Consider the following 144,179-nt stretch of genomic DNA (forward strand, 5'->3'; position numbering starts at 1 on the left):
AGGATACGAAGATACCTCAAAGAGCAATTGGTTAGTAAATTAAAGTTTTGCTAAATTTGGTCATTTCAGTCATTATTTTGTATTGTAACCTCTGCTGTCCGGTCCTGCCCTGCTTAGACTGTGACCTGGCCCCGGATAAGCGGAAGACAATGGATGGATGGATGTAACCTCTGCAGTTAAAGTCAGCGGTCTTGTTTGGAACATATATAAGCTCAAGTTCATGTTGTTGAGCTGATTACAAATGTCAATTACAAGATGACATGTACATGTTCGCATGTACATGAAATGACTTTTTCCAATCCCCTTGCATGCACTATGCAAAACATTCTCATTCCGTCTACCTTTGAAACTCACTGGAGCAGAAAATAGCCATTGGTCAATACAAGCAACCTTTACACAACTTTATTCTGTCTATTGCTTGTTCAATTTGGCCAATGGTCATAAAAAAAGAAAAAAACAATTGCCAATAGTTTAAATACTACTGTTACCCAACCCCAGTACTTAAATGACATGTAAGTGAGTCAAGGCACAATTAGCTTAGAGCGTCTGCATCATATCTTCTGCCACCACATTCCCATAGCTCCAGACCTCCAATCCTGTGTTTGGTCAAAGCTGCAGAAAAAGAAAACAGACCCCCTGGACAGTTCCATATGAGAGCACTGTGGGATCCCCATGTGATATTGATGAACGGCCCCGCCCCATGTGTTATGGATTTTCCCCCTTTTGCTTTTTTCTTAGCCCTTTGAAGAAATTCTGAAGAGTCTCTTGTTTAGTTGGTTTGGTAGTGTCTGGTTCACATATTGATACAATTGCTCACAATCAAGTCACAAACATTTTAGGGAGCAAACTGGTAAATATATTCAATACAATACATTTGGTCTTCTGCAATATTTGTCAGTGGCACCTCATCCAAACACAGGCTATAAATTACTCTGTCAGTGTTAAAATCTTATAATCTGTTCTGTATTGAAACTTGATCTACACTATATGCAAGAACACATTTTCAGACACTAGGTAAGCTGTATAATACACCAAAAGGTCTTCAGCTATATTTCATGAATTTGTTTTTGTGCCATGTACCTGTATCATTGTATTATTTTTGTGGCCATCCATTAAATCATGCTGTCAGTGTGCTGGCCCCGGGTGCTGCTTGGGTCCACCCTTGGGGCTGTGACAGTGTCAGTTCTGTAACCTCACAGTATTTACTGGGAGTTGTCCACGCGCCGCACCTCATCCGGCCCTGCCACATCTGGACTCCACATGTGTTCAGGAGCACAGCCGGCTCAGCTCAGGGGGACACTTGGAGCAACACTGAGAATGTTAGCTGCTTGTCAGTCATTTTAATTATTAGAAATAAGTCATGATATGAATTATTTCTGCATGAATTAGATCATTCAGTAGATAACAGCCCTTTTTGCTGCCAAGTCTGCAAAGTTAAAGGTCCTATTTTATGCAAAATTGACTTATGTGAACTTTAAGTCGTGATGTTACCTCCTCAAAAACATACCAGCAGCTGTATTTTCTTTCATTCTTACATGTTTGAATAATCCTGCATTCTTAGTCTGTCTACATATCCAAAGCTCAAAGTGCTTTGCTCCACCTTGTGATGTCATGATACAATAGTTTTCAGGTCAGCAGATTCCTTTCACCTTTATTTCAGAAGAGGTATTTCAGGGCTAATGTTATCTAAATGATTGTAGTGGAAGTATATAGAGTTTAAAAATAGAATGGAGCACTTCCTGTATTACAACATGACATCACAAGGTGAAACAGAGTGCTGCTTTGCAGGATTTGTATGGTAAACATGTGAATGAAACAAAACACAATTTGTGGCCATACCAGCTTGTCAAAGCCTGGTCTTGTCAGACTTAGTGGTGGTCAGAGGGGCCGATGGCGCAGACTGTCAGTCTCACTTCCATCAGTCGTCAGCAATAGTATTCAACCATCAACGAGTGTGGAGCGAATGAACAATGAAGAGTAGAGCTCTGGGTGTCTTGAAAGATGCGATATAAATGCAAGGATTAATTATTTAGTTAATTAACTCTGAGTATGCTTTTGATAAGGAAACAACATTATAATAGAGATTAGAAAACAGCATTGTTGAGCAATCCCTTTAAGTCAACAGGACATGCTTAATCTGTGTGGAGACCAAGTATAGATCTGGCAAAGAAGGTTTTGTGTGTCTGTGTTACTGAAGGAATGGACAATGTTGAATACATAAACAATGAATACATAAAGCAAAACTAAAACAGAAGGTTTCAAGACATAATGCGTTACTTATTTGTTGTAGGCAAAACATTTTTTAAAAGTTATGCAAGTATGTCTGTCCTGTTGTGTTTTATAACATTAAGATGTGCCTTTAAACATTTGTAATAGTTGTGGTAATTTTGGGGTTTAGCTCTCGTCAAGACATGCAATGTTTTCACTCTGGTGCAATTCCCCATACCCAGAATTCCACTTGTCTTGATACATTAGTAGAATCAGTGCTAGGTTCTTAGGGGGCATGCAAATTCAGAAGTAAGGTCAGAACTATATAACCATTTCCACCATGTCACTACAGATCAGTTTTGTCCCTGATCAAAGCTTTCTCTTTGGGTGACCTCGACTGACAACTCATGACAATTTTACAACTGTTTTGGTAGTGTTTCTGTTCATAAGACTGTCAGCTGCAGGCAGAAGCACAAATCATGTTTTACTCTGGGACCCTGTCAACATTTTGCTCTTATGCAACATGGTTTTAAAGCAGTTTTAGTCAGCGTGCAATTTCATAAAGTCGCTAATGAGATAATAAGAAACAGCCTCAGGCCTTATGATTTAAAGTGTTTTGGTGAAACATGAGATGTAAAAATGGGTTTTTATAATGGAATGCATGAAACACTGGAACAGGGTCACCTGATATATTGAAAATAAGAATGACTTTTGATTAACTAATGCAAGTACCATTAATATAAAACATTACCAAAAAACTATTTTTAACAAACTAGGCACAAACTAGCATTGTAGGTATTGCTCGTACCTACAATTTGTTTAAGTCCATCTTAGTTCCCCTGTTCAGCCACAATCTTTCCAAATTCCACCATACAATAAAATTCAACCCTGTGACACTCTTTACAGTTTTCACTTCAGTTTAGATTAGCACCCAACTCAAAAGTGAACTATGAGTTTTCTGATGAGCATTTACCACCTCTTTGTATTGACATGTTGCTTTGCCTGGAATGCTCCACAGTATGGCATATCTAATACCATGGAGACAAGCAGGCCAGTAAAATCTGTAGAGGGACGAGCCCATTCACTATAAAAAATATATTTATATTTATGTATGTATCAACTTAATACACCAAAATACTTTCTTAAGGTATTATATTTTAGCAATACACACACCGGTAAATGAATAAATATAAAACACTGTGGAACATTCCAGAAAATGCCATGGAGACAAGTTGGTGATGCATCCCCCACCAAAATGATTACAGCGTACACCTTTAATTATTATTGTGGACATCAAAACAATCAGTTATATTTCAGTAATTCAAGGATTAAAGGTTTCCCTAAGTAAATACGGAATAGGCGAGTTTCATTGTTGACAAAAGTGCACGTTGCATGCTGGGAATTATTTTGGTCGGCGGCAAGAAACACTAATTCAACATGACGGATGGAGTGAGAAAGCACGTAAAGGGTATTGATCCCGGTTATTTATCCACTCTAACGGCAGAGGACCCAAGACCATTTGACCAGAAATTGGTCATAAGCATCGACGGAGCCAAATCACCCTTTTCAACCCCGACAAAAGGTGGATCAAACCAAATTTCTGGTCAGAATCGCCAACTGCCTGGACAAATATTCACTTGGGCGATATCCACAATGACTTGGTGGAAACTCCTGGGCCATTCACAGCAGAAAAGATGAAAACCTCCAAGAGTCTCGATGTGTTGTTGAACTTGTTGGAGTTCACGGTTTGCTCGGATTTTCTATGTTTGCTCTGCGGATGTTTGAAAGTTGTTTAATTCACCGTTAGTGGTTCTTTTCACTCAGAATACGAAAAAGACATTTTCCTTCTTCCGTGCTTCAATTTGTGCATCCGATAATGCAGCAGGAATTTACCATTATTGGGGATAAATACGCAAGGTTACACACTGTGTTTGACCACTATCCTGTTTCTTGCCTCTGACCAAAATATGTCCCAGCATGCAACGCGGGCTTTTAATAACAATGACGTCAGCTGAAACTCGCCTATATAATAAGCACTAAACTCCTTTGTGTTTGAATTATCAGGGTAAATGATTTTTTAAACTCTGAACTGGATACATTCAGTTCAGATTAATGTCTCTGATTAACCAACCATGGGCGGACCACCATTTCCTTTGATGGGTTTTGAAACACACTCTTCTTAGCATGTATATCCCACAACAGTAAAGGCATCAGTATTCCAGGTATATCTCATTCATTATTAATGTGGTATGTTTGTCTATAGGGCATTCATTTTTAATGTCAGTGTTCTTCTGCCTTTTGAGTGAGGCCTGATGTGTGCACCAAACCATGTATCCTAACAAGCTGGAGCATAAGAGGGGCAGAAGGCATGACCTGCTCCTGTCACTCACTCTCAGCCTATTAGCCCAAGTACAGCAGGGGGCACATCCTTTACTGTTGGCAGGAATCTCTCCAAACCGCTCCTTCCATCTGAAACATTCTTTAAACATAACTACAATCATGCACAGATATGTTTTTATTATCATGCTATAATTAGTAGGTATTAGTTGTTTTCAGGAAGCACTGTCAACACTTTCAAATATGTGGCTGAATGAGCTCGTCACTTTGAAAAGGTCAGAGCATCTTTTGTTTTGTATCGTGAATATGAAAACATTTATGATGAATGTGGCACATGACAGCCGTAATTGAGTACGATTTTAGGTGGTCGTGCCTAAGGCATGTTCCCTGTGTAACATGGACAGAACACATATGGGCAGGTTTATGCATGCATTTTAGTGAATTTGTTCCAGAATTTAGATTTGTTATACACAAATGTTACAATAAAGAAAAAAATGAATAGGTAGGTTTAGTCTCCAGTGGGAAGTATGAATTTAAAATGGTGGAAGGAGACAATTCAACACTGAGGGAGTTAAAGTAACTGACAGATAACCCCTACATCTGCCATTATTTAACTTATTGAACTCCACAATTTTTACTCCTGATTTATTTTTGCTGTTTGTTTGTTATAGTATACTAAATACTAAAAAGCAAATAAGTCTTCTTTAAAGTATTATGTGAAAAGAGCATGCTTTCACTGAGTGTATGTAGCTGCGTAGCTTAATGCTCATCTCTCCATCTGCTCCTCATTCACTCTCTGCCTTCTATGTGACGGTCTCTGTGTCTGTGTGGAGACTCCTGTGGTGTCACTCACTCATAGAATAATAGCAGTAGACAGACAGATAGCATCAGAGGTAAACAAAGAGCCTGTGCATAACTGTCACAGACACAGGCACAAGTGAGCTCACAGCTTGTCAGCAGACATCAGCACTGCAGCATTATCACCACACAGCACATAAAAGAAGCACGCTGCCCCTGTAATCAAGATACACAGGGACCAAGGCATGTGCAGCTAGTGTCTTCTGAGAGCTTTAGGCAAAACATGAGGTCTAATCACAGAGGATGAGGTCACGCGTGAGAGATATTATCTGCTCTTCATGTTATTTTCATCATGACAAACAAGGATGAGCAGGATCTCATATGACACATCAAAACCTTCAATAAATCCATGTTCTTTGCAAGTAGAAAATACTTATCTATGTTTGAGATATAAAAAAATATTAAATTGCAGCACATAGACAAAATGACTGACAGTGATCCTATGGCACATTTTGTAAGAGGTGTTTTCAAACTGAAGCAATGCTATGTGTTACAAGCGTGCCTCAAGACAGGGCTTTTAACTCTTTCCTGTCTATAGCAGTAGTGTGAACACTCCACCCGACACAACTGGCTAAACCTGGAAGATAAAGTAAAAGTGGCTCTTCTTACATATGTCAGATTTGAACAGTGTATGCTTTTGTCTTTGCACGGAGGCAATGGTGTGTAAAATCACACCATTGTCCTCAACTTGGCTGTTGGCTTTAATTTTCCAGTAATCTCATATGAACTGTAACTCTAGCCACTTGCAGGGGCTGTTGAGGTTGACTTAGTATGAGAGGCAGAGCGATAGTGGTGCCCACATGAAGCCACCGAGGGGCACTTTGAACATGTAAAGTGACTTGTGTACAGTGCCAGAGCCTCTTATTCCTCAGCAGTGAGGGAGGAGTGCTGCCCCAGGGCACATCTCCCATCACCTCTACTCAGTGACTACAGAATTAGAGCCATATTTCATGGAGGGAAGGTGAGATTAGAGACATTTTAATGGCTTAAAGTTGTTACAGTATCTCACCACAAGCTATACTATGAGGAATGACCACTGTTGAGAGAAATGTAGCCTCCATGATTCACAGGATCACTTTTCAACAAATTCTCTTTTGTGTGTGTGTGTGTGTATGTGTTTTAAATACATATGAAGCTTAATGAGGGTTGCCTTCAGTGTCTGTATTACTCTGTAGTTTGTATTCAAAAGCACAGCCTAACTGTTGCTATTCACTTGAAATGTCATGAAATAAAATAAAAATGCACTGGAGCAGCTCTACAACAAAGCCTCTTTTCCATGGGGGTGGAGTGGTGTGGTCAGAAAGTATTTTCATTGAAAAACAACTCACTAACACTAACTTGATCTTGTAATAAACCAGTGTATTTCTAATGATGGGTCCACTCAGTGGCTACACATCTGTGTCAAAGGTTGGGACATGATCAGAAAGAGAAAATTCTCTAATTTCTCACTGTATGCTGTTTTTTCTCACTGTTGTGAGACAGTGCAGGTTGCTTTCAAGAGACTTTACGCTGACAAACAAGAGATTGAGTAGTAGTGGTCAACTAGTGCCAGTTTTTACCCTCTGTATACAGACTCCTTGTTTGGGATCCAGAATATACACTTCTTCAATACTTTATGAAGATGTCAGTCTGGTCACCTGTGAATCTCCTGTTTTCAAATATGCATGATTGACAGGTGGATTAGCCAATACGTGCAAAATATGACGACTGAAAAACATTGCACATTTCTGTAGAATCAATGATCAAATCCCTAAAATCTCAGAAGTTTGTTTTTATTTGTAAATCACAGGTAACCAGTGAGTTCCTTCATGTCACTGAAAAAACAAAAGACAAAACAAATCTGAATGCACCAAATGCACGAGGCTTGAGATGCAGCGCAGGGCGTGGGGACCAGACTGATATTGATCTGTGCAAAAAAATAGACAGATATCATTCTGGATTTAAACGCAAGCAGACTCCCCCTCTTGGCTTTGCAATGTTGCTTCTGTGTTACCTGTACACTACTCATCAAAAATGCATAGCAATGTCATAAAAAAGAAAATAAACAGGATCAGTCATAAACAGGCTACAGGGCAATAAGAAGCAGTTTACTATGAAATAAAAGATGTGCACAAAGCACCTTTCAGGTTGTTTTTAGGCACTGCACTAAACTAAATTTCTTAGACGCTCTTCCCAGTCTGAATGCTGCATGCCTTTCATTCATAAAGCCTTAAGCAACAGCATGACTAAATTAGAATAATTCCAGAAGATTATCCATTATCCACGAATGAGTGTGAATTCCAGCAAACAGAAATCCTCATTAGAAGGTTCAAAAGTTCAAATATTCAGCTGGGCTCACAACTGTTACTATAAACACTAGACATGAAATCAGATCTGCATGGGACAATGTAATAACTTGGATCATAATTCTAACATGTGTTTCAAAACTCATTTAACGCTTATAGATCAAGTCGGGTGAAAAAGGAACTAATGACTCAAAAATATTCCAAGGCCTTCTTGTGTGTGATGATAGAATAATTTGTGTCTGGACCAAAGAAGTTCATTAAAAATAATATTGCAATAATCATTAATACTGTTTAATAAATAACAAATATCCTGAAATTACATTACACATATTTCTTATAATGAATATGAATGTGAGGCCATTTATGTGTTTGCACCACCAGCCACTGTGAGGCATTGTCATTTATTCTGTCTGGGTGTAATTAAGGTGGCCTCAGTGCTACAGAGCAGGGGCAGGGTAGTTTTTAACCCTCTCCAGGCAGGCGTTGCAAATTTGCAACAGCTAAATTCCAAGTACCTACTTACTCCACATCCATATTATATGAGCTTTTTTTACTCAGGAGCCTTTTTTTCCATCCATGCTGATAAACGTGGGCAATGCAGACTGTGCAAGAATGACTACACACAAACGGCCTGCCAGAAGTGCAAAATATTTTTTTTGTTTACAAAGGATAAAAAAGTCAGAATTGTATATTACTACCCCATATTATAATTTTCCCCAAATATCAGATTTTTCCTGATACTAAAAATTAATTTGAGCCTGAGAGGGTTAACCATGGTTCAAGTAAAATGACAATAAAAGGATTCTTCAAAAATCACATGAATTTTGGGCTCTTTATCTGTGTGTTCTAACTTTAAACTCTGTAACTTAAAGCGTGAATAGTAAAATGTTTTATTTATCTGATAGTGGTATAATAAAAAATACTGTCACTAATCAAAATGATTAAAAATATGTTAAGATCTGTTTATAACTTTAATCATCACAGTTAGTGATATTATTGTTTATTGTCCCATATAGTCCCTTCTCCTAGTCTCTGTACACAGAGGTACAAGGATGTGGTGACTGCTTGGATTCAGCGCTGGTCCAGATTTAGCTGTGGGTGACGCACTGCCCTGTGTCCTCACACACATGCATAATGACTGATGATATTTTCATAACCCGACTCTGCTGACATAATGGGCTAAAAGTGAAGGCCTCCACCAACAGCTGCAGCAACACAAACGCCCCAACATCGGATCGCACCCTCACAACATTATGTGATCAAACCGTTTCAAGGCAAATCCTTAACTTGCAGGATAATTGAATAAATAGACCATCTTTTCAATTCAGTTCTTGAGAATATCTTAAAATCACAACAGCAGTCGCCGTGCAGGGCTTAACAAAACTGTTGCTTTAACTGACAGAACAAGCAATGAAACAGTCTTCAGTCAATAAAAGACACAGAGTAACCACAACAACATTCACAGGAAGCACTAATCACTAATGGATTGTTTAAAAGCATCGACTGTCCCCCAGGACATGTCCCCATACAAAGACAATACACTACACTTGAGCCTCAGTCTTGAGTCGCAGTTTTGGAGCTTTCCACGAGATGAAGAAGGGCCTCAGCTGTTCATCTTCAAAAGATGGAGAAAGCAGATATTTCTTAAACCCCAACAGACTGGATCATCAGCTTGAGCTTTTTTTTGAGTTATTACAATGTCAGATAGTATGACATGCTGCTGACAGCTATTGATCTGTACATTTTAACTGACTGCAATGTTGCTAGAATCTCTTCTAGAGGCTTGGTGTTCACATAATGGATTTTTACCCTGGCAAATCATTTATTTTCAGCAGAGATCTGTATTGACTGGAGCTGGATTTCTAGAGAGGTGAGCAGGCCCAATCAGCACATCTGACAGTAACAGGCCAGTGGAGTGTCTTTTGGTTTGCATTGCCCCTCTGCCCCTCACTGGCTCTATGGAGAGAGAGTCCAGTGGTCCTGGACAGGATGGAACAGGTGGTGCGTCTTGTTCTCTCAGTAATGCAGTGGTCCCAGTGTGCAAGGAGTGTTAACACGTTTACAGCTCCCCCGGGCCAGTGCGGCCACAACACACTGCTGTGAGAGCCAGTGCTGACAGGTCACCTTGGCATAGGATGGCACTATATCAGATAGTCAACTTACCCTCAGCAAATAATAATTTAATACCTTGTTTTTAGGACATTGAAATGCATAGGTTTTAGTAACATTATCAACAAAATATTCATAATATTTTCAAGTTAATTATATGCATATGTTTATTACGATGAAATGACTTAACTGTAGTAATAAAACGTGGTATCTGCATTCACTTCTTCTGCAAATCTAACAAGAATTCTTGTTATTAATAGTTCATCTCTTCAATGTCAAATACATAAACCACATACCCCATTCATTATAACCTTTCAGACTTGGACTGGCAGGGCGTACTTTCCCAGCAACTTTACAGTGAGGCAAAGATTTATTTCTGTGGTTGATAAAACATTTCATTTAGGCTGTGCCAGTTCCGTTGCCGTGAGGTGAACGTATGAATACAAAGCAACAGGATATGTAAGATCATGTTTACATGAGTCAAAATCATCACAAAGCATCTCTCTCCACCTGCAGTGATAACATGACCTCACCAAGGCCCAAAAAACTCATCTGAACCTTCATCAAGACTATATATGAACATGCACCTCATGTGGGTGATCTACAGTTTACATTTAGAACTATGTGTTTTTCTTATGAGTGATGAATGATAGGTGAGGTACACACAAAGGATATTTTCTCAAGCACTTTTCTGTCTTCCATTTTAAGATTACACTGATTGACTGGACAGATTTGTAAGAGTGTAGTCATATTTTGTAAAGATATTTGTGTACCTTTGTTTCGCACTAACTTCTGGACATTGATCATAATCGTCTTTTATGTTCATTGACAAGGACACATTTGGGCACAAAACAACTGATCAGTCTATAGAACATGACCTGGGTATGACTTGAGCTTCATTCATTCACAACTGATACTTTGCAGCTGATGTCATGAACATTCCCTAAGGCTGTGAAGCTAACTGTAGGCATGCTCTGTCTAAGGCTTGTTGAGCCTTTAATCTGAGCTTTATTTTAACACAATCTGACAAAAAAAGAACAGACTTAGTTGAAACTACAACAGGGAAGCTGATTTTGTATAGTCAGAGTCATAAGCTAGCTAGTTTTTCAGTTTGTCACTCTCACTTTTTGGTTGAAAATAAAACGCCTAAGGGTCCGGTCAAGCAGTAACGGAGGAAAACGGGCAGATTTTTGACATTCAAATGTCTCTTATACAGAAACTAGAGGGACTATTGAAATAAGGAAAGTATCAGAATGTAGGAAAGAGTTTACACTCCAACAGGGTAAAGTTAAACCTGTGATATTCTTTCAAGTTGTTGACAAAAAATTAAAAAACTCATGTTGGTAACGGAGGGAATGAAATATGCAGTACTTTTTGGGCAATAAATCCAAACAGTGACAACTAGCGGTTCTCACTTCCATATCCTTAACAAACTGGTTTGAATATTTGCTTCATATAGTTTTCTACCATATGGTACAAGATTAGGTTGAAAAACCTCTTACTTTTTGAGTCATGAGATTTTTTATTAAGAAAAGTCATGGTAACGGAGGGAAAAGTAACGGAGGGAAAATTGTGCAAACAAGTAGAAGGTGCAGGATTTTACATCATTTGTCAACTTTTTTCTTCCAAATACTTTAATATTACTTCAAAATGAAAGGAAACTATTTCTATAAAATATGTCAGTCCTTCCAAGCAAATTTTTATCATTTTAAATACTGTTTTTCTGAAAAATCATGTCCCTTCATCAACAGTTCAAAGATGGAATAACACAAGATATGATGAAATACATCCATTTATTGACATGATTTGCAGGTCTTTGAAATTTGTGAAATAATTTTTGTTCCATGTTTCATACATGGTCTGTTTAAAACATATGGAACTTTAGAACCAAAAATGGTACAGAAAAAAGGTCAACAGTTTCATAAACTAGAGTACATATGTATCTGTTCAATACATTTTTATATCAGATGCATTCACTTGAATTTTTGGCCTTGTTGTTTACTTCTGCTTGACCGCGCCTATAAATAGGATCATGAACACTTATATTTACCACAGGCTTCTAAAAAATACAAAATGTGTTGTTTGAATCGATCTTAAAACTTGTAAATAAGTTGCTGTGCCATAGAATTTGTCTTTAAATCCTAGTTGACAGTGTTTGCTGATTTATGCATTGTGTCTCTACGGTAACTGGTGAACATTCTGCCAATACACATAGATGTAGAACACCCCCAGCGTGATGTCACTGCAAAGTATAATATATCAATATATAAATATAATATATCAATAATAAAATAAAAACATATCAACTTTTTTAGGAAGAACATTACATTGAGTACTTTTTCGGTGCAGATACAGAGTTATTCATAAAGAATAGAATTAAGATGTAAAAATTAAGAGCACTTGACTGACTTTTGTGTGAGCACATACTTGGCTCATTCCCACGTCCTGACACAGTGGCCGATATGGGAACCCGGGATCTCTGCTCTGGTAGGATGACAGCTTGTATACCCGGCCCTGATAAAGGCATCCACACTGACAATCTGATGGCTGCAGCCACCAGAGTGTCCGTCCTGCTTAGATAAAGTCAGGCAGGTCATCCATCAGGCCAAGACAACATGCCAGACCCACACTCTCCCACCTCAATGGAACAACTCAATGACCAACCGCTCCAGGAATGCTCTCCAGAGGCTGTGAGGTGGCCGTACATGGGACCTCTCTCATGCATAGAGATTAGAAGGGCGCTGTTGAGAGCAGAGGTGCCGTGTGTGTGAGCTGACAACATGTCTCCACCCTGAGAGACCACCGCCACTGCAGAATAAAGAGGTCGACACCAGAGAGACATATTGAGAGAGCTATACACCGTGAAAACTCCAAATGTCATGATACAATACATTCCACTAGTCAAGATGATATATGGAGACAAAGGAGGGCCACAATAAGACTGAGGAAAAACAGTATCTCCACTCTCCTTTTTAATGCATGATAATGAAAGGTATTTAAGGAACGGGAGCCTGGTTTTTTATTTCTTATCAAAGCAGAAAGGTTTGGATCCTTAGCTGAGATGCTTTGAGAGAGTATTCTTAAAGTGAACGTACTCTGCCATCTTAAACTTTTGTCGGAACTGTGAGTCATACCACAGTAAAATGTATGGAACTTCCTTATTGATTCTTTGCAGTTCTACCATTACATGTATGTTAATGGTAGAATGTTCAGTAGTTTCCATGGTGACACAATATGCACATTTGTGAACAAGGCCAAAAAGTTTAAAGTCTGAAAAAATACAAAGCACATTTTCAGGAGCCTGCAAGATTTCCTGTTGTCAACAAAAAGGATGAGTTTGACAGCACTCTGCACAGACCATCTCACCTGCTAAGTCTTTATTTATATAGCACTTTTCACAGACTTTTTCTGTCCCCAAAGACACTTTACAGAGCACTATTCAGCATTATTCATTCAGCATTCATTCACTCTGTACTATACTACTGTAACAGAGAGGGGGCTTCAAACAGGGTTCCCCCACTTTTATTTATTCATTCAATTATTTACAACACAGGTAAGTCTGGCTTAAACACAGAACAAAGGCATTAAAGTGGAAAAAATTACGGTTCTTTATTTTAGTTAATATTTAAAAAAGCTCATTTTACACATCTCCTTTTAAAAAGATACACAATCAACACAATTTAATATTTAAAAAAAAAAGGTGCTATAGTATTTTTTTAGATGCAAAGTGCTAGGTGCGTGGCTTCAGTGTTAGGACTAGATGTTTTAAAGTGCACTATCCACGATTGCCCCCCCCCCCCCAGCCGAGCACTATAGCAATTTCACTCCCACTACAGGTAAAAGAAACTACGGAATCACTGAGAAAGTTTAAGGGACTTGGACTGTGAGAATTTGAGAGTTTGAGAGCAAAATCTAGCAGCAGCAGCGTAATCTGCCACACAGAGATACATCAATTAATACATGGCAACAAACGCCACCCCCCCCAAACATACATCACCCAGAGTCTCTACCTGGTTTCTAGAATAGGTGTGTTCTACATGGGGCCGGGAGCGCGTTAGGAGCGGCCGTCGTCTCCTCCTGCTCCAGACAACACCTTTACATTTAAGCACCAGAAACAAGGCATTAAAACAAGTTCTAAGAAACAACTCCAGTACTTACACGCGCCGTATCTGCAAGCCACCGAAAGCCCCAACCTCCCCTAATCGCGTAATCAGTGACATCGCCTTCACAGACGCACTACAGTCGAACAGTTCAAACACCCGGTTACACTATTATTCACACACACACCACTTTCATACTAGGCAATGTGGGTAAAGTGTCTTGCCTAAGGACACACAATGATTGAATTGATTGTATTTAAGTGACCTTGACTATCAACTGTTCTGGAGACCTGGAGCATGTTTGATGGGGGAAACTCATCCAGACACAGGGAGAAACATGCAAACTCCACACAGAAAGACCCGAGCGTCCCAGGGATCGAACCCAGAACCTTCTTGCCGAGAGGCATGAGTACTAGCCACTCAGTCACAGTGCCACCTGTTGCAGTTGCAACTAAACCAGTTATTTTCTGGTCAGATAAAGTTAAATTAAAACTCAGATTAAATTCTAACTGAGTAACAGAGCTTTAGACAGGCAGCATCACACTCCCAGAAAAGGTTGATGACATCATGCAAAGTATCAATGCCACACATGATTAGCTCATAAAGTCAACATTTTTTGTAATTGTATTATGTCATGAATCTGGGGGAAATCATTTACAATCATGTCTATCTCTGCCAGACTCTAATAAACAAATGTTACTTCTTCTTTCCTGTCTATCTTCAACTCCCATACATGCTCGACTGAGCAAAACAACAAACAGCTGTACTCCTGAATATTTAAGTTGTTTTGTTTATTTATTTTCACCATGCTTCCTCCAGCTGAGGTCATGTTCGCTTCTGCCCTCTCCGGCTGTGTACTGTTACTGATAAGTACTGCACATGTGTTCTGGAAGTTGTGCTGTGGTAATTATCAAAACAGGTCTCATTAGTCTCCACTTAAAATCCAATTAGTGTTTACCATAACATAAAAATAAACACCCCCGAGCCACCTGTGTGTATTTTGACTGTAAGTAATCACCTAATTGTGCTGTGAATTCAGTGTCCAAGTGCTGTTCAGTGTCCAAGTGCAGTATTTTCTGATATAACAGTTGAAATTCACTATAACTTGCAATGGTTTTCATCATATACCCAGCCTATGTTGAGGCCTAGGGCTGTCATTTGGCACCCCCACACTCCATCTCGCTCCCTCCGCTCCTCCGACACCAACTACCTGTCCCTCCTATGCTCCTGCCTCTGCTCCTGTCTCTGCTCCTGCCTCTGCTCCTGTCCCCATACAATACCACATTCAATACAAGGTCTTCCTCATCACCTAGAAGTCACTCCATAACCTGGCCCCTCTCTATCTCAGTGACCTCCTCTGTCTGCACTGTCCCGCCCGCCGCCTCAGATCAGCCGACACCACTCCCCTCATCAGGACAAAGCACCAGACCTTGGGGGACCGAGCCTTCGACGCTGCCGCCCCCCTCCCTCTGGAACTTGCTCCCACAATCCATCAGGAACTCAGACTCACTGCAACATTTGAAATTAATACTAAAAACTAGATGGGCAAATGAGACGGAGCTCCGGAGCACGTTTCGTTCTTTCTGAAACAAATTGCTCTGAAGCACTGCCTCAGAGCTCGTCTCACAGGAGCTGCTCACGTGACCGAAGTGTCGGCCCCTCCCCCTACTGCGTCGCTCTGCGTGTCGATCGCTTCAGTGTATCGAAGCGTTTCAGTGGCTCAACGAATGTTCCGCTCTGCTATTGGTTCAGAGTGCTTCAGAGTGTTCAGCGCACTTCCGTGGTTTGATAAGCGCTAAACTGCTACAGCAGGGGTGTCAAACTCAGGGCCGTATCCAACCTACTTTGATCCCAAATGGGCCAGATCAGAAAAACTCATGTCATATAAACTCCAAAAATAACAGTAAGTTCAAATATTTGTGCAGAGAAACACAAATCTATTACAGAAATCTTTTTTTAATTGATGAACTCTTTCTTTTACAAAATATTATAATATTATGAACAACCTGAAACTTTAAGAAAAATGTAATTTCAACACAAAATTTTAACATGAACTTGTATGTAAATAGGAATAAGTCAATTTTTCCCCCGAAAATCCTGCACTCAGCTCTACTTTTCTCATGTTGGACATTTTACTGATGAGGGTGTCACGGTCAACAGTCAAAACGACCGTCCTTTAAGAGCGTTTGGAAAGAGACAAGTCTTCATTTGTGCTGCTCTGGTGGGAGGGGCCACGTACAGAGATGCTGGAGACGCTGCTATGCTAAGCGGAGCAGAAAATTACCAGTATTTTAATAGAAAATATAATTTAAATATTTTAGTAGAAAATCAGCCAAGAGCCACATTAAAGGTCTTGGAGGGCCGGATCCGGCCCCCGGGCCATATGTTTGACACCCGTGTGCTACAGTTTAAAAGATGCACCAATATTTCTTAAACATGTTGGGTAGTGAGGAGTATTGTGTGACGTTAGTGGTGATTCTGGCGACTTTTGGCATTTGTTTCATTTTCGATCTACAAGTAGAAAAAAAGTGATCCATGGTTTGGGATCACTTTGATCTAATTCCACCTAACAAGGTCACACCTATTTTCTTATTTACAGCTGCTATTTATGTTGCTCTTTACATATTATTTTAAATCATCATTATTATTGTTGTTGTTCGGTGTATTCTCTGCACACAAGTATCATCTTACAATACTTCATCGATGCTGAGACACCTAGAGGTCAGTGTTTGTCCGAGGCCTCAGACACGTCCAACCCTTTGAGACAATATTGAGACTGAGGTGTCAGTGCTTCACGAGGCTCCATTCGCCCATCACTACTAAAAACTCACCTGTTCAAACTGGCATTCCCTCCACGATTCCCCCGTTTTCTACAGTGTCAATTTTTTATTTGTTTGTAAAGCATTATTATTGTCCCTCCCCTGTAGGACCAAACTCCAAATCTGGGGGAGAAAGAGCCTTCTCCATCGCCGCCCCCACCCTCGGGAACCCCAATCCATGATTGCACTTACCTCACCACCTCCACGAAAAATCTCAAGACTAATTTAATTAGAAAAGCTTTTAATGCTTAACTTTTCTCAATATGATTCACTGTTTGTTTGTTTGTTTTTTATCTTTCCTGTATTATTTGTGTATTGCTTTTTGATATTTGATTATTATTATCCACAAATATGCAATCAAATATGATTTGACACAAATAAATTATCTCTAAATTTGAATAAAACTAAAATAATGCTATTTGGGAATTATAAGGAAGAAAAAATACAGTTACAGATACAAGGTGTAAGAATAGAGCAGGTCAAGGAGAATACATTTTTAGGGGTCATAATTGATAAACTGGAAAGCCCACATCCAATATATACATAATAAAATATCAAAAAATATTGCAGTATTAAACAAAGCAAAGTATGTCTTAGGTCACAGAGCACTACACACACTTTATTGTTCACTGGTTTTACCATATTTAACAGACTGTGCAGAAATTTGGGGCAATAACTATAAAACTGCAATAGAACCATTGATAAAACTTCAAAAAAGAGCAATAAGAATTATTTATAATGTCAGATTTCATGACCACACTAATCCACTGTTTATTCACGCCAAATTACTCAAACTGAATGATCTGATTCTGTACCAAACTGCACAAGTCATGTATAAAGCTAAATATAAGCACTTACCAAAAAATATCCAACTACTTTTTTGTGAAAAGGAAGGAAACTATAATTTAAGAGGCTTTTTGAATTTTAAATTGCCTCGTGCTCGAACGACAAGAAAAAGTTTTTGTGTCTCTGTTTGTGGTGTAAAATTATGGAACAACTTCAAAATAGAATTAAAACTTTGTTCAAATATACATGTATTCAAAAGGGCAATTAAAAAAGTCATTATTTCAAAATACTGTGCGGAAGAAATTTGTGCTTAGTGTATATGTGTGCGTGTATGTGTATGTATATGGGTGTATATATGTACATATATATATAGGTATGCATGGGTATGTATATGTGTACATAATGTGTATGTCGGTATGTATATATTATATCTGTGTATATGATGTGTACTATATCTGTGTACAGAATATACATATATTTGTTGTTGTTTGTTAGATTTGTAATGCAATGCAGGTACTGTGCAATTATTGCTTATAATGTACAGGAAATGAGAAGTCTGTATATGTTCTTTGTTAATTTGGGACGGTAGAAAAAAGGGGTGGAGTTTAATAAGTATTTACTTCCTCCCACTCCTTTTTCGGACACAAGGAAAATTCGCCGTAACATTTATTTTGCCTGTTATTATAGAATAGTAATAGTTACTTTTTCTGTTATATCTATGTATTTACGTTTTTGTTTTGTTTTTTTATGTTCTATGTATTACTGTCCGAATAAATATTCATTTATTATTATTATTATTATTATTATTAATATTAATAATAATAATTTTGACCAATAGTTCCATACTCACATTGTAATTTCAAACACTTCTGTCTATAAACACTGTCTGCATTTCCCTGTTTAAGTTTGCTGTGTGCACGGTAGGTCACCAAGTCACTGCTTACTCCAGTGTTCTGTTGTCACTTTCACCATTGCCTGCAACACAGATTTAAAGTCAAAGCTATCCGCAAATAGCAACTTGTCCTTATTTAAGAGACAACTACTGCCAGCAGCAAGGAAACAGCGGTCTCCTCAAACAATCACATTCCTGCCCTGCTGCATCTCGGACCAGCCTCTCACTCCTCTATTGTTCCACAGACAACCTTTAATCAGAAAGCTTTTAAACTTGGCATCAATGCGAGTGTGAAGGACATGCTAACTGCAGCAAAGAATGCAACTCTTTCTTCAGTTCTGATTGCTATGCCTCATCTCCTCTCCTGTGTATCCAAGCGCTTTTAGTCGTCCAAACTTGCTTAATTACACCATAACACGTACATGAGAGGGGATAGGTGATTCGGGCCATACAAAACATGGCGAGTGGATGGAGGTGGAAAGTTTGCTTTGGAAATGTTTCAACTACAACACGCTAAAGCGAAACCTGGAAACGGTTGCAGGCGTGTTGCTGAAGTGAAAAAGGCATTCCATTAAACTAGCACGAAGAATACAGTGGAAAAGCTGAACATGTTATGGGCAGGAAAGAGGATGTCATGGTGAAATAAGTATGTGCATTAGTTAGACCTGTCACTCTGTTTCTACCCTGCAGGTTTTGAGGTGTACTGTAAGTATATGAGCAGTTTCTATTTCTCAATGAACTTCTGTTGGTTTTACACTTTGTGGTCAACTATACAGTGGGCATACATTTGAAAACATTTGATGCCATCAAGTTGCTCTTGTGATTTTTTGCCTTTGCCAAAACATTGTGTTCAACTCTTCGACTCAAAAATACTTCAGCATGTCATGTTTTGGACTGACTATGAAATGATTGCTTTAACTTTCCACATCTGTTACTCTTATTGGTTTTTGAATTGTTAATTAAACAAACTGAAGATTTTACCATAGACTTGAAGGATGATTCTCCCTCTAGAAGATGCCTTTGCTTTTTGCAGCAGATAGTTCCCTTAAAGCCACAGAATGTAAAAAAACAAAAACAAACAAACAAACAAAAAACATTCTACCTGTTTGTTTCCACCTCTATCCATAGAAAATGTAAAATGTAAAAGCATAGTTTTAACTCTCTATTTCCATGAAATTGTGCAGGTGACATATACTTTTAAGATTTGCAACAGCTAAATGCCAATTATCTGCTTACTCCAAATCCATATTTTATTAGCTTTTTTTACTCAGGAGTCTTTTTTCCCATCCATGCTGATAAACGTGGACAATGCAGACTGTAAGAATGTCTACACACAAATGGCCTGCCAGAAGTGCAAAGTACTTTTGTTGTTTACAAAGGATAAAAATTGTTTCTTCGAGCACCACACAAAAAAGTGATGTTGTTCTGCCACTGTAAAGCTGTTACACTGTGCTTTATGTTTTCATTGTTATGAAAAGTGGTTTACACATAAAGTTAGTGTTTATATCTTTTTCAGTCTTCAGTGTTAATTTACCACACCGGACCAATGCTGCAAATCTGCAACATCCCAGAACACACTGGATGTGAAGGTCTCTCTCAAAAAAAAAGTCAGGATTGTATATTACTACCCCATATGATCATTTTCCCCAAATATCAGATTTTTTCCTGTTACTAAAATTTTATTTGAGCCTGACAGGGTTGACATGAAATATACCAACTTAAAACACAGCAACTAGTGCTCTCTACTCCTCACTATGGACATTGACTTCTGAAACACCAGAGAGACTTCATTATCTAGAATAGCCTTGAGTGTCTGTGTAGTGTCTTGAAGAGGTGACAGAAGTCAACCTCTTCTGGGATTGTCATCATATTGCCCTAGTGGCAACCACAAATTGTAATACATGAACGCAATCACTCTATCCCCCCTTGTCTGCCTTTGTCTTAAAAAACAAAAAAACCTAAAAAAAACTATTTATTGCACATTTTTACTTTTTCCCTAGATAATTATTATGTTACTGCCTTATTGTTTATTTCATACAAATACATTTAAAAATACCCTCTAACAATACTATGATATGCTCATCATCACAGCTCAATATGGACACTGGATGAATTCAGAGAGATGGGAGAGTGTGGGAAGATGCAGCAGGCCTACAGTGTCTTGGCAGATGATGAGAGGCAGTATAAGGACCAGGAAGCCATGTGTTTTGTGCCAAGGTCAGCTACCTGCGCTCATATCAAAGAAGCCAGCTGTCACTACTGTCTGTGTGAACATCTGTCCCTCTCATCTGACCACCACCATCACAGGCTTGGAGACAGGAGTTACGACTGGATGGAATATGTAAATAATGCTGTCATACTATTTGAAAGAAGCAGTTATGACGTTATGGAACAGTTAGCTCAAGTTACTTTTTCTGTCTGTTCAAAAAGATGCCCTGTGTCAATCACTTGCTTGTCTCCATGCATATGTTACTGCTCCTGGGATGTTCCACGGTGTTGTAGAAAGTGCAATGAGCAATAAAAACACCTAAATAAGATAGAGATAGCTTATGTCTTACTATGAAATATTACTGACATACTTTTTTAGATTTTAATTACATTATCGAAATGCTCCCTCCATTTTTTCATTAACTAACTACTTTTAAGCCCTTATATAATGTATTAGACTAAAGCGAAGGCAGTCTTTTTAGCAATTTTTCACAATAAGTGGGAGCAAAAATTGTAAAACTATAGTACACATATTCAAACTTCAATAGTTTCATTTATCTGCACCTTCTATTGTAGAGCATGTCTAGCACTATTCCATTAGCACATTCACAATATACTGTTTATAGCTATTGTGAAGGCGAAGCAAGGACCTGACAGATACAGGGCCCATTTCAGCTCATACGTGATGTAACAGCCAAACAAAGAGCAGATTCCACAGACTGCAGTACACTGTGGACAAGCTGTGGACAACTTTTTATAAGTTCTATTCTTCTTCTCACAATGCAATTACCCAGACTGCCTGAACATTCAATATATAAAAATGTATGTGTGAAAATTTTTTGAACAGTGGATACAAATTTGAACACTGTTAATTTAGGAAAAATCTTGTAACACTGATGTATTCATGAGCAACTGATTTCATAGTTGTATTATTTATTTATGCATGACAGCACAGGACAGCTGTAGCATGAAAAGAGACAAGCAGTTGCAGCAGTAGGGAGGCGAACCCATGTTGCCACATGGTAACTAACAGTTGCCTGACCAGCTCCTTCTAATTTCTGTTCGAATCCAGAAGAGCCTGGAATCTGAACATAGAGCGTGACAAACCACTGTCTTAAAGTGGGGTGATCCAGTCACAGATGCTTTGTATCATGTGTCTCTCAAATGCAGAACACATCTCCTCAATTCTTGTATCATTCAGATAGAGTTTGGTGCTTCAATTATTGATTCTGATGAAATTCTGTGATGTTTCTCAGTTGTCTGTGTTATTTTTTCTCCTTTTACATGTAAGCAGCCATGTTTGTTTTGGCACAAATGAAGTATGCATTTCTTTGATTGGTTAATCCGCCATTATTATAGACGTGCCTGCTACATGTGTAGCAGCGCGCACCTGCTGCCTTCTGCCACCAGGTGGCGCTTGGGCTTATAAAAGGGCACTCCCCGTAGCGTCTCGTTCTTTGATCTCAGTGCACTTCCGGGACAGGGCCCCGCCTTGTCGCGCACAGGTAAACAACCGCTGATCTCTAATTACAGTTGCAAGTTTATCATTTAATGTGTGTTTTATTGTAGTGCCACCGCTGCTAGAGTCCCGATGTGCCCGATCGAAGTGATGGGCAAATGAAGCTTCATGAAGCCTTTCATTCAATTGGTTCACTCTAGCGCAAAGCTTCTTGAAGCTTCATTTGCTCTAGCAGGACATCTACTGGACACAAAAATATCAGTTGACATGAATTTGAATTGTGTGACATTTTGCAGAAAGCCTGTGAATAGAACGGTCAGCAAAATAAAGAAGTATGCAAAACATGTATATTGTAGTGATGGCAGTGAACTGTGTATCTATATACTGGCAGTATGGAAAAAAATATTTGAAAATTATGAAAACGGAAATCGCAGCAAAATCCGAACCACTTCCTGAAGCAGTCACGTGGTACAGCCGGGCAGCGAGGCTTCGGACGTCATCATTTTCAGCTCCTCCCCTAAATGAAGCAGCCTCGATACGCGCATCGCGGAAACGCCTCCTCCTCTACTCGACACACGCCTCGAAGCCTCGATACCAAACGTCACATCACTACTCGTGAGTAAAGCTCCTGTGTGTATTTGCTGTTGATCGCCGCTGTTCGCCGCTGTCAGGGTCGGTCGGGTCGGTCGGGTCGGGTCGGGTCGGTCGGGTCGGTCGGGTCGGGTCGGGTCGGTCGGGTCGGTGTTGCTCCGGCCGCTCGGCGTCAAGTCTCGTGGATGCAGAAGCGTGTGTTTTGTGGTATGTTGGTTGGTCACTATTGGGTTCATGCATGGGGCTACTAACAAGTGAATCATAAACCATAATGTTCATTTTCGGGTCCAGGGTGGTCTTCGGCTCGTCATGTGGAGCGGTGGCCTGTGAACGAGCTGCTGCTTTGTTTTACTGTGGTTTATATTTTAAGGACAAAGTCCTTGTACAGCTGCTTTTGTGAAGCTTTTAATCGGCAGTTATGTGAACAGTGAATAGTCTACTCTTAAAGTTTATCTAAACAAAGGAAACAAATGAATAATGGTAATAATAAATGATTTTGTGTTTTGTAAGATACTTGTCTCTGTCAATTAACGAACCTGTGAGCCTTATTTTAGTTTAGTAAATTTAGTTTTAGTTTCAGTGGCGTTGTTGGCTTTGTTAAATTGTACTACATTGGGTTTCTCTTACTCTTCCATCTACCCTCTGCTACACATGGATAGTATCAGTGAACTATTTATTTAAGGCAATCTCCGTTAAGAATGGATTCATGTGTGAAAATCTCAAGAGAAAACACAGAAAGTTGGTCAAAAAGACTGAACTCACAATCTTCATGCTAACTACTCATATTAATTACTAGAGTATAGAAATATGGAAGATATGGACTATTGAAGACAGACACTAAACAAACAGTCTGTGGTCTACTGCATTAGTATTCAGTGCACATACCAGTCCACTCCCTCCTTCAGAGAATTACACAGCCTACATCAACCTTTCATTAAATATACATCAATCCAACACGCTTTAATAAAGTGGACTACTGTGAATCTGCCCTAAAACGCACACTGATAAATACTCAATCTATATGTAAATATGCTACACTGGAATAAAATGGTGAAGAAATGCATTAGGTGGCTTATTTGATCAGTGCCCAAGGAGCTGAAGTGGTGATTTTTAATGCACTGAGGAGTGGGTAGGTGAGTGGATGGGAGGGGAACTATCAGAAAGGACAACAACTTACAATCACAGGAAATAAAGTCAGTTTTTTTACCATCAGCAAAAAAGTTAAGGTATGCAAAAGAAATTAAACATTTTAAACAGAACAAATGTGTTTATTATAAATGAAGCATAATTACATCCCCAAACATGGCATGCCATTGCAACATTGTGTTATGTCTGACCATGATCAGCTCCTTTTAAGTTTGGTTTGTTTGTCTAATTGATCATCGCTGTATCACATGTATATGTGCTTTACAAAACTCAAACATAGAACATTCTTTTAAAATGATTGGACATGTGTGCCCTTCTCAGCAGTTCCCTTAATAAAAAGTAAAGTACAATAAGAAGGAGATCTAACTTAATCCAAATGTAATAACGGAAGGCAATACACCAGCTCTGCACTCTTGATAATACCCATGAATTGTCCGCAAACAAATAATATTCCTCGCTATACTACTAGAGGGTTTTAGAGTTGGGATTTAAAGTGACTAAATACACCACCTCCTATATTTAAATGATCATAATAAATGTAAACAGCTGCCTATAGTTTGAGTGCCTGTGAACCCCTTATGAATGTGTCTTTTACAGGCTGTTGCCCATTAAAGTGTGCCTACATGTGCCATGCTGTGCTTTATTAATGGTGACATTCCACACAGCAATTAGTGTCAAGTTCCTAAACAAGTGCCTAAATGAAGTGTTTGCTGGTTTCCACATCTATAAAGCCCCACACCTGGTTCAAGCACATACAATAAGGGAATGAATAAAACTCTACTGGAGTCTGCTATAGACATAACTTTGTAGTTCTAATTTACTTGTAATTTAGCAATAAGGTACAGTTTCAGAGTTTGTGACAACTTTCTTTTCCCCTATTTTACCACTCCTGGAAATTACTAGTTTATGTGACATCAGTGTAAAACCCATTTGAAAGACAGGGTGGAGCAGAAAACAAATATGTCCTTATTAGGGGAGACATCCTTCCAAACTTCATATTATTTACATTTGGTTAATAATCATCAAATGGACTGGAGAGTGTGAGTGATTCATGTCTGGAGCAATACGGCATCATTAGGGCTTGTAATTAGTCAACTGGTGAATAATCTTTGGAACAATCTACTCTATGTAATATCAGTAATCCCTGGGGTCAGTGCAAAGGTAAAACCACACACTTTGGGCTATAAACCTCCAATGACCTGTGGAATCTATTAAATCCAACCCAGATCTGTCCACACCTCCCAACTTGTGCCCTGGCATCCTCTGAATGGCAGCAGCTGTGTTCTCAAACAGCTTCATTAAAGGTGTTGGGAAAGAGGGGCTCAGACTGTCCGGTGCACCTGCAGCGCAGCTCTGTATACTTCAGCTTCAGCTTCCCTTATGTCTGTGCACATGATGAACAATAAGCTTTTCTTAATTCAGGAAGCATTTAAGAGACTATTGGTGTGCAATAGTCTAATTATGAACTAAAAAGGTGTGTAGCAACATTGCGGTGTAATCTCTTAAAATACCTAGGACTGTTCCATATTACAACTAAAGCTTCAAAAGACAAAATGTGGTTTCTTGTCTCACAGCAAATCTTTAGACTAGAGACCACATCTGAGAAAGTCTCTAGAAATCAAAGAAGCCCAACAATGAATATACTGCATCTGAAGTGGATGATTTAGGCCTGTTTGCACAGAATTCCAATACAAACTAAATGGGTCTGTGACCTGCTTAAGTCTTAGTTTAGATCAAGAGACCATGCCTAGATAATTAATGTCATGAAGGATTATGAAATTATGTACAAGTTATCAAATTTGATGAGGATAATTTGCTAGCATTTTGGTGTTTCATATGTTATGAGTTTCAAAATGTTATGTGTTCCATTAAAAGTGTCAAACATGCTCAACCCAGGATCTTTTCTACCAACTATTAATGAACCTGCAGTGCACGTTTCACTTGTCTTGCATTTATCTATTTACATTACATCAATACCACCACTTTTTTATGAATGAGAATAGTAAGTAACAGTATGGATTTGCACAATTCAAAGATAGAAGTGGACAGCTTTGTTTTGATGGCTTCAGAAAGCCTTTGTGGTGAGTTGCATAAATCAGACATACCTCTGCCTCCATCTACTGGCAAAAAAGGTATATTGCAAGAGTAATGAATCCTGAGGACGGTCTTAAAATTGATAAAAATAAACATTTTTTTATTACCAATCACAGAAAAAGAATGGCCAACATGACATCAAGAGCATTTCTCAGAAATTAAAAAAGCTAACATTTTATTTACAAAGTCTGCAACTGGATGTGTACAGATTTAGCACATGCACATACAAATTGCAAATAGGTTATCATAATTATTGTAATATTATTAATACACAGATAACAAAGCTTTCCTCATTTAACCACTGAGTTAGCCAGTTTAACAGCCCCTCACTGCTATTGTGGTCCCAACAGTGGATATTTAAGGTTACACCAATCACCAGCAGACACAACCACATGGCAACACGGTGATGACAGATTCAGACCAGCAATGGATGGATTAACATGATTGATAATAAATAACAATAGGAAAAGGATTACACAGATTACACAGTTGTCTGCTGGGGTTAAAATATTCAGGCCAGCGAGCATTACATTTGAACTTTGGTAATGATATAAAGCTGTGCAGTCTAGTGTGGGAGAGGTTTGTTGGCTTGTATCGATCAGTAATGTAGGGTTTTTGCACAGTGTTCTGAACTAATTAAGCCTAAATCAAATTTAACATGTTGATCATTACCACTGTCAAGGGAAAATTACAGATAAAGCAAATGCAGCATTCATAACATATTCTTCTGATATATTAAGTACAGTTACAGAGATATTATAAGATAACAGCTCTATGGTGTGGTGTTTAAACATTACAAAAATGTTTTCATGTCAAACTAATTATATATATATATATATATATATATATATATATATATATATATATATATATATATATATATATATATATATATATATATATATATATATATATAAAAATCATAAGGACAATTATTATTTAAGATTATTTTCTTTTGAATTAATGCCAGACCCGTTCTGATGATATATAAATTAATTCCAGATTACAGTATCATGAAATACTATCTATTTCAGCTATCATCATCCTGTTTTATAATAGAAGCTATTTTATGTCACTTCTCATAATTTTCCATTTAATTTTACAATTGTCTGAGCTGTTGAAGTGCAGTGTACTATTATTATGTATTGACACTACACACATGTGATTTATTGTGTCAGACCAGAAGTGAACCAAGGTGTGACTGGGACAAATGTAGCCTTTTGAAATCTCTGTCTTCTGACTAACAGTACTGTATATCTCCATTTTCTAATCATGGGATTATAGAAAGAAACAAACCCATGGCACACCCATGCTTTGTTAGGAAAAAAGGCTTAAAGACAATTTCACTAACAATCTCTAAAACACAAAACCTGTTATAATTATCAGTCTTTGTGAATAAGAAGTGAAGGTTAAAATATCACTAATTATCAGACCAAACTAATTCACTGCCAAGGTGTAACTTTCTGTAAATCATAGATGTACAGTGCTTTAATCCTCATGCGTTATGATGACTTAAAACAGGATTGTCTAGTGGTGATTATTAAAAGTTATCAAGGGATTCTTCCTGTCTGTAGAGTTTAGTTTTGCTGAGCATAAACTGTCAACTGTTCAGTTTACCTGTTTAGCCAAAGGCACTTAAAACTCCCCTTTTAAATACAACCACTAGAGATATGTAAACATTAAATAGTCACAATAGTCACTTAAAAATATACACATACCAACACAAAAACAAAACTCATGTTAGGGACAGATTCACCAAATGTCACCTAATGTTTGCGACAATATGAAGAAGCAAAGGAATAACTGTTTTGTATAAGTTCACTCCTAGTTGTCCCAGCAACTTTTTGTTTCAAATCTTTAAGTATGGGGCGGGAACTATGCAACTGCTATGTGCATGACTCTGAGAACCAAGCATTGGCGATACATACATTATTGGATTGGTACATCCCTAAACAACACCAAACTGGTAATACACACGGAAAACAAGTGTGTGTAATGTGTGATAAGGCATGAGAGGTGTAGACAATCACACTCTACTAGCTTCAGAAACTTTAGAGCAGAGGTTCCCAAACTTTCAAGCCATGACTCCCCACCATGCAACCAGCTTGGCCCTCCCACTGTGAAATATTGATAGGTTATAATTTTGAGGTCGCAAAACATGTTTAATTGGGTTGAATGCTTTTTATTTAAACTGATTCTTGTGTTATTGACCTCTATTTTATGAACAGATACCATGTTAAACTATACAGTAAATACAGGTCCATAAATGTTAAATTATATCTTATTATTATTTTTATGTCTTGGGACCCCCAGTTTATGCTTCATGACCTATTATGGCGTCCTGACCTCCACTTTGGGAACCCCTGCTTAAGACATGAGGAGCTGTGTGAGCTTTGCTAGTGCTGTAGGCGGTGTAGGGGGCATGTAATGACAGAGACACATGAATTACTTCACAAAGGCAGTGGCAGGGTGTCTGTCGAGGACCAACGATTGGAGACAGTGGACAGCAACTAGTGGTTTCACTTTTCAGCTCCGCCGGGACTTAGAATGCTGGATAAGCCACTGCAGAGTGATGTCTACAAATAATATTATAATTAGGGTTTTACAGTTACATATTTTTCTGTGTACAGGCATAAATAACCATTATTTTTTGTAGCTGGCTAGTCAGCATCAATTGTGTATTAATTATAGTCAAACAATTTCTATTGGGTCTTGTTCTTTTTTTTTTTTCTTCTAAAGTTTATTTGATTTAATCAATAAAGCGTAAGCAGTTAAATGGGCTTTCTGTGTCATTTGATGAAAAAAACAGGTTTAATGACAAAGACAGCATATTGTAATTTAAACCAGTTTTTACAGATTGAAAATGGTCAGCAACGATTTCAGTAGTTAATTAGTCATGATTATTGCAAGTACTGTAATTAGTTAGCCTTAATTATTGTTATTTTTTTTCCCCACAACTGAGTGTTTTTTTTTCCTTGCTATAAATTATACAATCCATGACTAAAGAACTGAAATTAATTGCAAGCATATGTATGTGACATCATAACTGTCTTGAACTGATTCTAAATGACCAGCTATATATATATTTATATATATATATATATTCTCTCTCTCTCTCTCTGTGTAATACTTATGTAATCAAGGCTTGTTAAGGGTGTGTTACAGAATTCACTTGCTAGTTTAGTTTACCTATGTTGTCTTTCTCCTTGCAGGAGACAGAGTAGCAGCAGATCTCTCGATCTTGAATGGCAGACAAATTCCTACAGAAAGTAGGTAAAAGTAACAAAAAGATTTGCACTTAGTTCACAAGTAAATACACAACTAATTGATTCAATTAAACCTACACTTACATTTTTTCAATCAGCTGCTTCTCATCAAGAGCATTTGGCAAGTCGCGTTTGTTGCCAAGTACTAAGATCTGAAAATTAAGGGGGTGTATAATAGTACATATAATACCTTCAACACTGCACATCTGACAAATAAAAAATTGCATTTCTACAGACCACTAGAAACCAATAGGAAGCCAATGAAGGCACCAGGGTGTACTTACGGGAATTCCTTGTAATTGTGGCTTATCTAAAAGATTGTGCAGTTCATTTCTGGAAGCTTCAATCTTCTCACGGTCTGCAGCATCTACCATGTAACTAATACAATATGTAGCAATTACACAAAATATCAAAGATAGATTAGTTAAAATAACTAAGGAACATGCTTTTACACTATAGCATTGACTCCACGGCAGTAGCGCTCCCACATACTTCTGAATCGTGGCTGTCCCCCTATGTCCCATATCTAAAATGAAAAAACAAGTCAAAACAAACTAAATAAAATCAATTGCAAGTAGCAGATAATGAATTATTGATAAGTAGCAGAAACCTGGAACAATAGAAAGTACAGACCAAAATACTTCTCTGTTTACTGTTGGAAGAGTTCCTCTTTGACTTACCTTTATTGTCACGTTGCCTTTGGTAACCTTCCTCATGTTAAAACCAACTGTAGGAATCATATCTTCACTGAACTGGCCTGACTGGAAAACACAAATTTCATTCTTTCATGCAGATTCTTTATTTCAACACTGTCACATTTATGTGTGTTCAATAGTAGTGTATTATCTGTTAAAAAAGTAAGATCTCACCATACCACTGATAAAAATCATTACTTCCATTAAGTGATTAGTGTATAATAGTTTCCTTACATTAGAAGTATTTTACTTTTTGCGTTTTAGGTTTACTCAGTTCACTCAGTGGTAAAATTTTGTTTTAGTATTAAAACAAATAACATCGATGAGATGACTTGACCGAAAGTAAAAGTCATCATTGTTTTGGTAGATTACACACGACAACCTGAACTTACTGGTAGACTAACCTCAAGTGACCAAGGAGGCTAGTATCGGAGAACAGTCTTGCCCAAAAAGCTTATGCTCAAGTGATTCATAGTTAACTAGTGCTTAAGGCTGACAGTAGTTGTTGTCACCATATCCCTGATGATGACTGCTCTTCTCTTCACATGACTTCATTCGCAAGAAGTCAGCGCAGTCATACCCCGATACAGCAACTTGGCCAATCTCGTTAGCATTACATTGCTTTCTTAGGTCTACAAGCTCATGCTGATGGGAGTAGGTGGTCGGCACAACAAAAAAACTTATACGTCATAACTATTTGACACAATATAATGAGAAGTTTGCTTAATAAACAATTCTTTAAATCTTTGCCAGGTGGCAGCAGCAGCCGGGGGGCCTTGATACAGCTACTTACTGCTATAACGTTGACAAACGTAGTTTTCCCTGAAGACTGAAGCCCCACTAACGTCAGTTCCATCTCTTCTTTCCAAAAAAGAGCGCGGAACCAGTCTAAAAGCCTGTTTATTAGAGCCAGCATCTTGGATGACAGCGTAGGAGCAGGCTAGCACTACACTCAGGAAGTCGCGAGTGCTTTGTCAGGTCATGTGACAGAACGTCAGTCCGCCTGCGCTCTGCAGACAGCAGCACGCACAGAGCGCAGACAGCAGCAGCGCAGATACAGCACGCAGAGCGCAGACACACCACGCACAGAGCGCAGACACACCACGCACAGAGCGCAGACACACCACGCACAGAGCGCAGACACAGCACGCACAGAGCGCACGCACAGCAAGCGCAGTGCTGACACAGCCCACACAGGGCAGAGACACAGCACGCACACAAGAACAGGAACAGAGAACCCTCAACGACGTGCAAGTATTGCATCAGTCGGAGAAAAAAATCAAGCTGACGCAAACAAACAAACAAACAAACAAACAAAAAACAAACAAACAAACTTAAATATTCAGAATTCACATTTAATATTTTATTTTAAACATAGTACCATTAAGCCTATAGTTAGTATGAGAAATGCCTACTCAGATATTTTAACCATCGACCTGGGCTGTCCTGTATCTGGAAACAATACATTTGTAAATGTTTTAATTGTCATCCCCAAAGCACTTACAATAATGGTAACTGGTGATTAAACCTTTCATTCCAAAAGGCAAGAATTTAGCCTCTTTTAATCAAAGCAGCTAAATGATTACAAGTATGTAATGACACAAATACCAAGAGTAATCCAATTGTGTAACTACTGCAGCCACTGGAATTAAACACCTCTCTAAAAGAACAAGACACTTGTAAAGTGCTTTCTCTTCAAATGCCGTTGTTGGTGTGGTCAATTCAGTAGTCTATTAAATCTTGGTCTTCCGGCAAACAGCCCTGGGTAAAAACAAAACAATAGACTATTATTTAGAAAAAGCGATGTGTTTAGAACAAGACGAGGTTTGAGTAATACATCAACATTACCTGTGGTCTGACCAGTGTGTTGTATTTTTCTGGTGCTGCTGCACTCATAATGGTTGTATAGACAGTTATACTAGAACACATGGCATCTTCAGTTAAAGTAATACACATTTTCTATTGAAATCACACCAATAAGAACCATGCTTGTCAAAACTGTGGTGATGTAATGCATTTTCATCTATTTCTGTTCCGTGTTTTGGTTAAGTATGTGCTCAGACAATAGTGAATTGGCATTCGTGCTGAGGAATGAGAACTGAAAGCATGCAACATAACCACTGTCAAGTGATCCACTCAAAAACTGGATAGTATTGAAAAGTAAACTTACCCATTGCACACGGGGAACAGTGACAAAACCTGGAGACAAAATATTACAATGTATGCCATTTATAAATGTGTTCAAATTTGTTGTGTAGGCATAATTTATTTACCTGATAAAGAGTATCCATGTTGATATGATCTTGTCCAGTTGCATTTAAGGCTTTACTGGCCACTATCCTGGAAAAAATCAAATAATATTTTTGCACAATATTGTACAATGTATGATTGCGCATGTTTTGTACTTTTGACTCCCTTGCTGACATTAGCTCTCACAGCGGTGCATCAATCTCTATGCTATACTGTGTTTTTAAGCTAATAACTATTAATAATTAACAAAACTGAAGAAGGATCTTGGATGAGCTACGAAACATCTTCAGTCAAAAACGTTTGTCCAGTTAACAAAATATATTTTTTTAATTTTTGCTAAATAATACTGACCTTCGATAATCTCTTTTTGGAGGAGGCTGCCAATGGTCATAATTTGTTTCCACTCTGTACCATCTGTAATATGGAACAGTAACAATTGTTACTTTTCCCACTACATTATACAGTATTCTAAAAATATACTTACCCTCCAGTGACGGGCTCTAGGGGCCATAAGTCTGCTGGGCCAGTGCGATCTCTGGTGATGACCATTCCCTCACCTGCTTGCACACCGCCTACTATGTAGTACACCCCAGTAATGATAGGGACTTTAGAGAGGCGGCTCACTGCATCCAGAAAGTCTTCAGCATTTTCCAGAGTCTGTAAGGAGAGCAAGACTGCCTATTTTTCTGTGGACTGAACATCATCTGCCTTACATTTAACTGCTTATTATAGGGCTGGCTAATAAGTAAGAATATAACTAGCATAAGTGCTTTACTGAATTATGTACAAAGCATCATTCTGCCTGACTTATGATTAATGTCTTTTCTGTAGCATCGAATAATCTGCATTATGCAAAATGTTAAAGGTGCATTGTGTAACTTTTCAGGTGGAGGATCCATCAACCCCACTCACAGACAGAATGCCTGTTTTTCTAGGTATTACAAAAGAACACAACATTGTTGTTGTCTAGTCTTATTTCAATCTTAAACACAAAATCAGAGCAAAATGGATTGAGATGCAATGGCACATTGAGTCTTTGTTCACTGGTTTAATGATGTGTCTGTGAATGGATGCATGGTTCCTTGAAGTGAAGTGTTTTGAGGAATAGACAAAAAAAAATGCTGCATGTGACAGTGTATATTAGTGTATATTAATATTAAAAACATAATTAAAGTAAGACTAAAAGGTCAAAACTGCATAATATAACCTGTTTATGTTCACCATTGCAAGTGAAAAAAAAATCTATCACAGATGCTGTTTTGAAAGCTTTATTCTCTGATACTCACCTCCCTCATCAACCAGCTGACAGGAGACCTTCGAAACAGAAACGCTGACACCCAGTTCTTCCACCAGTTCCACCAGTGCTCACTACCTATATTTTTGAACCACAAGCAAACCTCAGCTGATATTTAGACTTTTCCTCTTTCTGAGTAGAGTGCTTCCTACCTCGCTGGTCACCAGACACACTGAATTTATTTGGGCTTTGGCCAGTCCATAGGCCAACATAACCTGCAAATGATGTGCCTTGGTATGCAACCTATGTGAGAATCAAGTAAAATAAACTATTAGTCAGGTTATGTGTAGCCCTTTTACAACAGGGAAACAAATCATACAATGACAACAACCTTTCCTTTCTTGAAAAAATTGACATTGATGGTGAGGTTTCTGAGGACTGGATGTGGATAGTCAAGATTTCTGCCGTGGTACACATTCCCATTTTGGTCCTGAGTTACAATACTTGTACAAAATCTAAAGAAAAGATATATAAATCAATAACCTGTGAAGGTGCATTATGTAAGTGCCAGATGCCATAGCATTTGCTTGGAATGTTCCACAGTATGGCATTAAACCTTTCTCTTTCATGTATGTAAGTATATATTTATTTTTATCTTTTTATTTTTATTTATTTATTCAATATTTTACCTGGTAAGCCAATTGCTAAAATGAATATCTTGGAAAACATATATTTGTACTGTGAAAGGGCTTAGATCTTCACAGATTTTCATGGACATAGATTAGTTTAATGTCATAATCTGGAACACATCAGGCAAAGCAAGCAGATGGTGGTCCCACCAGAAGTTACAGAGCACCTTTTAATGTTGGGCACAGACATGACATCTTTAAGTCTATGGTATGAAAAGTACATAATACAAATACATACGCAGATACTTCATAGGCAAAATTGAGAATTATAGCATCCGAAAGACTTCCTCCAACATGTTCAGCAATGCCCCGGATCTCCCCCGCATATGGCTGAGGAATGTACTTCTCCAGTGCCAGTACAATGGGTTTAACTGCCTGGTGCACCCATCTGGGAACTGTGGAGCTACAAACAGTAACAATCAGATAAAGCAGCATGGTTGCCCCCCTGATCCAGCTTTTTTTTATTTTATTTTTTTACTTTTTTTTTTTTTTTTTTACTTAAATCACCCTACCTTCACTGTCCATCAGGGGTCCCCCAAGGTAGCATTTTAGGACCTATTTTATTTAGTTTATACATCAATGATCTTCCTAAAATGTGTCCAGATGTCAATGTCCAGCTGTATGATGTTCAGCAAAAAAAACAATTGATCTACAGCGGTCCAATGTCTTTCTGGACGGCGTGGAACTCAGCCTTGTCAAAGAGTTTAAATACCTGGGACTGACGTTGGACCCGACATTGACATTTAAGAAACACATTAAGCGCCTTACAAAAACTGTTAATTTTAACTTAGTGAATTTTAGACAAGTCAGATCTTTTATGACTTTATATGCGGCACAAATGTTTTTACACTCCATGATTCTGTCCCATATAGAGTGTTGCATAACAACACAGTCACTCACTGCTGGAACAACACTCAAACCCATCGAATCACTTTTTTAAAAAAGCCATAAAAATATTGGACAAGAAACCATTCTCATTTCACCACTGCACTATTTTAGACAAGTATAATTTGCTTAATTTTAATAATTTGATTGGTTTTAAATATGGATGTTTTGTCTATAAAGTTTTGCATGGACTTGCCCCTCCTCCATTACAGGATTTTATTAAAGTAAAGACTGTGAGTGGGATGGGAACTAGGGCCACAGCCCGGGGGAACTGTGACGTCCCACACAGACGCACCACATTCGGACAATGTGTGTTTCAGTCAGAGGCACAACATTTTGGAACAGTCTGTCACTACCAATAAGAGAAACTTCAACTCTTGCCACCTTCAAGTCCTGCTTAAAAGAGTGGCTAAAGAAAAAACAGACTTGTGGACACTTTTAGTATAGATTTGTTACTTGTTTTTGCTTTGTTTAAATTTGTGGTGTTACCTGCCTAGGGACTACAGATGGAAATGAGCAGTCTTGCTATAATCTGGCATATTTACACTGCAATGTTTAGATGTTCATTAATATGAACTGTCCCTATTAAATAAATAAATAAATAAAAAGTTACAAATGATGGAAGAGAATCTAACTGCCTTGTTTTAGCCTTACTTTACTCCTGATAAATCTGGTGGTGCTTACAAAGGTGCTTAGGTGGTACTTGGTATAAAAAAAAAGTTTCGGAACCACTGCTCAGTAGCTCAGTGGTTAGAGCAGAGGTTCTGTTGTTGTGTTAGACCAAGTTATGTTGTTGTGTCCATAGTCGAGACACTTCACCCACCTTGCCTAATATGAAAGTGAGGTTTGCGTGTTCCCGAGATGGTCGGGAGGATTCATGGCACAGATTGGCAGCCTCCTTTCCATCAGTCTACCCCGGGACAGCTGTGGCTACTATAATAGTAGTTTAGCACCACTACGTGTGTAATGAATGCACAATGACTACAGTGTAGCGCTCTGAGAGGCTTCACAAGCCTGTAAAATGCACTGCAAGGAGCGAAGCATTATTAGACATAGAAGCTATAGCTATATAAAAGTAATTAGTAGAACTGTTATGATTAGAAAAACAATCCATAGCCACCACCAGAAAGTCCTTAAGTCCTATTAACGTGAGTTTCCAGTTAACTATTTCGTAACTGGAAAGCAGCGCTGAACACATAAGAAACAAACAAAACAAAACAAAAACTCGCATCCCGCACTTACTCAATCACTTGTGCAGACGCGTTTTTGAGGTAGTCCGGGTCAAAGGACAGGCTCAGGGGCTTCCAGCGCACCTCGGGCTGCTCGTCCAGGCTGATGTTGACTGTGGGTGGGGCGAACTCACTGTGTCTCAGAGCGGCGCAGTGGTTGTAGAGTCCGCAGAGCAGCAGCCAGGCTCGGCCGGACAGCAGCATGACCACCGCGGAGCTAAACTCTACAGAGCATTGGGCCAACTCCACTCCAGCTCCCCACACTTCCTCAAAGGTTCTCAAGTAGACTGCTTCCTTGTTTCACAATAAAGAACAGGATGTAGGCCTACGGTATAGGCCAGGAACGTCTATAAATAGGCTTAAAATTTCCCCAAACAAACAGAGGCTGAATGTGAAAGTAGACAGGTACAAAAGAAGTTGCCTATGGGCCTATTTGCTTCCTTATTTTTTGTCATATTTACATGCAATGCTAAGTGGAGCATAAAATTAGTCTATAAAGTGCAACACAGCATAATCTATTAATGATCCTCAATCAGTTTAAACTGATAAACAGTTGGCTACAGAATCACACAGATATGATTTAATAGTCTGGCTGTATGAAATGTTCAGATTCCTGTATCTTGATGTGGAATTGGACTGTTTCGGGAACTGGTCACTTAAGGCTAGAACGGCCTTGCTGTAACTTTGCTAAGTGTTGCACATCGGTAACTGCATTAAGTTTTTGCAATAGGGCAAGTAGGATTAAAATGCAAAAGCACCATGACAACCCAGTGCAAGGAATGACCACTGTAACACCACTAGATGGCGGACTTGCACCATAATGTCCCCCAGAGGCAGAAATGGGTCTTCATTAGAGAGCAAGTTAAGACTATTTTTCACTAATTCAGTGTTTCAGTGACAGTGGCTGACACTGGCAGAGCTGAAGCTGAAGTTTTACTTGATTTGGAAACTATGATGCAAATCTTAACATAAAATTAAGTTTCAAATATCATTAATGAACCTCGTCTGTAACTGTCTTGTACTACAAAGTAACTGTAACATGTCATTTGAACTCTCAGCGCCTGCAAACTTCTACATGTCTACAGTGTAAATGAAGACATTTATAACAAAACACAAAATACTTTGTTTTTCTAAAGAATAAGTTGTTGAGTTAAAAGTAGGCTACATGCTTGTTCTAAAAGTAAAAGTAGCCTATCTCTTGTAAAATGACTAGATTGCTAAAAGTAAAGTACTTTCAATGTTCTCTTCCACTATAGCTTAACAGGTGCACTAATGGTAAAAGATTGTTTTTACACTGCAGTTGGCTACTACTGTTGGAGTGATGTAATATTTACTGGATAATTCTCAAATCCAGTCCAATGTGAAATGTTTACAGCTTGTAATCTAAGACATGCTATTGATTTACAGAGGCTCTGACGCTTTATGGGTTATGTAAGTGTTATGTAAGTATGTGTTGTTATGGGGAGCTGTCAGGTTAACAGGCTTCAGCATGTTTAAGTCATCAGGTAATGAAATCTAGATTCATCAGGGGAAAAAAGCTTTATTAATATTCTAATGTATATCAATAATACATTATATACAAAATATATATACAACAAAAATCTTCATTTTACTTTTTAAAATAAAAATCTAAAGTACCTTTTTTTTTTTTTTTTTTTTTTTTTTTTTTTTTTTTACAAAACTATTATTTTTGTTTGAAATATTACATTCACTCTTTTGCCACATACACAATAAAGCAAACATAACCGAAACATCTGCCACTGTTGTGTCTGTGAGTAAAGGCAACAGCATGAGCTAAAGGGAGGTCGTGAACTGACCAGGAAATGGGCAAAATCACATTGTTATCTACACATACAGATGGCAAACAGCAAACGACCTTCGGCTACTGAAACACTGTATCAAAAATAAAGACAATACTTGACAGAAAATAGACACACGACTGGTTATGAGTATTTGTAAAAGCATGTGTGGTCAGCTCTCTCTTCGGCAGATATGAGTGACACGCCTCTTACAGCGACAACGCCCTGACTCCAGACCTGTCAAATGTCTCAGAAAGTTCCAGGGAAATGGAGGAGTGAGAGAGGCTACAAACTGGTCCTCACTGATAACCAGATTGGGTAACATTCTAGTCTAGAATAAAAGTTGCAGTTACAAGAGCAATAAATACTAAAAGAAGTAGATCACTTAGACCTACTGTATACATTAGGTAGCTTAAGCAGCATCTACAGGGGGCTTTTTAAAAAAATTTACATTCATAACAAACCACTGTGCAAATGCATTCGGGGGCTTATCTGTGCCTTACATTCCACTTGAAACATTCAAGTTCATTCAATAGTGACGCTAAAAACTCAGCAACTTTGCAAAATCCTCTTTTCATTTTTCACAGTGATTCCATGCAATAACCGGTCATCTTTGTGAGCCTTCACCGGGGCACTAAGACTTTGCCTCTGTAATAGTTTAGACTGTGAAGAGCAACTCAAAAGCCATTTTAGGATGGTCAACAAACAGTTTTCTAAGAGGATACCAGTGCATAAATCTTGAACATTCACACTTCTGATATTTTAGTCTTTGGTTCCCACATTAAGAGGAGAGACATTCTTTAAAGCTTTATGCAGAGTAGAATCCATTGAGGTATGATGTAGCTGTGGCGAACCCGATCGGGGGGACAAGACGAGAGATGAAGAGGGCAGTGTCTCCTGAGGTAACCCGCTCACACACGGGTACATGACTGGCATGCCCCCTGGATACCAGCACTTGTCCAGCATGGGCAGGTAGGCAGAGGCTGCGGCAGCTGCTGTAGGTGGGATGAGGTAGAACGGCAAGCAAAATGGCGGCTGGTTGGGGGAAAAGTTGATATAGCTGTCCCTGGCAGCAGTCTCTTCTGAAAGTTTAGATTTCTTGGTAGGAGGTTCATTGCCCTCTTGCTTGACACGTTCATTGGATTGGTCCCGTTTGTCCTGCTCTCCCCCATAGCCACTGTCTGTGTCCGTGTCACTGCCGCTCTGTTCCCCCGTCCCGTGAGGATGAGTCCTTTGGATGACTGGAACGCAGTTTTTAGCCTGAGCTTGGGGGGGCACAGTGACAGCTTTCTTCTCTGTTGTGTGAAGGGCTGGTGGTTCTTCAGGATGACCTCTGCCCTGGTGATGGAGGACCTCGGCTGCGACCTTGTGGATGTGGCTTATAACATGGGACACGTTCAGCTCTCGGCTCTCCTGGGTGCCCAAATAGTGCAGAACCTCTTTGGCGCAGAGGTGGAAACCAGAACGGAACATCTCCTCACTGTCAACTGAGCTGCCACCTCCATGGTCACCTTTATAGGACAAAATAAGAAATTTAAAATAATACAATTTTGTTTATCTCTTAGTGTAGTAGTGTAAAGACAAGACGTAGGACAAGTGCCACAAGCATGACATTGTAACTAGTTTATTTATGAAGCAGTTGTATATGCGGTTTGATATATTTTAGTATCTCATATATTTTATTTCTTAAAATCCAAAATGAACAAATAATTAGATAAAACGATGTTGGTGTTTCTATTTATTTATTTATTTATTTTTATCTAAAACTTTCAATATAGTGTAAAAGTCCAAAAAAGTTGCATTTTTAATGTATATAGAAAATGTAAGCAGCAGCCTAAAATAATTAATTATAAATAGTAGAGTTTATATGTCTTCATACGGAAACATACTTATTTGCAGGTCTTTCTGCAGGGCAATGATCTTCTGCTGTTGTTGCTCCAGGACGGCACTCAGGGCCTTCACATGCTTCAGAGTGAGCTCCAGCACCACGGCTTTCTCCAAATGGCCCAGCGTCTAAAACAGGAACACCTCTGATAAGCATGTTGATCTTTCTTATGTAACACATTCTGCAGCTGAACTGGGGACAAGTCTAGAACGCCTGTAAAGTCATGCAATCCACGTACGCACATACATAGTCTATTCAAATTCTAGTTACATTTTTACTAAATTACCTGTACATTCAAATATAAAGAACTATTTTTTTTCTTAAATATGCTTGCTCATTTTGTATTACAACTGATACACAGTATTACACCTGATGCAGTTCCATGCATACATGATCTCGTGGCTGGTTGTAGAAATGTACTTACAGTGAGCTTTAGGTGTTCTGGAAGCAGATCCTTCAGCTGGGCAATGCACTCATTGATTCTGTCACGTCGTTTCTTTTCAATCAGCCTGTGTGGCAGTTTATATGTCTCCTGAAGATAAAGAATAAATATTATTTACACTCCATTGAAATAAAAACGAAATATTACATAGGTGCGGTTTATAAGTTTACCTTGTTCTCATCCCCACGTTTCATACCTCTTCTAGACTTGTACACATAAATAGGAAAATCCATTCTTTGGAGATAAGATTATAGTATTAGTCATTGTTAGCTGTGACAAGAACGTTAAAGGCAAATTAAAATATATATTTTATATAAGTGTTACTTTGCTTACTTACCCTTGCATGTCAGATATATCCAGCGATGGGTGTTTTGGCATACAGGGAGGCGGTTGCGCACTAGTTATCCTCTCCATGTCGCGAAAACTTGGAAAAAACACTTTCAGATAATCCAAATGTCCACCTGCTCCTGCACTTCAAACTCCCAAAAGCAAGAAAATGAACTTAAACGTCCTGTAATCCGCAGAGAGCTGGACGCGCTGTTGTCACACTGAGGTCCGAACAGTTCTGTCTGTCAGAGGAGTATCCACGCCCGATTCAATGTGAGAGCGCGCGGGGTGGGTTTTGACTACGTGTTAAATAAACCCTGTGACTGCAGGCACGTCCCTGGGCGAGAGACACGCTCTCCGTCACATGAGCCTCACGTGTTGGACGGCGCTTTCAACTGCTCCCCCTCCCTCCTCCTGGCGTCCACAGTCCAACCAGCTCACAAACACTCTCCCTCCTCCCGCGCGCTCACAGCACTGCTCACTGCTGTCGTAGATCTCCGCTAGGCCAGAGTCAGTCTCGTGTTGTACCATGCTTTGGAAGATCGAGGTGTTTACGCAGACAGAACATGTAACCCTCCTAGCGGCGAATATGCCGTTTGTATTATTGCTGGTAAACTATTAGCCATCACCATTAAGCACTGGTAGGTTTTAGGCGAATGAAAATAGCTTTCGACATAGTTCAAAACGTTACAAGCTACACATTTTTCACATCAGTCCAATGTATTAATCATCACCCGGAATGGGCAAATAGCTTCTTATGCACATGGTTCCTTACACGTCATTGATTGTCTTTAAAAAGTCCATACATAAAAAGTAACCACAAACAAACAAACAAACAAACAAAACAACTTCAGTCAGTCGCCCGAAATAGCGCATGTCACCAATGCTTTCTGGTTTAAATGTGTTGTGTGGCACGCGTCACGCGCGCTCATTTCATATTGTACCAGTTTACTCGTTGGCACGTGCACCTGGCTGCGGGGGGGATGCTCTGCTGTGCGTGCGTGTGTTTAGACTCCACTAGAAGCACTAAAGCCGTGTACCCAGCAGCCTGTCACGTTGATCTCCTCATGGCGGCGGCACAGCCAAGAGCGGACGTCACACGCACAGATGTCGAGTGATCCCGATCCATGTCCCGGGAAGCGTCGTCCGACTAAAGATAGTCAACATCCCCATCGTTACGCATCGGCTAAGCTTCCAGTAAACAACCACTGTGGTCCAAATTACTGTTACTGTGTACTTTTCTTTTTTGTGCTTTATTTTATTTTATGATTATTATTTTCACATAAAAAATAAATAAATAAAACAACAAACAAACAAACAAAAACTAGGAATAAAGAGTTGAAATGGGCAATAGTAACAGGAACCCTTCTTAAAAATGTACCCTACTAAAGAGATAAAATATCATACCATAATTTCATGATGTTGGGAACATTAGAGATGATTGGAGTACTTCATCGCGCATGGGCTAAGATACTGTTTATTAAGTTAGTAAGACCAGAAAGAAAGAGGCATTGGAAATGTGTTACAGACCAAATATTTTTGATAATGCTCTAGCCAAGGCAATAACTGACAGTAAAATTTAAAAAATTACATTTTAGTAATTCAGCTATATACAAATTAAGTATTTATAAAGTGATTTATAAAGTGTGTTAAATATTCAGTGCAATCACATCCAAGCAATAAAATCAAAACACAAAGGATAAATGCAACAGTTTAATAAATAGTTCTACTTCAATATACAAATTTCCTCATAGTGATTTCAAATTTATCCTAACATACATTTTGTGAAACAATTTCCATTTCTGCAGTCTATACAAAGCTATACACGCAAAGCAACACATTTCTCTAAAAAAAATAATTGGAATAGCAAAATAATAAAATTTTAACATTTACAAAAAAGAAATACAGACAAAAGAGGCACATATGAGAAGAGAAAAAATGTGCTTAACTTCATAAATTCACAGCTCCTGAGTCATAAAAGCATGGGTGACAAGGAAAGACAGAAAATTACAACACATTAAGCCATTTTACATAAAGCAGAATTTATAAAACAGGTTATCACAGAAATATGTCAATTATTATTTTTTGACATATAAAAATCTAAATATATTGCTTTTGCCCAATATACTAATCTCTATTATCGACAAAAGAAGAGTACACTTAAAAAGTCCAGCTTATTAAATACCTCTACATTTAACTAAGTACAACCAACATCCCCTTATAATATCCAGTTACAAAAACAAACATTTTGTGTCTATGTACGGCTGACCCACACGAGTTTGCATAAGTTTAGATATTACACAACAAACAAACAAAAAAAAAAGACTCAGTACTGAAAAAAATACCGCAAAGTAAAATTAGGAAAGGCCTTGATCGTACTACTTCATTTGGCACCAACTAAAACACAGAATGAAATGGACAGAGTTTGAGTGCTTGGGTAGAGCTACACATAGGCTAGGTTACCCTACCGTTACAATGTACATTATATGCAATGCCGCTCCTTTTTTCACTATCTTCTAAGCAGGCTGTTGTGGGTTGACGTTCATGTGTTGAGGGTGTCCGAGGAGACCAATCCGCTGCTTCTGTTTCCTCTGCTCTGTCATCTACAAACAAGGTAAAAAATATTTGATCAGAACTTGTGTCTTTTTTGAAAATCCTCACCGCTGTCTGGTCTATATTCTCCTGTTATTTATTGTATGGAGAAGAGCACAAAGAGAAGCTTGAGTCAATCATTTACCATCACCCCTCTCTTCTGACGAAAGCAGTGGTATATTCACACTAAGACTGAAACTTAATTTAAGAGATCAAGCAAAGCCAATGAGTCATTCCACATTAGTTTTTGTTTTAGGTTTAAAATTTAAGTTCGTTTATTTAGTATCAATTTGTGCCCCAACACTGAAACAATATGATTTAAACTGAAAAGAAAATTAGGTCCTGTAATGAGTATTTAAAGAGAAATATTTGGCAAAGAAATACAGGTCAAAGCAATGTCAATACAAAAGCAAGGCAGCACAGATATCACATCATATACATTTTTGTTTTATTAGAACTAAGGTAAAAGTTCACAATGGTTATTCAGATTAGAAAATACTACTTTGTTTATTGTTTTGGAGTTTAGCTCATGTGCAACTTTAAGCAACAATCTGTCTGGGTCAAAATGTCTTGGTGACATTCACTTCCTCACAGAGAGTTCTCATTTCAAGGGTAAAGACATTTACATAATGGTTTTACCAGGAACCTTGGAAAAAGAAGCGATTGTGTAAATTTGGTTTAAAATTAGGAAATTAGTTTGGCATCAGCGAATATAATTTAAATATAAAAAATGCTTCCAATTACAGACATTGGACTATTGTTCCAAAGGAATAATAGTTACATAAGTGTTGTTTGAAATAAATTCAGAATCAAAGATAGATGATCTTTTTTGCATGTATATGTTTCAGATTCAATTAAAATTTAAATCAATGTTTTCCAAACCCCCCAATATAAGTATTTATGCATAAAAGACTGGTTAAAGAATTGAAGACATAAAGGATGTGTTGTGTGATTTGACTCATTCCCTTTTAGCAAGCGCCTGTCTGGGCTCTGACCTGTTCTTTGAGCTCGGTCAGCTGACCCGACAGGTTGGACACCAGCTTCATGGTGGACTCAAGCTTCTCCTGCAGGTTTCGGATCTCATTCTGCTCTCCATCTGCATCACTGCTCACCAAAGACATGGCCCGCATGCGAGGAAACCAGTCCAGGTTATGATCCTGTCAATAACAAACAAGTGTAATGTAGCTAAAATAACAAACTATTTATTGTTCTTTTCATTATGTATACAAATATGTCCTGATTTGTAATTTGATAACTCTCACTATTAACTAAAATATACAATTTTGTGTGTAGCAATCTAATATTAATTCTATATGGGTTAATAAAATATGTACGATCATCAGGGGCTTTCCATACAGTAATCACATGGGTATGTGAGCATGTTTAGAAACAGCCTCAGCACACACCAACACCAACTATTTGACGACAATCGTATGAGCATTCACTATACAACTACACCATAGAATGTGGGTTAATCGGTTGTTCATTTCCTTATTTAATTTACACACAAGCAACTGAGGTATGAACTATATGAAGTAAAACCAGATTGTCAAAGTACAAACAAGATATTTTCAACTGACAGTCAACTGCATTTTAAATTAGTGATTTTTTTTTATAGGGCAATGCTTAAAAATGCATTTAGTTTTTTCATTGTTACCACATATTTTTTCTCAATAAGCACTAGCACAATGCATTTCCACTCTAATCTGATGCCTACATAGTGCAATCAATTTCTTTCTACAAAGCAGAAGTCATGGTTAATTTGATTCAAATAATTGTGATTATATCAGTCTGATGTTTTTTATTGTGCAAAATATCTTCTGCTGGTTGGAAACATTTAAATTAACAAAGGCATTACAACATTGTGTACTTCATCAAGTTTGTGTTGGATTTATATTGTGAAAAGTGAAACTGGACACTAGGGTGACATTCCTCCACACTGCTATCTTATCTGACCACTACATGTCATTGTTATTGTGCAGTTTGAAGTCATGGGACACCACTCCCTTGATACTGATATATCGTATATCGATCTTGATATATCGTGATACTAAATTTGATGATACAGCAGCCCACGATAACAATACTGTATTGAATATCAAGTATTGGTATCTATTAGCATTTTTTGTGTGACCACATTTCAGTTTTGTTGCTTGTTCGGAGGAAGGAAACTTCTTTATACAATATACTTGACATATTCACAGTTTTGATGATTAAAATATATATATTTCATATTAACTTTGCACAAGTAGTGGTTAACAAAGTAATATTGTTGCTAAAATGTATTTGGTTCTTAAAAAACAGAAATATATCTCAGAGAATCTTGTAAAATATATTATATATCGCCGTATTGTTCACCATGTATTGTGTATCGTATTGAATTGTGAAGAATTCCCAGCTCTGATTTATACTACACAGCACACAGAGATATTACACACAAGTACCATGGCTGTTAGATTGCAGAAGTACAAATGCTATAGTAGCGTGAATGAAAGAGAAGTTGAAGTGTACGCACTAAGGTTGTCAGATACTAACAAACTGTAGAAAAAGTCCCCCCGCTTTCAGCGGTTGCTTTGGAGATGGTTAAGGTGGTGTCCGCACCACAAAACCCGACCTGGGTCAGACAGAAGGCCCAGGGGAATCACACAACACTAAAATGATGCACACAGAGGAGTCATTCTGAGAGGACCAAAAGATGCTGTGAACATGTTCCACTTCCTGAATGCTGTGTGTTTACCTTCTTCCATAAATATGCAAAATTGAGCAGAAAAACAGGAAGGTAACTTTAAATGATTTAATCATAATTCTGAAACCCCAGCTCTTGCGCTAATCTTGGCATGCATGTCCAATAAGCTTAACCTCCTTCTGGGTTCTCCTTACTACACACGCAGATAATTATTTCATTATTATTTAAAAATGATCTGGATGAGGACCATGGACCTCCCTGTTAAGTCTATATGATGTTGCTTTTAACTAGTATATGCAGAATTCACTAGGACAAAAATCGGATCACCAGCATGCACACTTGCCTACCCTTTGCTTTCGAGATTAGAAGTGGTGGTGTAATATCCATAATTGTCATTGCTAGCTTTGCAATCAAACAGAATATGTTAAATTTAATATGAGCCATTTATTTCAGATCATCAAAGTTTTAATGAAAATTCTGTGTCACTGAGTAGATCCATAAATGGTCTAGTGCTAGTGGTCATTTGAAACTGAATCGTCCCTGGTGTCAAAAAGCCCACTTATGTTTGTTTTACCACGCGCTCACTTAGACCCTCTTTCCATCTCCAATGTTGACAAACGCGAGTGTTTCCAGTAAACAGAGAAATGCTGCCAGGACTTTAAAACGGCACATCGCAGCGTTCTATGGAAATGACGGAAGTTCAGTTTTCATTATTATAACCGCACGGGCCATGACAGAGAAACAGGATGCTCTGTGGTTAAAACAGCAACAAAAAACGTCACAGTCATGCCACAAACCACCTGACAGCCCACTCACTGCCGATATGCTAAATAATGACCAAAATATTCACACATTTCGACATAGTGGTGCTGATTGTCATGGTAGCTTTAATGGAGAAAGGTAATGATTATATGGTTTGTGTTGCTTCTGCTTGGGATTTTTTGCAGAATGAAAAAAAAAAAAAAAAAAGAGTAAATACGTTGTTATCTTTTGGCACCTTTGAAGTGACATTTCACCTAGAGTCAGCTTGACGTCAGTCCCAGTCATTGTCAGAGTATGACTCCATCTACTCCTTTTATTTCGGTCTCCCTCCTCATTATTGCAGCATCAGATAAACATCATGGCAGAAGAGGGACTTTACACACTACAGAAGCAAGACTGTTAGCTCTGATCATCCTTAAGTAAAGTATAGGATTTTGTTTTTACATTGAGCGATGCACAGAGACAAATACGTTGTTGTTTTCAGTAAATAATAATTAATGTTGGATTGTGTAATGATGAATACGTTTATACTACTGTCATCCTTACCCTACTTCTTGAACAACTGATAACTGAAATGAATTGCTGATTTTTGAAAATTGATGTAGCCTACATAAAAGTGCAAATAAACATAAATGCAGCCACAGAGAGACAGAGGCCTTTGTAGACAGCACATAGAGTGCATTGAGGCCAGTGTCAGGCTGCTGTGAAGGGCTGGGCTAATGCTGGGGGTGACTAGGTCAGCTGACGGGTCACTGAGGTCTTTAGCACCTTGTGTGCCTCCTGCTCAGAACATAGCACTGAACTCACTTTCAGTAAAGGGGAAAAGAATGGGCTTTGATCCCAAATCAGGTGATTCGTCACAAGACCCAGATTAAGAACAGCAATAAAAGTCTCATGTGGTAGTAAATGAGAAAGTGACCAAATGACAACATACATGTATATATTATGCATAGCCTCAAGTCATTTGTATGCAAAAACAGCCTCTTTATCCCATATCCAGTTGGTTTAAAAATAATGAGGATTTATACATCCATAATATGCATGTAATATCACAATTTCAGAATGTGTAACCATTTTAATTAAGGCATCTTTTGCAATAAATGCCTTATATACTTTGACATTATGGGCATTTCTATTTATTTATTTTTATTCAATTTAGGTTGTACAGTTCACTACTGCCCCCAGCCTCATTGAAGTCAATGAGTCACAAATGAGGCAGGTTAAGAGCTGTGTGTAACGATGTGTAACGATTAAAAGGTGACTGCTTTGAGGATTAACATATTTTAATCAGTGGCTCTGTCTCAGTTTTAATTCTCCAATCACAAAGCTGACTTATGTGGTAATACTATGGTCAGGGTGGAATTATATAATAAAGTCTTGGGCCAGATTAGGTCACATTTACCTTTGTTTTGAGCCATACACTGAGTTGACTGAAGATGCAATGTATAGTCCTTACCCTTATCATTTCTGCCACATAGCTCTCAGGTCCAGTGTATTCAGTGGAGTCCTTCACTTTCACCAGCACAATGAAAAACAGGTAGTGCCACATGTTGTGCTCAACTTTTATGTGCTCCTCAAAAGTCACAGTCTTATTGTCAAACTTATCCCTTTCCAAACCTAAGGAAAGAAACATAATTAATCCATGCAAACATTACTAAACCGCAATTTCAAAATAATTTTATTATTAATATAATGAATATACAGTTTGTGGATTATTTCTTTTGTACTTTTTGACAATTCACATTAGATTACTACCTTGTATTTTAAGTAGGGAGGTCCCAGTTACAGCCAACCCATTATAAATAACCATGAATCTAATGAAAAATATGTAAGCAGTTATGATTTTAACACTTAAAATGCTACAGACAGGGAGAAGACTAGCCTCACTGAGTGTACTGTCTAGCATGGTCAAAACCCATATGGTGACAGGAAGGAACAGAGCTCCTCCAAAGCAGCACCTGTCATGACTAATAAGCCCTTCTGGGAAGAGGAGGCGTTTTGGTGAATGCTACTATGAAAAACATCTCCATATGTAACAAGATCTTATGTGAAATCAAAGGTCTGCAGATTTGTCCACAACATACTTGATTTAACACAACGTATGCACCCATTGAAATTCACACCTGCTGCTCACAGGCGCAACTCAGATTTATGGTGAGGTATTGATTTTACAATACTGACACACAAGTCTGGTTAAAATGCACCACTGATAGGAAACTTCTCTGAATCTTTCAAAGCAGTGTGAATAGACTATGAGTAGATTATGCACCCACCACAAATAAAACAGGTGGTCTTCAGAATTTCCTCCTTTTTCTGCTTCTCACTTCTTAAGTCAGCAAATGTATCAATGATGACACCAAAAATGAGATTGAGGACAATGATGATGACCATAAAGAAGAAGAGCAGGTCGTAGATGACTCTGGCTGCAAACAGGGGCTCCTTTTGAGGCAAAAACATGAGGAACATACAGTAAAATAGAAATCATTTACAGTTGAGGGACTCAAATCATTGCTAAAAATACTTGTACTAGTTGCACAACAGTTGAAAAGCCACAAACAATAATATGACCCTACTTCCACGTGGTTACATTGCATCTCATTTAATTCTCCAACAGTTAGCATGGGCGACTTTAGTTGTATCGAAGGTTCTCTAACTTCTGTTCATGTGTGAATCAAGGTTGTCAAATTGGCCCAAGCTTAATCAGATAGAGCAAATGGTTAAATTAAAACTAACATTTAAACCCTAAGTAGGCAGTAGGTAATGGTAAGCTGACAGATTCTTATATAAGTGAGCATGAGTCATGTCCTCATGGTATGGATCAATGTATACTATGTACACATCTACTATGCAATGCAGTTGTAATCTTGTCTTCATGCTGGATGAGTACTATTTTTACTTTTTTTTTTAAATCATGCTTGTTGATGCATACATTTTGTGATATGCAGTGTTTAAGACTAACACTCCACAAATCCTCTGATGACTGCATAATTAAAGAACCTTGTATCCCATACAAGGAAAAAACAACATCCACCATTTTGGATGTTGAAAGATATTTTTACCTCTTTGGAGGGCTTGCGCAGCACATCTCCCACTCCTCCTCCACTCCTCAGGCCGTGACTCAGGACCGTTACAATGCACATGAGAAGAGAGTCACAAGTTCTTTCCTTGTCTTCTATGACCACAGCTGACGGCTGGACGGCAACAACAGCTATAAATGACACATCAACAGAATTAACTGTTACTTCCTGCATGGGGCTGAATACACAGCTTTGTTTCCATGGGCATGACCCTCATTATCTTTGATAACAGCAACCATGAAAATACACTTAACAGAAAGACTTAAAATAGAACAAAAATCAATTAAATACACTCAATATAATAAATAAGATCAAATTTGCTACATATTAATTGTCATAGAAATAAGTTTGTAGACAAGTCAGCAGACGGCCCCAATTAGCCAGCAGAATGCTTTAGGAGCCACACTAGTGACCTGTGGAGGATTTGAAACGGTTGACTTAGTGGACTTGGTTAGGGTCAGTAAGTTTTCTGAAGTCACAGTTAGCAGCCAAAATGCGGAATCACAGAGCAGACCCCTTGAGCTTCTTACAGACCTGATGCTAAAGTAATCGCTGACCTGTTCACCCTACAAGCCTTCACATTCGGTTTTAGATTGAGTTTCATTGAAGAAAAAAACAAAACAGCCAAATCTTACCTAATCCAATGACCACCAGACTGCTACATTTAAAGCTCTGGTAGATGAAATAAGTCACACATATGCAGACGGTCACGCAAAAACACTTAAGAACCCCCCGTAGATGCACAAACTTAGTATGAACTCTTTGACCCTCTTTCTACACAATTTTATTTCATGATAAAATATTTAAAAATATTTTGCATTTTTTCAGGTACTGTAACAGTTACAGTTAACAACGTTCTACAATTACATAAGAAGATAAAGTAATGGTTCTTACTGCATATAGCTTGAATGTACTTTGGGTCACTAGAGCTCAGGGTCACACATCAAAAACTTTCATCTCATAAAGATGCATTAGCAAAAACTCTATAAAAATATCCAAAAGAAACATGAACCAACTTGAACTGTCTAAATCTAAGTCAATATAATCTGTATCACATTTATTGTACGATGGTGTAAACTTTTTAAAGTCAGGTAATTTTAGTGTCTTAAAATCTTTGTTGGTTTAGCAAAATTCTTTCAGTTGTGACATAATCCTGAACTCCATAGTGAACCAAACCACTTAACTGGGATGGCTCATTTTCTTTGGCATGCTGAAAGCCATACTATTGGATGTCTTTTCTGTATATGACCTACCATCTGTTGTAGTCTGAGATGAGCAGTTTTCACCATTTTCTTTTCGACACACACCTCCTGAGAAGAACTCTCCAACCATGCTCGCTCCATGCTCTGTTTATAGAAATCAATGAAAATCAATTGGGGCTTTTGAAGGTTACATTTTAGTAATTTTTACATATGGTTTCTTGGGCTGATGGCATGCAAAATATGTATTCAAGCAAGCTTATGGTCTGTACCTAGTGTTTTATTGGGTATCCTGTCCACTGCCAGAATAAAGTCATCTTTAAAGAAAATGTATCCCACAATGGAGAAGAGGTACACGAGGATGAGGGCCAGCACTGCAGTCAGGACAATGGAGCGGCCATTGCGGGTGACACTTTTTATCACATTCAGCAAGGTCTCTTCTCGATAAATCAAATCAAAGAGCTGTGCAAGAGAAGAAAATATGTTAGAGACAGTAAAAACATCAATATAGACAAAAATTAGGCCTATCACAATAACAAATTTTGAAGTGCGATATATTGCTAAAGTAAATATAGACGTTAAACAATAATGTTGAAACCAAACCAAATTTTAAAAAAGAGGTGCAATAAGTAAATAACAATGCAACACTGAAATATCATCATAGTACATAAAAATAACCAATATTTTCCCTCCAGTACAAAGATACCATGATATATATGAAACTCCTCCCCCAAAATTATTGTTCCATCTAACATATATTGAACGATATGTCAATGTAGTTAATATGATTAACTGAGATTCAGGAGCAGGACCAGGCCTCAGCCGCCCTCTCCTCTCACCAGCGAACCACAACTCACCTCGACCACGCCTCGAATTTCCCAGAAGCCTATATGTAGCAGCCTTCCCCATCATCCCTGTTTGTCTCGGCTAACTGGACCCCACCCTCCCATCCCCTATTTTGTCTTTCAGTCATAAGACCCCTACAAGGGGGGGTCCCGTTCCGGCTGGGTCAATTGAAGACTGAGACGGAGCTGCCACCCATAGTCTCAGCCCAGCCATCTCTGCCTCGCTTCGTACATTATCAATAAACTTCTTCACACTATGTCGTTGTTGGTGAGGTCCTAGCTAGTGAAAGTAATTATCACGACAGGCCTAATGATAATTGGGTAGTATTATTCAAATAAAGGGTCGCTTATGAGCGGTCTACATGCGTACCAGCAGGCTGTAGAAGAAGACGTGCACAAAAACCCCTAAAGTGCAGATGATCAGGTAGAGAAGGTGGTAGAGAAATTCCACATCCAGGATCATGGCTTTGTATCCCCTTGTGAACGTTCCACGATTTCCCACGAAACTCATTAGGAAAATCACTTTATTACATAACTGAAACAAAACAAAACAAAAAATAAATATAGTGCACCAACATTTAAAAGTGCATTGTGTAACTTTTCTGGTGGAGGGTGTGTCAATTGCTTGTCTGTCTCCATGGAGATGTTACTGCATTGTCTGGAATGTTTCACAGTATGCCATTAAACCTTTCTATCTTCATGGAGACCAAACCAGACCGAGTTACAGGTCAGATCTGTGGAGAGGCGACCCTGCTCACAGATATTTTTTAACTATAAAAGCAACTGTAATTGAATAAATATAAAGGTAGAGCTGTTTAATGTTATAGTGGAACATTCCAGGGAGAGCAATGACATATCCAAAGAGACAAGCAGTGTACCTTTAAATTTCACTTTAACAGTAGGGCTGAACGATTTGAAAAAAATAAATAAAAAATCTGACAAGCACTGCAATTGTGATTATATTTGCAATGGATGTTGTAATAATAGGATGATAGGATTCTGTTCAAAGTTCACATATTAAACATGAATTAACAAAAAGACTAAAATATTAACTGATAAAACTCTTTGCAGAACATGTTATTACAAATCTAAATTACAGAGTTAACAGTTTGTTGAATAAGACAGGATGTTTTGAGGAGGATTTTACGGTATCTCAAAAATTGCAGCCTTTGCAGTTTGCTAATTAACAGACCATTACCTATGGACCTATTGGCTTTTCAGTCTGTTGAATACAGTCGTGAATACTTACCAGCTTCTACAGTCAGACCAGTTTCTTGTGCAAACTTTAATAATACTGTTTAGAAACTAGGTGGATTAGACGAGTCACACAAGACAATAAAGACTTCATTTTATTTACATAACATGGCTAATGACGAAGCACTTGTCTAAACATGAAGTTTACTTACATTAAAACACCCAAGCAGCAGCAGCGTTGGCTCCAAACCCACAGAGAATATAAGGCGAAGGATGGTAGATGCTATAAGCGCCCGGATACCATGAGGCTGAGGCAAGACAATAACAATCCCCAAGGACACGAACATGGCCACCCACAACAAAGCAGATAGATGGGGTTCCAAGGTGCCTATTAAACAAGAAATACATAAACTACTGTACTGTACTTGCAAAAGCTCAGGTCCACCAAACTAGTCAAAAATGTATACTAATTCTATTTCTATTACTGTGCATCAGGAACCAGAAGCAATGCTTTTAAGTCGGTCAGTATTTTGACTTGATCGTGTATTATCGAAGTAGTAAAGGTAAACGATAATCTGACTTTAGACATCATGTTTCTTCTTAATCGGTTCATATGTCACGATAATTACAATATCGACTTATCGTTCGGTATATGAAAGCTGAAACAATATACTCTGGGGCACAATATTCACTGTGGGTAATTTTTCTTTGCAATAGTAAAGAGAGTTATGCTATATTATGCAATAACGTAAGATTTGTGCTGTAGAGAGCAGAATACATAACTGCTATGGATAATTACTGGTTTAGTTTGCAATTGATTTAATGGAACATAGCACCTTTTGATGAGACTGTCTGTTTAAAAATGTGTTTACTGTGATGATCTTGTTTTGGGTCAGAGAAATAAAGTAGTTTCCATATTATTGTTTATCACAATATTTATCTGTAGCATATGTATATTGTGATTTTAAATTTGTTATCGTGACCAGCCCTCCCTTCCCTCTCCCTTTGAGGTATTTGTAGTGTAAACATCACATGACAGTTAGAAGTTACATAAGTCTGGTCATCTACTCATCTAAAAATACTTCAGCTCAATTCATTATCCGCAGACTGCAGTGCTATATTGTTAATGACCAACCCTGCGTGCTCAAGTTTGGCAAATGGTCCAGACACACAGCAGACTCTCATGCCGCCACACCTAAGCCCATTCATCTCTTACCTCGCTTACGTCGCAGCTCTAATCAGATGATTCAGTTCCTCACTGTAAACCACTTAACACTAAACCAGAACGCTTTCAGCGTACACTAAGTCAATGAATATATTTGAATGAAAGCACACAGCTAAATTACAAAATCTTGTCTTTTTGCTTAAAGGTGCATTGTGTAACTTTTCTGGTGGAGAGTCCGTCAAAGGCTTTTCTCTGTGGAGATATTATTGCTTTGTGTGGAATGTTCCACAGTATGGCATTAAATCTTTCTATCCTCGTGGAGACCAATCCAGACCAAGTTACAGGTCAGATCTGTGGAGAAATAACCCAGCTCACAGTCAAAATGTCAGTTTTTCTAGGCATTTTTGAGCAGCCAAAGCTCAAAATCCTCTGTTCCACCTTGTGATGTCACAAAGCAGTATTCTGGTTAATGTATACCTTTTACGTTTATTTCAATAGAGATTGGAAATTTTAGGGCTTATCTAAATGATTATAGTGATAGTGTATGAAGTTTAAAACCACAGTGGAGAACTTCCTGTTTTACCACTTGACCAAGGTGGGACAGAGTTTTCTGTTTGAGAGAATAATTAAATATGCAAGGTTTGTGTGATAAACATGTGTGAATGAATAAAAAACAACTCCAGGTACGTTTGTGATGAGGAAGGATTATAACATAGATCAGAAAATAGTGTAATATGGGCCCTTTAATCAAAGTTAGAACACGAAATAGAATTTAATATTTTACACCACAAGGACTTCTTCAGACACAAAATGCCATGGGATCAAGCACAAGCACATAGGTCTTAGAAGTTTTTGGATGTGCGTGCCTTTTTCAACATTTCATCTTAATCTGCAAATTCTAAAAGGTCAGTAGCAGTTCATTAATGGTTTAGGCTTAAGCTTGCATAATACAGCAAACATTTAAGCACATTTTAATCCGGAGCATGGCAAGAGGGGTTTTGTTCACTGATGAGGATGTGTAAATAAAGACAAATCGAAACAAAGATCATGTTAAAGGGTCCTAAATTACACAAAACCGACTCTTGTGATCTTTTAGCCATGTAAGAATGTCGTTACCTCATCAAAACATACCTGGAGTTGTGCTTTGTTTCACTGACACATGTCTGAGTAATCCTTTATTATTAGTCTGTCTACATACCCAAAGTTCAAAATGCTCTGTTCCACCTTGTGATGTCATGAAGCGGTAATTTTCAAGTAATCCTTTACTTTTTCTTCAATGGAGATGGGCAATTCTGGGCCTGAAATTATCCAAAAGATTCTAGTGAAGATGTAAGGAGTTTAAAAACACAGTGGAGCTGTACAACTCATGACACCACAAAGTGGAACAGAATGTTTTCTGTTTAAGAGAAGAGCATGGCAAGAAGAAGGTCAACCATGTAAATGCCAAAAAAAAGCATTTGACAGACCCTCCACCAGACCTGCAGCACCTTTAAGGATTATGTTGAATATATATATATATTTTTTTACAATGCAGTAAAAAAATCAAATAAAAAATTGTTAACACAAGTATGTTCTTTTTTTTTTAAGAAAAAAAAAAAGATCATGTGGATAGAATGTGAATTTTTGCAAACCTCACTTATCTTGAGTAGTGATTACGAGAAGGGGCACTATTCAGTTTCATGGTCAGTCAGAACCACACAATTTGACAAAACTTTACAACAAGGAGTGGATCTGGAGCTGTGTACTGTCTCCCTGATTTCAGAGGGTGTGATTGATAGGAGGATTGACCAATCAGAGAGACGCATGCTCCACTGGCGTCAAAAACAAACATGGCTGTTTAAAAGTAAAAAAGATGAAAAACCAACATAATGGACTGAGAAACAGCATGGATTTTTTTCATAATCAACAATCAAAGTATCAAACTATTATTTATCTCTGGTAAAAGAAGTTATATATTTTGTTTTGAATGATATGAGAATTTTCAAGAGGAGATGTCTTCCGTATTTGAGAGACACGTGCTACAAATGAGCAGCTGTGGCTGGATTGTCTCAAGTTTGAATGGAGATTTTACATTCTCTATGGTCCGATTCCAGTCTCCTCTGGATTCTAATAAAATGGAGAAGGAACAAGCTGGTCAGGCAAGTAATGTTTGTATGTATATTGCAAGTAATGTAATGTATCTCTGTTAGTTAACTCTACAGTATGTCATCCTGTTTCTTAATTAGCTTAAGTGATACAAAAAATAACATTGAGAAAGAGGTTATAGTTTCAAATCGACAGAGTACAGTATCAGTAAACAGGGTAAAACTGGAATATAAATAGAGTGGTCCTTTGTCAGAGCACTGTAGTGTGAGATCGAAATCTACATCTTGTATTACAGCCTCTTCACACCTCCACTTGTGATACAGGCGCTGTCAGGCTACACCCAAACCACAGCACGCAGTGAACTCAAGTGGCCCAAGTTCAACTATAGAGGCAATGTTTAATGAAGAGGCTATTATGTTCACAATGGCTTATAGAGATGGATACAGTACGATCAGATTACTTCAGCTATGTTGTGTAACTTAATTTTCTTTGAGGAATGCAATTCAAATAAAAACATCAATGATAAATCACTGATATTCATTTTTCTAGATAATACAGTGGGCCAATCTAGGTGGTTATAACAACCCTCAGCATCAACATTATGACTAATACCATCTGCCAAATTGTCTGTCTGATTTCTATTTCATTCAGAAGATGAGAAAATATACACAGAGAATATATTTAGCAAAGCTACCAACTAAATTAAAACCATGCACCTGCATGACTAAATTTGATAAGGACGCCATATTAGCAGTGGAGACCAAGTTATTGATTTATCTTAAAATGAATCAGTTTAACCATTAGTGACCCTTACCTAGCACAAATGTGATTTTAAAGACTATAGATTTTGCCTTAATTCAGCAATATCTGGACATCTGGTTTACTTTTCACTTTCTTATATCATCAAAAAAGGTCCCTGGAAATGTTTGTGAAAACAGACTTTAATACAAAGCCCTGTATTTATAGCATTTACCAATATTGACACATTTAGCAAGTTAAAGTGTGCTAAAAACATTTGGGACTGTTTCTCTTCAAACTACTTTCTTCCTAATCAACACAGTATAATGCTAATCGACAGGAAGTTTTGGAAATGTTATTAGACAATGGTTGAATCATTCAAATAAATCATTCATAGTTTAATTAATGTATTGCTTGATTAGCTGCTAGCCCGTTTAGCAGCAGAAATCCACTTCTACCATCAACCTGGAGTTTTGTAAATCCCTTAAAAGGGTCAAGCTGTCTTGTACACTTGATAATGTGTAGATCTTGGTGTGCAACAATAATCCGCAATCTCTAAAACACTGATAAAGTTTGTTAATTGCGGCCAATGAGGTTAGTTTCTGTGGAAATTCTCCCCCAATCCACCGCCAGTATGGAGCTTGGGGGTGCATGCGGTAGCTCTATATATTGCTTATGACACCACTGCTTACATAATTTATCGTGTGTGCAGTGTGTGTTGGAAATTGACTAACCTCCACGGAAACCTTCCAATGGATAGAAGAATGCCACCAACAGGTTCATGAGGACAGCCAGGTTGAAAGAGATGCTGCTCCAAAAGGACATGTTCCTGGAGCACCAGTACAAGATGGGCTGAGCTGGACACAGAAGCAAAATTTCATTTAACTCAAAGTTAATGATAATGTGCTGTGACATTTCTAGTGAATAATAGGAGTTTAGTAATAAAAAAAAAAAAAAAACAGAACAGAACTGAATCTGCAATGTACTTTCTTTTAATGATTATGAAAATGTCATGGTATTTTTTGATTATTATGTTGTTAATTTGGATAACTGTAGGCACAGCGCAAACTGACAGTTCGAGAGCTATGGAGCTTAACATAACCTGAGATGTTTGTTCAAGAATGTTAAACAGACATTAAATTATTTGCTCCTTTGGAGAGAAACTCTGAAATAATAATAAGCATACATATTGTATTAGAAAACCGATTAGGCATGGTGGGTCTCTACCTAAAATGGGTATTTATTGGGTCACAGGTTGCACCAGTTAGGGTGACAAAATGTCAAAGGGAATCTGATCAGGTTCAAGACACTGCAGGTTATGTGGGGCAAATCCCTTATTTTGGCACACAAAACCAACAGCCGTGCATTTTTCACAGGAACATTAAAAGCTCCACCTGTATATACACCACAACCCGTGTCCTTGTTTTGACCCCATACGTTGGCATAGAAATTGTGGTTTCAAAAATGTAAAACTGTATACAAGTTCAACTATATATTGGGACCATGAAAAAAAACAAAAAAAACAAATAACAATAACAAAATAAAAAGAATAATAACTATAACTTTACATAAAGTACTATGTGACTATTTAAGTGTAAGTATAAGGCTATATAAGTGAGTATATACAGTGTATTTACAACAAAAAATACCAGGTAAAGTGTCCACAGTGTGCACAGATAAGGATTTGATTTGAATTATGTATCACACTTGGGACCATGTAAAAGCTATACTTAAAATCTGCCATTGATGCCTCAGAGCAAAATTTACATCTATTACTTTTTGCTTAGTCTTTGTTGGGACTCTAGAAGAAGGCACCTTCTTGGGGCCTGATCACAGCACAGACAACAACAAAGAAAACACAACAGCATAACTTCACAGGTAAATATAAACAACTAAAACATAATTTTGACTCCATTACTGTCTCTGCTTGTTAGTACTTCTATATATGACAATATAAACATGTGTAAACTGCATTATCTCCCATTGATATGCTTTTTTCTCCATCCCTCTAGGTCCTCACATTTTCTATTTCACCTGTTTTTTATCTACTTATCATGCATTAATAGGAAGTAACTAAAACTGATATAGTTATATAGGTCTTCATACTGAAATAACAACTTTGGAGGTATTTTCAAGGTGTCTAAAGCTAACTAAGTGCAATGGGGTCTCAGAAATGGCATGGGATTCAGAGGGATGCAAGAAAAAGGCAGATAAATAGAAGGTAAAAGTAGGGAGGAGAAAGACGCACAGGGAACGTTGTTTGTGCTACCAGTGGCCTCTTGAGTACCTCGCAGCTTCTTCTGCCAGATCATTTCATTGAAGAGGTCCTCAGAACGGAGGAAGAAATCATTGATCTTACTGCCTTGCTCGTCGCGCTCTGTGCTATAGTAGACACGCAGCTTGGACTCTTGTGTGAGGAACTCACAGATATTGGGCACGGGAAAGACAATCTGCTCCATGGTGCGGTCAAGACGCACAATCTGAAAGCCAAAAGCAAATAATTCGCAAAAAGTGGTTTTAAAAAGAACCTGCAACTATCACCATGTTTAAAAAGACTGTCATAGCAAAGGAGAAATTCCTTTCTTTTTGAGTGTAAAGGTTTCACATTGTTGGTGGACATTGCCTTACATCTGCCTGAAGGGAGGAGCTAACTACATTGAACCTACTCTGAAACTAACACACCAACTTGTTTACAGTTTCTCTTTGTTAGCTAGACCTATTGCACTAAGTGGGGACTGTACCTGAGTCATATTAGCATAATCATTGCCATGACATTCAACAGACCTAGCTAACAAATAGAAACTATAAACAAGTAGGTGTGTTATTTTCAGAGTAGTTTCAATGTTGTTAATTCCTCTCTTCAGGCAGATATAAGGCCGTGTCCACCAGCAATCTGACCAGAACTGAAGAAGCAGTCAAACATTTTTGATCAAAAAAACCTTTGGTCAACTGACAGAACTGAATTTCTCCTCTGCTATGGATCCTATTTCGAAGACTGAGGGATTTCATAAACAAATGTCAAAGGGACAAACTAGTTGCATAATCTCCCTAACATCAGGAGAATCTTGTTTTTGTATTAATACTTTGCAACTGATGATTAACATTTCCTGTTGGTCTGAAGCTAACTGCAGACACTGCACTGCCTGAAGATCTGTTACACCATAATCTGATCTTTGTTTTAACACAATTTTACTATAAAGAAGTGATTTAGCTAAAACTACAAAGATTAGATTATTTGCACTGTTAAACAAGTCTCTCACACATAAAATTACAGTCAGTCAGTCACTTTCACCTTTTTTCTTGAAAATCAAACACCTAAACAAGACCATGGACTCTCATATAGTCACTGACTCCTTAAAATTGTTTTTGTTAAAATCCATTTAGTATTTTTTCTTGACCTTTCAGAGCATCTTAAAACTTTTTGACACTGTTTGCTAATGAGTGCATTGTGTCACCATGGTAAAGACAAAGGATCAATAATTAGATCAATAATTATTGTAATGTTTATGCAAATGTCTTCTGTATTAACGGCCTGGAAACGACATACAGGAATGAGCATTTTCATAATAATCTGTCATATTCACAATGCCAGATTACAGACGTCCATTAGTGTGCACTATATGTCCCTATCAAATAAACACGTGTAACAGCATGTAACTATATTGTGATGAGGGTGAATTAGTGTGATCTCCATTTTCGTTGTCCTCACTTGTTTTATTATAGTAAGGAAGAACATCACTCCAGGCCAGAGGCAAGTCATGAGACATTCTAGTATAACTCTTACATTCATGAACAGCGTTAGTCATATGGATGCAAATATGAAGATGTGCAAGAGCTTGAACCAAACTACAGACCTCAATTTGAGCAGTGTGTTTGGCGTAGAACTCCAGAGCCTCGTCTCCTTCTCCATAGGTGCCTCCTGGCTTCAACATGGCCTGTAGCTCTTTGTTGTGACGGGCCAACTGCAATGACGTCACCATAAAACAGTTTGACAATGACACACAGCTCAGTCATTGTCTGCAGTCTGTTAGCAGTATTATACAAGCAATCATAGTCACAAATGAGCACTGTTATTAAGCTCTATTACACCAGGTGTTCTTTAGGGTGTGTACTGTGTATATGCCAGAATGGTATGTCTATAGAGTATCTCATACTCACTTGATGTGCCAATATATATATGTTATGGCCAACATTGCGTGGAGATGCAGAGTGCTCCTCTTCAGCGTCCTCACCTTCAGAAGGTTCCTCCACCTCTATTTCACCCTGCATGTAGGCCTTTTTGATCACCTCCACCTGAAAATTACAACCATGAAAATGTGTGTGTCATTTTCATTGTAAACCATATCATTAACTAAAATCAGTGAATCAATAAATACCTCCAAGAAATGGCTTAATGTAGTGATTTTTTCTGATAATTATATTTTTCAACAAACTTTTTTTCCCCAAATAATAAGCCCTGACTTGTTTAATACACACCAGCTCTTTGGGCCTCATGTTGTAAAGTATTCTTTCAGCATTCTCGCTATCATGTCGACTTTCCATTATAGCAAGAAGAAGCTTGGAGGCATTGTTCTACAAAACAGAAGCAGAGTTAGAGATGGCATAGACATTATTCTCTATATATCCATGCCTTCTTGTGCAGCTATCAAAAATTCAATAAACATTTTCAAATGAAGTAAAAAATGTATGAAACACACAACCAATTTCCATAAAACATTATTATTATTATTATTATTTTTTAAACTCACTTTAAGTTCAAGCACCAGGTCCATTCTCTTCTTGCCAAGAGGATTAATATCATTGAGAATGAGTGCGATGATGATGTCAATGCCATTGCACTCATGAGTAGCAATGCAGTTCTGGAAAAGGATAACCATTATGCCATATTACTTTTCTGGACAGCACATAAGGAGCACTTTATAAAATCACGCACACACATCAGCTCATTGGCCAAGCAGGAAGTAGTATTTAAACAATTAACAAACAAATTCCACAGTAAAATCTGTCATGAGGCAAAGGGAAAAGCAAAAGCTCAAAAATAACTATTGTGTTGAAATAAAGAGCACTTGTATTCTGCAGCCTCCAGGTAATTTAAATTATGGGGAATTGAAATAAGCAAAATGGGTCCTGTGTTTTACCAGTTTCTAGTTTAGTCATGCCAGTTTCACAGTCACCAGTAAACGACCGCACATGAGCAGCCGGAAAGCAGTCATGTGTGTAGAGATAATGTTATGCCAAAGCACAAACACAGGCACACTGCCCAAAGAAGGTGAAAGGGGTTAAGCAACAAGTGACAATCAACAAGTCGCAGATATGGAAGCCACCCAAGCAGGACAAAGTGAACACCAAATAACTACGACTGAAAACATGGCACTGTTAAAAGATGAGGTAATCGTTCACTGATGACTGTTTTCTTGTTTATGTTTAATAGAATTACCTAGTTAGTATATCACAATTATCGAAAGACCTTGTTGGTAGTCTGTAAGGGCAGATTTGCCATCAGGTCAAGATTTTTTTTAAATAATTAACTTCAACTATATTAAGTACAAACTCATTAGTAAGTAATATTATTAAAGCACATCCCACACTTCAAAGTGAAAGAAAGCTGTGTTGTAGTACCTGGTTTTCATGGCATGGGCCCTGGCAGTATTCAGTCAGGCTCTCAACAGTCTGGTTAATTAATCCTACATTCTTCTCATTGATGTAGAGTCCCAAAAGACCCAAGCCTCCTGTAGTGCTCCCACAAATGCAGTCCAGGAACTGAAGAGTCTCACACACCAAGTTGTAGTTGTTTTTGTTATTTTGGTTGCGCAAGAAATTCTGTAAGATAATATAAACAAGAATCAGGAACAAAAATGGGCAAGTGACTGTACTAAAGCACTACAGTTAAAAAATAAATAAAAGATTAATTGTTAAAAAAATATTATATTTACAACAACTACAATTTTGAACAGAACAAACCAGACCATTTACAGCAACATTACATCATGCTGTCTGAAACATCTTGCACCATGCTTGCCAGTAATTATATGTGTTTTTCATAATGTACCTCTTTCGTAGGTGAAATATAACATTAAATTAGATATTTTTTATAGGCAAATAATACAAATGATAATTTATTAAGTGTACATCTGATAAATACTCCATAGCAGTGCTTTGCCATCTTCATCCAGGCACTCTGAAATATGTAGATCATACAGGAAGGGCATAACCCTTGTGCAACGAGTCAGACAACACAATCAGTGCAAAAAGGAAGTCTCCTGTCTAGGTCGACAGATCTATTACTACACTTCATAGTGAAACTAGACCAAACAAGATATGGAAGCAGCTGCTTAGGGTGCCAGTTTTAAATGTTTCATTTCTGTAAAAGTGATTCTGGGTTTTAAATCCGACTTAATATTAGCATGGAATAGTTAGGGGCATCTAGGGGAGGGCAATATTGATTTTGAAGATACATTTTTAATATTTATGTTGATTATTTACAATGGGTTTATTCAATGTCCGAAAAAAGACCTGTCACATAAAATGGAACCGCCTGAACACAAATCACTTTTTACCCTTCCAGCTTTTTAAGTTTGTTTGGATAAACTATCCATCCATCAACATCTACACTGTGGGGCTAGGTCTAAACGGGAATGCCCAACCTTCATTTTTGAATTTTGCATATCTCCAGCTGTTGTGATATTACACATTTTTCCATACAGATGCGTGGATGGCGGGTACAGCCGCGGACTACGTGGGTCAGGCGGATAACGTGATGAAAAATAATATTTTAATAAAATTCGGGTGGGTGGAAATTTAACTACTCAAATAAAAAACTCGGAACGCGGAGCAACTCGGAGGAGACAGAGCAGATGGTGGGTGGGTGCGGTTTTAAAAATTGGTCAAAAACCATAGGTGCAAGTGGACGGATGCTGAGTTTTGTGATGCGGTTGCAGATGAAAAAAATGCCCATCCGCACACCTCTAAACTCTCACCTCTAGTAGAATTACATAAGAACATTTTGTATATTGTTGTAATATTCATACAATGTCAATTAAAGGACCCATATTACGCTATTCTCTGATCTGTTATAATGTTGTTTCCTAATCAAAAACATACCAAAGTTGCGTTCCGTTTCATTTACACAATGTTTAACACACAAACCCTGCAGGTTTAGGCTGAGTTCTTCTCTCAAAAAGAAAACACTCTGTTCCACTTTTTAACATCATGTGGTAATGCAGGAAGCGCACCACTATGTTTTAAACTCCATAAACCTTCACTAGAATCATTTGAATAAATTCAGATCTGGAATTGTAAAAGGTAGCTGTTAATTAGAAAGCCACCATTTCATGACATAAGGTGGAACAGAGCATTTTGAGCTTTGGAGATGACAAGTGCAATGTTAAAAATGCTATTCTGAGCTCCACGAGGACCAGAGTGAGCTAGCGCCTGACCTGTAGATCTCTGTTGTGGTTCTCACAGAGCAGCTGCATTAGGCGTAAGATGGGCTGCATGATGGTGATGATGACACTCATCTCGTTCTCATCCTGGCTCTTGTCAACTGGAGCCAGGGGGGCGCCGTCTGCTCCTGCCTGATGCTCCTCTGCCTCTGCCTCGCGGCGGTAAGTGTTAAAGGCCTTTTTGGTGACAACTGAAGCCTCCACCAGCTGCTCCTTCATCTCCTCCGTTACCACGGCCACCACTGGCACATCTTTCACTGTTAACAGAGAGGACTATATAATACTTATACATATACATATTTATATTACATATTTACTGTGTGCAAAACTTTGCAATTCCCCATTACCACTTCAACTGTCTCTGGAAATGATTACTAGGACCATCCCAGTTGGACAAGATAGATGTTGTCATCATAAATTATTAATGGCAACACTTTGACTTTAAATCAGTTCTTATTAACATCTAACTAGCTGTTAATACGCAAACATGTACGTGGTAATAGATCACATGATCCTAATAGGTAATAAAAGTGTTTTTACTTAAATGCTTAAAGATAGTGTATGTATGTAACTTTCTGGAGATGAAAGCTAAAACCATACATACAGTATATCTATATAACTCATATCTCTACATGGAGATATTTACGTTTTATGCTACACTGTGGAATGTTATAGCCAAAAAAAACAACATTTCCATTGAAGCAAGCAGGAGGACAATCTCCGACAGGCCAAATAAATGAATTAGATTTGTGGAGATGCAAGCCCACTCAGAGTAAGGATGCAGGTTTTTTCTGTATTTTTCAATGAAAAAAAAAAAGTTCTTACTTACATACTGTATGTTTAATATATTTTAATCTTATGTAACAAATTTGCAAATATAAGTACAGAAATTGAGTACTACCCTAAAATATAGTGCTGCTTATAATGACTATATGAATAAATTATTATGTTGTTTTTTTTTTTTTGCTATTTATTAGTAACACACATGCCTTTCTTCCTTGCAGGTGTGTCTTTATCAGGTGGCTCCTCATCTTTCTTCTTGCTGCCCAGGTCACTGGTGTTGACTGTCACAGTGGCTTTAATCTCCTGCTGGGCAAGCTTCATGCGCTCATAGAAGACTTTGAAGAACTTCTCAGACTTATTGTCACCTGTTAGACGATGGTAGAAGGACCTCTGGAAAAATGGGAAATATTATGTAATCATGTGCACTTTTCATTATGGCAAAGAAATAATGTAAAAAAAAAAGTGCTAAAATGTGCCTAGATTAAGGTTGGAGAACAAGGCTTGCTGCCATCTTTATACTGAAATGCTCAAGGCTAATTAGCATTATACAAGAGGATGCATCATTTTATCAAGTCTTATTATAAGTTAGGTTCTGTGCCAGGCATCTATTCAAAGATGTTGCATAAACCCTATCAGGCAGTGCCAAGAGCTCTGTGTGTTCACCTGAATCTGCACCATCTGCTCTATGCCCTTTGGCCACAACACACTTTTGGCAGAATGACAATTGCCATGGGCATCAAACAACTGTGCAGATGCAACAAGTGCTAACAAGATAAGAAGGTAATCATATTACTCATAGTATGTAAAGTGTTATTCTCAAAGTCCATCAACAACAACATTAGTCATTCTCCATAAAATTATCACATAACAAGTCAAAGGTTATTGAATGAAAAGCTCAGTTTGTAGATGCAACATTTTATACATGTAAAACATCAAAATTCTTCTACTGCATTGCTCACAACTGTTGCATCCAGGCACTGCTAAAATATGAGTCAATTATAAAAGTATTATAAAACAAGCTTCAAATTCTTTTGAATTATGTTGTCATTGTATGTGGTTTATGTGTCGTGGCAGAATATTACATCTTGCAACAAAGCAAAAAGCAGAAGGCCAAACTGGTTGAGAAGTTGTTTTCCTGCAGCTCTACCATGTCCGTCCCATTTTCCTGTCGACAATCCCTCCTTACATAAGCACTGCCTGTAATCAGCTGAGTGGTTACAGTGAGGGCACAGTGTGCCTGACTGCTAACACTGTTACATCAGAGCACACAGGGCCAGCAAGAGGGAGAAAGGAAAACCCTGCCCTACTTTTTACTGCCAGAACGGCACGGAGCAAGTGCGTGGCGTGAGGGGTGGAGTCCAAAAGTGGAAGCAGAGGTTGGTGTAAGCAGGAGTTATCACATAAACAGTTTCTGGGGCACTTTGAAAAAGTCTCTTACATAATACTCTTTCCAGGTTTAGTGCAACTGTGAGACAGCAAGTGAGGATTTACAAAAATCGCAAGATCACTTGACTGCATTTCCTGGCTGGCATGACACTAGCAGAATTAATTAGATTAAGGCTGTTTTTCTCCCTCCAAACTTTTATGCAACAGTTGTTTTTCATGTGTTGCTTGACAAGAGAGGGTCATTCAGTTATAGAGATCTGATTAGAGTCTGCAGAAGTCTTATGCAATAACACCAACCTCCTGAGACAAAAACAACAACTGCAGGATAGAAGCATTGCCAGATTAGCATTAAAACATATAAACTAAACCAGATTTAAATCTATTGCTGCACTAATGGTTGAAATCGGGTGATAATCAATCTGAAACCAATATAAAAACAACTGTGAAGCAATGCATATATATTTTGAAACATGCATGCATATGCATGTGCATATTAGTTACATAATTAAGAGATAATAATCTAATAAGACTTGTCGCATGTTGCAGACTTGGGTATACTGGAAATACTTCAATATTTTTTCCAGCAGTTGATTACCATTGAATTGCTTGTCTTTTATAAGACCTTTTAATCTCATCAGAGCTACCTTGAAATATGTGGCTCAAATTTCAGACTTGTTCACTGCTGAGTCATTGTGGAAAAAATAAAAATACTGTCTAAATCAGCCATTTTCAAAGAGAGGCTTGTCCATCCATGGCCTACCGCTTTAAGCCCCCTGAGAACTGCACTGAGACAGTTATGAAGGGGCTCCTTATTCTATGCCGTGCTGTAGATTTGACATGTCAGTGTAGCAGACCACAGTTTTTCTGCACATCAGTAGTCACCCCAGTATTTGGCATAAACACAATATACTTATGTAAGCTCTGTTTATACCAATAGCACTCCATCCATTTCCTTTTATCCGGCCTTTCACGCCTTGGTGAGTAACAAAGCAGGGCTGTTCCTTAATGGAGATCTACTGAGGGTACTCAGACACCACAATGATGATCATCACCACTGATACGGACAAATGCATTATGAGAAGCAGCATTTCAAGCTTCACAGAGGAAGAGCAAATGTGTTTTGTTTAGCTTTGTTTAATAAAAAAATATTTTTACAAACCAACCCATTAAATAGCAGTTGCACAAAGACAATGGATGAAGGACAGGTGAAGTGTCTTACCAAAGGACACAATAACAGTGTGGCGTGCTAACCTTTAGGTAGTGTGTTCATCATATTTGCAAGATGCTGCACACTATTTTAAAAATGTTAAAAAGTCAAAGTTTGCCCCATGCACCTTGTGACAAGTGCAAATGCAGATACTTTATAAGCCTATGTGCAGTCTTTTAAAAGCTTTCCAAGAGGAGTGTACAGTGAATTTGACAGGGGAGCCAAAGTGGGGGAGTGTAACTCACGCCTGTAGGGAGCAGCATGCCACAACACGCCTATTGAGTAACAGCAGTGGCACCTGTTTGCTCTTGTGACAGCTCAGGGATCTGAGGTCATAAGGATGGTGTTGAGTAGAAAGATGAGCGGGGGCTCCGAGAGCTGCTCTTTGGCACGTCTTCTCTTATATAAGCCGCATAAACAGTCTCTCTATGGAGCGCTTTTGGATAAGAGCTTTCTAGTCACTAAGTATAACCTGTGTGCATGTGCTGATGGGCTGCCCAAATGAGTATGAAGGGCTGCAGTTACAGGCTGTGGTAGAATTGTATGCTACTAAATGTGAACTACGTGTCTGCTTGGGTGAGTCAGGAGGCAACTTATCGTGTGGAGGCTCTGAATAACAACTTCCAGGGAAGTAATGTCAAAACATGCTATCTTGTCCTCATGATCTATGTATGCTAAAGTTATTTAAATCACACAGATATTTAGGTCATTCACAAATGACTGACATTTTATAGCATAGGGAAATACATTTAGCAATTTGCTAATTTATGCTGAACTGATCTATCCTTTCAGGAAGATCTATTTGAAAAAATGTATAAAATTTTAGGGGGAAAAAACTATGCTACATTTGTTGTACAACAGTCTTGTATGGAGTTTTTGAATTATCAAAAAGGAAAGCAGAAAGCTTGTCTTGTTCACGAGTGAGGGAAGGACGGAACGTGAGATTGACAGGCAGATCGGTGCAGCTTCGGCAGTGATGCTGTCGCTGTATCGGACCGCTGTGGTGAAGAGGGAGCTGAGCCGAAAGGCGAAGCTCTCGATTTACCGGTCAGTCTTTGTTCCTACTCTCACCTATGGTCATGAGCTCTGGGTAGTGACCGAAAGGACGAGATCGTGGATACAAGTGCTTGAAATGGGTTTCCTCCGCAGGGTGGCTGGGCGCTCCCATAGAGATAGGGTGAGGAGCTCAGTCACACGGGAGGAGCTCGGAGTAAAGCCGCTGCTCCTCCAGGTCGAGAGGAGCCAGTTGAGGTGGCTCAGGCATCTGTTTCGGATGCCTCCTGGGCGCCTCCCTCGGGAGGTGTTCCGGGCATGTCCCACTGGGAGGAGGCCCCGGGGAAGACCCAGGACACACTGGAGGGACGATGTCTCTTGGTTGGCCTGGGAACACCTCGGGGTCCCCCCGGAGGAGCTGGAGGACGTGTCTGGGGTGAAGGAAGTCTGGGAGTCCCTGCTTAGGCTGCTGCCCCCGCGACCCGGCCCCGGATAAGCGGACGAAAATGGATGGATGGAAAGCAGAAATCATAAGATGTAATTTGGCTTCACTTTGGTCTTCGCAGCACTACATTGTTGACTTTGAAAACCAAACCAAAAATACCTTGTGGTTATATAGATCATAAGTGTGTAACATATATTAACTGACAAGTGCTACGTGTTTATCTCAGGCTGTGGTGTCCTGAGAAGATCTCGAGTTTACAACAGATATGTGACATGTGAGACAACAGGGCCTGCTCATACATAGTGCAGTGATAATAGAGGCCTGATAAGAAGTGGGAGCTCTGACCCATTTCCTTTTAAATCCAGTAACACTTAACCCATCCCTTACGCCTGCCAGATCAGTTCCAGAAACAACAATGAAATATCGCCAAATTCTTCCTCCTGCCAACCTTTTCCCAGAATATTTTCTGTTTGCTGGACTACGACCCTGTATTACCTCAAAAGGCAAACAAACAGACCCCTTGAAGAAATCGCACTGCTTGTTTTTGTCCTGTTTTTCATTGGAGACAACAAGAAGTCTTCTGTGCAAAAAGGAGGCCAGGCCAGCACAGGTTATGTAAGATAGGGAAATGTGATGCATCTGGTGATATGTTGTAAATTCTCCCTGGACCCTACATGATCCCTGAACAAAGCACACTTGTGTTCTCATCATGGAAAAACAGATGTAACACATTTGATTCTGGATAAAGCATATAGACCCAGGCTTTGAGAAAAAATTGATTAAAACCTAAATAATCTGCAAAGTGTTGTATACATTTAGTACAAGAGAGTTACCTACAATGAACCTACGGCTTTTCTTTTACTGCTTTCCTTTGAGGATGATTAAGTCCAATTGGAATGTATAGAGAGCTTGAACATCATTCACTCCAGCAGCACCTTACGTAAAAGTCGCCATGTGAGTGCTTTTATGTGCGCAATGTCAGCCTTTGTCAAGTAATTGTTCTACGCAATTACACAACTGATCAGAAACAACAAAACCATAAACACCAGAGTAAACACTATGCACGGCTGACTGAAAACATGCATGCACACTGCAGCAGTTCACTCGTCTCTCACCCTACTGTAAGAGTTGCAAAAAAGTGACTGTGTCAACATGTGGTGGGCTACTTTAAGAAAAATGCTCTGTTAGAGTAAAAGAACTATTTCCAACAGCTTAACCATCCATTACAAACACAATTACTTTATTTTCAATACCATGTGCAAGTATTTATGATTGTGACCAAACTATGGTTCAGTAAAGAAAAACTGTCCAAACGCACAAGCAGTTTATGAGAACCAAGCACGTTATGAAGCAGTATTTTTCCCTTTATCACTCTCAACTCTTTTCATCTAGAGACAGATTTTTTGCTTAAGACTGAATATTTCAAATCTTGACAGTACTTCACAACTGTAAGATAACATAGTTCGTGAGGTGCAGCTGTGAGGCAGTGTAAGAGGTTTGGTTACACTAATCACAGGGTACTTAGAGTCAGAGGTCACAGAAAGCGTTGGTGTGTTGAACCCCACTCACCTGAATGACTGTGTTCCCGCCCTCCAGCAGTGCTATGGCCAAAAGGATACTCTCCTGGAAGATCCGATCACTGGTGGCATTCATGATAAGGTCTATCACCAGGTCAGAAGCTCCCTCTCTGTCCAGGTGGCACTGGACCTCAGCCAAACTCAGCTCTCCTCGGCCACCGATTCCAGAACTTACAACTAAATGTAGAAAAACAAACCAAAAACATATGCCAACTACTACCACAACTGAACACAAACACATTGAGAGCCTTTACTGGATATTCAACAGTTTATTTAGGCACTTTGGATGATGTCATAAAGTCCTCACAGTGTAATGCCCTTTAATTCCTTCTGCCCACACGTTTTTGTACATTTATTAATAATATCACCCCAATTTGCATGCATATCTTATCTCTTATCTGGCCATTTTGTTGTGCTACTGGCTCACCACACCATGAATGTGTGGTCAGATTACAGGCACCCATCAGAGACATCTCTGACTGAATGAGCCACTGAATCAACAACACATCCCATTCTAGACACTGTCGCCAGGCAACAACACGTCCTTGGTTGTGCTGAGGAGACGGTCTCCGGGCTCACTAGAATAGGCAAGGGCCAAGGGCTTAGCTCAGAGCGAGGCCATGACTGTGAATATGATCAGATTCTCCTCTCACTCTAACACACCAGCCACCATGAGTCACAACTGTGATGAGAAAAGGAGAGACTGCAATGAAGAAATGTCACTTACAAAAAATCTGTTGCATTGTGAATGTCAGCCTCGATAAAGCAAGATTAAGAAGTGAACTATATTGGAAACACACAGTATTGTGCTACAACCCATACAATTCATTGTGTAATATGGAAATTCACAGGTGTCAGACAATCCACATTTAAGCATTCAGGACACTCAAAAGAATAAAAAGGGTAGGCCTATCTTTTATCTACCTATTATTTATTGTCTATTATGCAAAATAAGCATATAGGATGCTAAGGGAATCATTCAGTGCTTTAAACACAGCCTTGTGGCACTCAGAGATAAAAATATAGTTTTGTGTTGGACCCAAGCCTGGATAAATGACCACAGCTATATTTATACTTGCACTGTATAGATTGGCCTTCCAGGGTGTGTGGTTTGATTTATACAAGAATACAAACCTGCTGGTGATTTTCCTGGGGTGCCAGAAGTCACAGGTCCACTGCTAAAAGTGACGCTCTCTCGCCGTTGTCCAGATTTGACATTGCCATAGTAACGATTGACCAAGATTTGGCGTAGAGCTTCACCCTGTTAGATATAATGTAAGTTACTGGTTAAAATATGGACTCTAGTTAGCAGTGACATTGTAAGGTGTAACCTCCTGTTTGCTGCTCCACATGATAAAATGTACGTACATGCATGGCAAGTAAACTAAAGTGAACCATTTCATGTAAAGCAGTTTGAAGTTACACATAGTGCACATTTGTACCATCTGACAATCTCAAGTTACATTGCCTCAAGAGTTTTGCAGGCATTAGACAGGAAAATATAATACAGCGGTGGTCTTCTTATAAACTCTTGTTAAATGGATTTCCCTATCTGTGACCTACCATAAAACAACATTATTTCATGTAAAAATTTAAAATATCTGAACAGACATATTATTAAAGTTTAGCCTAATATATCAAAGCTTTTAGTCTTAGTTCAGTTTATTTATTATTTTATGTTGACAAAATAAATACCATTTCCATCCAGAAACCTGGCATATGTCTCACCCTTGACACACCCTTAAAATGCATCAAAAAGTATTTCATTGCAATGAATGAAAAGAAAGAAATGCATAGTGACCAGATAAAGCTCAGAGTTCAGTGCTCTTCCACTTTATCATAATCACAGATATTTAGATAGTGAATAAACTATAATTTAAAGAAAAGTCCTTTGGCTTTGAATTTATATTTGCTGACTGAGCAGAAACTGTTGCCACAGTAAATTTCTATCATTTATCAATCACACACCATCTGATTACCATGATTCATTAGCCGGTTTCACTTCATGGAAACCGTCTAACCTCGCAGCATTAGAATTCGTTCACTTAACGGTAGGCGGGTACTTTTTAAAAATTTAACCAATCGCTGCTGTTTGGTCGGGATGTATGTAATGTGCCGCTAAGCAGGGCCTTTCCCCTTCCCTTCCCTTTGCCCTTGATAAAATTCAAACATTGTCTTTTTTCCAGCTTTAAGTTCTCAATCTCGGGAATTGTTGCCAACACAGAATGTATGGTTCTTCACACTTCCGGGGTTTTTGCAAACCATCTAGTGTATTCCGATTTCTGACCTAGTTATTGGAGAGGAATGAAAGTGAGCGGAGACACTAGGTGGCGCCGGCCTGCCTACCATCTGATACCTTCAGATTATAAATTGTCACACAAACAATTGGATCTTTCTGATGTATGCAAACATATTTTTGAATTACTGTGGCTAACTTATTTTGGTACTTTTTTCTTTTCAGGCCCCCATGTTAAATGGGATTATTAATGAATGCCTTTTCTGATTAGTAACCCACTACATGGAACAGACAAATAGTGACCAACCACACTATAAACCTGAAACAGAGCTTGGACAGTCTAAACCCTTACCTGATCAGCCAGAACCTCACACTTTGACAAAAAAAAAGGCGAGTGGATCTCCCGATTTCACAGGGCGTGATCGACAATTAACCAATCAGAGAGACGCATAATCAGTTTGCATAAAAAAAAAACCAAAACTTTTGGAGAGGAGATGTCTTCTGCATTTGAGAAACAAATGCTACAAATTGGCATCCTATGGTTGGATCGTCTCAAGTTTGGACATAGGTTTTTCACCCTCCATTGTCTGGTAACAGTTCCAGTCCTTTCTGGATTTGAACAGAATGTAGAAGGGACTGGCTGGTCAGGCAATCTAAACCCAGCACCTACCCTCTTTTGATCCTCCAGTTGCTTCTGTGGCAGGTTTGGATCAAGCTCCTTAAAGGTGAGGTGAGTAAGCGTAAAGCAGTGAGCAGTGAAAAGAGAATTGAAAGAAGATCCAAAGGGTAGTTGTGAAAAGATTAGAAATTAAAACAGCCAGTTAATACAGTGCATATTTGTTATTAAGCATGTAAAAGGAAATATATAGGTTTAAAGGAGAACGGGGGAACAGGGTGGGTATGTCATGCAGGGTTTCATGCAAGAAAGTTAGAAAAGTAGACAGAAAAATGGCCATAATGAAGAGATATATTATGGCAATTCCTATCAAAATTACATAAGACTTTAGTTCACCTTGGTTTAGGTTAATTGTGCTTTTCAATTTCAAATTTGATGACAGTTTAACTACATTACTGACTGAATGGCTCAAAATAGTAATCAGTTAAAGCTGATGTTTAGACTCTGTCTTACAATAGAAAAGTTAAAGCAGCAGAGTCTAATTTCAGCATGTAGCAGCAGAGCTTTGGTGTGCCAGTTACAGTTAGTACTACAAACATAACAAACAGCCACACACTCAATATGAAGCAACTCTTATATTCTTTAGTACAACTTTTAGACCTTCTCGTGATGTGTTAAAATATTGCCTATAATTTTCCCATATCCTGTCTGACCATGAGCTTGGCCAGTCAAAATACACACTTTCCTATATTATATCAGACCATCTCCCTGAGCTCAAATGGACGTGATCATAATCAGTCCATAATGATTTGAGGTGAGATGCTCGGCTCCTTCTGAGTTTGGCCTGAGACTGAGACTCTTCTGTGTTTGAAAATATACAGAGAGCCAGTTTGGTTTCCTTCCCCAACCACACTTGACATGAAAACATGAAAAGGGAAGACAGAGAATTGTATGGAAGGTTCAATTGAGGGTCAGGCAAGAGCAGGAAAAATACAACAATAATCTATACAGCTATAATCTAGTCATAATGAGGACTCTTTTCACACTGAACACATGTACACAGTGTGTTAATGGGCAGATTATTTAGGGTGGTATCTATTAGTAAAGCTATAATGAATGTGAACACACCTCAGCAGGGGTTTCGGGCTCTGGAGGAGGAGCCAGCTGGTTAAAACAGAAGGATGAGGTTAGTCAAAAGGTGTGAGTGTGAAGTTAATAAGACTGCTCTAGAGGGAATCCAAAGACTACAAATGTCAGCCACGATTAATGCTGCAGTAAGGATTTAGTCTAAAACAAGAGGGTATGGCACTCTCAAAGCAGACACAAACATGATGCTCTGTGCACAAAATGAAAGCAGTGATAAGTGATAAGCAGCAGCCAACTACTGCGGCAAGAAGCACAACATGTTTAACATGTTTAAAGACAAAAAAAAGATCAGGATCATTCCACCACATTTCAGTAAGTTAGCTACACTACTACCCAAACCAATCTCTGGGGTTCCAGAAAACCACTGTCTGCAAAGCACTTAATTTTACTATTTCAGAACACAAGTATTGATTTCCAAGTATTCCAAGAATAATAGAACTATTTAAGGGAATGGCTTCAAAATTTAGTATTGCAAATACGTGCAACAAAATGACAACAACTAGTGTGTATTAGATAAGGACATGAAACTTTACAACATAATTCAAATCTCCAAAAAAAAAAAAATCTAACCTTTAAAATTACTTTTAGAAGGTTAAATAAACTATGTTATTAGTCTGATTAAAGGGATACAGATCTGGCATGCAAGAAGAAATAAGTACATTTTAAGATAATCTTACTATAAACTATAACATCACGGACCCAACTTATTATGTATTTAGATTATTTTCATTAGCTATTATAAGAAATATTAAATGAAAATGTGATACTAACAGCAATTGCTCTTTCAAATTATTAGGGAAAAAAGTATACAGTTGTAATTAAAGTTATTCTTTGTAAAAATATAAATCAAGAGACAAATGAATAATCGATGTTCCCTAATATGGACAAGGATTGTTGTTTGTTTTGCTGATTAAAAGTGTAACTTACTGGAATTTCCCTTTGATAAACATCCTTTACATCAGATCAGTGCCTTCTTAAGAAATACAAAGTAACATAAATGCAGGTAGCATTTGATATATATTGATATCATATTCCAGCATAATGTTTGGAGTTATATGTGACTCACTTTTTATAGATTACTTCTTTAGTTTTGTCATCTATCAAGAAGCATGAGGAGTGGCTTGGGAGCTACAGACAATATTATTTCTTCTAAGAGTTTGAGATGCAATATTCAGAGTTTAGGGACAATGATTGTGCAGATGTCATTAAAAAAGTTGTGTGAAAATAAACTTTACATAATAATTCTATATATTAATTAATATGTATTTTTTCGAGAGTAACACACAGTTTTAAGTCATTTCAATTACAATTACAATTTAATGTAAAGACATGAATTTAATATTTTAATATGTAACTTGTAAGACACCACCCTTCATAACCAACCTATTACAAAAACACACACTTGTCATTTTAAATTGTGCACACCTTTCTCCTGTGCATTTTTGTAACAATTATCATTGAAGGTCGAACAATTGCTGAGTGAATATATTTCAGAAAATAGAAAATATAATAAACCTGTTTCTGCTTATGTAACTGCTGCCAAGGATTTGGCCTGAGTCCAAGAATTGTGCAGCGTTTAGCAGATAGGAATGTGGAGCAGCCTTGTGTACAGTTCAGAAATGTCTGCAGCGCCACCCCCTGACCAAAAAAATAAATAGCAGGAGAGCTGTAAGAGATTAAACAGGGACAAGAGACTGATTCACATGGGAAGGTGGTGAAGTAGAAATTTTCTCGTCACCTAGTATTTGTTAAATGTTTAGATTTAAGGAGTAGTTGTATTTTAGGATCAAAGCCTTTTTTTTTTCCAGAATTGAGGCTTAAAACTTTATAGATATTTCTATATAAAATACTACAAAGTAAATTAATTATTAAATTAAATAAAAACATTTGTTGGCTTGTATCGCCACTGTGAATGACCAGTTAGCAGTATGCTCCATCTAACACTTAGAAGTCCAGTCAGTTGTAATAAATTCACAAAATAATGTAATACTTGATTTAAAAAAAAAAATAAAAAAAATAAAAAATTAATTGTTAAATTGCTCAGCTACCTCCAAATGTGTTGAGGTTAACACTGGACAGAACACAAACTTTTTTTCCTTTTATTTTTTTTTCAGGTGAACTTGCTCCAAATAAATATCATTTACTGTTTATTTTTTAAACTGAAACGTACTATAAAATGTAGTATAGAAGAAAACACTACAAAATGTTTTTAAACTGAAACGTACTATAAAATGTAGTATAGAAGAAAACACTACAAAATGTTTTTAAACTGAAACGTACTATAAAATGTAGTATAGAAGAAAACACTACAAAATGTTTTTAAACTGAAACGTACTATAAAATGTAGTATAGAAGAAAACACTACAAAATGTTTTTAAACTGAAACGTACTATAAAATGTAGTATAGAAGAAAACACTACAAAAACTGATACATGTGAGATTCTAGTGATAGAAATGTGTCTGCACAGACCACCACTTAACTACGTTTTAAAATAGCTCCTTACATAAGCTGGACCATGGTTATGCACTCAGAAGCTCAGAAGCATCCTCAACACAGCAGATTACATCACTAGAATAAGATATGTGATCCCACTTGGACCCCCCTCCCCCCTGAACAGAGGAGCTCCTTTCATAGATCAGATGAATGGTAACAACGGGAGGTCATGACTTTTGTCCAAGCTTCTATTGTACTTAAAGTATATAAGAGAACCTGCTTCATTTACTGCTCTATAATCACTCTCCCTAGATACACACACAAACTGTTACAGATGATGTGATCAAACCAACAGGACAGCTGAACTCATCCTGAGATTCTTCAGTTGGGACATGGAGTTACATAACACATGTGATAGCTTACAACAGGTTTGGGCTATCTATTCTATTCAAAAATATCTTCCCGCTGCTTTTGTTTAGCCGAGCAAGGGTGAATGATATGGCCAAGCGGCATGTGCCAAGAGGTTCCAGTGGGGAGTGTGTGCAGATTTTTTTAGATCCACTATATGGGAGGAGCCAAGAGAACAAAGCACTTGTCTGCAGCAAGAACAGCCCCATTTTTGTGCAAGCTGGGGATTTCCATTGCACCCAAGTGGTATGCAGACATGCTGTGAAATATCAATGGACAGAACTCACAACATGGGAACAGGGAATTGGTTGCTTCCTGTCAACTTGGGAAAGACCCATGCCAAACAAAAAACAAAAAACTGTATTTATGCTTGCTGACGACTTCTAAATAATAGCCTCACATTCATCAGTTGTCACACTTCTACCTGAAAATGTGATGTCTGTAAGTAAATATTACCTGTTTCCAAGTAATTAGAAGATCATGAGGTCTACTGTGATATATTGCTACAGAAAATATCCCTTTTCTACAATGAATGGGAGCTCAATCCGGGACTGCCTTCCTGGACATTGAATCTGGGAGTCATCACCTTCCCACAGGCAAGTTGTCATGAAAGTTTCTTCTAGAACACAGGTGTCAAACATAAGGCCCGGGGGCCAGATCCGGCCCTCCAAGACCTTTAATGTGGCCCTTGGCTGATTTTCTACTAAAATATTTTAATTATATTTTCTATTAAAATATTGGTAATTTTCTGCGGTGCTTAGCGTCTCCAGCATCTCTGTACGTGGCCCCTCCCACCAGAGCAGCACAAATGAAGACTTGTCTCTTTCCAAACGCTCTTAAAGGACGATCGTTTTGACTGTTGACCGTGACACCCTCATCAGTAAAATGTCCAACATGAGAAAAGTGGAGCCGAGTGCAGGATTTTCCAAGAAAAATGAACTTATTCCTATTTACATACAAGTTCATGTTAAAACATTGTGTTGAAATTGAATTTTTCTTAAAGTTTCAGGTTGTTCATAATATTATAATATTATAATATTATAATAAGAAAGAGTTCATCAATTAAAAAAGATTTCTGTAATAGATTTGCATTTTTCTGCACAAATATTTGAACTTATTGTTATTTTTGGGGTTTATATGATATGAGTTTTCTGAGCCGGCCCCTTTGGGATCAAAGTAGGTTGGATATGACCAAAATGAGTTTGACACCCCTGTTCTAGAAACATACCAGTAGGTAAATACCATGACCTTCACCCATATTGACCACAAACATAACTCCCTACAGCAGCTTGATCTGCCTGAAAACATTCCAAAACAAATAGCAAAATACTGAAAAACACTCACACATTAAGAGATGATGATGCAATAAAATTCAAAGAAACAAAGGTGGTTGATGCAATCAAAGCTACAAAACTCTCTGAAGTTCTAGGACCAGATGACCTGTTAATCTTAAACACCAGGGCCCTTCTGATTAGCTTCCTGATCTACTTGATAAACCTCATCATCCAAACCACTGAGATACCAGAGTGATGGAAAGTGAGCAGGATTATTCTATCACTTAAACCAAAGAAGCAAGCAAACCAATCCAAAAGATACCAGCCAATTGCACTCCTCAGTCGTGTAGCCAAGCTAAATCTTTTATTCAAGGAAAAATCATCTACAACTATTTTCTCAACCTGGAACACAGAATTCAGAAGCAGACTACCAGTGACTGTAGCCAATAAGGATATACTCTGCTAAGAAAGTCAAAGTCTTAGGTGTGACGTTTGACCAATTTTAATTTTCACATTTCCATTTTCAAAGCACTCTAATAACACTGCAACTAAATTAAGCAAGTGAAAACAAAAAATCTTGCTGGTACCACATGGGGATGCTCAAGATAGGATACACAGCCATTGCTAGGCCAGCACTAAAATTATGCAGCACCAGTCTGAACCCCGAACCAAATGAGCAAAATCCTGCCCTTAGAACAATAACTGGTTGTCTACACATGACCTGACTGACCATCTCCACCGTGAAACAGGTGATATGAAAGAAACTCTTATCTAAATGTACTTTGTCACTAAAAAGCAAATAATCCAGCAAACTGAAATACTTCAGAAATTATTATTGTTATGTTATTAAACAGTAAAAAACCCACTGGTGCAAAGAAAAAAATATAGAGAGATATATAATGAGTCTCAAAAAGTATTGTTCTGTCCATCAGTTATTGAATGATGAGTCAATATATTAACTGTCGAAATACTAAATATGGTGACAGGCCTTCTTACATCTACATCAAAGGGGAAACTTTATCAAACTATTTTCTGATAACAATGGTATTTCAACAGACACACGTAATGCACTGATAAGACTATGTGGCAGACAAACGTGACTAATGACAATATAAAGCTAAATGCTAACACAAGCGACAAGAACATGTTAACGGTTAGTGTAGGTAAAAATGACAACCTCAGCCACATCCATCTCATCATCAAAAGCAATCAGCTGCAAGAGAGGCATACTGTTAGTAAAGTTAGTAAAACTGTGAAAACTGTTAAACTGTTACTGGACAAACAGTTATTTGTGAGATCTGACAAAACACTGAACTGTTTTATGGCCTACACATTTCTATTACGTTCTACCAATTTTGAGTCAAATATGGTAGAAACGAGTATTAAAGCAAAAAAGCCAGTTCATTAGTTGAAGTGCACGGTAAGATGAAACTGTTAGAACATGCAATAGGGCAAAAATTACATGAGTTGGGAATATTTTATTGTAGAAAGCAAAGAGGGAACCAGTTGTGTAAATTATCTAGTTAAATAGTAACCATAAAAGTTGCACTTCCTTATGAAATTGATAATACAATAACAAAACTTGGTCAGCTATGCTTTGTCATTGTCAATAAAAAGTTTCAAAAGTAATAATAAATGACGGTCAGATTACTTTTTTTTAAAGGGCCCATAGTGTGCTATTTTCTGATTTATGTTTTTTCATCAAAAACATACCTAGATTTGTGTTTTTATTTCATTAATTCATTCCTGCTGTTCCACTTGGTGATGTCATGTGGTAATACAGGAAGATTTCCACAGTTTTTAAATCCCATACATCTTCAACTGAACCATTTGGATAATTTCAACCCCATAATTGTAATTCTCAAGTGAACAAAGGTAAAAGGTAACCGTTAACTTGAAAACTATGGTATATCACTCGGCGGAACAAAGCATTTTGTGCTTTGGAGCTGTAGACAGATTGACAGACTGGGTTACTGAAACTTGTGTGAATGAAAGAAAACACAACTCTGGGTATGTTTTTAATAAAGTAACAACATTATAACATTATAACATGCTTTAAAGCTAAAGATAAGGAATCAATTTTATGTACTATAGGATCTTGTATATGGCATTTAGTAGTCATGACTCTAATATTATTAGGATATCTTTTGTATCTCTAAGCCCATTTGGCCATACTGGTGTTGAAAGAAAGATTTTATTCAATACTGAAATATTTTCTATAATGATAGTGCTACCACTTGTCATAGAGATATTGTTCCATAGTACCAAAAGCATAATGTTTTATCAACATGGATAGGTTACGTACCTTCTCCCCATAGCCACGGTCTTTGGACATCATTTCTCTCAATGTCTGCAAGACTTTAATACAGAGTCTCTCTTCATTCTCCTCCAATAGCTGCTTGGTATGTTTGATAAGCCTGGTTAAAAGAAAATATGAAATAATAATTTTATTACTATACAAAAAAGTTATACTTTTATACGCATTCAGTGGTCTAAAGTATAAACGTACTTTGATATAAAGCCCCCACTTTCACATTTTCTGCGAGCATCAGTGTTTTCAGGGAAGAGCAGCTCTGGACGATGCAGGACATCAACTAGGACAGAGAGTTCAGCTTGGACCAGTGGTCTCAGACGATCCTCTAATGCAGACACAATATCCTAAAGGGGATTATTATTATTTTTTACATTAATGGGGTTACAACATACACTTCAGTATGGTGTTGTTACAGTATGTTGATGACTGTGTCAAAAATGTATGGTTTTAGTGTGAAATAAAATAAATAAATAAATAAAATAAAATAAAAGGAAAATAAGACTTTCCTCATGAGTTGCAGTAAAGCAATACTTAAACCACATGTGTGATAAAGGAAATGAGGCAAGTCATTGTAGACTTCTACTGAAAGTTGACTCATGAGTGACAAAAAGGGTGCAACTGTCTGGCAGCAATTTATTTTCATGGTTTCTACTGTATATATTCTGATGAGTAAAACATAAATACACTGCACATTTTAAAAGCAGAAATAAAAGCTTCAAGGCAATGAATTTACAAAGAACATATTAAGGACAAACCTGCAGTCTTTCAATGATATTTCTATAATCCTTGGAGGTAGTCACGCCAGAGTCTCGCCGTGAAGTGTTTTTAGCTGATAGTCTCCAGTTGAGGATGCTCTTCTGTACGACATTATTGGACTTGACAAAAAGATTGTTGACCTGGCTGTCCAGGTCCACTGGGATGGCAATGGCTCGACTCTTAGCTGGGCAAAGACACAGGCATGCTTTATTTGGTGCCTAGTCCTTTAAACATTGTTAAAGTAATACATAAAAGCAGCTTACCCACATCTGAGAGAACTTTAATACATGCCTCAACTGATGCTTTTTGAACAGGGTTCAACCAGTTACAGTGATAAACTCGGAAAACTCCCTGAAGAAGTTGAACAAACACTGGCTGGCGAGTCTGAAAAATAAGGAAACTACAAATAAATGCAAATAATAAAAGACATTTGAGAGAATAATTAACTAACAGCATGTAAAAAAGGGAGAGACTACCAAACACCTAAGGATTACTGTGCTCAAATTAAGTTAATATTTGTTCATGCTAAATATTTTGATTAAGGTACATGTACTACAATGCTTGGGGTCCAAAGGGTTCCAGTCCCACGACACCACAACAGAATCAGTGCTCAACTTTTAGGTCAAGTGATTACTACAACCACAAAAGCTATCAGCTGTTCACAGCCAATAGTACAATAAATACCTCAGATATCTTTCCAAGAAAGGCTGTCTGTTATAAGAAAAAGAGGGATGTAACGTGGTCATGAACCAATAACAGAATTATAGTTCTTAGAATGGGCAAGAAGTCATAGGAATCTAATAAAACCAAACATGACCATATCTAAAAGATAGACATCATGTAATAAAAGAGTATGAAGGGCTTTATGGGGTTTTCAATCACTTGAATCAGTGTGGGGAGATCACATTTCGTCAGTGCATCATGTGCACCATATCCCAGTAATACCTTGTGCAACACACATCTGGGAACAAGACATTTTATGTGCTGACTAAGTTACCAAAACAGGAGCTAGACACTCAAAGTCATACTTACATACATATAGCATGCCAACTATGCAACAGAAAGGAAAGGAAAAGGTGGATTTTATGAACAATGCTTTTACATATTGCGCATATTGTAAATCAGTGGTTCTCAGTCTTTTTCACTAGATGCCCCCATTCTGGTATACAAGATTTGTCAGTATTGCAGCTTAAAAAATTCATTACTTGATAAAAAATATTCTGTTTGCTGCACACATAATAGTTTAGCATTTTAATTGTATTTTTGTTCCTATACCCCTTTTCTAAGCATAGTGTGGGGTTTATTATTTAATTTGCACAAATAAAATTGTGGATGACCTGACACTCTGATCAGACAAATCTCAGGTTGGGAGCCACTGTCGTAAACAATTGGAGTCCGGTAACAATTACTGACAGTTACTGTACAATACAGTATACTTTTATATGTTTACCTGAAGACTTGTGCTTTGGTCAGAGAAAGGAGAGCTGAAGAAACATGTGACGATGCTCATGACTGTTTCAGTTACGTAACGCTCCAGCATGGTGTCCGCATGTTTCCTGTCACTGGTGTTGTTGCACACCTAGGAAAGAGCAGAGCCAATCAAAAGCCCTGTATGACGCGCAGTCAGCGGGTCACACTTCCTCCATGTGGGCAGCAGGTAACAGACTGGATGTCCACTGAATGTGAAGGTGACATAATCATGGAAGACCCATGGCATAATAACATAATAACATGAAGCACAATGCAGTGTCCTACTTTGTCACAATGCACCAGGCCTTACCCTACAAATATCCACCAGAAAGTTCTCAAAAAGCTTCCACATATGATTGGATGTATAGATCTCCTTCATTTCAACCTCTGTATCCACGTAACAGTGGTTTAGAAAGTTTATATAGGCAATCTTCACCTTTAGAGATAAAATGTAATAAAATAGTAAACATATACACGACAACAGCTATAATAAGTGTTAGTTAATTTACTATTACATCTCAATTTTAGCATATATAAAGTCACACCTCAGGAATACAGTCTTCATGTGTAACAACTCGAACAATATCATCCAGAGGCAGCAGCGAGTTGCATTTGATCTCAGTGTAAACATTTTTGCCCTCGGTGCAGACAGCCAGCAGCTCCACCAGGTGTATATGGTACATAAGTTGACTGTTTTCATCCATACGGTCCCGCTCTGATCGCATCATTTGTACTAGAGTCTGAAAGGATGCTCGGTCATTGTAGAACACCAGAACGTCTTCACCTGAGTTTACAAGCTAAAGGAGACAGCAAATATATTTTTTACAACAGCTTATCAAGATGGATAACTAAATAATGATTTATCTTCTGACCTCAGCCATAACAATGTCCTGGCTGGCATTTCTTGATGAATTTGTTTTCGGCTTTCACAATAGTCTGCAGGAACTTGAGATACTGAACGTGACGACCGTGAGACTCGATGCAGTGGACAAAGTGCTGAACTACTCGCTCGTTGATTTCACTGCACAACTGAAAATTATTCATGAAGATGTGCTGCATGGTGATGGCCTCTAGAATCTAAAAACAGAAACAATGATCTTACTCAAAACGTTTATCTTTCAAACCCAGTAGTAAAGTTAGTAGTAAAGTGGGAAGCATAAGTCGAGTCGATTATGTAGAAATTCCAGTTGCATACTCACCCCTGGGTTAAGAAATAAGTTGATATGTTTGTGAAGAAGAGTCTGGTTTTGTTGGTTCCCTGAACAGAAGTTTTGAAGGAACTCATGAGCCAGTTTCATTATCTCTTGCATGCGGATATCCTCACCCTGATAGAGAAGAACTGCATTGGATTATTTGGGTAATATATCTTTAACTTTACAACTAAATAGTGATTACATAATTTATGAGGCAGTCCTGATAAATAAATAAATAAATAAATAATGATGAGTTTGAAAAGGTAATTTGTCACCTTCTCATAAGGGATTTGCAGCAGCTCCAGAACCACACTATGAGCTCCCATGTTCCTGAGAAGTCTTTGCTGTTGTTTTCTGCTCTTCTTCCCTGAGCTTCCCTCTTGAATACACAACTTACTGAGTCTCAACAGGATCTAGGAATTGGATACATTAAGGATTAAGTCATAAGGAAAACAAATACAAATCAAAGCTTTTCTTACCTCTTTCACAACTCTATAGTTATAATTGCTGGTACTTTCAGAGTTCTTTCCATCTGAACTTGAATCACCCTAATGTCAAAAGAAAAATCAAGTACTACAGATGATCATTTTATTTTGACCATATCAAGCCTTGAATCTACCTTCTTTTTGCCATCAGATTCAGGGCCATCTCCATCCATTCCATCCTCTCCTTGCCTTTTGTAAACCCATAATTCTGATTTCTCAACTATAGATCGAAGCTGATCAAGATCTGACTTGATCTGCTTATAGTTGTCTACATCTTGACTGGTCACAAGCAGCTGCACCTAAAAGAGGAAAAATTTATTATAATACATTTTGCAAGCTTTCAATATAGAGGGTATAAAGTTTGGCAAATCAGCAGCTTACTTGTTTAAACGCCATGAGAACTTCCTGTCTCTGACTAAAATGTCTAAAGAGCAGATGAAGAGCTCCAGACACAAGGGGAGGGTAGTCATGCATGGTCAGGTGTAGCAGGACTCGGAGGAAAGTACGCCCCCCATGGTCATCAAGGTCTAATGGGGTATTCTCCTCACTATAAACCCAAACATAAATTTAAAACATTACATTGCAGATTGCATCAAAGGGTTGAGCTGAAAATTTCTTAACTTACCTTCCCCCAAAGATTCCTTCAGCTTGCTCTTCAATATTCTCAAAGTCCAAATTTCCTACAGTAGAAATGCATTTTAGTTGCTTTAATGGAGCAATGCAACTGCAGAACATATCATAAATATAGTATAGTAAAATGCTATGCCTCACCAGGAATTTGTGATGGGATGTTATTGCCTCCATTTTGGCTGACAGCGTTTTCATCTTGTTTGTTGTTCTCATCAAACTCCCTTTTAAAGATACAAAGCAGGCAGGAAATCCGGTAGTCCAAGCGTACATTGAGAATGAACTAAAGGATTAAAGAACATTTAAAGATAAAAATAAAGTAGAATATCAGTTTGAAAATATAAGATGAACTGTAAGTTACCTGTAGGATTTCAATGATCTTAAGCTTTGTGTCCATGACCATGATGTCCTCCCTTTCAGGCTCCACTTGTGTTTTGGGCACGTCTCCTTCAGGTTGGTGTGTGGGTGTAGTGGGCAGTAAGCCCCCTCCCCGCAGCACCACCTGTGTCATCAACTCTCCCACTCCATGAATGGACTTCATCACATTACTACCTGCAAACACACAGTGCACCTTTTCTTTCAGGTCGCCCTTATAATCAAATAGATACTAAAGTTTGACATAGAAAAGTAACAGGACTTAATTTAGTGTACCTTTGCTTTCTTCACCCTTCTCTATCTTGTTTATGGGATATATGGTGCTGACATGCACACAGTCTAAAATATTCAGTAATATTTTGGTCAATCGAAGCAAGTCACTGAAGTTGTAGAAACCAAAGTAGATGAGGTTTCTTGCCAGGTTTACTACCTGTAGGAATAAAAAGCTAATTTAGCTTTCAAAATTTTCTTTCATCTTCACAGTAATCTCAAGAGTCTGCACCTCAAAAGTAAGCTTATTTTTCTCCTTGTCAGAAAAAGGGATGTTCTGTGACACCACCTCTCGAAGGTAATTCTCCACAAAATCCATGGTGAGGCAGAACCGTTCCTTGATCTCATCTCTTGTGGTCCCATCATTGTCATAACTGATACAGAAATGCATCACTCGGTCAAAACATGTCAAGTGACATGAAATAAAATGTTTCCAAGTTGTTATAATAAGCATACTCATCAATGGCGATTTGAGAAGGGATCTCAGACCACAGTCGTGCATATTTCACAGGAGTGACTTGTTCCTGTGGGTCTCTGTCCACGTGCATGTGCAGCATCAGGCGGCAGAAAGAGGCACGCAGGTCGAACGGCAGGTCCTCATCAGACATGCAGCGAAGGATCAAGTCCACGTCCAGCTGACCTGAGATCTTATTGATGGCAAGGTATTGGCGGTCCAGACACATCCTGGCAAACAGATTCAGCTGGCATCTGGGAAAACGAACACTTTGTTATTCATAGCCTCATGGACGTAGATATTTCTCCAAATATGATATTCACCTATAGTAGCTGACCACTTCCAGGTCCTCTTTTTGGCCCTCCTTGGCATCCTGAGCCAGCTCACGGACGCTCTTACTCCTGATCTCTTTACAGTTGTCCTTCCAGAAGAGCCATACCTCCTCTTCATCCTCTGCCTCCACTGGAGTCTCTCCATTTGGTGAGATCTCAATCTCAAATCTCGACAGCACCAGTCTGAGAAACAAACATGGAGATTATTGCTATAATCTAAAATGTCCAAGGTTTTTTATAAAAAATAACTAACTTTGTTTCAATGAGAATGTCAGCATTGCTTTGGTCCAGCACTGCGTTGCAGATGAGCTCTTGTGTTACAGGAATGGATTTATTCATAGACACACAGAGATCCGACAAGTAGTCAAGAAACCTGGTCACAAATATTAAAAAAACAAATCACCTCTAGTCAAATATTCTTCAGTACAGTCTTGTGTCTTTTTTAATTTATTTTTTTTTCAAATTTCACCTTGGTTCTTGGTTCTTCCTCACAAGAGTCACAAATGTGTCTATTTCAGCAGCAGTGATATGTTTCTCGAGTAGTTTTCTGTTGTTATGTAATAAAGCAGTTATTGTGTCTTCTGCAAGCACATCATATCCAATTTGTTTTTGCATGAAGCGGAATTGTTTAGCTATATACTCCTGCAAACAAAGGGGAGAGTATTTGAGATTTCAAGTAGGTCCCTGTTAATAAGGGTTGAGGAAAGTTTTTTCTTGCCCCACCTGATTTTTTCTATAATCCTGCTGGGAATGTCGCAGGACTCTATAACATAGTCTACAAATATGCCTAAAAGGTGCATGCCGTTGGTCTCCAAGCTCCTCTAGCCGAAGCATTGGCCCATCACCACTGTCTGTGAAAGGTGCCTGAAGTAATTTGAAAATCTGCCAAAACCAAGAACAAAACAGTTGATATTATTTTTTCAAAGTAAACATACATACTGTATTATATGGATAAGTGATCAGACTCAAACCTGCTTCAAAATATTTTGTTCTCTCATAAGTTTTTGCCGTTCCCTGTTTGGCTTGTTAACCATAATCTCCAAAACATCCTGCCCACTGTTGGGAATGTCCACCACAAAGAAAACCAAATCCTCCAAGAGTTTGGTGACAAATCTAAGAAATATATAATTAAAAAAATTACACCAGAAACAGGAACAAGAGTTGTTTATTTTATTTTATTTTATATTATAATCATACCCACCTTCTTTCATTTTGTGTGATGGTACCCTTTTCAAGTTTTCCAGCTATAGATGCCAGTACTTTACTTGCATCATTGGCAAAATCTAAATCTCGTACTTCTGCTGGGGGCACTGGCACAATGGCAAAGGCTTCCTTATCTTCTTTAACTGCAGATGTTCCTATCTTTAAAAACAAAAGTCTTGTTTTATCTTATGGGAGTTCAAAACTTCCCTTGTGTACGTGTATCAACCTGCATGTCAGTTACTCACCCTTAACATCACAGGTTTCTCTTCCTCTTTATCGATAGGGTTGTTTGTACTGTGAACCCATGTATTGGTGCAGAGATGCCTTAGCCTCACGTAGGAACTCCTAAAAAATAAGATATTCATGAACAAAGCGCAAAAGAATGCGCTTTGTGATGTGCCAATCTGCAGCAAATATTCTATAATTTACAATGTCACCGAGTTGTGGAATTGAAATCAAAACCCTCCAAATTAACATTCCACTAAACTAGCTGCTTGATAATGACAACAAAAAGTCACAGTAAAATCTAAAACATTATTCAAAGGAAAATCAAACTGCTACACATAAGGGTTTGCTGACTAACAAAACAGATATTAACAATGGCTAGATGATTTTCAGGCTTTATATACAGTAACTACCTGCTAATACTAATAAATTCACATTTGCACAATGCCTCATCTAACAATTGGTCAGTTCATGTAAAAAGAAGCAAGTGAATGGAATTTTGAGACTAAAATAAAGGCACACATGAACAATAATAGATTAGGAATAATACACAGAACAAAAAAATAGTCCTTAAAATTAGAGGTACTGTTTGGCAGCACAAAGGTCCAGCCAAACATACGTAATATGTTTTTATTTGTTATATGAATGACATCTCTGTGGTTTATGGCCTAACCTTACATACTGACATACTTGGCATTTTGTAATACAGTTATTCCCCTATATGCCTACTCACTGTGCCTTCATTCAGCCTTTCATAATGGAAACCCATAAAGGGACTTTCCTTCTTCACTACTTTTAAAAATTGAAAGCAACTTAAAATTAAACGGTTTGTGGCTTGTGGCTTTTAATTTCATTTTGAAAACAAAACCATAACCCATAACAACAAGACTCTTTTGTATCTAAAGCTACACTGGAAGCCTAATTGTGATATTCAACCTAAGTGTGAAACCAGTTAACGTCAATTAGTGCGTTATAGTCACGAACAAAACATGGTACATAGGTCTCCAGGAAGAATAGCTTATAGCGAAAGTCAATTAAATACAATCAATCAATTAACCTGCCCGGGGACTACAGGTGGAAATTAGAACTGGTGCTACAACCTGGTACAATGCATCTCTCCTGTTAAGGTTAATATTTATTGTGCACTGTCCCTGTTTCATTAAATAAATAAATTAACAAACTAAATAATCATGTATAATACCTTGGGACCATAGAGTCCCCGCCTCTCAAAGTTGTAGGGTCCAGCTCAAAGATAGATGAAATATCCATGCCATCTGGAACTGGTACCAGAGTATACATGATCTTCTCCTGAGGAGCCCGTAGACGGCCCCTCAGCGCTTCATTGTCTGCATCTAACTGCAAAAATCAAAACATATGAAGATGTGACTAGTAAATGTACATTACTTATACAGCATATACAGTAGAACATAAAACAAACTGCTGTAAGTACTGTATGTTTAAAAGCATGGACCATAATGCCCCTGAATTTCCAATCAGCTAAACACACAAATGCAACAAAAATCTGTGACCACACAATCTGCAGCTTGGATGTTAAATGTTGAATAACACTGCCCCCTAGTGATTCAAAATAGAACATCTTTTTCAATGTGGATAAAAAGCAAACCTACAAGAACAAAAAAAAAAAAAATGTATATTGACATTTACACTTATTGTTATGCATACATTTACCTGAAAATTGAAGGGTGTAAAATCTGCCACCTGAAAAAAAAAAAAAAAGGATCAATACATGTGTGTGTCGTCTGTGTGTTGTGTGACATTCATGTACCATTTAACTACGAAGAAGAATAACAAACCTCTATGTTTGATTTAGAAAGAACAAAGGTTGACTTACAGCAGACCGCTGCTCAGCACTCTCCTCCTCAAAGTCCTGATTAACCTGAGGGGAACACAAAAGCAAACCTTACACAGAAAAGGAACCTTTTAGTTGATTAATCTACCCATTGGTTGATCATACCTCACCAACTTCAGCAGCCAAGTAGCACCCTGTTGCCAAGTGCTTAAACCTAAACAGACTATTCCAATATCCAGCACCTCCTCTGCAGGGATCATGGTGGACCACCTGAGAGTGAATTTAATAAATTTGATATAATTAACATGCAAATATCAACAAGACGCCATGGCACATGTTTGTTACTCACCTCTATTTCCCACAGTGCTTTGCTGCTGGTAGCAGATGTTGCCGATTGCCGGCCAGTTGTTCTTAGAAATACATGTTGCTTCTTTTTGTAGTCATCACAGGTCAGAAATTTCTCTTGTTCTGCATGAAACAACCGGACTACATCCCCCTGTTGTCACAAACACCTGCTTTAAATAAAGAGGTCATTCTAGCAAAGACACAGTTGTGATGTGACCTACCCCTTTCAGTATGGTTTCCTTGTTGTCACTCCACTTCATAAAAAGGACAACTTTCCAACTTGTGTTACAATTAACAGAATTAACCTAGGAACAAAGAAGAAAGACAAAAAAAAAACATAAAAAACATAAATAAGTAATTTAGGTTGTCAGAAGAAAGTAGAAAATGGGCTCATACCTCATTACAACCAGGGTTGTCCACCAGCTGATGGCTGCTGGCATGAAGAGGCTGACCAGCATTGACAGGATTAAGGACCACTTTATCTCCAATGACCACCTAAAAAGACCAACATGTACAATCTTAATAAATAAGATATTTTGAAAAGTTGTAGTACAATAAGGCAGCATGGATTATTCTTAATAAGAAAGTTTGGTTTGTAGTGTCACAACACAGTCACAAGAGGGAGCCATTGGCTCAAGTGATTGTCAGGTACAAGTTGTTCATAACTTCTTTTTAGCATGCAATTGGGAAATCAGGGATACAGTATCAGACTCACATGTCTTTGTAAAGTATTGTAAAAGTGTATAGTCATGGCCAGCCATTTAGATTTACTTCAGTGAAATGTACCCTTTTTGTTAGTTGGAGTATAATAATTAGAAGTAAGAGTTTATACTATACCTTTACACAGTATTTTGAGTGCTACTTGAGAGTCTAGTTTTAAACTGTGATATAATTAAAAAAAGATATTGTTCATTTGGTAATGTAGGGCATTCCTATGGGTACAATTACATCCCACACTCAAGTCAGAAGGATGAAATAGCTACAAAACTACATCTTGTTGTTGATGTTGCCTACAGAGAATAATTAAGCTGAAAGGCACACCAGGCTCTACCCACACTGTCTCCCAGGGAGCGAAGCTTGTAGAAGGGCTGGATGTAGAACCAGGAGCCTTCGTTTCCTGCAGAATCCAGAGTCACTCTCATGGCATTCTTCTCCAAAAGTGCAGGCAGCCGTTTGTTGACTGTCAGGTATTTATTGCTTTTCAAATGTAATAACTGTTGACAAAGCAAATACTGTTATTTAGAGTTGACAACTTGATAAAAGTTGGTGCTAAATATTTCAAGACCAAAAATGATGGCTGAAATGTTGTAAACATAAACCATAATTATTGCTAAAAGCACTAAAAACATTATCCAAAAAAATGAATATCTTATGTAACTTTTTGTTTGAAATAAACTGAACACAAACACAGGAGGTGTACTTTGAACTATTTCACTAAAACAGACAGTGTCCAGCTCTAAAGCAATTATTCAAAAGGCCTTTAGAGATAATCTTATTTCAATGAATACTGAGGCAGTTTTATCTTAACTTACCTGAATGACATTTCCATACTGGATGATGGTTCCCAGCAGCTTGCGGTTTTCAGACTCATTTTGTTTCTTTTCCAAATCGGCAGCATGCTGTAACACAAGGCAAAAGATGCAGCTACAAACCTTTATTGTGATATACACACTGGGACCTTGGGAAGTTGGTTGTCTTTTTCACTTACGGTAATATTTTAAGACTTAAGACTTCTGGTCAAGATTAGAAATAGTAGTATAAGGCATCTTTATCATTAAACAATAATTATTTAGAAAGCTGAAAATACAATCATCGGTAGGCCTGTGACGATAATTATTATATCAACTCAATATATGAAAACTGTAACAATATATTTGGGACTAAATATTTTTCATGTGTACAGTTTCTTAGCAATAGTGGGGATATTTTGGGATATTTTTGTTTTATTACAATTAGATTTTAGCTGTAGAGAGTTGAAATTGTAATTTATATGACTAATTATTGGTTCATTCTGCTATTTATTTCTTGCAGCTCATGCCGTTATGATACTGCCTATTTAAAAACAGTTTACTGAGATTATATGGCATTATTGTTATTATATCAGTGGCATAAAGTAGTTTCAATATTATAATTTATCACAGTATATATTTGAAGCAACATATTGTATTTCAAAATGTTTTATTGTGACAGGCCGAATCATTGGACTGAGTTGAAAGATTAAAGCATTTTATTTTAATATCATAGCGACTAGGAATCACCTTGTACACTGGTTGTTTTGAGAACACTATAGAGAAAAGCCAAAAAGAGTTATTACATGGAGTTTGTTGAGGAGCACTGTATCTGTGGTGCTGTTGCCTCCAGGTTTAGCAGCTTTCCAGAACTGTTTCTGTGCAGAGTATCTGTTCATGGGGCACAGCTTGAAAAGGCAATCTGGGGAGTGAGGACAGAGAATATAACATAAGGAGGACATATATCACAAACGCACAATTCTGCCAGAACACGTAAAAAGCCTATGAAATAAAAACAGTATTGAAGTTCAAGCATAACTCATGTACTCATCTTAAAAGTCTGCCTCTGAAGTCAGAATTTATGTTAGAAATTATTATCCTTTGAACCGAAATCTTCTCTTCACCCGCTTGAGTGTCAGCTTTAAACGAGGCCATGGATCTAGTTTTCATTTGTAGGTCATTACAAAACTCGGTCAGTCAGGTCACATTGAAGAGCTTGGCGTGAGATATTGCAGTTGGAAATCAATTGTGCCCATATAAGGAAGGCAATTTGGACAAGAAACAAGACTTAAGATCCTCTCATATATTTTATCACTCTTTTCCAGTGTGCCTTTCCCAGAATACATACAGAGACATTAAAAAAAATGGCAAACTTGAGTAATCTGACTATTAAACTTCTTTGTATTTTGATCAGTAGCATACCCCCAACAACTCAACTCTTAACCCTTTTCAGTGGTTGATCACTTTATTTGGTGTGATCAGAGTAAAAAAATAAATAAATAAAAAACATATGGAGGGTATAAAAGGAAATGCGGCCAGCGTGTATCCAGGGATTTGCCTTCACTGGGGTGTGCTGCTGTGAGACCAAGGAAAGGAGAGAGAGGGAAAATGGGGCCAGATAAACCAGGTTAGAGCAGATAAGACAGGAACAGGAAAGGATATAGATAGATATTAAATGAAGGAATAAATCAGTTAGGGCCATAGAAGGTAAATATCAATCGGGTCAAATGATTTCAGGGAGTTGTCTCAAAGTAAGTAGCTCTGATGTCCTTCCTAAAACAATTTAATTATGATTAGCAAGAAGAGTAAGTCCACATCATGCAATCCAAACAAATAAGTATAATAAAAAACAACTGTCAGATTAGTTTAAAATAGCTTTTCTGACCTTTACGTAACCCGGAAATTCCCACTGAAATTTAGAATCTTTTTTTAGGGGAGTCCTGACCCAAGAGAGGACCCTATTTTTTTAAGAGGGAAAACCAAGCACCTGAGCAGACATGGGGAGAAACGTGCAACATCCACACAGACGAGAGACCTAATCACTGCATCACCATGGCATTCATTTTAATTCATTTTACAAAGCAACATAACTATACATCTTTTTTTCTTTTGTATTTTAAGAAAGAAAGACACCTTTCTCACTAAACATGTGCCTAAGGAATGTGTATTCATTTTAACCCAAAAATAATGCAGTAGTTTTCTTGAAATGTATTTTGGCACACCAGATATGGTAGAGAGGATGTTCTGCCAAGTCTTAACCTGCTCAGTGGAGATTTAGATAAGTGACCTGCAAGGACTCTGTCTGTCTATCTGAGCCATACTATCAGCCATTAGCACCAATGTGAGCACACAGAGCATTTATGAATCTTTTACAAGATGAACCACTGAGCGCGTGAACAGCATTCATCTGCAGTGGGTCCGATCCTGACAGACAGCCTTTTAAACAGCTTAAGTGGGCTATTATTACTCAGCTCGTCTACGGGGACGATAGGATTTAGCACAGGCTGCTTTTGCAATAAAGGTCAAACAGCTACTGAGGACCTTATTAGGATGTAATTTTCTATAAAAACTCATCACTGTAGATCTGTCTACTTCTGTGCATTTTTGTTCAGATACAAATTCAAACAGGGCACCAAAGCATATACCACCTCAGTGTTTTTACTAGAAGCTTTGTCAGCCAGTGTAGTGTACTACCAAGATCAAATGTAAAGAGTGTATGCATCTTACCAGTGTTGACTCTTTCACAAATGAAAAGACAATGATTAAAAAAGGAGTCAGAGCAAAGGTCAGGACCTGAGGATGTTGAGGATGACCTTGAGTTGACAGAAATGTAATTAATAGGTAGAGGGAAACCAATGACAGATTAAGGCAGGAGGTGTGGCAAGGGGACTACTCACAAACAGTAGATGTGGAGGGGATAAAGTTATCAGTCAAAATTATTGACTAAAGTGGAACTGTAAAATAAAATGTGTTCAGCTCAAACTGTATGTTCCTAGAGTATTTTTGAATCAGTTTTGAAGTTCAGTTACATGTCATCGGGTGGTTTCAACAAAAGACTTATGTTCTTGGACAAAGGCCTCATAAACATGTGTGATCACTTAATATCTCTATCTACCACTTTACTTTTTATTTTTAACTTTTAACTTCAAAAGCTGTAATCAGATCAAGTTGTTTTAGACAGTTAAAAATGCCTTGAAAATACCTTAATGAATCTTTAGAGAATTCAGATCTAACGTGAAAAACTCAACACAGCAGTTATGGTTCTTCTTATTAGAGTAAAAACCCTCCTTGTGGTCACGATGCTATTTCTTGAAATCTCATGACATTTTTCAGCATTATCAAAAACAACAACATTTTCATCTTAAATTGTTCAACACTAAATGACTGGTGTGACACCTGCCCTGTTGCTAATTAAACCATGATTAGTCACAGCACAAGACCACAGTGTGTGAAAGGATCTTTAACAAAACAACAGTGTCATTTTAACCACCTGCCTGCTGCAGCCATATGTGTTTAAAAGGGCTGTATTTGTCAACATGAAAAAAGTCTCTTTCTACGGCTTCAACAATATCACAATACTGACTAATATATACCATATTGAATAAAAACATGAAAAAAAAAGTACAATTTCATCTTGTTTAGATCCAAATGTAATTAACTGCACAACCCTCCAACAAACACCATATTATGAAAACAACAAACATGAAACCTATACTCATCTATACTCATGCTCCCTTATACCAAATATATTTGTTACAGAGGTGGACAGGCTTTGCATTTGGTAGTTTATGACTATGGACAGTGTTGGGGAGTAACTGATTACATGTACCGAAGTTACGTAATCAGAGTACACATTAAGAGTAACTGTATTCAGTTACAGTTACTGTTTCAGTGAGTGGTCATTGGATTACAGTTACTTTGTTGAAATAAATGGATTACACAGAGGGATTTTCCTGTTTTCACATTTCTTCTCATTTTTTTTTTTTTTTTTTTGGTAATTCCACTCATTGCCGGACACTAAACCAGGTCTAAACCCAGGTCCAAACCAGGTCTAAACCCAGGTCTAAACGAGGACTAAACCAAGACTAAACCAGGACTAAAACCAGGTCTAAACCAGGTCTAAAACCAGGTCTAAACTAGGACTAAACCAGGACTAAACCAGGACTAAAACCAGGTCTAAACCAGGTCTAAACCAGGTCTAAAACCAGGTCTAAACTAGAACTAAACCAGGATTAAACTATGTCTCAAAAAGGATTTAACAGGACTAAATCATGCTGTGCAGGCCGTGTCTCCTCTTCTTCTATCAATAATATTTTTAATTTGGTTCAGTAAAGTCTGGGCTTTTTATTTTCTTTTATCAGACAAACATTTTATGTTACAATATCCTAGTCTTTGCTGCTCTACAAGTATCAAGTAATCCAAAGTATTCAGATTACGTTACTCACCTTAAGTAACTTAATTGATTACGTTACAAACTACATTTTGGGGTATGTAATCTGTAATCTGTAGGGGAATACATTTTAAAAGTAACCTTCCCAAAACTGACTATGGAATTATTAAATCTAAATGTCAGAAAAGAATAAACAATTTCTGATCTTCATAAAGGAAAAAAATGTAATTATTTTACTCTCAAATTAGAAGCCTTCAGTCACCACCGTATTCTAAGTTATTGCAAAAGTGTCAATGTACAGTGATAAAATGATCAAAGAGGGGTTGCTCAAATTGCAAACAAGTTTGACAACAATAACATGACTTTTTTACTATTCTCTGTCAAACATGTTTAAATCTTACAAAGGTCACTTGATTCACGCTAAATTGCTGAGGAAACATAACTTTGTTCCCATTTGTTGTGACGCTTCTCCCTCGGGACTTCTCCCCAAAACTTTGGGAACAAAAATTTAAATGACACAAGACTGTCAGAGGAGCAGAGGTCACTGCAGTGTGCATCCAGGAGGAGCTGATCTGGAGACATTTAAAAGATTTCTAACGCTTTCTCTGACCTAGAATGAATTGTAAACACATGTTTGTCTTGTTTTGTTTGAAATTAGGCTTAATGTAAGGTTGTTTCCATTAAACAATTTATTAGTACAACTGTCACACTCTTGTAAATGGACAGTCATGCTAAGATTTGAATGTGTTGCTTCCAGAGTCATCAATAAACAAAGAGTGAGAACACTTTGCTGTGGCTGTGGGTAAGTTCATGAATGTTATAGTTTATGTTAGTTAGTCATTTCTGCACCATTCTAAAAGTGAGGTTATCAGTTAAAGTAAAAAGATTAAAACAAAATAAAATCTCTGTATCTTTCAGAATAAAGGAAAATATTTGACAACCAACAAAGCACAGATGGACAAAGTAAACCAACTCAAATTATTCAAACAGAATGATATTTTTTCAAAATATACTTCCTAATAACCATTTATCAAATGTTTCTACAGGATGATGGGGCAGTAGGACTTTGTACCAGACAAACTGCAATTTGAAAAGAAAAGCAGCAGATGGTGAATGCAGTTTCTGCATGTACAATTCTGTTCTGGTCCATTACTGTATTAGATAGTAATTAATGCTTTAAGTATATTTAAATGTCTACACAAAGTAGATAATCATAATGTAATCAATCATGTGTTACTCCTGTGTCCACAGGCAGAGACCAGAGCTACTTCACTGGAATAAGTCTTTACATTGACCAGCTCCAAACTGTGTCATTGTACCTGTGCTCTCTCTGTGTGTTTGATTCTGTTTAAGACAATACAGAACAGTGGAAAACTGTTTACTGTTTTGTTTTGCATGTCAAAGTAATTGTGTAGACAGAATTAAATTATATATAAAAAATAACACCATAAAAAGGCAAATTTATCATAATTTAACATAAGATAAATACGCGTATTTATTATGATTTGATCACTTTTCATCAACATGAAACATGTTCTGAGAAAAATATGTGCAGAAAGGATCAAAGCCTCAAAGTCTAAACATAATTTTATTTTTTACACAAAACCAGTAACCTTTTTTTTCAGTATTAAAAGAGGTATATTAACTTGACTAATCAAAAACATTATTGCTGATTAGTCAACTACTAAAATAATAATTTGTTGCAGTCCTACATGTAACCTAATTTTTAAGGAGTTGACATTTTTAGAAGTTGAGCAAATTCACAGTTAATATTTTGTAAAAATACAATCAGACCCTTACCTCTGAATTTCTTGGGGGGGTTGTTAAGGTCACCAGTATCTGGTTGTACCACACAGCGGTCATCCACAAGTCTGAAAACATGTAATAATGGTTAGTCACTCAACCAAGAAAATAGTATCAGTTAGGGCTGAGCAATATGGCAATATTTTTCCCAATATTTTCCCAAAGATAAATCAATTCCATTCAATATTATCTTTTGAAAAACAAGTTTGTATTGTGAAATTAAACCAGTTTCATCTGTCTTCAGATTGAACTCTGCTCCAACCACATGCTTTTCTAGACAGAGGATTAGTTATAGACCCTTTGATCAAAAAATCCCAACCATATCAGTGACAACTGGAGTTGACTGAATGTCAGTATTGCTTAAAAAATAGTTAAAGTTAAAAAAGTTAAACCTGAGGTTCAACTAAGGGATTAAAAATTCTACATGTGAATATTTAATTATTTTTGATGCATTTGTCTGAAAAAAAAATCTATCTAAACATTTCCAAATACAATCCTGGCATGTAACGGTGCTGAAAATGAGACAAGTTTACTGGTAATTATTAAGCTCCAAGTCAGTAACACATTAGACTAATAGCAAAGCCTTGTGAATACAATTAGAGAAGCACTAAACCTGATTAGTGATATTAAAGTGAGCCATAGTCATAAGTTGAAACAGTTTAAAAGTTGATCTTAAAATCCATAGTAAGAGTAACAGAACACTTAGCTCAGGTCTCCAAGGTAACTTCATCAACATCAAAAGAATTCCACATTTACTGAAAGAGACAATGTCCTCAAAAGGATTTTTTATTTATTTTTTTCTGAAATAAGGGCACATTTTAGGTACAAAATGCTAAAACAACTCTGTGGTATGTGGTAACACATAAGCTCTTCTAAGCCTAATGCCAACTCTAAGCAGTGAATAGTAAAATAATAATGAAAGTTTAAACACAGAATTATTTTAATGGGTCAAAAAGACGTCTGACTGGTTACATGGATAACCCATGGTGATTCATTTTCTTCACATTGTATATACGCTATGCAATTAATTTTCTCAGAGGTTAAAAATTAGAAATTTAAGCTACAATAACAGAGAAATTAATTAATCTTCCCTTTAAAATAAAATAATATTGTAACTAAAATCAACACACATAAGACATCCATTTTCAATCTCAGTCATTTTAAATGAACAAATCTTGAAACAAAATGATTAACATTATAATAGCTAGAAGGTTTTATAGAACTCCACTTTGTGGAGTCAAATGGACTGCTTTATTATTGTTAAGGTGGTTTTGTTTCTCATAGGCCCAACAAGAAATGAAATGCTAGAATTAAGTACAGAGTTATGTGCAGAATTTTGGAACTGTTCACCATAAAACCAAATACTATAAAACTCTATTTATCAACTACATCAGAGCAATCTTGTAGTGTTGTCACTATACTAAAATTACAAACTCAGTTTAGAAATAGGCTTGATAACGTATACCACAATGATATTAAAACAGTTTCATTATTACCATGTGGTCTCAAACTTGTTCTGACAAAGGTCTAGAGCATGCGAAAAATATTAAGATGTTGTGGCATCACAAGGGGTGTCAGCGGCAAAAACAGTTACAAACTCGACCACAATCTCAAAAACAAGAACACATTTTTTGAGTCATACACACTAGTCTCAGCTCGGCCTGTCACAATTATTACTATATCGACTTATTGTTCAATATATGAAAGCTGGAGCAATAATTTTAGGTCAGTATTTATTGTGTGCACTTTTTCTTTGGAATAGTGGGATTTTTCTTCTTTTTTTTTTTTTCAAGTTTAAGCCGTAAAAGGTTGAATTAATACCGTCTATTACCTCATTACCGATGCAAAGTAACTACTAAGAGATTCATTATGCTGTTTATTTATGGCATTACATTACATTATTGTAAATTTAGAATAGTTCTTGTGGTTTAAACCTTCTTTTGGGATATTGTCAGAGGGATTCATAAGTTTCATTATTATCATTGTTGGTATATATTTACTTCACCGATATATCACACTTAAAAATGTCTTAGCGTGACAGGACTGCTCCCTACTGCATCAACAAATGAAAAAGTCTTCCTCCTTCCCTTGGTGGACAGGTGTTAGTTTAGGGGTCACTCTTAGCAGCGTCAGCATCAGCATCACCTAATACAAAAGAATAATGCTATTTATAACTGTGTCCTCTACCGTGTAATGTAGAGGACTCAAAGGCAGAAGCGGAGGGCAGACTTATCAGCAGGCATAACTACACAAGATGAGAGATTTGACAAACAAGCTTCAAAGATGTGCACACATTCAGTTGCCATGGAAGGTGACGCACAACACCCAACTGTGAAAGAGCAAGGATTCTGCGAAAAAAGGGACTCGCAAGTGGTAAACACACCAGTGACACAGCAAGAGGAAGGAGACTCCAGCTCGTAAAGGAGAAGAAGAAGACAACACATGTGCCTCTCATAGTAGAACCGCTGACATGAAGAACCAAACAAACAAACAAAAAAAAAAAACAACTAGACATAGAGTGGGGAACATTTTCACCAAACATGGCAGATTGGGCACTCGATTAGCCCTGATAATGATGTACTTCTAAACTCAGGCTGTAATTACAGAGGAGGGAAGATGTCAAGTGATGGTGCTTAATGGCTCCCAGTGCAACAGGAAGAGACAGGGTAATTTAAGGCCGGCCAGACACAAAGATACAGCAAATAAAATGAGAAAGACTGCCAGTGATCTACCACCACTAACAAATTATTATACACTCAGATATTCAGTGTCAACAGTGGAAAGTGTATTAATTGTTACTATCACTTAACCACTATCCTTAATCTACTCATTTCAGGAAAGTTTTCTGAATCTGGCCCATAGACTTTATATATTATATTCCAAATAGGAAGTGTTCATGGAGACGCTTTCGGCTCCATTGATGTTGGTTTCCAATTGACTTTACATTGAAAAATCGCCATCCCTCTTTCTGTAGTTGCTGCTGTGAGACTCATTCACTCATCATTTTGGTTGTAAAATGTTCATATTGACCTGCTCTACATGATCCTGGTGTTTTTATTTCACTAGTTTGTCTGTAAATAAATCCCTATTCCTAATATGGACCCGCCTCCAAATTCGCCCCTTTACCCGCCACCAACGTGAGCTTCATTTGAATGGAGCCAAACACTATGGGTGACGACACACTCGCTTAGTCCATGTCTTTATATGGTCTATGATCCGGCCAGTAACCTGAGACTAATATTGATATTGGTGCATCAACCACAATGATATTAAAATAAATAAAACAAAACAAAAAAACATGGCACAAAGTAATAATAGTTTCATTATTATGTGGTCTTATATTTGTTCTGATAACGATCTAGAGCATGTTAGAAATATTTAGGAAAGGTCAGATTTTGTCCTATTTATGCAATTTCTTTTTCAGTGTCAGTAAGCTTAAAATTGTGTCTAGTTTTGACACCAGTTTTAGCATTTAATTGTTGATACTTTTGACAACCCTACAATTTACTGGAATCATTAAAACTTGCACAAGGTTATAATATAGGATATATTAACAACGTGCCGAGAACCGTCAGAGCTATTACTGTGCTTCCTGCAATAATTATATTTCGTAGTGCTCATTAGGAAAGTTAGAAACGCAACATACCCCAAAGTGCTGATGAATCCAGCGGTGGATCCTTCTGCATACAGGGAGCAAATGTCCCCTATGTGGAGGAAACTTGACATCTTGTCTGACATGGTGCCTAAGGTTTGGACTGAAACAATAAACAAGCAGTAAATATTAGAGTAATGTTGTATGTCTATCTATAAGAAAACAAAGGTTATTTAGATTTCTGATGAAAGAAGATGAAACAGGTAAATAATACTAGGTTATTCCATAGGGTGCTTTCACTGGAGCCAATAGAAAGAATGACTGAAATGAACTGGATAAAACATTTTGAAACATGCCTTCAACTCATTTAACATTGTGGCCTAAGAAAAACTCTTGTTATAAAGTAGTAAATGATGCTTTTGTAGTAGACACTTCGATAAACTGTCGGCTGGAACATTAAATTATAGCCTACTCTTTGAGAGACATGACAACTCTCTTGACAGCCCATAACCACACAGATCTGCTAGCTAAATGAGGCGTCCCTACATTCACTGTACGATCTTTCTACTGTAAAACATGCGCGTGGGCCACTTCCTTAAAAGGGATGCTGAAACAAAAAAGAACAATGCTTGAGCTGGAAAACTAGGCTTATTTTACCTGGCACGAAGCAAAAGAAGGCGGCAAAGACAAGAGCAGGCAAAAGCGTTCAAGTGGGTCAGCGAGGGATCATTTACAGCGCGCTATCCCCAGGTTTAAATCCATGGCCGTGAAACTCCAGGTACGGGAGAAGTGGCGGAGCGAGCGGCGTTATCTCTGACAGCTGAATGTGCCCTCAGCAACAATCCGCTTCTTACCTCCTCCACATGTCACTGAGGAACGCCCCTTTCGTTACTATTTATATGGACCGCATAATACCGCAAGGAACTCTGGGAAATGTAGTGCAAACACACACACAAAAAAAAAACAAACAAAAAAAACACACAACTTGGGCTCATGCTTTGGCAATGTTAGCAGTGTCGGGGAGTAACAGATTACATGTACCGGAGTTACGTAATCAGAATACAAATTATGACTTATATTATAACTCTATTCAGTTACAGTTACTGTTTCAGTGAATGGTAATTGGATTACAGTTACTTTGTTGGAATAAATGGATTACACAGAGGTATTTTCCTGTTTTCACATTTTGGGCTATATGCCCTTTTTTTTCCGGTAATTTCACTCATTGCCGGACACTAAACCAGGTCTAAACCCAGGTCTAAACAAGGTTTAAACTAGGTCTAAACCAGGTCTAAAACTAGATCCAAACCAGATCTAAACCACCTGGTTTAGACCTGGTTTGGACCTGGTTTAAACCAGGACTAAACCAGGACTAAAACCAGGTCTAAACCAGGCCCAAACCAGGTCTAAAACCAGATCTAAACCAAGACTAAACCAGATCTAAACCAGATCTAAACCAGGACTAAACCAAGACTAAAACCAGGTCTAAACTATGTCTCAAACAGGATTTAACAGAACTAAACCATGCTGTGTGGACCATGTCTCCTCCTCTTCTATCAATAATATTTTTAATTTGGTTAAGTAAAGACCAGGCTTTTTATTGTCTTTTAGCAGATAAAACATCTTACATTATGATTTCCTCGTCTTTCTTTCTCTACAGCAAAGCAAGTAATCCAAAGTATTCAGATTACGTTACTCACTTTAAGTAATTTAATGAATTACATTACAAACTACATTTTGGGGTATGTAATCTGTAGGAGAATACATTTTAAAAGTAACCTTCCCAACACTGAATGTTAGGCAACTATTTTATTACACAGAGATATCTTTTTTTTTTTTTCGATTAAATGGAAATATTCATAACATAATAGGAGGTAGTTTAGGGAAAATTATCATAGGCCTATAGTGAATACATACAGCCCACAGCAGCCCCCCTGCTCATCCCCACTTTGCTGAAGCATAGCACTTTAAGCCATTGATTAAAAGCATGTCACAAACAGAGGCTCACACCGCTTAACAAGAAGGGTTCTTGCTGTGGGGTTTGAACTGGCATGAATACACAGATTAATTATGTTACTTTTGTTTAGGCTGTGTTCTTTGTCAGGTTTGTTCTGTGCAGTTAGAATCAGGTCTGTTTTGTTTGTGGAAGTTCATTGTTTTACACTCAAACCCATTAGGTAAAATATTTTATAGTCTGTCTTTAACATTTTACATTTACATTAAAAAACAGAACCCAGCAACAGAACAAGCTATGTGTCTCCATCTGTTAAACTAGTGATAGGCATAAGAACCATATGCAGGCCTGTCGCGATAACAACGTAAATATAAACAATAAACATCATATTATAACTAATTTAAGCCACTGGCACAACAACCCAAGCAGATTTAAACCACAAAAATGATTCTAAATCTGCAATACTGTTAAAAAAAATCATGAGTTATAATAAATAAATAGCAGAATGTAATACTTTAGTAATGTATTTATTCAACATTTTACCCCATATGATAGAAATATGGAGAAACAAAAGTAGGATACAGCTATTATGTCCAAAAGTGCATTACAGCGCTAAATAATTCCACTTAGCAGATGTTAATGAGATTTTGAACATTAGAAGAATAAGTGAGGTTCAGAAGTATCCATTACCAGATATGAGCTTGTTCTTTTTGTTACCTCCCACTTCTGCTTTCCAGAGACATAATGATAGCAATTAGACTGTAGTTTGTAAATGTGTTTTCCAGTGAAGCATGTTCCATTTCCTATCCATAAAACCAAAGTTTGTCATTGGAAACTGTCTAACAACAAAACATTTGCTAATTGCAGATGGATCCACTTACCGGGAGTAATTTCTACTTAGTGTGGCAAATGTAGGCATTTCTCAAGAATATAAAGCCACAACTGTAAATCCAAATCTTCAATCACAAGACCATTGAATGTCTGTCTCCAAAGTACCCATTCTGTATGTTCTGATTTCATCAACTTAGACCCTTAGAGAAAAACCTTTATTAAAAAAAATATTACAATACATTTTTTGACAGTAATTAAAGTGAATTCAGAGACCATCAGTTGTCATGGATACACGAGCACAAGCAAAAGATGGCTTTATCACTGTACTAAAGTAAAAGTGGACAAAAATGCTGTTGTGTGATAAAGTTGATCTGAAGTCAATACAGACAGCTTCATCAGTTTGAATATAGTAATGCACAAACACAACTATTGTACCATAGAATAGAAAGGGAACCTAGCTATCTTTAATAACTCTTTGGCAACTCTGAGCACAGCCTCCACTGTCGACTATAGCTCATTTGATTTTGCATGTTATTTTGATGCTTAGGTTTAGCATCCCCAATGTAGCCCCAGTGTGACAAATGTATGAAGAGTAAATGGTATGGCCGCCACAACATGCCCACTGAGCATGGCTTTAAATCATTATAAACACAGCAAGGAAGCAACAAAAATAATATTCACCTGCAGATCAATACCCCTGCTCAACCAATTATTAACACCGGTAATGAGATACCACCAGGCAAGAGGTGACAATGATATAGTCTTTATATGGCAGAATACACTCTAAGGACTGCCACAGTGACCAAAGGCAAATTCACTGTCCGTATCACTGAGTAAACATTGGTAACACTAAAACCAGAGAATGATACTGTATGCTTCCTCTATCCCAGTCAGCGATGCACATAATGTCCCTATACCATCACAGGCAAAGATCATTAGCTTTAATTACACACTGCTAACCAGCATGAGAACTAAATGTGCTGCTTGACTTGGCAACTTTATGTAACACTTTGATTTAAGGTAGTTTTCATCTTCACTAAAAATAAGAACAATTATTCCACTTTAATGGCCTGCATATTCCCAGTAGGGGACAGCTGATTAGACCTGCATATATTTTAATTAGGCCTGTCATTTTGTGGTATAACCATAAAGCGGGTTGGAGAAAAAAAGTTTTGCAGTCTTGATCATTGCACTATTTTTATTTTCCGTTGTGCATCATTCGTGATCAGAGGAAATGGAATTGATTTAATGGACACCTGCACAGAGCTGATCAGACAGTGAAGGATCATCACCATGGTTACAGAATAATCAATATGACACAGTGTACACAAGTGCCAGGAAAAACGATGTGCCAGATGTTTGCCCTGTGAGAACAGATGCACAGTTACTCGCACCTACACGTATGAGTTAATCCAATAGAAAGAAACATATCCGAGGATGCGATGGTCTGAACACCCAGAACATGTTGTATAAGCTTCTTTAACTACCTCTAATCTAATAGGCTCAGTTGCATGGGGGAACTCAAGGATTCACTTTCACCCACTTCATTACCTAAACATCTACCATTCCTGAGATGTTACACTTGTTGACATACAGATGCAGCGGTGTCATACAAAATTTTGGGTGAAATGTGTATTGTTTAAGGAAGAAATATATAAACATACACATTTAAAATAAACACTAATTTGTTCCAATAAAAAACTGAGGCTAACAAAACATTTTATGCTACCTTTTCCACAATATAAACATTGTTTTTATTTTATGTATTTTTGAGTCAATAAGATTTTGTGGTTTGTTTTCCTATGCCTATATTATGTTTAATTCTAAAATAAACCAAGTATCTTTCACACTATCTGATGAATGTTAAAGTGTTGATATACAGCTCTTTCATCTTAAATCCATTTAATTTACCATTGTCATCTTTAGACATTGAGTGTTGTGCTAAATACTTTTCTACTGCAAATGGCAAACTGAAACTGAATTTGTGACTGTCATGTGACTTGTACACCTTCCACCTGTGAATTTCACATGCAATGATAAAGACGCAAATCAAAAAATGTTGAAATAAGAAATAATAATAAAAACAAAAACGAAGCATATCGGAGTACAGTGGATCTCTACTTTCATCTAGTTAGTTTTTTTTATTTTTTTTTATTATGTAAGTGCTTCGCGGGACTGTGTGTGTATTTTCTGTCTTGTGCATTGTAGTTTACAACAAAATTTTACTAGCCTTACCTTATTTAGATAATAGGTACATGAACCCCTATTTCTGGTGACCTCTGAAAATGTGAGTAACAAGCTACATACCATTTTGGTCCACTGACTTGTTCGCTACAATCTTCAAAATTCGAAGCAAGCAGAAACCTGAGTACATTCCATAGGGGAAAGGTCAGGTATGTAAGACTAAAATCTCTAATGACCTGAATGACTCTTACTTCCTTAAGCTATAGCCTACACATTTTAGTAGTGGAATGTATTCAAGCCTGTTTAAGAAATTCTATTACAGCATAGAATAATATGGAAAGCCAAGTCAAGGACATCTACTTCCTCATCAAGGAGCTGCTCTAATTTAGTAGCAATACATTTGCATTGGTCAGACCACTGCATCCTCCATAGTTCTTGGCTTCTTTATAAGTCTGATGGACAAGGCGACTTTCTTCAAATTACATGGACTCTACTCTTGGCAGGGCGTTTGGGCACACTCAAATTAGAGTGAACAGTAGTTGAGCAAATGGTAGAAATATTCCTGATTACAAGTTGGTCATAAGCCACTCTTCAGACTAATTGGAGGCATTATGTTGAGAGGATCATGTTCACTTGTGTTGTTGTGTGTGAAGGGGAGGGGCTTTGAAATAGAAGTTCACCTCATGTGATTAACTGCTGGTTGCTAGGTGACCATTATGGAAAGGCACCATTCATCCACTCTCTGTACCTCTGAACCAATCACTGTCATGCAGCACAGTCGCCTCCTGTACACACACCCGATCACCATGGAGATCTCAGGGACATCTGACACACAGAAAAATGTGGAATTCAGAGAGGCAAAAGCTATTGGCCCACACTGGCCATATGACTTTTGTGTAACAATTATTGTGTAGTTCCTCATTATACTATTATATGAAAGAGATGACGTTTTGAAAACAAAAAGAAATAATTCCACTATTGATTTTGTCATTTGTAATCTGGTTATGTTTCTCTGCTTTCACATTATGTTTTCCCAAGGTCAAAGTACGACCATCAGTTTCATTCACATTATCATACCACTGATTCTGTTTTTCAGTCACTGAGACATGGACAGGGCATTGCAGAACATGTAAACATAAAAAAAAATCAATTTAAGTTTTCTCCTGCAGTTCTAAGACAGCTTAGTAAGGACATTGTTGTTAACTCAGGACAGAACTGAAATAAAATGGGTTTTGTTTTGTCTGACACAAATCAGTCATTTTGATAGCTGTCTCTGTTCAGTGGCTGCTTCCATGTGTCCTATCCCTCTTCGGTCTCTCATGGCTGGGACAGCATTGGTCTCCATTCTAATTAACCCAGATGTGGATATAAATAATCAGAAAGCAGGTCTAGACTAGAAGCAGGGCAGATTTCAGAATGGTCACACTAAAGTAGGACATCACAGTCCCTCGTTTGAAGACATTTCTATATAAAAACAGCCCTTGGCCCTATTTAATTGGTCTCACCTCTCCTGTGGTTTTATTGCTATGAGAAACTGAAAAGATAGTTAGAGGGAAAACTCTGCATGAAGATGACAAAGAAATATAAGATTAACACACATTCCTACTTTTTACTAAGTGCAAGTAAGTACAGAGCAGTGGGTGGAGATAGGAGGTAGGTGAATTTTTTGGCACCTCAACCTGAGGAAATAAAGGATTACTCAAAAATACATGAATTATTCCAATTCAACTCTGAGTAAGCTAACGGCACATGAAGATTGTTATAAAATGGTTAAAAACTCTATTTTACATAATATGGGCCCTTAAAGTGATGTTTTATTTTTCTGTTTACGATAAATGCCCAGAAATTGGTTTAATGAATTCAGAGCAGATGTAATGTAGTCATATAGGTCTCACCTGTGCTCGTGCCAGATTGCACCAAAGATCTTATAGGCCTCAAATCTCCCAGATTTGCAAGAAATAATTTGTTTGCTTAAGATAATGCATACTAGTACAAACAACACTATCTGAGAATTGATATATCTAAAGGAAGAAACCCTGTACAGTTTTTCATGCCACAATAGCAAATTTTCTTTTGGAGTCCATCTGTTCCACTGGCCTCAATGGGATCTGTTAGATTGGAACATGGCCCTTGTGGATTACAAAAACCTCTGTATTCTCCTGAGTAGTCAAATGTTAGTTCCTCTTTTGCCTTGATGTCCCGTCCGGCAAACAGGGCCAGCTTGGGTACCACAGAGTGCACCCTCACTGGTACCATGAACAGGTTGGGTAAACAAGAGTGGTTGAGGAAGCGCCCTACATTTCCAATCTCAGCCGGGTCAATAAACGTTTCTGTGACATTTTCTGTTCCTGCATGCTCCCTCACAGCGATGATGTAATTACTGTCTTTTGGTCCTTGTGCAAGCTGTCTTCGCCTGGCTTCTTCAAATCCGATCACTTCTCCAGCATATTCACACACAAACGCTCCACAGTGGATCGGCTCTAGAGTCCGCACACCCCAGCCCCTGTTTGTGGTCCAAAATATTTCCACTTTATGTCTCACTCCCACCTGCACCACACGATTATAGCAGGAGTCACCGCAGAGACAAAGGGCGTTGCATTCAAAAACAGGGGTAACATATAGGTCCGTGTGTTGGACCAGCAGTCTGCCCTGGATGGTACGCCTGTCCATGAGTCTGCAGACACGAGCAGCTTTCCAGAACACAGGAGTGGGAAACACAAGAGCATCCAGGAAGAGTGACTTCACTTGGGTCAACAGCCCAGCCGGGGCCCTGGACATTCTCTGGGGAATACTGAAAAGAATATGAATTAAAATGTTATTTTTACGTTGACAAATGTAGAACAATGTGAGTATCATCTGTTATGGGCATGCAGTGAGTATTTTGGCTTCATAACATGAATGCTGAAATAGCAGTTATTTATTATCACCACTAAAGGCTACATGCTATATATTAAGCCTGGCTCGTATTATTTATACCTACAGCATTCCACCTCCACATGCATGACACTGTTTTACTTTAAGTTGACATTTTTATTTGATAACCTCATTTTTAGTTTGCTCACATATTATGTAGGCTATTCATAATAACAAAGAATGGTCAGGTCCCTAAAAAAAGGGGCATTGGGGCACTGAAGTGGGTCAGCGTCGCTGAGGTTATTTTCTAAATTGGTTGTTTGCTGCCACATTGTGGTTGTTATCCATATAGCAAAAACAGAGACCACAGCGTCATCTGTCAGATGCGAATCTCTTATTTGGGTTGCCATTTACAATGCCGAAATCCAGTTGCCCTGAAAGCACACTCTCTGAACTGGATCCTCATTACCTACACCCCTGCCCCTGCAGCCAATCACTGATGAGTGCTAGTGGAGCCTCTGCAGTGAATTCTGGAGTTTTCACGTGAGGCATGGCCTTTCTATAGAAACAAACTTGCATGTGTCCTAAACCCTGCAGATGCAAATGCGACTTCATTCGAACATACTTCATTAAGAAACAGCGGGTAAATTTAAATGCGATTAAGATAATTCCAATTCTTATTGTAATTAATTGTAAACCCATGTTGAAAAGGGCATGGTAAGTGCTACAGAAAACCTAAATAGGCTAGAGAACTTACTTGAAACTGGGGAATCGTAGATGAGACCACATTCTTTTCTATTAAAATGGGGACATTTTCTAAGCCAGAACTCAAGTCGACCACATCCCGGGAAAAGGCATCCATAACTAAAGCTATGCTCAGTTATTTGAATAGATCCATAGCTCGGGCTCAAGCATATGCCGCATGGACGCAGATGAAAACAAACTGACTTCCGGGAGGTCAAAGAAAAGGACTCCCTCTAGTGGCAAGGACGTTGTTTCTTCGTACAATTGCTCTTTGACACGCTTTAGATTTATATATATATATATATATATATACACACACACACACACACACACACAATTATTAATTATTATTTTATAACTAGTTCTGTTTAAATTGTTTTTGATCATTCCTGGGAATGGGGGGGGGGAGTTTTTTACAACATAAACTGTCCAGCAGGTGGCAGTGAGACATTAGATCAATTTGAATGGTTAGACACAGAACTATCTGAGATTAGCGTGTTCATTGAGAAATCAGAAGTGAGTGACACAGTATAATAATATTATATTTGTATATTTTGTTAAAATGTAATTAGTTCTGAATATGCATTGCCATTGAGTATCTCTTAATAAATAAGAAGTGGGTCAGTGGTCCTCATGCACACAGTTGGAGCTGAGATCACATTGCTATTTGTCATTTACAAATGCAGATGAATAGTTTTTTTTTCCTGTGGTGGTGGTGATGATGATGATAATGATGATAACTGTTGCTCATCGCAGTCTCCAGGCAAAGCCAGAACTGGCAATTTTTGTGAGAGCACTGGCCGCCCATTCACTGAAATACATTATGATAAAGATCTGATATGGATACAAAAATACAAAATACCGTATGAGAAACTGATTGACACTTTGACTGATGAGAAATCCATGGAATTAGTTTACTGATTCAAAAATTAATCTATCTTCCATATATAGCATCATCTTTTTGTGTTATTTATTTCCCTTTTATATATATGTGTGTGTGTGTGTGTGTGTGTGTGTGTATGTGTGCATGTGTGTGTGTTTATGTGTGTGGGTGTGTGTGTGTGCGTGTGTGTGTTTGTGTGGGTGTGTGTGTGTGTGTGCGTGTGTTTGTGTGTGTGTCTTTTAGCTCTAAACATGTTTTAAGATTAATTCCCTTTCTGACACATTTATGCAACTTTGGAGAAATGCAATTATGGCTTCTCTGGTTAAATAAGGCAACCAGAGAGACAACAAAAACACTTGAATAGCTGAAAAGATTATTTAAGAAAAAAGTAATTATATCAATAGGCTTAGTTGTTTTTCATGGGACTGACATTTAGAAACACACCAGTTCTTCCTTTGAATACTAATACATACATGGCATTTGAAAGTTTATCAGGGAAAAAAAGAACTATATTAAATTGTTATGCCTATGTAATTGTGTGTTTTCTAATATAGTAAAGAAATTGTATTGATTTGTTGAGACAAAAGAGGTCTGCCCTTTTATTACCCTCTGGGAGCACAATTGACCCCAGGTGACTTTGGGTCAGCTCACACAGTCATTAAAACACTCACACATTTCAAAGGAGAATTGATGAGGGGTTCTGGTGTGCAGGGTCATTAAACTGATCATAATAATCTGTGTATTCAGGCTTATTTAACTATAATAGTTGTGAATTTTAAGTTATACTATAATGCTTATGTTCGTCCAGTTTCTGTAGACGTCCCATTGTTTGCTTACTATTGCAGGGTGTTTGTTGTAGCCAGAGTTCCTAGTTAAATAAAAAAGATTGCAGCATGGAAATGAGCTTGTTCTCAGTATCAAGCTCACAGAGTGCACATTCACACAGCAGTGCTTTTTAATTGGGCCCTAGGAGAAAACAGCAACGCATCCCATTTGGCAACCCATTATGGATTTATCATGTGAGTAACTTTATTGAAATGCATCGTGATCTTCGTTGTTCTGTTGTGATTTCTGTTTGTGCCATGTTCAATTAGGTAATACAGCAAGACTAAAAGAAATTTACAAACTGTTTTATGCATTCATCTTGAGATGGAAGTGAATTTAAAAAATGACAATTATTTTCTCTGGAGGATGTTTTTTTTTTTTTTTTTTTTTTTTTTTTTAATCTTTCAGACCATGTGTGAAGGTGTGTTCACACTATCTGGCAACAAAGAGCCAAACATGGCAACTAGGTATCACAGCTATTACATGCCACAGCCACTGGACTTTACATCTCTCTTCAGGTGTAACAAACTCGTGATGAATGTGATGAATGTGCTTAATGCTGCTGTAATTGTAATGATAATTATAAATAAAACACTTGAAAACACTGTTTCTTCTAGTTGCCAATTACAAATTTTAGAAAGGAAAGAAATTCAAATCACTTGATTCCAAGTTCCCAAGAAAACCCAGGACTTTAAGTCCAAGCCTTTCAGTGACTGATGTAATATCTTAAATGAATAAGTGAGTTCCTTGATTTCTGGCAAAAGGAAATTATATATAGGATAATTTTAATTACTCTGGAAATAACACAACTTGCCATCACAATTTGTGTTTCCCTAATGCAGTGAAGAGTGTTCATTCTTCAATTGGGAAAAAGTCACACTCTTTATATATTTGAAAAGCTCATTTTCACTTGGATTACTGGTGTTACTTTTAAATGAAAAAATAAAAAATAAAATAAAATTAGAAAACCCAATGAACTGCAAAATAGTCCATATTCTTCCCCCTATTTTGTTTTGTACACGGCGTCTTTGTTACAGTATCTGTCGCTCCTGTCAGATCTGTCTCCACACCTGTCGACACTACATCATGGAGCAGAGTGCTTGCACCTGTAGGTTCTGACCTCGTGTGTAGTACCTCGGGCACAGGGGACCTCTTTCATTTGATTGCCGTGGGTTCACAGGTGGATGCAGGGAAACAGTTGTCATAGAAACAGACCGGGATGGACACATTGCCTTTAAAAGGGCCTCCATTGACAACTGCCCCAGCCAGCTGATCCGGGTGATAGTGAATGTGCAGACAGGGCTGTCTTCTGTAGAGCACAGAGACGTTTCCAGTGGCAACGGGCTACTGCAACAAATGCCACACGAGTGCTCTGACACCTCTGCCCATCACTGTCAGCACATGAAGAAAACCTTATCCTTTTAACTTGAAAAAGACTAAATCATCATTACAAAAGGATTAGTTGATTCATAGCATCATTCGTGGATTAATTGTTTTTATTCTTAGTTGGAGAATTTTAAATAAATCTATGCATTATGATTTTGGGACACACATGGCTGCTTGGAAAAAATGAGGCCTTGTGTGACAGAGGCCTCTTCTAATGTTGGCCTTCGAGCAGCAGGAAGTAACACTTGTTCCAACAGTATTTGGTGGCTGTTGCCAGTTTAGATTTCTATTTAAAAATGTTGCTATTCTAAAGCAGAAGTTTTTTAAGTTACTATAGTACTACATGTCAATAAAGTTTTGTGTCTAAAGTTTATGATGTAGTTTAAAATATTCTCACTTATATTAGAATGCGATACCAGTGCATTTTAAACAACCACAAGAATGCAGCATGTTTTTCTTTTGCATAACTAAAATATATTAATAATGGCAATAAAAAAACTTTCCAACCCAATTTATGTTTTTATAATTTTACCAATTTATACTTTGTGTGCTGTTCCCTCTCTATTAGAATGCAGTGAATAGCCCATGGGATACACTTGGTAGAAACAATATTGTTATCAGGGTGAATCACAAAAAACAACATGTATTCCATAATCACTTTCTGGTTTCATTTGCATAACAGTATATCTTTGCCAGGCTCACCTGTACTCGGCCTCTCTACAGCCTTCTATACAAATGCATTGTATAATAAGACACGACATTCTCAACATTCTCCTGTCTGTATCTTAGTTTTGAAATTGTGGTACTGGAAGGCATATTGTTCAGTAATTATATTCTCCTGGGATTTAAATGTAAATTATTCTGTGATAATTGCTTTACACAGCCACAGCCCTCTCTCTATCAACACTTAGTGGAGGTTGAAAATGAGAGTTTACAGCGATGCTCATCATTCACAAGTGCTATTTTAGAGGCAATCGTTTAATCTTCAGAATCTTTTGCGTTTGATTTAATTAACATTCTCTTATATTTACAATATCAAAAGATTTGGAAATCACTCTTTAAAATGAGGAAAGATTTTATTGAATTGCTCCTCAATAAACATGTTGGTGTAAACCACAACAAAGCTAGTGATTGTATATGTTTTTAGCAAAAGAAAGCAAAAAAAAAAAAAAAAAGAAGAAGAAATGTGGCTCCTCTACAAACCTAGAATAACATTCATCATTCTACTGCTGGTTTACAGTCATGTCGTTGACGTAACTCTAACTCAAACATGTGAATTTGTGTACAAAAGCTCTGTGAATTCAAAGTTAATACAACATTACATGGCCTTGAACTCTGAAACCAGGTCTTTTACCCTGTATTTGAGATTGCTAAATCTTCATTTCAAATTAGAACTGAAAGCATACTTTTACTTTGATAAGAGTAACTCAAACTACGCTAAATGGAAAGCACCATAATATTAATTCAACAAAAATGATGAACTTAACCCCCTAATAGCTTAGCTGGATTCAGAGTACAGAGTCCCAAAGAGGTGCTAACATTTTCAATAGACAGCATATTAAGTCTAACTTTGTCATCTTATATTAGACAAATTAGCATATATATCTCAGTGCACAACAGTCAACAGTGAAACTGTTTCACAAGTAAACAAAGTTCTGTCAGAGAAAATGGTTTCATCTTCTCTGAAGCTGTGACAATACTCATGCTGTGTTCATCAAAACAGGTACTAAAAATAGAGAAGAGTGACTACTGAGTCCATGAAGCTACACAAAGCTGTTAATCCAGAGTTGAATTCAGACAGGAGGTAAAAAGGCAGTTTGCTAAACTAAAAATGTGGAATGTCTGCTCGACGTTCGCTACCATACGTCAGTCTGAGCAAAGAGAGGACAGATTCTGTAAGAGTCACATAGTTCACTTGTTTAGAAGAGTAAGTTTGTGCTCCTGCAGCAGACATGTACCAGGCTCACACACTACCACATGTAGTAGCTGCGTGTAGTGTCCACCTGGCTGGGTTTGCTCTCTGCTGAGCCTTCCTTCTCTTTTTCACTGTCCACCTCCCACAGGTTAATCAGAGGAGGGTACAGTTCATTCAGTGGTATTGATGAGGTTTTCTGCATGTACTTTTTCAAGGAATGATGATAATTTTTCCTCTTCCACCTTTTGGCAATGTATACACCCAGTGTGGCCAAACTGATGATAGCAAACAGTGTCCCCATGACAACTGCCAGGGCTGTGTTTGTGCCATGGACAGAGATTTCCACAGCAAAAGTAGCCTGCTTTGTTGTCACATTAACACAGGACTTCTGCATCTGCTGGCGGATATTGGATACAGTGAGACAAACCTCATACTCTGTCGCTGGCTGTAGATGAGTGAGATTGTACTCATGGACATCCACAGGGACTCTGGCGGTGTACGTGATATGAGGGTTGTCTATTTTCATGGTGGCAGAGGACCATTTGAGATTAGAGGTCATGACATTTGAATTGATTTTCCAGGAGACTAATATGGAGTGAGATTCTGTCTGCTTGACATAAATCTTCATAAGCTGAGTGGTATCTAACAAAGTGCCATTTACCTGTATAGCCGTTACTCTAGTATCCGCACCTTGTGAATTCTGAGCCACACAGGTGTACCTGCCTGAGTCCTCCACTTGGATATTTGTGATCCTGAGAGTTCCCTCAGTGGTGAGGCTGTACTTGTCAGACAGCATGTCCATCATGATTTTGTTCCCCATCGGTGTCACCCAGTAAATCTCTGGCTCAGGCTGTGACATGGCTCTGCAATCTAAATCTACAGTCACACCAATATCCAGGTTCAGGTGACTAGGGAAGGTATCATGTGCGATCATGGGCAAGCACTGGTTCACTAGCCCCTTTTGGACTACTTCCCTCACATGCAAACCTCGGACCTCTGGAGGCATGGCACAAAACATGGAGAGAGGTTCCATGAAGCGAACAGTTGTTGAATTTGATCCCATCCACTGGATGACACAGTCGCAGCGCAGTGGGTTACTGTGAATGCTGATCTCACGAAGGTTAGGAAGTGACTCAACAGTGGACTGGTACAGGGCATTTAAGGAGTTACTATTGAGCATTAGACTTTCTAAGGCTGGAACGTCACGGAATGCTTGGCGGTTTATGAAGGAAAACTTTGGGTTGTTTGTAGCTTCCAATTTAGTAAGTTCAGGGAGATTATCCAAAGCATAGTGGTCAATAGAAACTAGTTCCGCCATGTTGTTGATAGCTAGTTCTTTTAACTGCAGCATGTTCTTGAAATCACCTTCTTCAATTTTGTGCACAGGATTTTTGTTTAAATCCAAAAATTTGAGGTTGGGTAGTTTCCGTAGAGCTTTTTGTGGAATTCTAACTAGATTATTATCATAGAATGAAAGACTTTCAAGATTGTCAAGCCCAACAAAAGCATTTGGAGGAACATCAGTTAATTCCATTCCAGCCAAAACAAGACTCCGAAGGTTAACCAGCGATCTAAAATTAAAGTCGACAATTCCAGTGACAGGATTTTCCCCAATCATAAGAATCTCTAGGTTGGGTGTAGATTCAAACCACTGGCTGTTGATGCTTTGGAGCTTGTTGGAGTTGAGATGCAGCCTGAGTAGGTTCTGCAGACCTGAAAAAGCATTGGACGAGATTGTATTGATTTGATTGTGATTAATGTAAAGTTCTTGGAGATTACTGAGATCCTGAAGACAAAAATCGGGCATTTCTGTAATCTGGTTCTCTTCTAGGTGCAGGGTGGTTAGCTGAGACATATTGGTAAGTCCAACATCTCGTATGCTACTGAAGTTGTTCTGTGAAAGATCCAGCTCAGTCAGGTTGAAGAGCTGCTCGAGTTCCTCACTGGTCCGTGCAATATAGTTACTTTGAAGAAGCAGGACCTGGGTGTCGCTGGACAGATTCCCTGGAATGCGAGTTAACCGAAGATCATTGCAATCCACAGTAATAGCTTCCCTGTAAGTAGACTGCGGAGTGAACCAAGGTCGGATCTCACACACGCACAACTGTGGGCATTCACTGCTGGTCTGGCCATAGGAAACACCTGCCAGTACAGAGATGACTCCAGAAAATAAGTGTCCCAACAAACATACGCTGATCTTGAGTTTAGCCATGATGGGGAGGGATGGGAGGGGCAGTCCACTTGAAGAGCTGGTGTGTCACAATCATCAACCAAATTTTCCAAAGGTGAGGCAGCTTAGGGGGCTTCTGCTGAGGCCAAGTCCAGCAATCTTCAAGAAGCAGTAGAACCTGAAACATAAAGAGTAATTCTGATTAGAACAATACAAACATAATGGTGTTGCAAATTGTGTACTGTAGTTCAAAACCTTTGTTAAAACCCACACATTATTCTTCCTCCCTGGTTACAGTTGCTAGGCTAGGCAACCTGTGAAAACGTATGCAGAGGTGTGAGATGACTGTATATGAACAAATCTGCTGCTCAAAAGGTACTTAGGTTTAAAAACAAATTTTCTATTCATCTTATTTGTCTTTGTTAAACACACACATGAAAAAACATTTGTACAACAGTTTATCAAAAATCTAGTATGATAGTATGAATAACAGTTCAGTGAGTGATGTGCAACATCAACAGTTCTGATGAAAATGCATGGTCAGCACCTCATCATAGTGTGAAAAACATCAAACTCCACTGGGGGCTTTCATCAACACACAGGCCCATAAGGAATTAATCATTTGTTTCTGTGAAGTCCGTTATCTATGCTGAGAGAAAAGGAAAAAAAACTTTGAGGTATTCGGTTTCCTAAAATAGCAGTCCTGTATCTATGCAATAGTTACACAGTCATCCTAATTTTCTCTGGGTTGCTCTGGCACCACCTTTGGCAGAAACGTGTGCTATAGCATTATCTACACAGCAACACCAAAGACATCCTATTACTCAAGTGAGTCTGTTTACTGAAAGAAGCACCCATGTGAAAGCATATGCTTGCACCATGTTGGCATGGCCCTGTTCACCATAGAGCCCTATGGTCAACACCATCTTAAGAAGATAGTGTCTAAGAGGCTTTCAAACAAGGGAGCTGACTAATTCATGTGAAGGCAAACTGCCTGGCAACAGTGTCCGGGAGACAGTGAGCTGAGCGAGTGCTTGTCCTATACAGGGGATTCCCTTATGAGCCTGGGTGGAGCTGTGGCTGGAGAGAACTGTCTCTAAGCTAAAGTGGGGTATATTGTGATGCCCGTGTGCTCGCTGGGATTAGTGCATAGAGATCCTGGAGTGCAGATTAGCTAGGAGGAGTGCATTCATACCCAGAGGACGAAAACAGGTCACTCTGTACTTTAATTAAAATCAGAGCATCAGTGGTATCTAAGGCTGCACTGTACAGAAATGGAGCAGTATAATGTACTGCTAAGCTTATTACTCAAATGAAGAGGGGGATATTGGAGCAAAGCCTAAACAGCCAGTCATAATATGTTTACAAATGCTTTCATAGCATCAGGGCCATGTCACTGTCCAGTAAACATGTTGATCAACATAATCAGTATAGCACAACTCATGTGCTAATACTGTTATGTTTCAGTAAACACAGGGACCGATCAAGATCTTCACACAGAACAGAATGTGCATAAAGCAGCTGGATATGAACTGTTGAAGTAGGGCTTGAAAATGATCAGTATTTTTTATTTTTTTTATTTTAAGTTTTCTTCAGTCAATGCAATATTAGTTCTACATAGCATAAACAAGAATATGGCAAGGTATATCAACATAGGCCTGTTATTTGGAAGTATGACTGAACAGGAGCACTTTGTATATCTTAATGTAGTCAAAAGTCTGTAAATATATAAAGTTTTCAACTTTTTATAACTTTATCACAGCATTAATATAGATTTTTAATCCAGGCAACACATCAACACATCTTGTAATAGGCCTTGTCTGTGTTGATCAAAAATGGGGTTAATCTTCCAGCTGCCCCCCTTCAGTTAATTTTAAGTCTGTTGTTTTGATGGTGGTGTGCCCTATTTTTTTAGATGTTGCCCTGAAATAACAGCAAAAGTCTAAGAGCTTGCATCCTGTTCATTTTGCAGTCTGGTGGGACATTCTGACACAAGCTACATGACCAATGTGCACCGGGCAAAACACACAGCAGGAGCACAGAATTCACATCAAAACACCAAAGACAGAGCACTGGAAAAAGGAAAGATCTAAAACAACTGTAACATCTGCACATGTCCTGGTCAGTACTCAATATTACCAGCAATAGCTGATCTGAATACATGTAAATACACATCTAGTATCTGGTGTACATCAGTGTACAATTTGTCTTTTCAAAAACAAAATCAATTAATTGTATCTTAGTACAGATATGCTTTTAATCTTTGTCATTTAACCCCCGATTTTTTCCTTCAGAGTCTGAACTATTGATTGAGAATTGTTTATAGACCTCTCAAGTCAAAACCCCCAACCATATCACTAATGATTAGACATTACTGATTCACAATCTGTCGATCTTTTGATGAAATGCCGAGCCCTGGTTTAATCCCCACACTTGCTTGAAATGAAAACAGCACAGGTCATATATATGAAATGTTTATTTGTGCCAGGGTACTCGTCTACTCATTCACCTAGCACGTGCATCAACACAACACAACCTAAATACATGAAAAACAGCTGGGGAGGGGAGCATACATTTTTGACTGCACCATTTCTCTCTGTGTTTCAGGTGTAATTGTATCACTTGGTATGATAAATACAAACAAACACGAATGGCTGCAGCTTTTGAAAGTGCATTCCTCTCAAAAACAAGTACAAGCACCCTTTGTTTTTGCTCCTAATCTTATTCATCTGTACTGGTGAAATAGATGAAAATAAAATAGAGGAAAACAAATTACAGGTGAAGCAATTGAGATGAACAAGCCTTGTAACACAACCCACTCAGATGTGCCAAAAGTAATGAGATAAAACAGGACAAAACTATTTTTAATGGGTGAATGATTGGAAAGCTACAACCTGGCATGAGAAAACTTCACCCATACACCATAAATACCAAAAGGACACACAGGGGTCTTAAATAACATTGTCCTGTCCAGAGTACATGAATCCTGGTTAACCACAGCTACAAACCCACTGTCTTAATGGCAGTTTACAGCTCCTGTCCTGTAATGGGTGTACCTATTGATTAAAGCGGTAAAATAGTGGCAGCTGGTAGTGAGCTCCCAACTGGGTATAAGCACAACCCACTCTCATTAAACAAGAAGCTCATAACTTGAATAATGAGACTGCGTTTCAACACAGGTAAAGTTAGTGCTTTCATCTTTCGCATTTATTAGAACTGGTTTTGTTTAGGCAGTTTGTGAAGGTGTTCCTTGACAAGATTGCATTCCTCCACTCAAGTAAGCAATCTTTTATGCCTCAAGTTAATGAAGGTGAATTTCCTAATAGTAGATCATGCCTATGTCTAATACTCTAGTAGAATGGGTGTAATTATGGACTAAATTTCATGGTAATGTATGTCATATTACACATTATTAGGGGCTACTGCACTAACATACATGGTACATACATACACACAATACCTTTAAAAAACATGCATGTATTCCTTTATAATGACATTGGCCTCAAGCCTTAATCTGTGACATAAGGCTTTTAGAATCCATGAGTAGTGATCTCACGTTAACAGTTTGTTATGATTCGCTTCATTTAACCTGGATTAGACCAAACTCATTAACTTATTTTTTTATATTATACTGTAGTTTAAGATATATCTCACACTCTATTTACAGTCAGATTTACATGGAGATACTTATGTATGCTGAATTCTTGTTTGCACTGACAAATGAATGAAAATGAAAAAATTAAAAGTCAAGGCATACAAACAAAGTCTACAGATTATCACAATGTTCTTTACACAAAAATACCTTACAAAAATATATATTTTGAATATTTGGACAATATAGGCCACCCTCCATTACAGAAATTCATTCACTTCATTTAATTTATCTTGTGTGACTGTTATGTCAATTGTATGACTGATGAGCACACACAAATTCCCCTAAGAAAACATGAATGTCTGGGCTCCTCTTAGACCAGGCCTTGAGCTATAACCCCCTTCTGGGCCTTCTCCCTGGGGACCTGAAGCTGATACATTGACTGGTTGGGGGTGTTTTCTTTTGCCTGCCTCCCACTCCATCACCTGCCGTCCCACCCACTGCTCCTAAGCATAATACAACTACTTCATTTCTACTGTCATGACAATGCTATGCTCTATTCGTGGAGGGGCTTGACTGAATTTGATGGTGGCTGTACGATAGAGAATGTAAAATATGAAAAACCTCATAACACTGAGAATTTCTTGGTAAAAATAAAGTATAATGACCAACAGTGGTTACATTGAGCTAATTCTTTAGAATATAGGACATGAATAGTATACTGTGAGGTGGTTTATTTAGGCTTAGACATGGGTGTAGATTGCTGAAAGTGATAGTCAGTGGAGTTAGTGGGTCAGTGTATAGCTGCTGACTCAGCATTGTCTTTTACATGACCCGGGGGTCCCTGGAGAGCACATGCCAGTGTGTGCTTGGATACAATCAAAACCCATAAATCAAATTGTCAAGCTGAAATGGACAAAGTCAATAATATGAATAAATGCTTCCTGAATTATTATTATTAGATGAGTCCCATATATTTAGCTTGTTTTGACATACATGCCCTTATTTATTTAATTTTTTAATCATAGTTTATATTTGCTATTTTTCTTTGTTTAATGTTGCACCACAAACTGAAGCAAGTTTCTACTTTGTGAATTTTATTTTCTGGCATTAACAATAAAGCTTATTCTGAGTCTGATGTCTAGTAATTGTACACAAATGGTATGAGATCAGATTATAGCGCGTAGTGATAATGCCACCTGATCACAGATGCAGAAATGCACTGTGAAAAATAAAATGGCTTAGGCAAAATTATTAGATTACTGCTTATCTTACTACATCATATAAAGCTGCCACACTGACAGCCAAAATTAGAACTGCCCAAGTGGCTCTCCAGGCTCTGACTTTGCAAATACAATTCAAGTCTATCAGATTTACATGAGCCCACTGACACCAGCTCCTAAATATAGACGCATAATAGCTAAAGTCTGCCTAAAGTTGCCATCATCAGGCGCCATCACAGAAGCGCAACAGCTGCAGCAACACAGACAGCGACAACAGACCACAATGGACCCCCTGCCACCAGCACAACAGACCGGGGCTTCTCCTGGATACGCATGCAGCGCTCCCCTCACTGCACAGACATCTGCCCACATACTTAGACATTAACATGCAAATCACATTTAGACAAGGTTCCTCCATCCTCCAATCCTCCGGCCTCAGCTAAAGCGCAGCGCCCGCACATCAAAGTTAAGTTTCAGTCGAAGATGCTCTGACGCATTGGGTGAGACTGATTAACCACACACGAAGGAGAAGCCAAACCCCGATCTAAGCCCCTGGGCGACCAGACGACTCCGCGTGCTCACAGATGCCCTTGGATACGTCTGCCTATCATTTTACTAATTTGTCCACTGCACGCAAAAGGCTAAAATATGATCCTAAAGTGATGCATGTTTTGTGTGTCCAGCAAAGAGATGAGCAATCTATACTTTAGAATCACAAACAGATCACTAATGATTTTACAGTAAATAAGGTCAATATGCTACTAGCTTGTAATATGGGTAAACCCTTCAACCACACAGAATACCACAATAGATCATGTTTTTCACCGATGTCAGAAATCGAAATACTTGTGAAATGAAAACAGTGCTTTAGCAGATTGGTGTCTATAGAGATAAAACATTAAAAAAAAAATGGTTAGATGCAGCCTATTTGGTCTAAAAGCAATAAGACTGTGACATTCTTACTGCTCTCACCTTGTTGGGATTCCACTGTGTCTCCACGCCTTTACCCAAACACACGACTCCTTTAGATTTGATGAATATTCCCGTGATGAAGCTCGCACCGGAGCTTGTTTACAGAGACGAGTGACTGCTTTGTCCGAGCACGGAACGGCATGGTGCGTTTTTACGCGAATAAATCCCCTCTTGTCTCTCTTCTGTCGCGCTCGTCGGACACCACTGCTGCTGCTTGCGGTCCCACTGTGTGGATGCAGAAGAAGAGGCAGAAGAAGCGTCAAAACACCTGGCGCTGAGCAGGAGACCGGTCAGCTGATCCCGCGGCAGGCGATTGGCTGAGAGCGGCTGTCTGTCACCGCGGGGTAAGCCACCGCAAGTGCCATCTGCTCCGGCTCGGCTTCTTGTTTGTGATGAGAACAAAGGCGGGAGAGGAGCGGGCGGCAGGGGGTGAGACCCGCGGGAGAGGGGGCAGTGGGGGCCGGGGGGAGGCGTTGGGTGGCACATGGCACAAAAAAACCCACCCTCTCGTCTGTGGCTAAACTAAACCCACAGGCGATAGATATCCAGTGTTGGGGAGTAACAGATTACATGTACCGGAGTTACGTAATCAGAGTACAAATTATGAGTAACTGTATTCAGTTACAGTTACTGTTTCAGTGAGAAGTAATTGGATTACATTGTTATTTTGTTGAAATAAATGCCATACCAGGTCTAAACCAGTTTTAAACCTGGTCTAAAACCAGGTCTAAACCGTTTTAAACCTGGTCTAAAACCAGGTCTAAACCAGTTTTAAACCTGGTCTAAAACCAGGTCTAAACCAGTTTTAAACCTGGTCTAAAACCAGGTCTAAACTAGGTCTAAACCAGGACTAAAGCAGGACTAAAACCAGGTCCAAACCAGGTCTAAACCAGGTCTAAACCAGATCTAAAACCAGGTCTAAACTAGGTCTGAACCAGAACTAAACCAGGTCTAAACCAGAACTAAAACCAGAACTAAACCAGGACTAAACCAAGACTAAACCAGGTCTCAAACAGGATTTAACAGGTCTAAACCATGCTGCACGGACCGTGTCTCCTCCTTTTCTATCAGTAATATTTTTAATACAGTAATAAAGACTGGGCTTTTTATTGTGTTTTAGCAGACTTATGTTACGATATCCTAGTCTTTGCTTCTCTACAGCAAAGCAAGTAATCCAAAGTATTCAGATTACATTACTCACTTTAAGTAATTTATTGGATTAAGTTACAAACTACATTTTGGGGTATGTAATCTGTAATCTGTAGGGGAATACATTTTAAAAGTCACCTTCCCAACACTGGCGATATCCTTCTGTGCGCAACGCACAACACTTTTTTTTTGAGTAGCCACAAGTTTTTCACTTAGCACACTCATTGGCTCTATAATGTCTTTTTACTCAGAAGTAGCCAGTAAATGATATTTTGTTTGGATATCACCAATCATACAATTGACTCAAAAACATCCAGACATCAACAAAAATCCAGTAGCACTTCGATGCAGTAGAATCACATGGCCACATTAAAGATTAATTCGCATATCCCTGGGCATTACTACATCAGTTAAGCAAGCTTCAATACAGCGTAAAAAGAACATTTCCTTTATGAGATTACTCTAACACAGCATTATATCCATCACTGGGGCAAATACAAAGCCCAAGGGAAAACACTGTCAGTAAGAGGGAAAGAAATTTACAGAATCAATGTAGAATTAGTTATTATTATTCACCCAAGTTCAATCTTTTTAATGAAGGATGGCAAAAGAAGACCCCATATGCAATACATGAGAAGAGAAAGCCCAGGTAGCCTAGTTCTGCCTTTATAAATTGTTCTGTTTTCATTATTCCATGTGTGTACAAGTGCAACTATTTTACATGTATGAATTATTTAAGTGGTTAGTAGTTTGTATGCCCCCTTACAAATGTAGTTTTAAAGTTCGAACTGTTGTTAATGTGAACTGCTCGATTCAGCACCACGGACAGCACACATGAAGAATGACTCACTTCTCTGTGTGCGGTTATTGATAAGCATGTAACAGCGATGGCTTAAATCTGTAAATATCAGATGATTCGCATTAGTGTAGTCGTTCTGAATGACACTGAGACGGGGATAGCTGCCTTTTTTTTCTGTTGCACATGGATTTTGGAAGAAGGTTGTACTGAATTGAATTACAGCTGATACCACTCGAACAGTATTTTATTGATTTCACTTGGAATAAATTGTACTTGATCATTTCATATCTTTTCTTTTCTATCTCTCCTTGCCCCTGACATAATAGTTCATCCCCTGACTTCACTTTACAACTCACAAACTGACAACAAATATCAAACAAAATCATACTAAATCTGTCTTATCTTCAGTGTTGGGAAGGTGACTTTTAAAATGTATTCCCCTACAGATTACAGATTACATACCCCAAAATGTAGTTTGTAACATAATCCATTAAATTACTTAAAGTGAGTAACGTAATCTGAATACTTTGGATTACTTGATTTGCTGTAGAGAAGCAAAGACGAGGAAATCTTCACATAAGATGTTTTGTCTGCTAAAAGAAAATGAAAAGCCCAGACTTTACTGAACCAAATGAAAAATATTATTGATAGAAGAAGAGGAAACACGGTCTGCACAACATGGTCCTGTTAAATCCTGTTTTAGTCCTGGTTTAGTCCTGGTTTAGACCTGGTTTAGATCTGGGTTTAGTCCTGGGTTTTAGTCCTGGTTTAGTCCTGGTTTAGACCTCTTTTAGATCTAGTTTAGACCTGGTTTAGTCTTGGTTTAGACCTGGTTTAGTCCTGGTTTAAACCTGGTTTAGTCCTGGTTTAGACCTGGTTTAGACCTGGTTTAGATCTGGTTTAGTCCTGGTTTAGATCTAGTTTAGTCCTGGTTTAGTCCTGGTTTAGACCTGGTTTAGACCTGGTTTAGTCCTGGGTTTAGTCCTGGGTTTGGTCCTGGGTTTAGTCCTGGTTTAGTCCTGGTTTAGACTTGGTTTAGTCCTGGGTTTATACCTGGTTTAGTCCTGGTTTAGACCTGGTTTAGACTTGGTTTAGTCCTGGGTTTAGTCCTGTTTTAGTCCTGGTTTAGATCTAGTTTAGATCTAGTTTAGTCCTGGTTTAGATCTAGTTTAGTCCTGGGTTTAGTCCTGGGTTTTAGTCCTGGTTTAGTCCTGGTTTAGACCTGTTTTAGATCTAGTTTAGACCTGGTTTAGTCTTGGTTTAGACCTGGTTTAGTCCTGGTTTAAACCTGGTTTAGTCCTGGTTTAGACCTGGTTTAGACCTGGTTTAGACCTGGTTTAGACCTGATTTAGTCCTGGTTTAGATCTGGTTTAGTCCTGGTTTAGATCTAGTTTAGTCCTGGTTTAGTCCTGGTTTAGACCTGGTTTAGACCTGGTTTAGTCCTGGGTTTAGTCCTGGGTTTGGTCCTGGGTTTAGTCCTGGTTTAGTCCTGGTTTAGACCTGGTTTAGACTTGGTTTAGTCCTGGGTTTAGTCCTGGTTTAGTCCTGGTTTAGACTTGGTTTAGTCCTGGGTTTAGACCTGGTTTAGTCCTGGTTTAGACCTGGTTTAGACTTGGTTTAGTCCTGGGTTTAGTCCTGGGTTTAGTCCTGGTTTAGACTTGGTTTAGTCCTGGGTTTAGACCTGGTTTAGTCCTGGTTTAGACCTGGTTTAGACTTGGTTTAGTCCTGGGTTTAGTCCTGGGTTTGGTCCTGGGTTTAGTCCTGGGTTTAGTCCTGGTTTAGTCCTGGTTTAGTCCTGGTTTAGACCTGGTTTAGACTTGGTTTAGTCCTGGGTTTAGACCTGGTTTAGACTTGGTTTATTCCTGGGTTTAGTCCTGGTTTAGTCCTGGTTTAGCCCAAAATGTAAAAACTAGAAAATACCACCATGTAATCCATTTATTTCAGCAAAGTAACTGTAATCCAATTACGAGTAACTGTAACTGAATACAGTTACTCATAATTTGTACTCTGATTACGTAACTCCAGTACATGTAATCTGTTACTCCCCAACACTGCTTATCTTCAACAGATCGCGCCTGTAATCACTTATTGCAAACTCCATTGTTGCTAAATTGGTGGAAAATGATTGTAGTGATTTTGATTTGATTCTTAAATGACCTATTACATTTACTCAGTGCCAGTGATGCTGAAAATATTCATAGTGGCTGTACTGCAAGCAGCACTCCTCCCACACAGTCCGCACAAGATACTGTATAGTCAATGATGTATTCAAAGTATTGAGCTCTTCCATTGATTTCCTGCATTAACTTGTGCAATAAACACTGTGGTTTATCAGCTTCTACCATCTCAGGGGGAACAATGAATGCTTTGCTTTACATACAGCATCTAACAGCTACACGGGTAAAAGAGGGAAAAAAATAAAAACAAAAAAATCCATGGCATCCGTATATAGAACAGCATGGAATCGGTGGAGGCACACACAGGCTGGTGGTGTCTAATTGAGTGGACAGTGTGAAGGGGCTGTGAGGAGGTGGTGTGAATGTGATTGAAGGACCAAGGAGGATGAGGCCAGGGCTGATGTGTTGTGGCATTTTACTGGCAGGCTTATATAAGGGCAAACTGTCAGGACTACAGGCAGCCCGAATAATAAATTGGATATATTTTTCTATACAGCGTGTGAATGGAATTTACTCTTTTTAATTTCCTATAATTTTATGACCCATGACAAAGCATGACATTTTCATTGATCTCGTGGTTTGGGAGCATTTCTGCTAAAAACAAGAACTCCCTGAATCAGTTAGTTAAATGGGCAAGTAAGGTGATTGTCCATCGTCAGAGCAGCCTGGACTCTCTGTACTCGAGACAGTTACAGAGAATGTCTGATTTACCGGTCAGTCTTCGTTCCTACTCTCACCTCTGGTCATGAGCTCTGGGTAATGACAGTGAAAGGACGAGATCGAGGATACAAGCGCTCGAAATGAGTTTCCTCCGCAGGGTGTCTGGGCGCTCCCTTAGAGATAGGGTGAGGAGCTCAGTCACACGGGAGGAGCTCGGAGTAGAGCCTCGGACAAGGACCTCGGAATAAAACACACTTTACTCATGAGGACTTGTTTAAGCACAGATTGCATACATTTAAGTTTCCTTTGAAAGACCAAATTTGATCAGAAATCTCATATTCCAAGTTACTGAATTCTTATGCTTTGATGATGAATTCAACGGCTCTAGTTAATGATCTATTTCCCTCCTTGTGCTGCATGTTTCTGCGGTCAGTAAACAACCAACATGCCTCTACTTCTCCCATCTGTTTAATATAACCGACAACCTCTCATCTCACACTTTTCTCATCCCTCGGGAGAAAACTGCCCTACAAACAGATCATATTTCAATACATCAATTACGTAAGAAAGTATGCCAGCAATAGCTCAGCATTGCAGGACAGAGTTTAGAAATTTTAACTTTTTGACTTAATATTTAACCCTCTACAGGCAGGCGTTGCAGATTTGCAACAGTTAAATTCTAATTACCTACTTACTCCACATCCATATTTTATGAGTCTTTTTCCCATCCATGCTGATAAACGTGGATGATGCAGACTGTAAGAATGGCTACACACAAACGACCTGCCAGAAGTGCAAAGTACTTTTGTTGTTTACAAAGGATAAAAATTGTTTCTTCGAGCACCACACAAAAAAGTGATGTTGTTCTGCCAGTGTAAAGCTGTTACACTGTGCTTTATGTTTTCATTGTTATGAAAAGTGGTTTACACATAAAGTTAGTGTTTATATCATTTTCAGTCTTCAGTGTTAATTTACCACACCGGACCAATGCTGCAAATCTGCAACATCCCAGAACACACTGGATCTCAAACAAAAAGTCAGGATTGTATATTACTACCCCATATGATCATTTTCCCCAAATATCAGATTTTTCCTGTTACTTAAACTTAATTTGAGCCTGAGAGGGTTAAAGGTGCATTATGTAACTTTTCTGGTAAAGGGTATTCTTTCAATCAATCAATCAATCAATCAAACTTTATTTGTATAGCACTTTTCATACATTTGAAATGTAGCACAAAGTGCTTCACATGCAACAGAAACATTTTTAATACATTAATTAACCCCCCCCCCCCCCCCCATACCACAATTTAAACAGAAACATAAAAACTACAAAACTAATAAACATAAAGCTCTTAAAAGTTATAGTAAAAATTAAAAGTGTATAGCTAAGACCAGATGGAGACAAAATAAAATAGTAATTATAATTTAATTTAAAACTACCATAATAATAACAATAATAATGATAATTTTAAGTTAAAACAGGTCTTTGTCTCCGTGAAGATGTCATTGCTTTGCTTGGAATGTTCCACAATACCGCATTAAATTTACGCATATTGGAAACAAGCAAATTGCTGATGCCACTAGGACAAATTACAGGTCAGATCTGTGCAGAAGCTAACCCTCTCACAGTACGATTTCATTCTTTTCACTGCATTTGAGCTACTTTGTCCAAATAATTTCCCTTGTGGATCGATGAAGTTTGTCGAAGTCTAAGCCTAAATCACACTAGAAAAGTTACATATTATCTCTTCAGTTTCAGTGTGTTCCGGTGGATAGTGACTGTTTTACATTCTGATTTTCATAATCTGTAAAAATCTTCAACTACTTTTTTGTGAAAAGGAAGGAAACTATAATTTAAGAGGCTTTTTGAATTTTAAATTGCCTCGTGCTCGAACGACAAGAAAAAGTTTTTGTGTCTCTGTTTGTGGTGTAAAATTATGGAACCCCTTGAAAATAGAATTAAAACTTTGTTCAAATATACATGTAATCAAAAGGGCAATTAAAAAAGTCATTTCAAAATACTGTGCGGAAGAAATTGGTGCTTAGTGTACAGTGTTGGGAAGGTTACTTTTAAAATGTATTTCCCTACAGATTACAGATTACATACCCCAAAATGTAGTTTGTAACAGAATCCATTAAATTACTGAAGGTGAGTAACGTAATCTGAATACTTTGGATTATTTGATTTGCTGTATAGAAGTTTTAGTCCTGGTTTAGTCCTGGTTTAGACCTGGTTTTAGACCTGGTTTAGACCTGGATTAGACCTGGTTTAGACCTGGTTTTAGACCTGGTTTAGACCTGGATTAGACCTGGTTTAGACCTGGTTTTAGACCTGGTTTAGACCTGGTTTAGACCTGGTTTTAGTCCTGGTTTTTCCCTGAGGGGAAGGGGGGATATAGTCCAAAATGTAAAAACAGAAAAATACCGCCGTGTAATCCATTTATTTCAACAAAGTAACTGTAATCTAATTACCACTCATTGAAACAGTAACTGTAACTGAATACAGTTACTCATAATTTGTACTCTGATTACGTAACTTCGGTACATGTAATCTATTACTCCCCAACACTGTTAGTGTATATGTGTGCATGTATGTGTATGTATATGGGTGTGTGTGTGTATATATATATATATATATATATATATATATATATATATATATATATATATATATATATATATATATATATATATATATATATATATATATATATATATATATATATATATATATATATATATATATATATATATATATATATATATATATATATATATACACACACACACACACATATATATATATAGGTATGCATGGGTATGTATATGTGTACATAATGTGTATGTATATGATGTGTACTATATCTGTGTACAGAATATACATATATTTGTTGTTGTTTGTTAGATTTGTAATGCAATGCAGGTACTGTGCAATTATTGCTTATAATGTACAGGAAATGAGAAGTCTGTATATGTTCTTTGTTAATTTGGGACAGTAGAAAAAAGGGGTGGGGTTTAATAAGTATTTACTTCCTCCCACTCCTTTTTCGGACACAAGGAAAATTTGGTGTAACATTTATTTTGCCTGTTATTATAGAATAGAAATAGTAACTTTTTGTGTTTTATCTATGTATTTAAGTTTTTTTAAATTTATGTTCTATGTATTATTGTCCGAATAAACATTCATTCATAATACCTTTTACATATCATCTATTTAAATTTTTTGGTTTTTGCTATTTCTCATGATGTTCATTTCAGTAATTTGTCAATATAAAGAAACTGCAAATGTAAAGATGAAATTGAAAACTGAAAATAATAACTGGCTAATATTTATTTTCAACAGCCGACTTGACCACAAAACAACCTTGTTTTTCACAGGGACAGGGACAATAACAGTACAGTTTGGATTGAAAAGGTCAGTGGGGGAAGCTTACAGAGGTGCAAGGGCTTAAGTCAGCTGACGGTTACTAAGCTAACCGTGGTTGCCGGGCAGATTTAGGTAGAGTAGTCTGCTTACTTCTCACATGTGCTTTTTCCACCTCGTTCCCACTTTTCCACCTGATGTCACAGCTTCAGGAGGTGTTTCATTACCATCACTTTCTTCCCAATCCCGCATTAAAACAAACATATGCAACCAGTATTAGGGCTGCACATTTTTGTAAACATCAATTGTTTTGTTTTTTTCTGTATTTGAAATATGAACTGTTAAACTAAAACAAACATAGTATGTATTTTACAACATGTTTTTAAAGGTATAAAACTACAGGATTAGCATGTTTTCTGTACTATAAGACAATTTTGTTTTTGTAGAAATAATGATGCTATTTAAATGCCCTCTATTATGCAAAATTGACTCTTGTGAGCTTTAAGATATGTTTAAATGTTGTTTTCATGCAGAGTTATGTTCTGTTTTACACGCGTTTCAGTAATCCTGGATTATTAGTCTGTATGCATCTGCAAAACTCAAAATGCTCTGTTCCACCTTGTGATGCTAAATGGTCACATTTTTCCATAACTTTTCCACCTTCAAGGCACTCAAAGCACTTTACAACAAGGAACCACTCACACATTCACACACCAGTGTACACAGACACTGTGGGCAAAGTACGTTAAGTGTCTTGCCCAAGGACACAACAACAGCATTCATCTGTGGGAGTTGGAATCACACCAACCAACCTGTGGGTCAGTGGATCTGACCACTCAACCTGTGATATTTATGTCGAGAGCTGGAATCAAACCACCAACCTTCAGATCAGTGGGCAAACACTCTACCAACTGAGCTACTGCTGCTGTGATGTCATGAAGTGATAGAAAATGATTCTAGTGAAGGTGTGTGGTGTTTAAAACACAGTGGAGCACTTTCTGTATTGCCACATAACATCATAAGTGTTTTCTGGTTGAGAGAAGAGCACCACATTTACAGGGTTTGTGTGAATGAAAAAAAAACACAACCCAGGAAACAGCGTAATATGGGCCCTTTCAATAATATCTTGCAGGCAGCACCCCCCAGTATACAAAGAATATTATTTCGGTATCTGCTTACACCTCCCAGCCGTATGAATAAGCAAACATGCAGTAAGAGTCTTTCTTTGTACTCTGTCAATTGTGTAGCAGTGACACAAGGAACAGTCCCTACCCTGTGGCGATGGCTCAGCTTTTACACTGCAAAAAACAATTTTACACCACAGTATGCACAAGACATCTTTAAATATTTATAACATCTGCCTAGTAACCAAACAAGAACTCTCAGAGGGATGTTACAGCCCATGAAGCAGCCAGACACGGCACAGTCAAGACAGAGGTCAGCTGCTCAGGCAAGTGGATGAAGCTTGCAAAATCACTTCAGTTCATTCATTTACCCAAGCCACCATTTGAAAAAAATGCTGTAGTAGCAGTGCTGCAATTATGGGCTAAGGGTGCAATTACTGAAATACAATAATTATTTCCACAACTAAATATCCTCTTATTCTGCATAAAAATGACTAACCCTGTAGCTTAGATCTATACAAAAACAAAATATTCTTGTATCAGTCTATTAGTTATTGTATATTTGCTCATGATAATTACTATTGACTCAATGCTCAATACAAGAAAGCTGGAACAATATATTTTCAGGCTCAGTATTTTCTTTACAATAATGGTAATATTTTGGTTATTTTTGTTGCAATACAATAAGATTTGAGCTCTAGAGGGTTGAATAAATAATTTCTATAGCTGGTTATTGTTTAATTCTGCTATTTATTTGCCAGAGCTCAAGCCTTTTAATGATATTGTGATAGTATTTTTTTTATAGCAATGTATCGTGCTTTCAAATTTGTTACAGTGACAGGCCAACTTCACTGAACAAAATACTACTACTTATATTACTAGGGCTGGGTACCCCGATACACAGGCCACCATACAATACATATCTCCATACAGTCAGTGTTGGGAAGGTGACTTTTAAAATGTATTCCCCTACAGATTACAGATTACATACAAAATGTAGTTTGTAACGGAATCCATTAAATTACTTAAAGTGAGTAACGTAATCTGAATACTTTGGATTACTTGATTTGCTGTAGAGAAGCAAAGACAAGGAAATCATAATGTAAGATGTTTTATCTGCTAAAAGACAATAAAAAGCCCAGACTTTACTGAACCAAATTAAAAATATTATTGATAGAAGAGGAGGAGACATGGTCCACACAGCATGATTTAGTTCTGTTAAATCCTGTTTGAGACATAGTTTAGTCCTGGTTTTAGTCCTGGTTTAGTCCTGGTTTTAGTCCTGGTTTAGTCCTGGTTTAGATCTGGTTTAGTCTTGGTTTAGATCTGGATTTAGACCTGGTTTAGACCTAGTTTAGACCTTGTTTAGACCTGGTTTAGACCTGGTTTAGACCTGGTTTAGACCTAGTTTAGACCTGGTTTAGACCTGGTTTAGACCTGGTTTAGATCTGGGTTTAGACCTGGTTTAGACCTAGTTTAGACCTTGTTTAGACCTGGGTTTAGACCTGGTTTAGACCTGGTTTAGACCTGGTTTAGACCTGGTTTAGACCTGGTTTAGACCTGGTTTCGTGTCCAGCAATGAGTGAAATTACCGAAAAGAAAAAAAAAAAAAGGGATATAGCCCAAAATGTGAAAACAGGAAAATCCCTCTGTGTAATCCATTTATTTCAACAAAGTAACTGTAATCCAATTACCACTCACTGAAACAGTAAATGTAACTGAATACAGTTACTCATAATTAGTACTCTGATTACATAACTCCGGTACATGTAATCTGTTACTCCCCAACACTGCATACAGTGCACTTTGATTCGATATGATATATTTCAAAACCATTCAATACAGTTCAGTTAAAAATAAAAGCTAAGTCATGGCTGTGATACTAAAAGTCTTTGTTAAACCACTTCTTGTGCAAAGTTAAAATGAAAAAAACACCCATTTTACTCGTCAAAAAAGTGAAAATGTCAAATGTGTCACATAAACGAATTTCCTTCCTCTAAACAAGCAACAAAAGTGTAGCGATGTAACAAAATAATTTAGTAAAATATACCAAAAAATACTTTTGGCGATATATCGATACAGCAGCCCACGATATTAATACTGTATCATCACTTAAAAAGATACAATATATTGATATTTCGATATTTTTGCACACCCATATATATTACTACAAAATAAATCACAATTAGATATTTTACCCAAACCATCCAGCCCAAGTTTCGTGTGCAGGTTAGGAGGTGATGAACATGTGAAGAAAGGAAAAGAGGAAAAAGAAATATAGTATATAATATAGGGGCATAGGAGAATTTACTGGTAGAGATTGTTCTGGCAATGACACCACCAGCTCAGCCCTTGTTATGTGTCCTACATCATCAAAGGTTATAATACTCCGAATACTCTGAATACTCTGAATACTCTGAATACTCTGAATACTCTGAATACTCTGAATACTCTGAATACTCTGAATACTCTGAATATTGAACACAGTGTGGTATTGCCTAAGCCTGGCTATGATTCTGTTGAATGGAACTTTGTTTTAAGGGGCAAGAAGAGTTGAATGTCTTGCTTATCACAAACATTTATTTAATGAGTAGATAAAGCTATCTGTTCGTTCACTAACTGTTCATGTTAGATGCCCTTTCATTCAGTGCTTGAACAACCACAAGGGCTCCAGTTGTTAACACGGATATTCAGGTCAATTTCAGTTTAATACATCAATGTGCTTTATGCTCTCTCCTCTCTCACTTTACCTGAGATGTAAGCCTCCGCTGCTAACTGATGAATCTCCAGGCACCGACTACAAGTTATTCTTAGATAAAAAGCAATATGGGGCTATTAAGTATTTGTAAATGTTGTAAATGTCATGGCGCAGCAGTGATTACACCTAGTGCTATGAGGCTGCTCATTTCAACACACCGGGGGGAGTGTTTGTGAAAGAGGATTGTGCATGTTCACCCCCTCCTCAAGCCCACCCTCAGCAGTCTCCATTGACTGGCTCTGCAGACATAAAGAGCTTAATGCTGACCCTTGAAAATCACCAAAAGAATGGACGCACCACTGAGCAGTCTGGTGGTAAACAACAGCTCCAAGAGTCCTGCATGGACCAAAGCCAAACTGTCATTATGATGATTGATGCTTGTTTAACATAGTTTGCATAAAGGGTGGAGTTAAACTTTGAGCAATAAAAGGATTATTTGTGGTGAAGTAATTTTAATTTTAAAGTAAAGTCTGAATAAATATTTAAATTCCTTCTAGAAAGTAATATTTTGAAAAGTGCAGTGCAAATGTTGCAGCAGCAAAACTTGAATTCCCCTCAGGATGCGTAAAGTATCTCTCTCTCTCTCTTTTTATTGCTGGTATAGGCCAATTCTAATGGCCAATGAGTTTACCCATATGGAAAAGGTATAGACAAATCATACACCATTTTAACATGTTTTATCTGAATCCTAAAAGATTTGTATAAGACAGTGAAAACACTTACAAGATCTTTGGTAAATATGTGCAGCATGAAACATATAAAACTTTGTAACCTGCAAGAGCTGAACATGACACTAATCCCACAAACAAGCAGTGTCAGGTCATTTATTTCATAGAAAAACAAGTGAAATGATGATTGTTTCCTTAAACTTGATTGCTGTGTGTGTGTGTATGAGAGTGAGAAAGAAAATGATCACAGTGTGTATTTGTGTGTGTGTGTGTGTGTGTGTGTGTGTGTGCTTGTGTGTGTGTGTGTTTGTGTGTGCGTGCGCGTGTGTGTGCGTGTGTGTGTGCGTGTGAGTGTGTGTGTGCGTGTGTGTGTGCATTTGTGTCTGTGTGTGTGTGTGGGGTGTGTGCGTGTGTGTGTGTTTGTGTGCGTGTGCATGGGTGTGTGTGTGTGTGTGTGTGTGTGTGTGTGTTTGTGCAGTATGGGGGTAAACACAGTAATACAAATATTGCATTACAACCTTAAAAAACATCTTCCACTGATATCACAGTGAACATACATCAGGCTGTAAAAATATTTTTACTCTGCAAAATCCTAATTATTACAAAGGTCTATATTGACTTGTGATATTCCAATAAGCAGCTACACACTTATGTTTTTGTCACATGCCTCAACTGACAAGACGTCATATCAGTTACAAATACCAAGGTACTTGTAACTGTCCTCAATATCTGCTGTTGTTCCTTCTGGAATCAGTAGTTAGTTTGCTCAATTGGTGAGTCACTGGATCCACATGGTAGATCTGGGTTCAAATCCCCCTTCAGACTCTGATTGCTGCCTCTGGTTCGTCTGGTATTTCAGCACAATATCAAACACACTCAGATGTTGGTTGTTCCCCATCTTTGACCACATTGGGGCTGTTGTCGCGGGACCCTTGATGTATCAGGAGAGCTTGTAACCTCAAAGTTTGTTTTCATCTCCTGCCATTTTTTTTGTTTTTGTTTGTGTTTGTAAAGTGACATTTGTACAACCTCCATCTTCGGCAGTGTTGTCAGGACCCTTTTCATTCTCAATCAAGCAGATGGAAGGAATCTCAGGCTCAAGTGTTGGGACTTGGGTTGCTTGAGGTGTCTGAACTTTGGGCAACAGACAAATGTTTTCTGTTGTGGTCTAATGATCTCTTGCCCTTCTTGGATGATGTTGGTGTTCTCTGTTTCTTTCAGTGGGTCAGAAGGATACACCTCGATAACCTCATGCTTTGGTGCTGGAGCCTGAATATTCGGTGACTGACAAGTTTCAGAAGCTGGCTTCTCTTCTGTGTTTTCAATTGGAGTCTTGCAGTCACCCGCCTTTCTTGGAAGACGTCTTGGTGGTCTTTGTTCCGTTGGTGGGCTCTAGGGATACACTTCAATTGACAAAGAGTGTGAGTGTTCCCACCAATTTTGTCCAACATTTATAATCTCCTCAGCAGCCTGCCTGGATTGTCTTCCCATGTTTTTTTTTTCAATTTTCCTAAACCAGGGATTTTCTTTCTCAAAGGAGCTGGCACAAACTTGGGCTTTCTTTTCTCTTGTGAAGCTTGTGTTGCTTCAGTGTGTGCCTTGTTGAGTTTTGGTCCCTCCTTATCTGGTCTGGGTCAATTGCCAGTCTTTCTATCATTTTCTATGTTTTTAGGACCTTGGGATGTCTCTTTGTTGGTTTTCTTAGGACATCTAGGTCTGCAATCATTAGGTCTTCTGTCTGTTCCCTGTCCAGTAACCCAGTAATCCAGTTCAGTTGTCTTCTTCTTCCTCCTTCCTCTGATTGTTCTGATGCCAGGGTTTCATGGTATATGTTTGGTCAGCACTGGGGTTACTGGCAGCAGCCTCCTTTCTCCAGTTAGGACAGTTCCCTCTCGATGCTTCTCTGGTTCTGGTTTTAGGATTGGGTCTAGACCTGCCTTGTTTCTTAGAGAAAGAGCTGTGTGCATTCCTGGGCTTTTGGTTGGATGAAGATCCCCTGGAAGCTGGAGATGCCTGGACTGTTTTTTTATTAATTTATTTATTTATTCGGACAATAATACATAGAACATAAATAAAAAAACAACAAAATCATTTAAAAAAACAACCAAAAACGTAAATACATAGATATCACACAAAAAGTAACTATTTCTATTCTATAATAACAGGCAAAATAAATGTTACGCAGAATTTTCCTTGTGTCTGTGTTCTCCAGCTTTTTTTTTTCTTTATTGTGTTTTCTTTTTTGGGGAGTCTCCCATCTCTCATCTTTGGCTCCCTTGTCTACATTTGGACCCATGTTGAAAGCCTGTAGAGGCTGGGCCATGCTCACCTGCGCTGTCTCCTTGACTGTGAAAGGACGAATGTGGATTTCAGGCTGAGAAACTTGGACAGAATCTAGACTTTTCTGAAGGCCTTCCTCCATTGTTTCAGGACAGTGGCCTAAAACACTCTCAGCGAGCTGTTCTCACTGATCACTGTAATGCTATATCTGATCTTGTTCTTTCTTCTTGCCATTTTGTTAAGTTTGTTATTATCAGTATTTGTGATAATAAGTCGGAAGTGTTTGTAGTGTTCACTTAAACGTGTTAGCAGTTGGAGACTTCTGCTTCTTTGTTTGCATCTGTCCAAGTGTGTCAACTATTCCCATTTTTTTGGATTGGACCAGATTATTACAAAATATTAATTTATTAGAAATTCAGTAAAAAAAAAAAAAAGTAATAATAGTTTGTTTGTTATTTTTGTTTTACCTTATGTATATTGTTGCTCATTAACAGATAAATCAGCCCCCTTTTGGCTAAATATTGGTCCAGTAGATGATAAAATTCAATTTCTCTACTGTAGAGACCAAAATACTGTGCTAAATATAGTAGAAATATATAAATATATTGTTATATATATATATTGGTAGGTTTCAGATGATACCACAACATTCTATAGACCAATAATATTTAATACAGATGAGAGGCAGCTAAAATGTATATTATTACATTTCAGAGTTTTGTTGTAATACAGTGAGGGCTTGGGTCTAGCAGTAAAAAAAATGATCAGGTTCAGCATTTTTGTATTTACCAATTAGATATTTCATAGCAAAGTTCAGTGTAATCTCTTGGAAAAACTGACTTTTCCCCCATTTGGGAGTATGACATCAGTGTATAGTTTCAAATGTTGATCACCATGACCTAATGGGCCTAATTCTTCTTCACTCTGAAACCTATGGATAAAATAACTGAACAACATGAACCGAGTGCAACAAACTGGGTAAAGCCTGAAGGACATTGTATTTAGTCATGATCTGCGTTGGAATTTGTGTAAAGTTTATTGTTTAATCTCTTCTTTACAGGCTCTTACAAAACCATGACACTATAACTGCAGCTATTAAAATCAAATTTTGCATGAATGTAAAAATACTCTGTTTCTTCTCATGGCATTATATTGTACACTAAATCACTTGTGGCAGTATTCCTGTCAAATGAAATGAATGTTTGTGTGTGTAGGTCAAGGCCCCTCAAGTTGCCCATTTGGTGGCTTTAATTACATTTCACTGTGACAAATTGATTTATCACAAAACAATACAGTCTCTTTTCAGCATGAATGCAGACCTGGGGAGGAATAAGAATGAGATCTGCATTCACTTGTGTCACAATGGGCGTGAGGAAAGCAGATGAGCTGGCACTGTGCTGAAGCTGGGGGGATTTTTACAGGCTAAGTGTAGCTCACACTGTGGTTTTGCATAAACCCTCCACTTTGTGACCAACAAGTGTGACAGTGTATATGGTCTGAGAGGGGCACACACGACCACAGCAGAACTATATATTGGGCCGGGCAAGTCATCCAATTTGAATCAACACTGAGATTCAGTCATTTTCAATCAATGGTCAGGTCTACAGTTGAACTGCAGTCAGTAAAAACATAAGGTTTAGAGCAGAGTTCAGATTTTAGATGAAGAAATGTGAATGTATTCTTGTGTTAAATTGCTATAAAAAAAAGTTAAAAATTGTGATTGATCAGTATGAGAAAAAAGTGACCTGTTTATTGCTCAGTCCTAGCTACGCATACTGCAAAATATCTATATTGACAAATGTTTTGAAACCAGGTTTAAAGGGCCTGTACCCGATTTTTTCCTATGTATTAAAATGTAGCTACATTTGTGTTGTTGCAGTGCAGAAATATTATTTATAAAACATTATTACACATTATCCAGTAATCAGAAAATCTGTGTTTGCACGTTAGTTGTTGCTTCACCATCACAGCAAAATTCTCTTCTGTTGTAAGAAGTAATTGTGAAGTAATTAAAATGAAATGGTTCTGTATTTCACATTTTTAATACAGAAAAATCAGGCACCAGGACTAATCTTGTATATAACAAAACAGTACTTTGGTCAAATAGTGTTCCCAAAGCAGAATTCTAATCTAATTTAAAATAGACTGAGTAAAAAAGATTCTGCCTTTAAATCTGCAAATCCCTCGTAAAGATATGTCTAACTTTGGACAGGTGTTTTCAGAATCATAATCCAATCCGATTAAGAAATGTTGTTTTGAATAATTCTACACACCAAACTCACTGTCTGTCTCCCTCTGTGCAGCAGCAGATGGAGCGTCTGTCATCCATATGCATGAGGCCAGCCTTTCACCTTGACCCCTGCTAAAGGACTGCGGCCTGGGTTCAATGGGAGCAAAGTAGAAGCAGTCTAAGCGTTGGTGTTTTAGCATTAGCCCACAGATGGGGAGAGCGCTCAGACTTTGGACTTGAGTCTTTTGAGTGACGTTGGTTGGAAGCAGTGAAGGAATCATTCTCTCGACACCTGCTGACTTGTAATTGAACTACGCTAGCTGATGGATGAAGGGGGAGGATGCCACGCCACAAAGACGCTTCTGTGTTTGAGCAGACGGCATTTAAAAGGAGCACAAGATGCAAGCGACAAAACTGAATGTTGCTTTTTAAATCAGAGAGAGGTCTGGAGTGAATAGGCTTCAGAAGTTTGAAAAATGCAACGGAGAAAGCAATTATTCTCTCATTGTGCAAAAGGTAGGCAATATAATAAGAAATACATGAAAAAGACTAAATGACTCAAAATGTAATACTAATATAATGAACAAATAAACACAGCCATAAATAACATTCATTTAAAAATTCAAAGAACACATATATTGAACATAATTTGTTTACAGTTTACTCACACTACATCTATACCTATCCATGAGTGAAAATTATTTAAAAAAAAAGATTATTGCTGAAGTGATTATCCATGTAAAACAAAATGGAGATTGACACCTATGAATATGTGGGTCTGGTGAAGTGGTAACGGAGGGAAACGGGCAGATTTTTGACATTCAAATGTCTCTTATTCAGAAACTAGAGGGACTATTGAAATAAGTAAAGTATCAGAATGTAGGAAAGAGTTACACTCCAACAGGGTCAAGTTAAACCTGTGAGATTCTTTCAAGTTGTTGACAAAAAATTAAAAAACTCATGTCGGTAACGGAGGGAATGAAATATGCAGCACTTTTTGGGCAATAAATCCAAACAGTGATAACTAGTGGTTCTCACTTCCATATCCTTAACAAACTGGTTTGAATATTTGCTTCATATAGTTTTCTACCATATGGTACAAGATTAGGTTGAAAAACCTCTTACTTTTTGAGTCATGAGATTTTTTATTAAGAAAGGTCATGGTAACGGAGGGAAAAGTAACAGAGGGAAAATTGTGCAAACAAGTAGAAGGTGCAGGATTTTACATAATTTGTCGCTTTTTTCTTCCAAATACTTTAATATTACTTCAAAATGAAAGGAAACTGTTTCTATAAAATATGTCAGTCCTTCCAAACAAATTTTTATCATTTTAAATACATAAAAAATATATCATGTACCTTCATCAACAGTTCAAAGATGGAATAACACAAGATATGATGAAATACATCCATTTATTTACATGATTTGCAGGTCTTTGAAATTTGGGAAATAATTTTTGTTCCATGTTTCATACATGGTCTGTTTAAAACATATGTAACTTTAGAACCAAAAATGGTACAGAAAAAAGTCAACAGTTTCATAAACTAGAGTACATATGTATCTGTTCAATACATTTTTATATCAGATGCATTAACTTGAATTTTTGGCCTTGATGTTTACTTCTGCTTGACCGCGCCCATTTAATTCCTTATAATAACATAACCTTAAGTGTAATATATAAAAGGCTGTGTTAATGTGACATAACAACATACAGGATCCCTATAGTTTATGTTGAGCTGGAAGGTCAGAATTTTATGGTGGAATTTGCTATGTAGCTGTCTGCACATTTGTTGACCTGGTTTACGGTTAATTACTCTGTAATTACTATACTATACTATATCCACATAAAACAAAAAACTCACACAAAGTTCAGTGTCTTCTCTGTTAGTATAAAGAAACTACATATTTTAAGATGAATACTGTAAATCGTGGGGCCAATCCCTTAAACATTGAACATTCCTTCCAAAAACCTCCCACAGAATTACAAACAAGTCCCTGCCCTCCTCTCTACACTCCTTGTTTTTATCACGATTATGTATAAATAATATTTGCATTTTAGCTGGAGCAGGAGTAACAACATTTCCCAGAGTGGTGTTTGAAAGGTAGGTGCTGCTTTAAGGGACATGTTTTTACTCTGATTCTCACTGAATGTTCTTTGTTATGCACCTGAAGGAAACTGACATGCCACAAGAACAGGTGGGTAATCGTCTTCCATAATTCCTGCTCTCCAGAGACAATAGCTATATAATTATACAATTAACCTTTCCACAGCACAGGGAAAACTCAAATCATCACCATGCAAAACAGAATGGACAAGAGTGCAATAATCCATAATTCAAACTTTAAACTGGTGGGTGCAGTGCAGTGGGCGGCAGTGCTAATTTCAAATGTGTGCAGCAGAATGCCAAGTGAGGTGACCTTTGCATAAGAAATGGAGGCAGACTTGTTTAGGGACGGAACTGCAGTGAAATGAGTCCAACAGGGCTGCACCTGTCAGCTGAGTATAGTCCAATAGGGCTGCATCCATCAGGGCTTCACCAGTCAGTTAGTAATGATCACAAACCTGTGCTAACAACTGCATCACAAACGTGGATCATTGTGTTATAATTTAGAAATTTTAAAGCACAATATTCATAAAATAGTTGAAAATCTGCTGACTTATGTGTTGGAAAACTGCAGTGCCCAATGGGAGCTGACATAGCTGTAAACATCATCACAAGAAAGAGCCATGTACTGTCGGCCCCTCCTGTGGATAGCTGCAGATCGCACTAGCAAGTAGTTTTTTTCATTTGTACCAAAATGACTATGCAAGTCTGCCAAATCCTACGCATACAGATTAAGAAAACAGAACTGCAGCAATATGCTGTGTTGAAAATAAGCGATTAAAGTCTGCTCAAACATGCACTTCAAAAACACCTTTGAGAGGGTAAATGAGAAGGGGACACAACTCTAACATGGTTAAAAGCTCCAAAAAGTTGACTTTGAATATATTGTCAATATAATATTTAACCCTCTCCAGGCAGGCGTTGCAGATTTGCAACAGCTAAATTCCAATTACCTACTTACTCCACATCCATATTATATGAGCTTTTTTTTACTCAGGAGCCTTTTCTCCCATCCATGCTGATAAACGTGGGCGATGCAGACTGTGCAAGAATGACTACACACAAATGACCTGCCAGAAGTGCAAAATACTTTTTTTTTTTTTTTTTTTTTTTTCAAAGGATAAAAAAGTCAGAATTGTATATTACTACCCCATATTATAATTTTCCCCAAATATCAGATTTTTCCTGATACTAAAAATGTATTTGAGCCTGAGAGGGTTAAAACAAAATAACAACAATGGAATTTTGGTTTTCACAGATTCACTCTAGTCACTGCAAAAGAACATAAAATTAACAAA

General features: G+C 37.9%; 6 protein-coding genes and 1 long non-coding RNA gene across 7 annotated transcripts; 1 reads left to right on the forward strand and 6 right to left on the reverse strand.

The window, feature by feature from the left end:
- Positions 1 to 25,965: 25,965 nt before the first annotated feature.
- On the reverse strand, positions 25,966 to 30,852 carry arl8bb (ADP-ribosylation factor-like 8Bb). Its single transcript, XM_020935832.2, has 7 exons — positions 30,647 to 30,852; positions 29,839 to 29,919; positions 29,611 to 29,684; positions 29,443 to 29,536; positions 29,243 to 29,310; positions 29,082 to 29,152; positions 25,966 to 28,468 (listed from the first exon to the last, which is right to left on the reverse strand). Exons 1-7 carry the CDS (start codon positions 30,767 to 30,769, stop codon positions 28,419 to 28,421), a joined length of 561 nt encoding a protein of 186 aa, XP_020791491.1. The 5' UTR covers positions 30,770 to 30,852; the 3' UTR covers positions 25,966 to 28,418.
- A 335-nt stretch (positions 30,853 to 31,187) lies between these two features.
- LOC110170244 (N-acylethanolamine-hydrolyzing acid amidase) lies at positions 31,188 to 36,446 on the reverse strand. The gene is made up of 11 exons (XM_020935886.2): positions 36,154 to 36,446; positions 34,265 to 34,429; positions 33,729 to 33,852; positions 33,550 to 33,640; positions 33,390 to 33,475; positions 32,588 to 32,760; positions 32,455 to 32,517; positions 32,127 to 32,193; positions 32,024 to 32,052; positions 31,702 to 31,771; positions 31,188 to 31,614 (listed from the first exon to the last, which is right to left on the reverse strand). The coding sequence occupies exons 1-11, from the start codon at positions 36,342 to 36,344 to the stop codon at positions 31,576 to 31,578; spliced, it is 1,098 nt and encodes a 365-aa protein (XP_020791545.1). The 5' UTR covers positions 36,345 to 36,446; the 3' UTR covers positions 31,188 to 31,575.
- A 1,218-nt stretch (positions 36,447 to 37,664) lies between these two features.
- On the reverse strand, positions 37,665 to 40,890 carry bhlhe40 (basic helix-loop-helix family, member e40). Its single transcript, XM_020935834.2, has 5 exons — positions 40,604 to 40,890; positions 40,437 to 40,500; positions 40,249 to 40,356; positions 39,829 to 39,952; positions 37,665 to 39,450 (listed from the first exon to the last, which is right to left on the reverse strand). The coding sequence occupies exons 1-5, from the start codon at positions 40,678 to 40,680 to the stop codon at positions 38,702 to 38,704; spliced, it is 1,122 nt and encodes a 373-aa protein (XP_020791493.1). The 5' UTR covers positions 40,681 to 40,890; the 3' UTR covers positions 37,665 to 38,701.
- Positions 40,891 to 42,293: 1,403 nt separating this feature from the next.
- On the reverse strand, positions 42,294 to 102,884 carry itpr1b (inositol 1,4,5-trisphosphate receptor, type 1b). Its single transcript, XM_055161054.1, is given in 60 exon segments — positions 42,294 to 43,196; positions 44,181 to 44,342; positions 48,090 to 48,250; positions 48,907 to 49,072; positions 49,693 to 49,841; positions 50,964 to 51,056; positions 51,182 to 51,371; positions 52,125 to 52,289; positions 53,161 to 53,336; positions 57,671 to 57,793; positions 59,224 to 59,416; positions 60,791 to 60,898; positions 61,095 to 61,229; positions 61,413 to 61,508; positions 61,685 to 61,795; positions 62,556 to 62,756; positions 64,373 to 64,635; positions 65,368 to 65,551; positions 70,762 to 70,946; positions 71,904 to 72,030; positions 81,189 to 81,300; positions 81,393 to 81,541; positions 81,953 to 82,137; positions 82,217 to 82,337; positions 83,404 to 83,532; positions 83,734 to 83,859; positions 83,969 to 84,220; positions 84,296 to 84,316; positions 84,318 to 84,500; positions 84,623 to 84,748; positions 84,892 to 85,029; positions 85,096 to 85,164; positions 85,236 to 85,400; positions 85,483 to 85,648; positions 85,727 to 85,781; positions 85,873 to 86,011; positions 86,090 to 86,280; positions 86,380 to 86,533; positions 86,606 to 86,747; positions 86,830 to 87,081; positions 87,151 to 87,342; positions 87,413 to 87,532; positions 87,629 to 87,801; positions 87,883 to 88,041; positions 88,131 to 88,272; positions 88,361 to 88,521; positions 88,608 to 88,707; positions 89,789 to 89,943; positions 90,277 to 90,306; positions 90,440 to 90,484; positions 90,563 to 90,667; positions 90,747 to 90,893; positions 90,964 to 91,047; positions 91,139 to 91,237; positions 91,798 to 91,956; positions 92,275 to 92,361; positions 93,057 to 93,172; positions 98,441 to 98,511; positions 102,090 to 102,198; positions 102,693 to 102,884. Coding segments are annotated over 59 exon segments (8,187 nt in total). The 5' UTR covers positions 102,182 to 102,198; positions 102,693 to 102,884; the 3' UTR covers positions 42,294 to 43,109.
- Positions 62,195 to 65,522, forward strand: LOC129411109 (uncharacterized). Its single transcript, XR_008633155.1, has 3 exons — positions 62,195 to 62,324; positions 64,401 to 64,540; positions 65,383 to 65,522. It is a non-coding gene; the product is annotated as an uncharacterized LOC129411109 (long non-coding RNA).
- Positions 102,885 to 104,662: 1,778 nt separating the features above from the next.
- setmar (SET domain and mariner transposase fusion gene) lies at positions 104,663 to 110,782 on the reverse strand. The gene is given in 3 exon segments (XM_020935812.2): positions 104,663 to 109,656; positions 109,658 to 109,795; positions 110,615 to 110,782. Coding segments are annotated over 3 exon segments (894 nt in total). The 5' UTR covers positions 110,720 to 110,782; the 3' UTR covers positions 104,663 to 109,005.
- Positions 110,783 to 115,665: 4,883 nt separating this feature from the next.
- Positions 115,666 to 117,822, reverse strand: lrrn1 (leucine rich repeat neuronal 1). Its single transcript, XM_020935908.1, has one exon. It carries the CDS (start codon positions 117,820 to 117,822, stop codon positions 115,666 to 115,668), a length of 2,157 nt encoding a protein of 718 aa, XP_020791567.1.
- Positions 117,823 to 144,179: the final 26,357 nt, after the last annotated feature.

The sequence above is a fragment of the Boleophthalmus pectinirostris genome, unplaced genomic scaffold (assembly GCF_026225935.1).
Source record: "Boleophthalmus pectinirostris isolate CB_2022bp ecotype Guang Dong unplaced genomic scaffold, ASM2622593v1 HiC_scaffold_3, whole genome shotgun sequence".
NCBI classification, from domain to species: domain Eukaryota; kingdom Metazoa; phylum Chordata; class Actinopteri; order Gobiiformes; family Gobiidae; genus Boleophthalmus; species Boleophthalmus pectinirostris.

What these genes read in the sequence shown, in the direction of transcription:
- arl8bb (XM_020935832.2), bottom strand. Translation starts at nt 30,769, where the DNA reads ATGCTGGCTCTAATAAACAGGCTTTTAGACTGGTTCCGCGCTCTTTTT. An exon ending in CACAATTACAAGGAATTCCC is followed by an intron (nt 29,311 to 29,442) that starts GTAAGTACACCC and finishes CTTAATTTTCAG; the next exon opens with ATCTTAGTACTTGGCAACAA. An exon ending in AAGCAGCTGATTGAAAAAAT is followed by an intron (nt 29,153 to 29,242) that starts GTAAGTGTAGGT and finishes TACTTTCTGTAG; the next exon opens with GAATTTGTCTGCCATTCAAG.
- LOC110170244 (XM_020935886.2), bottom strand. Translation starts at nt 36,344, where the DNA reads ATGCTGCTGTCCGGCCGAGCCTGGCTGCTGCTCTGCGGACTCTACAAC. An exon ending in TGTGTCTGGTGACCAGCGAG is followed by an intron (nt 33,476 to 33,549) that starts GTAGGAAGCACT and finishes TCAAAAATATAG; the next exon opens with GTAGTGAGCACTGGTGGAAC. An exon ending in ACACACTGGTCAGACCACAG is followed by an intron (nt 31,615 to 31,701) that starts GTAATGTTGATG and finishes GTTTTTACCCAG; the next exon opens with GGCTGTTTGCCGGAAGACCA.
- bhlhe40 (XM_020935834.2), bottom strand. Translation starts at nt 40,680, where the DNA reads ATGGAGAGGATAACTAGTGCGCAACCGCCTCCCTGTATGCCAAAACAC. An exon ending in GATATATCTGACATGCAAGG is followed by an intron (nt 40,501 to 40,603) that starts GTAAGTAAGCAA and finishes TTATCTCCAAAG; the next exon opens with AATGGATTTTCCTATTTATG. An exon ending in CAGAACACCTAAAGCTCACT is followed by an intron (nt 39,953 to 40,248) that starts GTAAGTACATTT and finishes TTCCTGTTTTAG; the next exon opens with ACGCTGGGCCATTTGGAGAA.
- lrrn1 (XM_020935908.1), bottom strand. Translation starts at nt 117,822, where the DNA reads ATGGCTAAACTCAAGATCAGCGTATGTTTGTTGGGACACTTATTTTCT.